Source organism: Colias philodice, chromosome 3, assembly GCF_061535455.1.
Source record: "Colias philodice isolate Cphi_HAF_F1 chromosome 3, ilColPhil1 Martin Lab GWU primary, whole genome shotgun sequence".
Taxonomy (NCBI): Eukaryota; Metazoa; Arthropoda; class Insecta; order Lepidoptera; family Pieridae; genus Colias; species Colias philodice.
The window spans coordinates 10,397,284-10,541,462 of NC_143088.1; the positions used below are offsets into that span (position 1 = coordinate 10,397,284).

At 32.2% G+C, this 144,179-nt stretch overlaps 11 protein-coding genes across 13 annotated transcripts; 6 read left to right on the plus strand and 5 right to left on the minus strand.

Moving 5' to 3' along the window:
- Window positions 1–2,190: 2,190 nt before the first annotated feature.
- On the plus strand, window positions 2,191–10,677 carry LOC149489993 (gustatory receptor for sugar taste 64a-like). Its single transcript, XM_089714829.1, has 8 exons — window positions 2,191–2,377; window positions 2,727–2,939; window positions 4,844–4,948; window positions 6,720–6,901; window positions 8,516–8,679; window positions 9,060–9,228; window positions 9,788–9,877; window positions 10,435–10,677. The coding sequence occupies exons 1-8, from the start codon at window positions 2,206–2,208 to the stop codon at window positions 10,549–10,551; spliced, it is 1,212 nt and encodes a 403-aa protein (XP_089570955.1). The 5' UTR covers window positions 2,191–2,205; the 3' UTR covers window positions 10,552–10,677.
- Window positions 10,678–14,717: 4,040 nt separating this feature from the next.
- Window positions 14,718–21,416, plus strand: LOC149489994 (gustatory receptor for sugar taste 64a-like). Its single transcript, XM_089715034.1, has 9 exons — window positions 14,718–14,729; window positions 15,034–15,214; window positions 15,533–15,739; window positions 17,382–17,486; window positions 17,896–18,080; window positions 18,446–18,612; window positions 19,650–19,818; window positions 20,756–20,845; window positions 21,357–21,416. Exons 1-9 carry the CDS (start codon window positions 14,718–14,720, stop codon window positions 21,414–21,416), a joined length of 1,176 nt encoding a protein of 391 aa, XP_089571160.1.
- Window positions 21,417–25,666: 4,250 nt separating this feature from the next.
- Window positions 25,667–36,059, plus strand: LOC149489995 (gustatory receptor for sugar taste 64e-like). Its single transcript, XM_089715035.1, has 9 exons — window positions 25,667–25,797; window positions 26,245–26,360; window positions 27,184–27,375; window positions 28,142–28,302; window positions 29,445–29,615; window positions 30,795–30,943; window positions 31,782–31,932; window positions 33,817–33,903; window positions 35,949–36,059. The coding sequence occupies exons 1-9, from the start codon at window positions 25,667–25,669 to the stop codon at window positions 36,057–36,059; spliced, it is 1,269 nt and encodes a 422-aa protein (XP_089571161.1).
- Window positions 36,060–43,000: 6,941 nt separating this feature from the next.
- Window positions 43,001–50,946, plus strand: LOC149489996 (gustatory receptor for sugar taste 64f-like). The gene is made up of 9 exons (XM_089715037.1): window positions 43,001–43,037; window positions 44,251–44,427; window positions 44,802–44,920; window positions 45,469–45,591; window positions 46,304–46,458; window positions 46,710–46,766; window positions 47,093–47,255; window positions 50,337–50,426; window positions 50,881–50,946. Exons 1-9 carry the CDS (start codon window positions 43,001–43,003, stop codon window positions 50,944–50,946), a joined length of 987 nt encoding a protein of 328 aa, XP_089571163.1.
- A 7,029-nt stretch (window positions 50,947–57,975) lies between these two features.
- On the minus strand, window positions 57,976–69,060 carry LOC149489997 (gustatory receptor for sugar taste 64f-like). Its single transcript, XM_089715038.1, has 10 exons — window positions 68,948–69,060; window positions 68,623–68,741; window positions 67,797–67,976; window positions 67,296–67,441; window positions 60,422–60,544; window positions 59,704–59,852; window positions 59,265–59,315; window positions 58,658–58,820; window positions 58,207–58,296; window positions 57,976–58,032 (listed from the first exon to the last, which is right to left on the minus strand). Exons 1-10 carry the CDS (start codon window positions 69,058–69,060, stop codon window positions 57,976–57,978), a joined length of 1,191 nt encoding a protein of 396 aa, XP_089571164.1.
- A 1,099-nt stretch (window positions 69,061–70,159) lies between these two features.
- Window positions 70,160–71,319, minus strand: LOC149489998 (uncharacterized). Its single transcript, XM_089715007.1, has 3 exons — window positions 71,259–71,319; window positions 70,639–70,836; window positions 70,160–70,224 (listed from the first exon to the last, which is right to left on the minus strand). The coding sequence occupies exons 1-3, from the start codon at window positions 71,317–71,319 to the stop codon at window positions 70,160–70,162; spliced, it is 324 nt and encodes a 107-aa protein (XP_089571133.1).
- A 7,331-nt stretch (window positions 71,320–78,650) lies between these two features.
- Window positions 78,651–85,185, plus strand: LOC149489999 (gustatory receptor for sugar taste 64e-like). Its single transcript, XM_089715039.1, has 11 exons — window positions 78,651–78,663; window positions 78,789–78,930; window positions 79,910–80,031; window positions 80,405–80,584; window positions 81,372–81,520; window positions 81,889–82,011; window positions 82,319–82,473; window positions 82,589–82,639; window positions 83,016–83,178; window positions 84,568–84,657; window positions 85,117–85,185. The coding sequence occupies exons 1-11, from the start codon at window positions 78,651–78,653 to the stop codon at window positions 85,183–85,185; spliced, it is 1,257 nt and encodes a 418-aa protein (XP_089571165.1).
- Window positions 85,186–101,344: 16,159 nt separating this feature from the next.
- LOC149490000 (gustatory receptor for sugar taste 64f-like) lies at window positions 101,345–109,503 on the plus strand. Its single transcript, XM_089715040.1, has 11 exons — window positions 101,345–101,408; window positions 102,012–102,150; window positions 102,944–103,062; window positions 103,695–103,874; window positions 104,695–104,843; window positions 105,885–106,007; window positions 106,455–106,609; window positions 107,498–107,542; window positions 108,081–108,249; window positions 108,923–109,012; window positions 109,414–109,503. Exons 1-11 carry the CDS (start codon window positions 101,345–101,347, stop codon window positions 109,501–109,503), a joined length of 1,323 nt encoding a protein of 440 aa, XP_089571166.1.
- A 4,752-nt stretch (window positions 109,504–114,255) lies between these two features.
- On the minus strand, window positions 114,256–123,329 carry LOC149490001 (uncharacterized). 2 transcript variants are annotated; one of them, XM_089714781.1, is made up of 8 exons: window positions 123,214–123,329; window positions 119,701–119,793; window positions 119,026–119,125; window positions 118,518–118,686; window positions 117,870–117,986; window positions 116,740–116,876; window positions 115,630–115,816; window positions 114,256–114,402 (listed from the first exon to the last, which is right to left on the minus strand). In XM_089714781.1, exons 1-8 carry the CDS (start codon window positions 123,228–123,230, stop codon window positions 114,269–114,271), a joined length of 954 nt encoding a protein of 317 aa, XP_089570907.1. In that variant the 5' UTR covers window positions 123,231–123,329; the 3' UTR covers window positions 114,256–114,268. The 2 variants fall into 2 exon arrangements, with proteins under 2 accessions (XP_089570907.1, XP_089570906.1); XM_089714780.1 differs by lacking the exon at window positions 123,214–123,329 and adding an exon at window positions 121,162–121,254.
- Window positions 123,330–123,698: 369 nt separating this feature from the next.
- Window positions 123,699–127,175, minus strand: LOC149490002 (nucleoside hydrolase-like). Its single transcript, XM_089714992.1, has 7 exons — window positions 127,050–127,175; window positions 126,788–126,887; window positions 125,871–126,039; window positions 125,419–125,535; window positions 125,046–125,176; window positions 124,382–124,568; window positions 123,699–123,991 (listed from the first exon to the last, which is right to left on the minus strand). The coding sequence occupies exons 1-7, from the start codon at window positions 127,091–127,093 to the stop codon at window positions 123,765–123,767; spliced, it is 975 nt and encodes a 324-aa protein (XP_089571118.1). The 5' UTR covers window positions 127,094–127,175; the 3' UTR covers window positions 123,699–123,764.
- Window positions 127,176–128,254: 1,079 nt separating this feature from the next.
- On the minus strand, window positions 128,255–141,378 carry LOC149490003 (nucleoside hydrolase-like). Of its 2 annotated transcripts, none has more exons than XM_089714824.1 (8): window positions 141,219–141,378; window positions 136,056–136,160; window positions 134,861–134,960; window positions 133,511–133,679; window positions 132,902–133,018; window positions 130,256–130,392; window positions 129,393–129,579; window positions 128,255–129,023 (listed from the first exon to the last, which is right to left on the minus strand). In XM_089714824.1, exons 1-8 carry the CDS (start codon window positions 141,308–141,310, stop codon window positions 128,905–128,907), a joined length of 1,026 nt encoding a protein of 341 aa, XP_089570950.1. In that variant the 5' UTR covers window positions 141,311–141,378; the 3' UTR covers window positions 128,255–128,904. The 2 variants fall into 2 exon arrangements, with proteins under 2 accessions (XP_089570950.1, XP_089570951.1); XM_089714825.1 differs by lacking the exon at window positions 141,219–141,378 and adding an exon at window positions 136,406–136,564 and having other exon boundaries at window positions 128,257–129,023.
- Window positions 141,379–144,179: the final 2,801 nt, after the last annotated feature.

Sequence of the window (144,179 nt, forward strand, 5' to 3'; positions counted from 1 at the left end):
ATTCCCAATTGATGCAACTATTAAATTTTAAACAGTTTTGTTGGGAAATAAATTAAGTTCAACTTTGTCGTATTCTCTTCGAAGTTTTGTAGAACTGAAAACAGCCAAAAGTTTTGCTCGTTAAGTAACATTATTATCTTCATAATTTATCATTTGTCAGTTAATTGTTATTTCTTTCCTAATTCCTATTTTATGTGGCTTTTTCTGATAAGAATCTTCCATAAAAAATAATTAGATAGGGTTAGGTGAAAGTTGATGTATAAAAACTTTTATTTTCGAACGCTTAGTCGATGTATTATGTCTGCAGTTAGCGATGATAACTTCTAAGTTAAATATAGATTTATAGTAGCAATTTAGATATTTCGATTCATTGAAAAATATCAGAAGATTATCCAATCAGTAAGAGCGGGGGCACACGATGCGTTGCGGCGGCGGTGCGGCGCCGGAGCGGTGTCGCTGATCCATTTTCATTAAGGGCGCGGGCACACGATGCGTTGCGGCGCCGCACCGCAAAGATTTCACCGTGTCAGTGGGCACACGACCGGTGCGGCGCCGTAACGTTGTTGTGTCGCAGCGGCGTCGTAGCAGCGTTGCACATCGTGTCCTTCCTTGTGACGAAAACAACTGAGCGGTGCCGCTCCGACGCCGCACCGCATTCACCCCTCCCCGCCTCGTCTTGGTGGTTACAAGTCCGGTGCGGCGCCGGAGCGCATCGTGTGACATGCCACAGATATTTCTATGTAAGACGACGCAGCGACACCGCTCCGGCGCCGCGCCGCCGCCGCAACGCATCGTGTGCCCCCGCTCTGACAGACTGTCCAACCCTGCTACGACGCCACTGCGACATAACAACGTTACGGCGCCGCACCGCTCGTGTGCCCACTGACACGGTGAAATCTTTGCGGTACGGCGCCGCAACGCATCGTGTGCCCCCGCTCTTAAAGTTACAGTTACGTTAAAAAAGTCACTAAAAAATAAACGATTCTTTGACAGTGTTATAAGTTATAATCTTGATTTACACCACCCTTATAAAAACGAAAAGGGGAAACTCCCAGAAATTCTAGCAATATTTTAAATAATATGTTTGTTTATTTACTCGTTCGTATAGTTAAACGATAGATCGCGTGATAGCGACGTTAGTCGAGGTAAACGGTCAGTAGTTTTTATCAATATTGAAGTCAGTACACGAAAAATAGAAAATTGAAAGGCAAAAACTTATTTGCAATATTTACAGCAGTTTCTAAGTATCATAAATGTATTTAAAGATGAAGAAGCAGAGAATAAAGCGGTATGGGAATGAATTGATATTAGCGAATCAGCCCCATCATGACGTAAGTATATTTTTATGGTAAAAAGGCGGAAGAATTACGTCAGCGAAATCGGAAGGTATTAAATATCTTATTAAATCGATTTTTGGGGGAAGAGAAGATTTTAAATGTAAATTTTAGCCATCCTTACTAGACTCCCACGTAACAACGATAATAATACCTAAACTATTTTACAGTATTTAAGATTTCATCGCCATAAAACCAGCTCTAGCCAAATAGATGCTATAATATAACTGTGCTATAATGTATTAACTATAGATACATGTTATATGTATGTATACATACACTCACACATAAATTTAACAAAACCTCTCTAGAAAATCAACACCGGTTGAATAAAATGTTTTCCCATATAAAATTCTACATGTACTAAATTTCGTCAGTTTTCTGGACCTTACAAGAAACTTAGGTTGTCGTTAACCGCGTTTATCTCTTAACTGTCTGAAGGGTTACAAGAACGATGTAACATAACTGTACGAAGCTTTAATTTAAAGCCCAATTACAGTTTAATATGGTTATAAATTTATATTATTTTCTTATCCTGACACCTTGCGTTTTAAAGCTCATTAAAATTTAGACTTTTTCATTTCACTGTGCCATTTATGCAATTTAAATATTTAATTATGTTTAGAAAATAAATACTTATATTATTTAGTTCCTAAAAGGTTGTAATATTGAGTTTTACATGTTTCAAAAGTTTCACATGGTTTTGTTCTGACAGTTTCGAGAAGATTCAATCAAGCAATTTTCGTTAATGTAGAGACGCTTGTTATTTTATATTTATAGTATAATTTCATTTTTCTATAAACTTGTTATTAACACGTTCATTTTCCATCAATGGTAATATTATAAAAATTTCCAGATATTTCTCCAATTCATGCGAACTATTTTCCGAGCTGCTCGTTGGTTCGGCATCGCAGGAAGCGGTAGCTTACTATGGCAACTTTGGGGTGTATGTGTGTTAGTTTTCTTGATAGCAATACAGTGTGGCGCTATTGTAAAGGTTATAAGAGCTTTGGCGGGATGGGCAAGGGATACTAGTAACCAGAGTGAGTTTTGTATTTTTTTAAAGGAAAAGAAGTCTGTTAATATTAAGGAGTTAACAAAAAGTTATTCCGAAAATGTCCAATAGTATAAGGGCTTCAACATAAAATTCTTACTGCTTGTAATAAGTGTGTTGAAACGTATTACTTTCTGTGGCATAGAGCTTTCGGTTAAGACGTTTAACTTGCTTTTTAGAGGCACAGTTGCCTTTTCTATTTATTTTCAAGTTGAAGTAAAACAATCTCGTTTAGAACCATACAAAATAAACAAATGTATGTATGGTAAACGTAATGCTACATCTTATAAGATTAAAGACTCAATGCTATCTTGTTACAAATATTTAAATCCTTTCAGGAAGTGTAACCGCTCGTTTAGCAGGTGCAATGTTCTATGCAGCTTCTCTGCTGTCACAAATATTGTGTTGGAAGGTATCATATCAATGGAAAAACTTGTATAAGTTCTGGGTATCAATAGAATCGGTTCTCAATATCAAATATGTGCCCCAGGATAGAAATTTGCGACGACGGTTGATCGTGGTTACAGCTGTTATAAGCGTTTTTTCAGCAGGTAAGGTGTAAGTATATGTTTTGAATGGGATTAGTTGGTGGTATTAGAACTCCAAGAAGTACAATGGTAATTAGAAAAAAATGTAAATTTGACACTTTATTCTTGATATTTAGTTTATAGCTTTAATTACTGATCGGGCTATTTTAAACTGAACTAAATTTCTCTATCTGAGAAATTCTATAAAAAAAGTCGCTATTTATTCTTATTTCAAACTCAAACTCAAACTCAAACATTCATTTATTCAATTAGACTACTATTTAGTAGCACTTTCGAATCGTCATTACATAGTATTTTTAACATTTACCACCGATTCGGAAAGCAGTATCTATGGAGAAGAATCGGCAAGAAACTCCATAGTTGCTCTTTTAAAATAATGTCAATAAATTTACATAATATGTAACTTATATCTAACTACATAATATGCCAAAGAACTGTCCTGTGGTTTTTACGCGACAACCCTCCATGGGTCTTTATCGTCCATATATTCCTGAATACTGTAGTACGCTCTCTGAACTAGTACATTTTTTATGTAAGTTTTAAATTTAGATTTACTACTAAACTCTTTAATATTGTGAGGAATTCTATTGTATAAGCGTATACCTTGACCCATAAATGAATTTTTAACTTTAGCTAATCGGAAAAATGGCATTTCAATTCTATTCCTGTTCCTTGTGCCATAATCGTGTCTTTTTTATTTTTTAAACAACATTTAAGTCAGAATTATAATTTAGACAAAAACTGTACAGGCTTTACCTACTACCTTAAAACTACAATTTCCATAATATTTTAATCTAACAACCAAAAGTATCATAATTTACGATGTTTAAAAAGTTTAATACGATTTTTGAGATTCCGTGTGATCTCATAAAATGTTGATTTAAGGAATCTTGCTGTGATTTAGGGGCTAATAAGAAAAGTTAACAAAGAAAATTTACAAGAAAAAGATGGAATATTTTACGGTCTTTAGCATTGCTTGTTCTTAGTACGTTTAAGAGGAATTATCCGGTCAAGGTTTGGTTTTTATTAAATTTAAAAATTCCTTTCGAGCTAAGGGCTCGTGTTTGAGCGGATTTCCTGTGCCGCTCTTAAAGAGGTTCTTAAATTGATAATAACATTATGTATTAATAAATTTTTAGCATTCTTAGTTATTTCGAGAAACTGAGTAAAAAAGATTTTTTTTTACATTTTTCTTAGTATAACTTACAAATCCATTAATTATAGATTAAGCTGAAATATTTAGTATTGTTAAAATGATGTTTGGATACTACCATAAATTACAATAATATAGGTAACTAGCTTTCCACCCGCAGCTTCGCCCGCGCAGTCAAAGAAAAACCCGCATAGCTCCCGTTCCCGTGGGATTTCCGGGATAAAACCTATCCTATTCCTCGGGGTAAAAAGTAGCCTATGTCCTTTCTCGGGTATCAAAATATCTCTATACCAAATTTCATGCAAATTGGTTCAGTAGTTAAGGCGTGATTGAGTAACAGACAGACAGACAGAGTTACTTTCGCATTTATAATATTAGTATGGATTGTTAAAATGATGTTTGGATACTACCATAAATTACAATAATATAGGTAATTAAATACGTGGGTAACAAGTTTTAACATTAATAATATAGAGTTAACCAAGATGTACTATGTCTTGTAACTAATACATACAATTTATTCAAACTTCTGTTTAAATTTGGTTACTCTATTATAGACTGATTTAAACTCTAAAAATATATTGTAAGTATTTAAAAATTTTTTTTTCTAAACACGACCTTATTACAAACTAGGTAAACTCGTAAAACTTCAACTAAATTGTTCTCAAACCAAAAACTTTTGGAGTTTGAGACTGACAAAGTTAGATTTTTATTTTCATATTAGTGTTTAAGAATTACATCTTTTTCTTTTTAGTGGAACATATTTTAAGTATTTTAGCAACAACGGGACTGGATTGTCCACCTGCTGATATTTTAAAAACGTATATATTAAAATCACATGGATTTCTACTCATGGAACGTGAGTATTTTAACATAATTATGTATATAATTATAAGAAAAAATTAACGAAACTTATTTTTAAAAATATTACCGATACACACACTTATTCATCATTCAAAATTATTAATAATGTAAATTGAGGCTGATAATAAATAAAATTATTTACGCTTTTTTATATGGGGAAGGGAATAGGGTATAAAACTCTAAAATGAAATTCTCAGTTTATATTCGATAAAAAGTTAGTGCAGTTCACACCAACAAAGTAGTAGAAATCTTGTTTGATATAAGAAAGGAAGAAGTAGCTTAATATTAACTTAATATTGGTTTAAAAGTTTGTTAGTCAGATTCTTATAAGTTACAAGAATCGTCAAGTAAGTTCAGATTCTTGTGGTAGTATTTTAAATGTATTTATTATGTCCTTCTAAAAATGTACCTATTATGTAACTTCTGTATCAATACTTTTATTTTATACTAGCGGTCAGCCCAGTCTTCACCCGTGGTACATGTTTACATTTTCTCTCCATAAGAACCATCCTCGTTCTTCAAGGAATATTATAAAAAAAGAATTGACGAAAACGGTTTAGACGTTCTCGAGTTTTTGCACTTGCATATTTTAATGTTGTTAGTCACTTTTTGTCAATACGTTAATTTTATATTTGGTTTATTTTCTTAGAAAAACGATAATGGGTACAATAATTCAAGACCCTTTCACACTTATGTCGCTTAAGTGAGCTACACATATAACCCGATGTAGGTACATTCAGAAACTCTGTAATTTTACAATTTCCAGGCTTTATCGCCTTTCATTCAGAGGTTCACCCAAGCGGCAAAGCCAATTGAGATTCTCACACATAAAGATCAATATAGATCTTTGTCATGTACATATAAGTAAAAGATCTTTGAAAATGTCACCTGCGTTTTGTTTCTATTGTTATGTTATCAACTTAACAGGACTTTTAGGAATCGATTGCTATATCTAAATAAAAAAAAATATTAAGCATATTTTAACTGTTTTTATGTGATTGTTGTGTTTATTGAAAGCTTATTCACATTATAAAAATCTCTTAAATCTGTGTTTAACCACCAGAGCAAGTACATTTTTTGGGCAAAATTGACCAGCCTGAATGTTCGCTTACTTTGCAGTTTACATGCCCCGTTATTTGGAATTTTGCTCTTAGCCTGAATAGGTTATCTAGTAAACTATGAAATGTACATTACAGCCCAGCTGTTCCGTTTAAAGACACTTTGAATATGTCAGAAGAACACACGTAACATCTTTACTAATATTATAAAGATGAAGAGTTTGTTTGAACGCGCTAATCTCGGGAACTACTGGTCCGATTTGAAAAATTCTTTCGGTGTTAGATAGCCCACTTATCGAGGAAGGTTATAGGCTATATACCTTCACGCTACGACCAACAGGAGTGGAGCCACGGGGGTGAAACCACGCGGAGCAGCTAGTAGGAAATAAACTGCAACAATCAACAACAGATTTTTCGTTTGAATTATTAATTACCAAGGTTTAGTCTTGTTTTTGTTCTAGGTTGAATATGTTTTATTTATTGTGTACATTTGCCTACACATTATTCATAGTCTCTTATACATGTTATTTAATCTTCCACATTATATTATTTAATATATGCCCTACTCCTCTCCTTTAACCAATATTTCTCCTGTCGTCTACAAGAAATTGCTATAATATAGTGGTAAGACCTCTAATTAATGTACCTATTATTTGTTGAATTTTCATAGTACAGTTTTGGATCAATAAAGTATAAATAAAATTTCAGAGGATTATAAGAACTCGATAGCTGTGCCGGTGTTTTTTACGAGCAACGTTGCGACCATTTTGTGGAACCTTCAGGATCTTCTCATTGTACTAATTAGTATAGGATTGACGTCTAGATATCATAGACTTAATATGTGTGTGGCTACTGTGTGCAACAAACTTAAGGAACAGAAGTGGTCTAAGGTATGTAAATTAATAATCCTACTAATATTATAAATGCGAAAGTTTGTGAGGATGGATGGATGTTTGTTATTATTTCACGTGAAAACTACTATACCAATTACAATGACATTTACATATGTGGGTAGCTGAAGACCCAGAATAAGACATAGGCTACTTTTTATCCCGGAAATCCCGAAGGAACGGGAACTATACAGGTTTTTCTTCGAAAAAGTTGGTGAAGCCACGGGCGAGAATCTAGTGTAGAAATATGATAATAATAAAGAAATTTATAAGTATACTAGGGGTCCGCCCCGGCTTCGCCCGTGGTACATATTTCGCAATAAAAGGTAGCCTTTGTCCTTTCTCGGGTATCAAAATATCTCCATACCAAATTTCATGCAAATTGGTTCAGTAGTTTAGGCGTGATTGAGTAACAGACAGACAGACAGAGTTACTTTCGCATTTATAATATAGTATGGATATGGATGAATATGGTAAAGTACCTACTAGTTAAATAAATAGTTATCTTGATAATATTATAGGGATGTTAAAAGATCGCAGATGATAAAGGTTATCTTAAAGTAAAGAATTGAATCGAAGTTTGTATTTAATTCTCAATTAAAAAGTTAAGCGTTCTAGTTAATTTTAGATGTTTGAGTTTTTCATATAAAGACTTTTTATACTTTTAAATACTTTTTGTGTCTCTAAATTATAGTAGTGGAGTATAATTAATACTATTAATCGCTATTAATATGGAATCAAAAGTTTCTTGGTCTGTCTGTATCTTACTGAATCGATAAAATTTGGAACAGATAATATGTGAGCGAGCGAAGCCGCGGGCAGAAAGTTAGTTGATTTAGGGAACGTAAGTAAGAAATGGTTTTCAATAAAAATTCAATTCATATTTTTATTAATTTAAAACAATAACATCTGTATAGGTCTAAATTTCTCACATAAAATAATATAAATTACATCCTCTAATGTATGGAAATACATGGATGAAATCTCCTTATATGTATAATACCCCTTTGGTCTCTCTGAAGTGGAGTGAAAATGCAATACAGTCTACGCTACTTGTACCAACCGTACTTGTATTCAAGCCACAGACGATAGAGTTCTATGATGGATGCGTTATATTTAGAGTATTTTATTTATTGTGTCAATTCATGTAAAACAGTATTTATTTATAAATAGAGTATAATCTTCCCGTATATATTCGGATTCGCCCGCTTTGTTTAAAAATTATATACTTAAACCTTCCTTTTGAATCATTCGATCTATTAAAACAAAACAGCATCGAAATCAGTCGCGTAGTTTTAAAGATTTAAGCATACTATAAGGATATAGAGACACTGACAGACTTTTAGACTATGTAGTGATGAGTTAATACTCATCTCTCACTCAAAGACGCTCAAAACATAAAATATTAAAAATGAAATACACCGAAAAACATAGACATAATATTGTAAACATTGCTAACATTACAATTATTTACAAGTCAAGTTTTTAGTTATGAAAGTAAAACGAACAGTATTAGAAACTTGGATTTGAATTCAATACGTAACAAATTAGTGAAGGAAATCTTGAATGCACCGGCATGTCTAATTAAATGAAGCTAATAATAATTGGTAACAGGATGCAGAAATACTGCAAGTGTACATGTGGCGAAAGATCCGGGAAGCCTACGTGAAGCAGGGCTTTCTTGTGAGGAAGGCGAACGACGCGCTCGGCTCGTTGATACTGTTCTCTAACTTCTTTAACTTTTATTTTATATGTTTGCAACTGTTTTTGGGGATTACGTAAGTTTTTATAATTGATTTTTTATGGATTTTTTAATACTAACAAACAGCAATATTTGTCCTTTTAAAGCTATTTAACGATTGTTCGTCTTGTTTTTGTTACATCTCGCTTTAATGTAAATATAGCGTTAATTTATTCCACATTTATATCCAAAAATTGTAACAAAATTAAAAAATGATACACCGTAATATTCATGTTTATTTATATTTCCTACGAAACTACAGTGTAAGAAAAGTGTTTAAAAATAATATATTTACGAGCCTAAATAAGTATAAGGTAACAATCATTAAATCTCTACAATTTTATTACACAGCGGTTTAACATCTTTTTTTCTGCGACACTTCGATACATGTCTTCTTATGTATCTTATATTCTCTAGGCAGGGAATGGCAGGCGACCGCTTCCAGCAAATCTACTACCTAGCATCCTTACTCTGGCTTTGCTTGCGGTCCAGTTTCGTGGTTCTGGCTGCCGCTGATGTCTACGAACATTCTAGAAGGGCCCTACCATGTTTGTATTCGTGTCATGCGCGATGCTTTAATATCGAGGTGAGAACTATAATGGGCCCTCTACAAAATGGGCAGCGTTGGACGAGTAAAGGCAATCAGGATAGTGTGGAGAGCTGATGTATAATGTATATGATCGGCATATATGATGTTTTTTCATAATCGCCGCAATAGCGGCATTTGTTGAGCCAACGCTGCCCATTGTGTAGAGAGCCTATAAAGTTATAAAGTTTCATGTTGGGAGTTATGAATTATGATTAAGATGTGTTGTAATGTACGCGGAGAGATTTCAAAGTAGTTTTAGTATGAATGTTGTCTGTTATTGCAGCTATGATGAAGAGTATTGAGGTGTCGAAAGAAAGTTAATAAAGTGTTTATTTACTTGGCTAATTCATAAAGCTCTTTGAAAGCTTTTTTGTTTTATTTATGCTAAAACAAAGTTCACTTCAATATCAATATCTGCAATAATGATATTAGAAAATACCTACTAATAACAGCTCATACTCTATCTAAAACTCATCGAACTTGTGAAATAAGTGACTTCCAAAAAAAAGGAGCATGCTATGTTCGCCTGTATGTATTTATCTATATTTTTTTACAGATTGAAAGACTCCAAGATCAACTAAGCAAAGACAATGTCGCTCTAAGTGGCTTGGGATTCTTCTATTTAACAAGAACGGTATTACTGCAAGTAAGACATTTTAAACCATTAATTATGCTCGTAATTAATACGATTTTACATAAATAAATATCATATAGTCTCATATATAGAACAATAGTGTTAATAATTTAATATACTGTGACATTTTAAGACGTTATGCCTCAACTCTGACATTTAACCATTCTAGAACCTAAATTTAATTTCGAATGGCTAAGATGCACGCTTTAATAGAATATAGTAGGGTAATAAGTTAAAATAGTTTATGTTGCATTGATATCAGCATTAAATTAGCATTATTAGGGTAGTTTGTTAATTATAATCAACTTTTTTGTTTATTAGGTAATAAGTAAAAAATTGGATACGTAATATATTTAGTGAATTATCTGTTTAAAACACGCTTGTATTAGCTTCACGTGTATGTTTGTATGTTACTGACTCTATTTTGACCCACTTTAAACAAATTCAAACTTTGTACCTACACTTACTTATCAAGGGTCGGTGACAATACAATAATTTCATAAGACTATTTTATTTAAGTCAGTTTTTTAGTTTTTTTTTTGTGAAAAAAATGTGTTTTATTGTTACAGGTAGCAAGCTCCGTAGTAACCTATGTGCTTGTTTTAATTCAATACGACAATTCAGATAAAAGTGAAAACAGTATTCCTGCAAATGGCCCTCTACATAATGCTACAGTTATGATATAAATATAGTATATTTAATAAAGGCCCAATGTTCAATAATGTTGTTTTAATAACTTGCGGAAACAAAAAGTTTTGTCATCATAAAATTTTCTGATATAATTTTCATATGTCGGTACTTTGAAATTAGGTTTAAGCAGAACAAAAACTCGAATGGAATATATAAGTTTTAATGGAAACCGGTTGTGGAATGAATAATTGAATAAACTTTATCGTTATGAAAACGCATTTTTATTTGTAACACTTTTATGTGGTTCAAGATATGATTTTTATTTATTTGCATTTAGAGACGACTATAGGTACCTACCTATAGTCTCTTTTACCTAAAAGTGAATTCCCGTGTCCCCTAGTGGGGTAAGGGGCAGATGCATGATACATCTGTTTCACTGATTGTTTTTCTTTAGGGACAAGTAGGAGATCAGCCTTTTGTGTACTGCCAGACCGAGACATTTTTATCTTAGTCTCCATCGGGAATCGAACCCAGGACCCCTCGCTTCTACGCTCACACGTCAACCACTGTACCAAGGAGGCGGATAGGTAGATAAGGTAGGTAATAAATAAAACGAAACATGTATTTCCAATATGTATATTATCATTGTTATGTATGAATTATTATTACATGATTTTACCCAAGTTATTTCCGATACTAACAACATAATAATAATATTATAATGCACTATCAATATATGTACCTAGTATGAAATAATCTTAATCGTTTCCGTATTTTTGACGATTATCCTTACTAGCAGTGCCCCGCGGTTGTCCCCGCAGTGCTCCGCTCCTGTTGGTCTTAGCGTGATGATAATTATAGCCTTCCCCGATAAATGACCTATCTAACACCGAAAGAATTTTAAAACCTGACCAGTAGTTCCTGAGATCAGCGCGTTCAAACAAACAAATTCTTCAGCTTTATTATGTTAGTATAGATAATTTTACATTACTGTTAATGTAGATTGATATATAATAATGAATCTCTAATATCTTTCAAATATAATCGCAAGAAGAAACACATTTTTCAAAAATATTCTCGACTCTTCTTCTTGACTAGCATCATAATTCTCTCTTCGGAGAAAATGCATTTTAGCTTGAACCTAGAAAAGATAAATCTAGATTACAAACCAATAAAATACATATGGTCCTTAATTGGTATAATACGAAAATATAATAAATTTTTACGATACATTCCAAAGTCATTGCTAGAATTACAAATTAACCCTAGGGTGTAATTTGGTAAACTTTTACAACCCTTGTTCATACATTCGTATATAAAAGGATAATTTTCTCTAATATGCTTTTAGTTAAAAGTAAGCACGGATAAACCTTTGCTTTTCAACTAACAATTTTGTTCAAGGTAAGTCCGTAGGTGTATTTGCTTGGGGAAATATTTGTAGGAAATAAAATGTAGCCTTTAAAAAATGATCGATGTTTATAAAGAGACACATTTATTGCCAGGTAAGATTACATATTTTTTTAAATAAATTTATAAGTTGTTATTTAACCCTCATTAATTTAGGAATTAACATATGCAAATTCAAACAATATTATGTGAATGAGAGATACACTTATACTAGATACACTTTTTATGTAAATGGGTGTTGAACATTTAAACATTATTAATTGCACAGAGCATTGTTTGAATTAAATAACGCAAAACCGACCAAAACAGTTTGGTAAAACCGAAAAGGATCAGTGCAACTTTTGAAAGCGAGGGTTAAAATTAAATTAAATGTGGCTGTCACAGACAATATCTAATGAATAATGATATTATCCTAAAAACTTTTCTATAAAAGAGAAGTGGGCATTTAAAGTTACTATATTTTAGTATATTACAAGTTAATATACATTTGGTAGAAAATTTGATTAACAATATATGTATTGCATTCTAATAAAAATATGTATCTCTATATTATTTCTATATAGTTAATATTATATATAAAATTGTGATGAATTTGAAAAAAAAAATATAAGAAAAGCAGGTAAGTGTTATTTTAATACAAAATTAATTGAAAACTATCTCGTAGACGGAAAGGTCGCAAGATTGTAAAGTTGAGAGCTTCAGAAAAATAGGTATAATGTTGTTATCGGACGTTGATCAGATTTCACGTAAAAAGCTCTGGTATAAACCAAATTCTTTACCTTAAACGAATTATGAGTGTACTAAAAAATATTATATAGAAAACACATATTTTATACAGAAAATGCGTATTATTACGTAGAAATATTTTTTTTTGTTGTTTCTCATTGTAGTTGATACTTACAAGATAGTAATATAGCTCAAAATTTCTCAATTTTCAGTTGGAGCAATATCCAGTATATTTTCCATTAATCATTGCTACGCAAAAAAGATCACACATGAAAAAAGAAGACGTAAGATTTCGATAAATTATATTATTGGTTAGATTTTAGAACTTTTTGAACGCTCTTGCTTCTTTTTCTTTGTTTTTGTATAAAAGAATGCTTCGGTCCGAATTGGGCCAGCTTGCAATAGCGAAGGTACCACACATAAGATCGGCGTGAAATAGTACCATGTACCAGAAGTGTGGCTGTGTTTAATAATAATACTATAGCGGGAGTGCCTGAGGCTCGTTTTCTATACCTATTCCTGTATATACTTTTTCTTGTCCCTATCATTAATCCTTTATCTATAGGTTCCCCTTGAATATGTTAGTGATCAATATGCAGAGACCATACTTGTGGTGACTGGTGATAATTCCTTACTATCGTGAGACTCACAAGCTCGTTTGCTAATACCTAAAATAATGTTTATAAATCAGTTTTAAAAAGTATAAACCTTACCTCAGTACCTTATCAGTTACAAATAAAATAAACAAAATTCATTGAAACTTAATAAAAGTAATATTCGGATGAGTGTTTGTGTAAGAAACAGAGCTTGTAATAATCACGTGTGAGAGAAAAATAAATAGGTGTAATTTCACAAGCGCGTATTTACGAAAGAGGGACACGAGATACATTCATCTTATAATATTTATTATTTCCAAATAGTCTGTACATAAATATATCAAGGATGTTACCTTCTGGTTGTATTCTTTCGTAGTAGAATTATTTATGTTATATCGCTACACAAAAAGGTTATACTATGAAGGTTTTCAATAACATCATTTTACAGTTCTTTTGAGGTGAAACTTCTTTAGGCGCATTGAGGGTAAAATTTCAACGTCGCGTCGTGGTAATACCGTGACGTCATGGAGTAAGGCATCGATTTTGGTATCTTTGAATCTTGCCAAAGAAATTTCACTTCTGACACGTGTGCTCGGCACACACGCTTAAAACATTCGCTTTGTTGTTCACTATGTTTATAAAAACACACATATTAAGTAAATAATAATGGGTAGTAATAAAAGCTCCGATAATAAATTTAAAAATGTCCTTACTAAAAATATAATATTTACTGCCCGAAATACTAAATCTCCGACTACTTCTGTCCGACTAAAAATGACGAAACGACCGAATGATATACTTAAATCTTAGAAAAAATCTTATGACTGTTAATTGCTGTAATACTTTTTTACCATATAAAATTATGTTCTACTGATAACAATGCTTTGTAATTATTACCTTTACTTGCCAACTAGAAATTCATCAATTACATTTAATTTTTCATAAACTCTGTGCTATTTTTACTACAATGTTATACTTAAATTTCTATTGTTGGCGCTTGTCCAGAAAGTTATTAAAAATACAAAAATGTACTTACTATAATCATGAATTCTAATTCATGAAAATTTAAGAAACCTAACATAACCTAACCTAACGGCTAACCTAACCTAAACTTGATTTTTTTTTGCGCGTCGACGGAGTCCCGCTTGGCGGGGCTCCTATTTCTGTGTAGTTTTTTTTTTAAGAAACCTAACCTAACCTAACCTAACGGCTAACCTAACCTAAACTTGATTTTTTTCTGCGCGTCGACGGAGCCCCGCTTCGCGGGGCTCCTATTTCTGTGTAGTTTTTTTTTTTTAAGAAACCTAACCTAACCTAACCTAACGGCTAACCTAACCTAAACTTGATTTTTTTTTGCGCGTCGACGGAGCCGATCGCGCGGTCCGACCAGTTTCGGTATTTTCATCAATGTTGAGAGTTAAAAAATATATTTGGTAACCAACACTAGAAAATTAAATAACTCATAAAATTCGTAAAAGAATGATTATTTTGACATGACCTCTGTTGTCAGTAACCCATTAATCTCGTCGGAGGTTCAGTATTTTATTCAGAAGTTTAGTTTTGTTATTCGAAGTTTAATATATTTTTAAGTAGAAATGTAATTTGATTGTGTTCATAGGTGTCAGCAAAATTTAGGTATTTTATTCGGTATGCTTTAAATTTTTTTGTCGGTATATTATTATAACGCTGGTAAATTAGAATAAAAGTCGGACAGAGATAGCTGGAGATTTATTTATTTGTCGGAACCATTATTATTTTCCAATAATAATGTCATCTTTATAGTAGGATACAAATATCACTGTGTTACAGGAATTTCTACCTACCATGACAAATATATTTAAAATGGCGAAATATTTTGGCATCCCCACATACGGAGGGAGATTAGCTCTTCTAGGAGCTATTGTAATGTTGGCAATGTTGATGATTTTGGAGACAGTCTCTATTTGGAAGCTGATAAAAACATTAAATAGCTGGAATGTGAATCCAAAAGGTGCATGCATTTTTTTCCTGAAAATATATAAAAAAACGAAGGAGGTTATCAATTCGACTGTATTTTTTTTGTTTGTTACCTTAAAGCTTTTGACAGGGTAAACCGATTTTGATTTTATTGTTTTATTTGAAAGCTTATAGAGGTTGGTTTTTGTCTTGTTCTGACTATTTAATGGCTGATTAGATTATTTTTAAGATAACTAATAAACCTATTAACAATTTGCATTTAATCTATTGTTTCAATCTTCATTAAATGATGATTCTATTACGGTGATTGTTTTGCAAATGGTGGGAAATATGATTCCCCTATATTTCATAGGTAGTGTAATTTCTCGTCTATCTGGATCAATTTTCTATGGCAACGCTTTGCTGTCTATGTTAATATCATGGAAAATAATAAGCAATTGGGAAGAACTAGCTTCATTCTGGAAGAGAACTGAAAGAATTGAACTGAACATTCTTCCTGATAGAAGGATTAGAACAAGAGTTATTTTTGTAAGCAGTTACGTCGCTGTTTGCGCGGTTGGTGAGTTTTATAATGAAATTTATGTGTTAAAGAGGGAGGTATCTTTTGTTTGTTTTCTAATCTAATAAATAGTTGTTATTTAACAACATGCAACAAAACAAAAAACAAAAACACTTAACATGCAATTAACCTTTCAGCGGTCGCACCCTTGCGCCGAACACAAGCAGTCGCGCGCGGTCTGTGATTCCGCAAATTTAAGTGTCTCGTTTGGGAAAACAAATGAATATTTCGACTTATTGTATAGCACATGATTAAAAAGAGGTCTTTAACATGTGAAATAAAATAAAAACAACTTAATTACTCATTACTTCTTCTATTTGTACTTAATAGAACAAAGGTCTATAAAAACTCAAAATTTTTGACTCTGGGTGGAAATCACCGTTATAAATCAACATTAAACAAAACAAAATGGAATTTTCTTTTTTACAATTAAAAACTTATAAACTTGACTATAATTATCTTAGAAATAAACACATTCATCATCAATTGGCACTGTGTAATAGGAACTCTAAAATGACATCTATTTTTGATAACTAACTAACTATATAATAAAATGAAATAAAGAAAACATACCCTAAAACTACTAATTTTTGTTTAGAATAACTATAATAAACTATTCGTCATTAGTGTCCATAATATCTACTGGAAATGAACATTCTCGGCATATAACAATCACATGTTCTAGACACATGTGTTTTCCACATTTGAAACAACTATACTTTGTTTTTCGGATCTTTTTCCTATCGCAATAGTAACAATGACCTGCGACACGTAAAACTTGGTTTGAAGACGATCCTCCTTGGTCATTTTCATAAATATTTATATCGGCTTCGGTTTAATTGCACCGGATTGTTCTGGAACACAATCGGTCGCGCGCGGAATCTGAGACCGCAAACATAAATAAGAAAGCACGTGTACATGCGACGAATGTTACAGGGCTACTGAGAGGTGCTACCTGACCCCCTCGAAGGTATCACGGAAGCGCAAGCGTCTATTGTTTACAGTTTCAGTATATTGACTAAAACAAGTTCGTTGCGGACTCAGAGACCGCGCGCGACCGCTGGAAGGTTAATAAAAAAAATATAATTGCGTTAGTTAGAGCTCTATCTAACGCAATTCTTTTTTATGTATAAAGATGTTATTTCAGGCATTTAGGTAAAATCATAATTGGGTTTACTGACTCAATTGTGGGCAGATAGTTGCATAGATGTCTGTTCTTTCAGAGGAAATTTGTAAAATTAAACTTTTAGTATCTCTAAGAACTGCTATAGGCTCACCAATAAATGGTTTAACAGCAAAACTTATCCATATTTGATTGACTATTATAATGTTATGATAGGTATTGATAATAATAATATCCTATGAGTAGCGTCAGGGTAGAATTGGTTCTTTAAGCGGAAAAAATGTAATAAACAGAACACACTTCGTAAAAATTCTATACCGTTTTTCTCGTAGATTTTTATAAAATATACTTTAGTATTTTACATATCAAAGAACTCTTTGACATGCAGAATTTAATACAAAACCTCGTTTATATGTCAAGAACCTCTGACGCCTCTGCAAAAGCTCACATGTACTAATTATGGATCATTCCACGCTAAGTTTTACTTTGTGGCTCAGTGTAAAGATGAGTTATTTACAGTTGAGCACGCGTTGAGTATGATGTCAGGAACGGGGCTCGACTGTCCGCCGGGGGAGTACTTTGAACGTTATATCTTGAGTTCACACGGATTCATCTTGCAAAGAAGTAAGCCTGAATATATCTCTGCTCTGTTTAGATATGATCTGACGTATTTTCTGTTTTAGATATGTGTGTGTGTGACGTATTTGTGTGCAATAAAGAGTACATAATAAATTAATGTACTAAACATACAGAATACAGATTTAATAAAACAACAGTTTTAATAAAAGCTAATGAACATTTAAAACTATGAAATATCATTATCATAAATATTGGCCAAAAGAATTTACGAGTTTTAAATTAGAGTGTGTAGATAACATTAAATTCAAGGCATATAAAATAGTTTTAAAAATGAAAATAGGACTTGTAAGATTAATTAATAATGTCGTGATGCCGACATAATTACCTAGTAAGTAATTGTTAATGAAATATGGTTAATAAATTTATAATTAAATTTAATAATTACTAATTTAAGGTGAATATTCTCTATGGATAGCGATACCGATTTTCATCCTCAGCAAGTTGGCCACAATATTTTGGAACTTCCAGGACCTGATTATAATTTTAATCAGCGTTGGCCTGGCTTCGAAGTACAACCGATTAAATCTTTTTGTTCATCGTTTCGTATTGTTTGAGAAGAAAATGAAATATCACAATAGGGTGAGTCTTAATTTTCAATTTAGCCCGTATTAGGACCAGGTGGCATGTTTTGGGAGAAATTTGCGTTATTAAAATATTGTTTTATTTGATAACTTGTATAGTAACATCGACTTTTGAGTGATGCCATAATAAAATCACATTATTTACCTTTAAGAAGTATTATTTTAATGCTCTTGTTTTATTTTGGAAGTCAATATGTGATTATAGAGCACATAAAATATTTAAAAGAGAGAAAAAAATGGAAGGTGTATAATTTTTATTGAAATATCAGCCAATTACATGTATTATAAATGTTCCTAAGAAATATTAGTGGAATACATACCTATATTCAGTTAAAATCGTATCTCTTTTTTCTCTTTTATTAGGTCGTTAGTTTACCTCTCCGTGTCAAAATATGGCGCAATCTTCGTCAGGCATACGTCCAACAATCAGAGTTAGTGAGGAAAGTCGATCAGAGCCTCGGAGGGCTGATACTCCTCTCCAATCTTAATAATTTGTACTTTATTTGCTTGCAACTGTTTTTGGGAATCAGGTAAGAAAGTTAATGTAATAAGGGTATATTATTAAGGGTATATATTACATTAAAAGATAGGTAATTTAAAACATATTTTACTCGTTTATAAAGGAAAATAAGACAGATTTTTAAAAAGCGTGGTAAGGAATAAAATAATTGGCGGGAAAAATTTTCTTACCTAATTTATGTAAATAAATATTGATAAGGCTTTCATTAGGAAGCGAATTTTTATTAATTTCATTAAGAAATTTGATTAATAGTCTGAATAATAAACGTAAATTATAACGGATATAAAAAGGAAAAGTTGACCCGAAATCCCAAATTGTCAAACATTAAAAACACTTTGTTGATAGTAATTTACGCGACGAAGTGGCAAATTGATGAAAAAAAAAAAGATTTTCTAGTCATTATTATCTATACTAGTTTATCATGTAGATATTATAGGTAAGTACAATATAATAAGCAGGAACTATCAGTAAAGTACGAGGAAGTTAGAGCGCTTAACTCTCCAGTAGTTTTGATTCAAACTATATTCTAGGAACTAATTCCTGCCCCCCTAGTCAAGTGGCTTTCTGTTAGCGTAGCGTTCAATAGAATAGAATACGAATGTATGAGATTGACGTAAGCTGTAGATACGTTTATCTACAGCCTACGTCAATCTCATACATTCGTAGTCTATTCTATTGAACGCTACGCTAACAGAAAGCCACTTGACTAGGGGGGCTGATACCTACTTGTATTAAATATTAGCGGTGTACTTAACTTTTGATATTTTACTTAGATTTGTTGTGGTCGGAACTATGTCTGGATTTAAAGAGATTTTAAAGAATTTAGAGTTTTTTTTGCAGGTTTCAGGGTTTCTGGATAATATGTGTTAAATCTTTTTTAAACCTATCAGGGACATTGTCAGATAGGGATGAATCGAACCGAATCTTAGAGTTAAACGATTATTCATTGGATTATATTATTCAGTTTGTTAGTTTGTGTATAATAGTAAAAACCAACTTTATTATATTTGTGTTACAAGTTACAACTATGTTAAAATTAATTTTCAGTAGCGGATCAAAAGGTACTACGATAAATAAAATCTACTACTACTTCTCACTGGCCTGGCTACTCTACCGAGCCAGTGGCGTGGTGCTGGCAGCGGCTGATATCAACATACACTCTAAACGGGCCCTCCCACATTTATATAGTAGTGTAAGCGGGGCATATAATATTGAGGTATATTTAAAAGGTTTAGGAACGATTTTTCAATGCTTAGTTAACACTTATTCGTCCAATAAAGTATTACACGCATCGAGATAGTACGTAACATACTATCTCGATGATTACACGATAATATTAAAATGTCACGTAAACTGTCAAATACGGACAATTAGAATACGTTTTTAAAATGGTAGTTTTATACATTATTCGACGAATAAGTTTTATCCAAGCATTGAAAAATCGGCCCTAAAAGAAATATTATGTTAAATGGCTGGTTTATTATACATAAATATCCTTAATATTATTTTTGATTATCAAAAAAGTAATATTATATCATGTTCATAATATATTGACTAGAAAATTATTAATATTTCATACTTCTACTGTGAAGTGGAATTCGCTTTCTGTGAATAGATACTTATCTTTACTTTATATTATACAACTGAAGAGTTTGTTTGTTTGAACGCGCTAATCTCAAGAACTACTTGGTCCGATTTGAAAAATTATTTCAGTGTTGGATAGGCCATTTATGGAGGAAGGCTATAGGCTATATATCATCACGCTAAGACCGGAGCTACGCGGGTGAAACCGCGGGGCTAGTATATTGCCATACGTAGTATTTAGGATTATCAAAATAGTAATATTATATCATGCTCATATTATATTGAGTAGAAAATTATATTTTTTAACATTTCCAAACTTCTAAACTAGAAGCGGAATTCGTTTTTCATGAAAGTTTTACTATCAAACTTGATTAGGCTACTTATTTTAACTATAAAGAAAAGTATTAAGATGTAAATTTATGGGACGTTACTAGTTATTTTCTCTTTAGAATATAAAGTACTAAGTTATAGTTTCTTTCCGGAATACCAAAATAACTACTACTACTTACTAATACTACCTACATGTTACGATAAACTTTTTTACGCTCTTTGAATATATTTTGTTTTAGATAAAAAGACTCAAAACTCAATTAGAGAACGACGATGTAGCACTGAGCGGACTCGGGTTCTTTTACTTGTATAGACAGAAATTATTAGAGGTGAGTAAATTATCCTAAGGTACTTTAAAATATAATATGTACGCTTGTTTATTTGTTCGATATTCCTTCACGCACAAACTGCTGAACCGATTTTCATGAAATTTGGCACACACATTAACACTATATAATAACGGGAACGTGTTATGCGTGTCCTTTAAGCTGCGGTTGAATTTTAAACAATAATAATTATTATTAAACTAGCACATACTCACATTTTGTCCTCGTTGTAATATGAGCTGAATGGCATGTAGGTACCTATTGTTGAATTGAGAACTTTTCTACGAAAAAGTGAAATTTCTGGCAAAACATTTTCAAAGAACTACAAAAGCTCCGATATTTATAGATTTCGAGGAATGTGAAACTTTTCTAAATAAAATTACTTTACTACAAATTGTTTTTAAACAATTATTATTGATAGATTTTTTATATTTTCATTTTCAATCTGTGCAATAATATTATGTGCAATAAAAATATATTCAACGTAGATATAAATTTAACTATTTTTTTGCAGGTGGCTGCTGCTATAGTCAAATATGAATTAATATTACTTCAATTTGACAAACATTATTAATAGAAGCAATAAAATATGGAGGAAAACATTAAAATAGCAAAAAGTATTCTTTATCGCTAAAATAAATCACAATTAAATTTCTTTGTTTTTTAATTTTTCCATTTCCTGATTAACTGAATTGAAAATTGATCTATATAATGCTTTATGAACCATAACCATAAGATGCATTGGAAAATCGAATTGAAAAGTAGGTACATTAAAAAGAAACAATGAACAAAGTAACTACAATTTCACGTATAGTATTAAAGGTGAACGAACTTAATTAAAGTCCACCTGACTCTCAATCTAATACAGTACTTACATAGTAATTGTTTTCGGGATAACTACGTTTGGAGCCCGTCAAACGCGTATAAAATTTTACGATCAAGGTGAATGGCGGTGAATTTTATCTAAAAGACAATAATAAACAGCTTATCTCCAGACAGGATGAACACGCTTTATTGAGGTGCCTTATCATTCAGACGAATGGCTTTATGAACAGCCATATCACGTGATCCTAAACCCCAAAAATGACGGAGGCTCTCAATTAAATGGAGTGGATTTTATAGAAACAAGCTGATCGCGTCAGGCGTTAGCCGTTCAACGGATATGCAAAAAAGGAGGAGATTTTCATTTCGACTGTATTTTATTGTGATTTTTACTTAGAACTTTCGACTGGGTGAACCGATTTTGATGATTCTTTTTTTATTTGAAAGCTAGTGTCTTCATGTATGTCTCATTTCAATTTAGTCAAATTCTGACCATTTGAAGGTGGTTTAGTTTTTTGTTTAAAAATAATTATCGTCGTTTTGCGATGCCACGCGTATGTAAACCTATGTGATTACTGATTAAACATATTTGAAAATGTATAAAGTTATTCGTATTTTTACGTTACAATAGTTCACTTTATTGAAATAAAATTATATTAAATTATAGGTTCTCAAGTTTCTTTGTTCATGCACAATAAGCAATGCTCGATGTACCACAGTTATTTATTTTCATTCATGAATAATTCATTTTAAAATTAATCAATTGTGAACTTATCAATGTGTTAAATTGCAAATTGTATGCAGATTTAAGAAAACGCAATTATATAAAAAACCGCATTTGATTGTTTCAGTTGAATAAGATACAATTATTGAAAAAGTGATTTATAAAGAGATGTAAATTTTGTAAAATACTTAATTCCCTTCATTCAAAATTGTTACAGATAATAAAATAAGCTAAGATTTGATTGTAAGGTACATAATTACCTACGCTGATTTAAGCACCTCTTTTTATATTGACCACCTACAGGTAATAGGTATAATAGTTTCGAACTTACTACCTAAACCATTGTTTTTAATTTTCAAATCATATGAAATTAAATTCATATTCCATAATAAACCACATATCTCTGACATTGACATTTAAAATCCCCCTCACTCAAAACTTCAACCTATTCAATTATAACCGTTCATAGAACTAAAAATAAAATCCATTAGTGAACAATTAATTCGAGAACAAATCGAAATAGCTAAGCGTGAAATTGAAGTCTGTGTCAATTGAACGCTGGTAACAAATACCCGAATAAACGGAGCCATTCATTTAGGGCATTTAAGGTTTTGTCAGATAGAACGCGTTCTTTGCGCGCGTCAGAGAACTAACTCGAAGCCACGCTATGACATCGAGATGCATAAGAGTCCTTTTCTACCAATAATCTGCGAGGATGTGTAGCGTGAAATGTGTTTGTAAATAACCAATAGTATCGCTTCAAACACTAAACGCTTCAAACTTCAAACTAATTGAAGAGATATGATTGGTTCTTTACAAATGCATTCCTCGCTACACATCGTCGCACATTATTGGCGTAAAGTACCCTTACTACGCACTGTTGGCTTTGTCAGAAAGAAAGCGTTCTTAGTGCGCGTCAGAGCGATGTCCCTCTATTTGCCGGTGTATTACCGTACACACACACACACACACAACACAATTCGTCATCATAGCGCTGCGTCAAGTTAGCGCTCTGATGCGATAGACGCGCTCTATTTGACAAATCCCTTCATTTAGGATGAGATTTAGCATGATCGCAGCTCAGGTGCTCATTAAAAGTTATCCAGTTATAGGATTACACTTATAAATGATTCTTGAATTGTTAAACTCGATTTAGCATTGCTTATTAGGTAAAGTAATTTTATAAAATTACTAGGGACGTACAATTATGCAAATTTTAGTTACAATTACTAATAAACAATAAGCAGTGGTGGCTCAATAGTGAGGATAACTTAAAATTGATAAGTCAGGGGTTCAAGAGAGGTCAGGCTGCAGGAAATAAATTAGGTTTACAATTTATCTGTTTAATTTGTAGATAACATAACCACTGCTCGAATGACACATCGAAGAATTAAAACGACAACAATGACATGTAAACAAAAGCGTCATAGGAGGCATGTGTATCCAAGAAGTGGTACCTACCTACATGGACTGATAATGGTGATGGTGATGTAATAAGTGCCAAGAAGTACCTACATACTTCAAATTAGTTTATCGATTTGGAGGCTACGATTCTAATAGAATTCTTTTCATTACATTGTGACAAAGCTACATTTATAACCTCTATTTCTATCAGGGTTTTAAACACCCCGTTTTATAGGTACTTGTGTGTTTCTTGATTTATATTTAAAGTTCTTAATCTGCATTTTCTTTTCTTCTTTAATTTGTCGTAATCCGTAAATATATTCGTTTATATCTTTACTAGGTTTCCACCCTTCGCTCGCGCAATCAAAGAAAAACCCGCATAGTTCCCGTTCCCGTGGGATTTCCGGGATTGCGTCATTTTCCCGGGATAAAAAGTAGCCTATGTCCTTTCTCGGGTATCAAAATATCTACATACCAAATTTCATGAAAATTGGTTCAGTAGTTTAGGCGTGATTGAGTAACAGACAGACAGACAGAGCTACTTTCGCATTTATAATATTAGTATGGATTTTGATTCAAGTGTCACAATCTTCAACAGAGGGACCGTCAAGAACAGGCCCCAATATCGTTATAATTGGGTCACGTTAACTTCGTTTGGACGTTGATCCTGAAAGTAATACGGAAATAGATCTTAATTTTCTTTGTTTTCTTATGTATCTAGCTTTGGCACACGGCTTTACTTGCATGGTACCTAGCGGTATTCAGTTAAAAGCCTGTGTGAATATTGAAATGTTACTGTATTAGAAAAACTTTTTAATATTTATTTTAGATTTTTAGAAGATGGGCGAAGTTGTAAAACTGACTATCAACTTTTGGATTATTAAATCTATCTATACAAATAATGTAAGGCTGAAGAGTAGGTTTCAATGCGCAAATCTCAAAAATTACTGGAACGATTTCATAATTCTCCACCTTTCAAAATTTACGTGATCCCTAAAATTATACCTACCTATGTATGGTGTACCAAGCTGGGGCAGACCGCTATGCTAGTATATAATAAATAGAAAATAACTTTAATATCCACAACGTCTAATTGAACTACATACTTTTTGAACATTTTCTTCATGTTTAACATGAAAGAAGAAACTGAATAAACAATAAACATTCTAGAAGCATTACATAAAACATTTAACAGACTTAATACAAATAAATTTGCCTCCAAAAAGATTCCATTTAATGTAGTAATTAAGTTAGTACGATAAAATCTTTCCGTTGGAAAATATTTACTGAACTATTTCAAAGCTTTTCTATCTGTAAGCACTCCAAAATATTGACAAACATGCTACATTCAATATGTACATAGGATTGGATAAATACAAATAACAATAATTTTATTCGTAAGTTCATAAAGAAATTATTTTTGAAGTAGATGTTATGTCACATTGAAGTTGTGGTTTTTATATATAAAAAAATATTTTGATTAAGTTAAATAGAGGTAATAACTTGCTTTCTAACTGCATGTAAACATCGAATTTAAATTGAAATATAAAAACAAAAATCATTTTGATTAATTCGTCAATACTATAGTTAATTTACATGTCATTCATATCTTTTGATAGTAATCACCATTTCATTAATATTGTCAAAGAGTGACTTCGAAAAATAAACAAAAATATGATTAATTTATGTCAACTAGGTTTTTCCAGATAGGAAAAATGTTTATTCTGAATTTGTCAGTGATTTTCGTGGAAGCAGGCTATAGTAATTCAATATAAAACAACTGTAGTAGTAATTTTGCATTGTCACTAGTAATTTGTATTTACATTAAAACAAAAACTAATTATTTTATAGAATTTTCTAGTATTTTGTTCAATATGCGGGTACATGATAAGTCGATGGTAGAGAGTGAGATGCACGCATGTCTTCGCCACACCATGAGGCTGTCGCGATGGGCTGGAGTGTTTTGTGTGTCTGGCTTGGACAAATCTACATTCCGTGAATTACGGTATTTTTTGTAAATTCCTATTATTTTAAAGATCATCCTATCCAGCATTTAAATGTTTGTGTCTATTAACGCCTGATTTGGTGAAAGTTTTTTTTTTATGAAATAATATTTATATAGATTATTATAGACTATACTAATATTATTTCATAAAAAAACACTATACTTTAGAGTGTTATAATATAACCTTCAGAAACTGATATTAGAAGATAATAATGAAATGAAAGAATTTGAAGCCACGGGTAAAGAATCGATTTTATTTTACATTTCAATGCCGTTTTATATAAAAACTATTGGTACGATTTTATGATAAAAACTAAAATTAGTTAACTCAAGTTTTTAACGGATAAAATAACATTTCCAAGATAAAGCTTGGTAAAATTCTTTTAAAGTTCTGTACTGTTCTTATCTTAACGTGAAATTAAGATTGAAATTAATCTTTATTTACAGATGCAATGTGAAGTCGGTTTATTTCATAATGAATATAATTTCGCTCATAGTTCAGTTTATTCTAATGGTGACTTGTATGGATCGTATGACATATAAGTTCAATGTTAATTTTATTAGTAAGTATTTTAAATGGTAATAATGGTCATTTTATATTCTTATTTTTATTTATACAATTCTTAATATTTTTAAAGATAAAAGATTATGTACACTACTTGAAAATGTGTCTTGAAGCTCTTAGAAATTAAGAAATTTTCATTTTGAATTTAAATGGTAAATTTGAAAATATGTTATGACGATTCAAAAGTGCTTCTAGAAGAAGTCTAATTTAATAAATACTTTTTTGAGTTTGAGTTTGAGTTTGGAATAGGTTCGGAGTACAAAAAGCTCAAATTAACTGAAAAATAAGATCTTGCGTCAGCTTTATGCAAGCCGCGGGTTTCACCAAGTATATGAATGCAGTTTCACAGAATTTAAAATTTTGTTTTCAATGGCTCAAGACCGTTTTGTGTAGTGCGGACATTTGCAATGTCAACTGCACAGTATTAACCGTATTGACTTTTGAGGTAGTCTTGAGTTTTCAAGCAATTTCCTGGCTTTCCACCTATTGTACTCTTATAGCATTTAAATGATAGTTTTTACAATAGTTACTTCGGTTATAAGAAGTAATTCGTGGCAAGCTCGAAATTTGGGCATATGAATGTGACACCATCCGCGTCATGCTCATAAAATTGATACTTGACCAGACTTCATTTTAAAGTTGGTTTAACAGTAGCCACACAAACACATGTACAAGTGTCGTAGTATAAATTTAATAAAATATTTTTAAATACACAAATCTATTTAAGTGTCTTTTTCCTTTCATTTACCTTAGTAAGCGTAGGTACCACTAAAATGTACAATGTCTTTTCACCTTCATATATTTATTTTCTCTGCATATCTTTCTAGCAATGTTTATGTTCTATCTAACGACGACTCTAACTACGTCATTTCTATTAAAACTCGCGTGGGATTGGCCGAAATTAATAAAGAAAACTACGACAATTGAACAATGCTTTGCACCGATTCGTACTACGAGGAATAATCCTCGCAAATTTTTGGCTGTTTCGTGCTTTGTCACAGTTATGGCTATAGGTAAGATGTTATAGTTACAGTTATAAATAAATAATACGCGTTTGATTTTTTTTAAGAAAGGAAGCGTATGGTATTTTAAAATATAAGCAGTTAGAGATTTATCTTTTGGTGTGTCTTTGTTATAAATGAGAAACCATTCAAATGCAAGTTCAAAATATTGAACAAGTAAAGTAACAAATTATTCAGTGCATTGTATTCATTGTGTGATATAATCAACAAATCAACAAAATAGAATATGAATATAAATTAATGATAAAATACAAATACTTCAATAGTCACCGTTTGCAATAGTAATAGAAATATTTTCGCAAGTGCATTCGACAAAGCGGTTTCAATAAGATCCTCTAGCCATAGTTTTCAGGGAACTTTTATTTCATTTTTCTGATCCTTCCCTTATCTCCTTTCTGCAGCCTTCAGGCAATAGTCCCTCATTCACCCTACATACCTTGATTTTGAAACAGAATTCGCAGTAGAAATGACAGGTTGACTTTTAAATATCGATAAAATATAGGATTTGCTTATTTAAGAAGTTTTGTAAGGATTGTATACTTTCTATTTCTTGCATAGTAATATGTACCTAATAAATATTGATAAGTAATTAGTATTCACTTCTAATTCGATAGTTTTTAATCGAGTTATGTGTACGCTCTACCTTGCGGAAAATATAGTTATTCTCACTAGCTTATTTAAATAATTACCTAATTATTTAAATGAGTTATTTAATACTTAATGGTTATCTTTTTTAAGGTTACTTTTTTGTTTTCAGTTGAACATGCTCTTTGCGTGAATTTTAGAATTCAGCACATAATGATTTGTCTAGGGGAGACCAGAGTTGATGCTAAATTGTTACAAAAATATATTTCTGAAACATTGTCACTTATATTCCAATATACTGCACCAGATTTGTGGAAGACTATTCTGTATGAGGTGAATCATTTGAACTAGTTTTATATATATGTTTAGTAAATATATGAAAGAATAAACTTTAAGTGACATATCACACTAGCGGATTGCGAGCGGTTTCAAAGCGGAGCGGGTGCGCAACGAATACGTTGCGGTTGCGCAGCGAATTCGTTGCGGACGCGTGGCAGATGCGCAACGTTTACGTCGCAGTCATGTACACTCATTAACAAAATGGAATCCGTGCTGGTTGTTACTTATAACTTGTGATAGTATAATAATTATGAGATCATTATTTTTTACGAGTTTCATAACATGTTAATGTTTAGGGTATTGTTTTATCTATTAAATCTTGGTCGAAATGCAATCAGATAACTTAATTGCTCATTAAGAAAGTTCATTAGTGAAATAAATGTTAAAGCTCCTTAACTAAAACAGGGCTATCTTATTATTAGATAAATAGCAGTGAATAGAAAATTTTATCAAGCAACCAGCAACTCACTATCACTTTGCTCATAATTAGGTTCACAAAATCTCTTTATAACATACGTTGCTATGGGAGAGATTATACTGGTCAGTTGTTACATACTTTTGGAATGTATGGTACATTCTAAAAGTCCTAGTAATTCAATTTTATAGCACCTTTTTTTAACAACTCCAGTTGTTATTACATCTTTAGTTAACTGTTAAGTAAGTGCATTTCCACAGTACGGTTAAAAAATTGAGTGCTACAGAAACGATGGAAATATTGAATGGAAGTTAGGCAAGGCGGAAGGGCTGGCTTTTGTGCGAGAGTATACAAAATGACGCGTCCGCAACGAATTCGCTGCGCAACCGCGGCGTGTTCGTTGCGCGCCCGCAACGTATTCGTTGCGCACCCGCTCCGCTTTGAAACCGCTCGCAATCCGCTAGTGTGATATGGCACTAAGAGAAACTCTGAGCTCTCACTAAAGTTAGTCAACTAATTAAATTTTTTTGACATAATAATTATATGTTTATGGAATATATTCAGCCATAAAGTAGTATGTACTAGTAAGTTATGAGTAATTATTATATTATTTCTATTTACTACACCGTACGAAATATGATCTAAAGTCGAACTACCTATAATTAAAAGGAAGACTAAAAAGTTATATCGAAGTTAAAATACACCTACAAATAAACTTAAGGAATATCAACAAAATAATTGTAAAAATTCAAAATATTCATATTTTCAGATATTCGATTTCCAAGCGAGTTTTGTGTGGAATTTCACGGACGTTATAACAATGTGTGCGAGCATGTACCTCTCGTCTCACTTCAGAGATCTCAATGGCTATATTGAGAAGGAAACCAAGCGGGTAACATTTTTATGGCATAAAACTTTTTATAAAAATATCACTGAGTTTCTTGCTGATTAAATGTAAACAATTATACATAATACTTATAAAAATCAAGTGAATACGTCGCTCTGTTTTGCCGTGAAAGACATATAAACACACAAACATACTTTCGTATTCATAATGTTAATAAGGATGTCATTCTTATTTTATGTAATTACGTCACTGCTCGTAGACGCACAAGCATACCTACTTGAGAATTAATTAAGAAATAAATCATACATACATATTACAGTATATTTATTAATAACAACAGTAAAGTTAGTAGCAACCGTATATCAAAATTCAAATACATTATTTGCTCATTCTTATTGAACCTGAAATAGACATTAGATATTTCTAACAAGCGTGTGTTATGTATACCCATAATATGTATTTGCTTATCATTATTCGAATAAGAAGCATGTTCTTATTATGTTCTCATAATAATGAGGAAAAAGGCTCGAGAAAATTCTCTTGGTATTGGCTGGATATTATTTACTACAGTTACTCAGAAATTTGGAATATATCAAGACTAGAAACTTCTTATTTTATGTTGATGATAACATCACAGTATGTTTAAAAAAATTAAATTCCAAACACACTACTCTACAACTATAACATTCATTAATGTACTTTTGTGTGTGTTTTCATTGTAATAACAGCTCATGTATCTTCAATATTTACTACTAGAACTTAAATCAAAACCATATTTGTATAGGAGCTGCCGGATATCACGTAACCTTTGGTTATAGATTAAGGTGTTTGTAAATATGGTATAACTAAATAAATAAAAAAGTTATATACCTACCCTTAATATTATAGAATAACATTGTGTGTTCTAAATGTGGTTCAAAACGAGACAATTTACATAAATACTGCTATTTAGTGAAGCTTATATTTTAATCTACTTAATATTAAGAAATATCATACGATCATTAATAATTATTATGGTACCTACTAAGGTTTGACGCGTAATAAGGAGTCTTTGTTTCTTTGAACGTGTTAACATTATTAATTTTGATATGAATAATAATTTGTCATTAATACAAGTACTTAAATAAACTAAAAACAAATAAAATTAAAAAATCGAAGGGTATTTTATACTAATATCGATATTTGCTTTGCTTGTTATTTAATCTTATTTTAATTTTTTTTCAGGGATCCCCAAATTGGGCACAGATACGTATACATTACTCGTATTTAGTGAAGTTGGTGAATGTGGTTGACTCAAAGCTGTGTTACCTGATTCTTCTGTCTTATTTCTCCAACGTTTACTACATTTGTAACCAGATGTTTTTTGCTACTAAGTATGTTCTTTTAGGATTTATTTATCATATTGCAAATAAAGAGATTTAAAAGGTGGACATGTTATTGAACAACGTATCTTCGTTTATGAATAGGACTGTCTGATTTATGTAAAACTAGCTTACCGCCCGCAGCTTCGCCCGCTTTGTCTAAAACCTAATAAATTATATACTAAAACCTTCCTCTTAAATCACTCTATCTATTAAAAAAAGCCGCAAAATCCGTTGTGTAGTTTTAAAGATTTAAGCGTACAAAGGGACATAGGGAAATAGGGACAGAGAAAGCGACTTTGTTTTATACTATGTTGATGATATGCATATGAAATTTAGTTTTGATTATTACATAGATATTGGGTATGTCAAATATTATTTTTGTGGTATTTTGCTTTCAGTCGTTTCGTCACATTGGCAGATAGTGCTTGTAAGCAAGAGGCAATAATAAGGTAAGTAATAAGTATACATATTTGATATTAACAAGTATTGTAAGTATGAGAACGATATTACATTGCAAGTAGGTAGGTATAGAAGGTTTCATTCGTGAAGAAATTTGAAATTTTTACGTCTAAATAATATTCACATGTGTAAAGATATTTCCTAAATTATAAATTAAACGAATATTATCAATTGTGACACAGTATTTTTGAAAATAATATTTTTATATCCCGATTAACTTCGTGGTGTCAATTCTAATAAATATTTATCTATATAATTATTTGATGCGCTTTGACACAGTGGTACAGCGTTAGAGGCGTGACAGACAGACGAACAGAATTTTTAATTTTAAACAAACTTTTTCTATATACGTATTTCATTGTAAAACCTTTTCCAGGACGATCAATAGCAAAGCATACAAGATATACTATTTATACTCATTCTTCTTCCTATTGCATCGATTCTTCATGATGTCAACTTTTGCTGTGAACGTTAATATAGAAGCTCTTAAACCTATAAAAGCATTGCGTGATGTGCCTTCAGAAGAATACAATGTGGAGGTTAGTTCATACAATTTAACTTGGCTTCACTTGGCCTAGTAAGTGCGGATCAAGGTTAAAGCGCATCACACACGGTGAAGATAATGTAAAATATATCTTATCTTAGAGCATATTTCCGATTATCGCTCGCCATACAAATCCTATGAGCCATAACACACGACAAAGATAATTTTACCTTCAATATCTTAAAATACCAAGCGATAAGCCATCTATAGGCCGGGAGATACTGACACAAAATTTCGGGTCATTTGTGATAGGATGGCGGTTCTACAGGGGTCTTAGTACGCAATGACAAAAAGAAAAATGATGGTCAGAACGCTGATACCGGATACCTTAAGATACTGTTGTATTTTATATTAGAGAATCTTAACATAAAATATTATAGTACTTATCTTCACCGTGTGTGATGCGCTTTATTCTTGTGTTAAATAGGTTCCTAACTATGGAAAGTACCATTTGAAGTTCTTAGTTCATCTTACGGGTGTAATTTCTGAATTAAATAATAAATATATCTAATACGTAGGGTTCACCGCTTGCTGTGAATATCCCGTTTCGACAATTTTTGACGTAAATTTACATACCATACATTATACATTTACATTTTAACTGACAGATAAATTAAAAAGAAACAGATCCTTATTCTAAGGGCCGATTTTTCAATGCTTGGATAAAACTTATTCGTCGAATAATGTATAAAACTACCATTTTAAAAACGTATTCTAATTGCCCGTATTTGACAGTTTACGTGACATTTTAATATTATCGTGTAATACTTTATTGGACGGATAAGTTTTATCCAAGCATTTTAAAAATCGGCTCTAATTGTAGGCAGAAAAAAATCTAACGTATTAATTTTGTTTCTTTAACGTTATACGGTATGCAAAATAAGATAAGTAAACATTGTGCAATAATAATCTATACAATACGCAATCAAAGCTCAATGCTCTCTTCTCTTTTATAATGGACAGAGTTGATTTATTCCTGTGTACCTTTGATTGATAGCAATTTTGTTCAGTGACTGATAGTTCAAAGGCAATCAAAGGAATCGCTTAATGGGTACACAGGAAGTGTAACGCGTAGCTACCCAGGGCCATTGAGCTTACAGGGGCCCTCGAGCCTAGGGCCCCTTCGAGTCAAAGCAGAAAATCTTGATTGAACTGAACTTTCGTGTACTTAGTTTTATAACAGTCAAATGAGATTATTTTAAAGACAAAAAAAAATACGAGGAATTTTTTATATTTATTTTTACTAACTCGTAGCTCTATTTTTTATTTACCACTGGGCCCTTGTTACCTGGCTACGCCACTGTATAATCCGAAACAGACGATCAACGAGTAAAAGTGTGTCAGTGACAGAGCTGAGCAGATTGGAGTCACAGAGCGTTATGTGGTTACAATTTGAGAGAAAGAATAATTTATTAAGGACTAAATCTAGTAGGACATGGTTGGCATGGCCGCCTAGGTTTTGGTGCATTGTTGAATACAATAAAATTGATATCAATTATCATATTGTTGTTAATATTTCTAACTATAATACACTCTGTAGTGACTTATTTTAATAGTGGAAAAACTTATTTTAGAATTTGTATTCATCCCTTGGGTTTTGAATGAATTTTAGCACGTTATGTTAAAACTATGTTGTTCTAATAATATAAAAACAATAATTTCTAAGTACGAATACAATTAGTTAATTATTAAAAATCAATCTTAAAAATCTGTTTTTAGTAACTCTTAATATTTCATTAGCCTATAAAAACAGTTTTAAATTAAAACAAAAACCAACATTCAAACGTGATAGCATAATTTCTTAGGTCTATTTTTATCTGACCCATTATTAATTTGTTCAGACTTCAGATAAAATCATTTAAATTATAATCCCAAACAGGTGCAAAGATTCATCCACCAACTTCGACATTCAATTACGGCATTGAGCGGCGTCTTTTTCTACATCACAAAGGGAATGATATTAAATGTAAGTATAGCCTCCTAAGGACCAATGGCCTCATATAAGGACATAAACACCATCACCATTACAACCCAAAGCACCAAAAAGTTTTAACTAAATTACCAACCACCGTCCTCATCCGATGACAAAATCGAAAATTCGAAATATCTTAAAAAATACCGCGCTTTTCTGCCTATGATCACTGTGTAACGCGATTGGCTGAATTGAACTATTAGGTTTGGTAGGTAAATGGGTTATCCAATCACAGAATTTTAAAATACTTTAGTTCAAGTTTTTCCAATGGCTGGTCAACGTAACAGAGGTAAGTTAAATCGTTAATTATCATATTAATCTCTCACTTGATTTTCATTTGGTATTGAAAAATAAATAGTAAAAACAGTACAGGAACGTATTTTAATTAAATTTAACGAAACAATTCATATTGTATTTTTTAAATTCACGTATAATTTTTATGTGATCATGTGAGAACATTGGTCGTTACTTACAACATTATTTTCATTTTTTTTGTACTCAGTTGAAGACATTGGTAGTCAATGACTATAAAACATTTAATTAGTTAATAATTTATTTTGTTGTTTTACAGTAATTTTGAGTATAATTGTCCTGTTTTATGATTATAATTTATTTAAACTGTCAACAGGAATTACTATTGCAATCAAAATAAACAGTTATCTTCCTTATTTTTTCAGTTATTCGTGACGATAATATTATCATCGATTTCCTAGCCGACTGACGGAGATTTTATTCCTAGTGATGAAGACTTAGGAGACCCACCATTTGTTTCCAAATCGATTTTTAGTTAGCTCATTGATATTTCAAGTTCCTAATATTGTACTTCCAATGTTTTTATTTCTTTTTTTAACATATGTTCCGATAGTTTAGATATTTTATTACCTAATATGTAGTAAACTTACACATTTAGAATTTAAGAAAAACTGTTTTTAATTCTTTTGTATACTTTTTAGAGGTTATTGTATGATCTCATATGTTATAACATAAGTAAATAAAAAAATCTACAAGTAAAACCTAATTTTAATAAAAAAATTTTTGGATTCACTTAGGTCTGATGTGATCACATGGGAACAAAATAAATCGAGTTTTTTTTTCAGAAATGTATTCTATAAGCTATATTTTACACAGATAAAAAATCCCACAAGTAAATTTTAACTCTAACAATAAAAAAAACAAAAAAATACCATTGGGTGGCAGGGCTGTTGTATTTTTATGTACTCAGGTGAGAACAATGGGTGGTAATGCAGAATAGGATTTTTTTAGCTTGGTCCTTAGGAGGGTATGTCTTAAGAACTTCTTTTGAGTTTGAAATTTGAAGGAAACACTTTTGCTGAAGTATTTTTGAAGTTCTAAAACATATAAAACGGTTGAATGTTGATTACGTTAGAAGTAGGAAAAGTTTTCCCGTTGAATTTGGTTTAAAGTTAACTTGAGCTCGCGAGTTGGTGCATCAAAGATTTATGATATATTTTCTAACAGAGAAAAAAGTTCAAGGTAATAATTGAACTATTTTACTGAGTTTTCATAGCAATGACGAATAATGTCAGATAAAGCGGCAAGGATAATTATATAAACAGACAGACTTATGGCAGTATAGTTATGTGTCTTTTATATGTATAAAATACATTTATTATGTGAATGTTTTAAGATTTAACGCTGTACAAAAATGGTTACTGCAACAATATTATTGAAATAACTTATATCAGTCTTCGGTATTTATCCGGGACGTAAGGGTCACCAAGAATGATTAAATTAATAATAAAATATCAGCGTACATCTTTGGTATTTGGGTTTTTATAAAAGTCTGTCCTCTTCCTTATTACAGTAGGTAGGTATTGAGTCCTGCGTTCGATTTCTTCTGTGGTCTTATAAAAAATTGCTTCTGGCAGGTCATAAAAGGCTGGTCTTCTTATCCGTGGAAAATTATCAGGAAAATTGATGTTAAATGCATCTGCCTCTTACCCCACAAGGGTCCATAGACTTACTTATTTATGTCCATGTTAAGAATTAATACAAAATTGCATGTATTTATTTTACAGGTAATCGGCACGATAATTACCTACGAGTTGGTTTTGCTGCAGTTCAGCCGTCAAAAAACAGTAGCATGGACGGATAGACATAATCATACTTCCTATTTTTATGCATTCTAGTATATTGTGTGTGTGTGTGTGTGTGTGTGTGTTATTTCGATGTGTTAATAAATGTCTTAGAAACTTCTTCGTTATTTAATTTTTTCCCGTGTATCCTGGTAGAGAATTTAAAGAATAGCTACTTTTAATAATATTGTTGATTAATATGATACATACTGATATAATATACATAATATAAAATTAGTACATATTATTAATAAAAAATGCACACCCCTAGAACACCCCTAGAAACCGACACATTTTAAAAGAACTAATATATTCGTAGGTACAGAAGCCAAAGATTAACGTGTATGAGAACTGCATTCTTTCATTTCTTTTTATTTTGCTTTATACCTGAAAAACTCTGCACTTTAAAACAAATGCCGTATCAAAATTTTTTCCCAAAAACCTTCGAAACTTTCACATATAAAAGTGAACAAAGAAATGCAACACAATACACAGAAAGGAACATAAAATGTTTGTGACAATGTAGTTAGTTCTAGCATCTCTGGAGATCGCTTGTTTAATGTTTTAACTTGAGAAACTGCAGTAAATGGAGGTAATGACTATTTAATCTATGAACGAATTTGTCTTCATGACATCTATCTTGGATTTCATTGAGCAGTAATTATACTTTTACATTGAGAGCAAGACCAACAGTTCTATGTGTAAGCTAGCTGAGTCACACGGTTTCGACCACCTAAATGGTTTTTTCTTTTAATCCTAAAGTTCCTAATAATTATGAAATATCACACCGCGCGGCTTTTGGTTGCCGGCGGTATTTTTGTTGTAGTTGTTTTTTCTAATCATAAAAGATATGGTTGTATGCACGTTGTATGTTTTGTTACGGTTTACGGTTTAAGACATTTATTTCTCAAAAAGATTACATTTGAATCACTTACAGAGAAATAATAATATAAATTATAAAATTTTTTGCTCGCTTAACGTTGTACGTAGTAAGTAGTTTGTTAACACAAATAGAATACATCCAACAAGAATAACAAAAAAGATTTGTTGATTATTTTAAATAGAAAATGTATAGTAATGAAGATCTATAAATAAATAAAATGACTTTATAATTTATTTGTGTACTTTTTCTTGTTTTAAAAATGGTATACCCTTGTAAACTACGCGACCTCACATTTCACTATAAGATACGCGATAAAATATTTATCAGGATTGCATGTTTTACTTATAAATATTGTATTTAGAATATGGATGTTATTCATATAAATAAAAACTTAAATGAACATGTGTACATTAAATAAAATAACACATCAACATTTACAAAGTTAACTTTCCCGAATAAATTATTCATTTGAACATGTTAAAGTAATTTAGTCGAAGTTTAACCAATAATTTGTAAACAATTCGAAAATGATTTTATGTCTATTATTAACATTAAGGACGCGTTTACGAATCTGACAAAAATACGCAGTTTTTCGGTGCATTTTGCGGCGAAATAGTACAAAACCAAATTTAACTAATAATTACCATAAATAGATTACTCCTTAATCTTTAAATGGTACTATATTTTAAGTCGAAAATTTTGGTTTATAATATTGAAAAAAATAATTTCCGTTGCCTCTTCACCCAAAATTGACAATATCGTGCTGAATAAACGAACATTTTTCTTGTATTTAATAAAACAAATTGATTTATTTAAAAATATTTTAAGTAAGTAGACATGTCTAACTCAAAAAGGTACTAGATAAAACTATCAAAATGTTACAAATAGGCTGAGAAAAAAATTAAAATCAAATCTTATTTTTTCACATATTTAGCTGTAACGCGTGATACTTATTGCATTGAAATAAGGGTTATTTTATTTGTCACTACCTTGAATTATTGCAACACAATTTGTAATGAAATATTTTAGTAATTTAGTCTGCGCTCAGCCGCCGTTGTGAGTAGACACTGTGACGCTTGTAAGCAGCTCCTCGTTTACGAAAAGATCACTGTACGAATACAAAATATTTCACCTAATAAACTTGATCCTTCACGCATTTATTTTATTTATAGATTTTATACTTATGGGATAATAAATTTCATATTTAGTTTCTGACTTGATGGAGTGACCTGAACGTGTACTTCGAAGACTGCTACTGGATCTAATAAACGATTAGAGCTAGGTATGCCGAGTTTGGGCTCGTTTTGTTAGTTACGTTGAGACCTTACCTCCGGACTTGATGGAGTGACCTGAAGGTGTACTTCGAAGACGGCTACTGGAACTAATAGACGAGTAGAGCTAGGTATGCCGAGTTTGGGCTCGTTTTGTTAGTTATGTTGAGACCTTACCTCCGGACTTGATGGAGTGACCTGAAGGTGTACTTCGAAGACGGCTACTGGAACTAATAAACGATTAGAGCTAGGTATGCCGAGTTTGGGCTCGTTTTGTTAGTTATGTTGAGACCTTACCTCCGGACTTGATGGAGTGACCTGAAGGTGTACTTCGAAGACGGCTACTGGAACTAATAGACGAGTAGAGCTAGGTATGCCGAGTTTGGGCTCGTTTTGTTAGTTATGTTGAGACCTTACCTCCGGACTTGATGGAGTGACCTGAAGGTGTACTTCGAAGACGGCTACTGGAACTAATAGACGAGTAGAGCTAGGTATGCCGAGTTTGGGCTCGTTTTGTTAGTTACGTTGAGACCTTACCTCCGGACTTGATGGAGTGACCTGAAGGTGTACTTCGAAGACGGCTACTGGAACTAATAGACGAGTAGAGCTAGGTATGCCGAGTTTGGGCTCGTTTTGTTAGTTACGTTGAGACCTTTCCTCCGGACTTGATGGAGTGACCTGAAGGTGTACTTCGAAGACGGCTACTGGAACTAATAGACGAGTAGAGCTAAGTATGCCGAGTTTGGGCTCGTTTTGTTAGTTACGTTGAGACCTTACCTCCGGACTTGATGGAGTGACCTGAAGGTGTACTTCGAAGACGGCTACTGGAACTAATAGACGAGTAGAGCTAGGTATGCCGAGTTTGGGCTCGTTTTGTTAGTTACGTTGAGACCTTACCTCCGGACTTGATGGAGTGACCTGAAGGTGTACTTCGAAGACGGCTACTGAAACTAATAGACGAGTAGAGCTAGGTATGCCGAGTTAAATGAGCCTAAACTCGGCATACCTAGCTCTACTCGTCTATTAGTTCCAGTAGCCGTCTTCGAAGTACACCTTCAGGTCACTCCATCAAGTCCGGAGGTAAGGTCTCAACGTAACTAACAAAACGAGCCCAAACTCGGCATACCTAGCTCTACTCGTCTATTAGTTCCAGTAGCCGTCTTCGAAGTACACCTTCAGGTCACTCCATCAAGTCCGGAGGTAAGGTCTCAACGTAACTAACAAAACGAGCCCAAACTCGGCATACCTAGCTCTACTCGTCTATTAGTTCCAGTGGCCGTCTTCGAAGTACACCTTCAGGTCACTCCATCAAGTCCGGAGGTAAGGTCTCAACATAACTAACAAAATGAGCCCAAACTTGGTACACGTAGCTCTAATCATCTATTAGTTCCAGTAGCCGTCTTCGAAGTACACTTTGGCAAGTACTTGTTTACCAATCAATCACTGTCCAATGAAATTAGGTAAATGGTATCTACTTTTGTGACCATTCAACGTTACAAACAAATCAAAGTAAATTTAAAAAAAAAAAACATGGCAATAAAAATAAGTTCAATTATCAAGTCGTGTCAGTTTAGTCATAATTTCGTCGTTTCTCGCATTTCGCTGTGTGTGTGAGCCGTGCACGTGTAGTAGTAAGACTCAAAACGTAAAATTGATGCGCGTCAATTTGTATATTCGTCCTTAAGGACGCGTTTACGAATCTGACAAAAATACGCAGTTTTTCGGTGCATTTTGCGGCGAAATAGTACAAAACCAAATTTAACTAATAATTACCATAAATAGATTACTCCTTAATCTTTAAATGGTACTATATTTTAAGTCGAAAATTTTGGTTTATAATATTGAAAAAAATAATTTCCGTTGCCTCTTCACCCAAAATTGACAATATCGTGCTGAATAAACGAACATTTTTCTTGTATTTAATAAAACAAATTGATTTATTTAAAAATATTTTAAGTAAGTAGACATGTCTAACTCAAAAAGGTACTAGATAAAACTATCAAAATGTTACAAATAGGCTGAGAAAAAAATTAAAATCAAATCTTATTTTTTCACATATTTAGCTGTAACGCGTGATACTTATTGCATTGAAATAAGGGTTATTTTATTTGTCACTACCTTGAATTATTGCAACACAATTTGTAATGAAATATTTTAGTAATTTAGTCTGCGCTCAGCCGCCGTTGTGAGTAGACACTGTGACGCTTGTAAGCAGCTCCTCGTTTACGAAAAGATCACTGTACGAATACAAAATATTTCACCTAATAAACTTGATCCTTCACGCATTTATTTTATTTATAGATTTTATACTTATGGGATAATAAATTTCATATTTAGTTTCTGACTTGATGGAGTGACCTGAACGTGTACTTCGAAGACTGCTACTGGATCTAATAAACGATTAGAGCTAGGTATGCCGAGTTTGGGCTCGTTTTGTTAGTTACGTTGAGACCTTACCTCCGGACTTGATGGAGTGACCTGAAGGTGTACTTCGAAGACGGCTACTGGAACTAATAGACGAGTAGAGCTAGGTATGCCGAGTTTGGGCTCGTTTTGTTAGTTATGTTGAGACCTTACCTCCGGACTTGATGGAGTGACCTGAAGGTGTACTTCGAAGACGGCTACTGGAACTAATAAACGATTAGAGCTAGGTATGCCGAGTTTGGGCTCGTTTTGTTAGTTATGTTGAGACCTTACCTCCGGACTTGATGGAGTGACCTGAAGGTGTACTTCGAAGACGGCTACTGGAACTAATAGACGAGTAGAGCTAGGTATGCCGAGTTTGGGCTCGTTTTGTTAGTTATGTTGAGACCTTACCTCCGGACTTGATGGAGTGACCTGAAGGTGTACTTCGAAGACGGCTACTGGAACTAATAGACGAGTAGAGCTAGGTATGCCGAGTTTGGGCTCGTTTTGTTAGTTACGTTGAGACCTTACCTCCGGACTTGATGGAGTGACCTGAAGGTGTACTTCGAAGACGGCTACTGGAACTAATAGACGAGTAGAGCTAGGTATGCCGAGTTTGGGCTCGTTTTGTTAGTTACGTTGAGACCTTTCCTCCGGACTTGATGGAGTGACCTGAAGGTGTACTTCGAAGACGGCTACTGGAACTAATAGACGAGTAGAGCTAAGTATGCCGAGTTTGGGCTCGTTTTGTTAGTTACGTTGAGACCTTACCTCCGGACTTGATGGAGTGACCTGAAGGTGTACTTCGAAGACGGCTACTGGAACTAATAGACGAGTAGAGCTAGGTATGCCGAGTTTGGGCTCGTTTTGTTAGTTACGTTGAGACCTTACCTCCGGACTTGATGGAGTGACCTGAAGGTGTACTTCGAAGACGGCTACTGAAACTAATAGACGAGTAGAGCTAGGTATGCCGAGTTAAATGAGCCTAAACTCGGCATACCTAGCTCTACTCGTCTATTAGTTCCAGTAGCCGTCTTCGAAGTACACCTTCAGGTCACTCCATCAAGTCCGGAGGTAAGGTCTCAACGTAACTAACAAAACGAGCCCAAACTCGGCATACCTAGCTCTACTCGTCTATTAGTTCCAGTAGCCGTCTTCGAAGTACACCTTCAGGTCACTCCATCAAGTCCGGAGGTAAGGTCTCAACGTAACTAACAAAACGAGCCCAAACTCGGCATACCTAGCTCTACTCGTCTATTAGTTCCAGTGGCCGTCTTCGAAGTACACCTTCAGGTCACTCCATCAAGTCCGGAGGTAAGGTCTCAACATAACTAACAAAATGAGCCCAAACTTGGTACACGTAGCTCTAATCATCTATTAGTTCCAGTAGCCGTCTTCGAAGTACACTTTGGCAAGTACTTGTTTACCAATCAATCACTGTCCAATGAAATTAGGTAAATGGTATCTACTTTTGTGACCATTCAACGTTACAAACAAATCAAAGTAAATTTAAAAAAAAAAAACATGGCAATAAAAATAAGTTCAATTATCAAGTCGTGTCAGTTTAGTCATAATTTCGTCGTTTCTCGCATTTCGCTGTGTGTGTGAGCCGTGCACGTGTAGTAGTAAGACTCAAAACGTAAAATTGATGCGCGTCAATTTGTATATTCGTCCTTAACGTAGCTTTTGATAAAAGTTCCACTGAAATATTCATAAATGTGATTAATATTTTCTGAGTACATTACTGATTATCGAGGCGACATAAAATTAATGTCACTTTACGAGGCGGACATTATTTAGAGCTTTATCAAAATAAAATAATCAAAGTCAATTCAATTTAAATAGACAATTTGTTAAAAAAATATATAGTCAAATAGTTACATGTACCGATTTCCATTTCAATATATTTACCTGCAACTCGTTAATTGTGGTGTCCATTCATTAAAATTTAATAGTTTACTAATTGTATTAATTTTGTTTATATTTCTTGAAAGTGTCTAAAGTGTTTTTATAATTGTAACTCTATTTTCTTACTAATTATTTCTTACTAATGCTGATTTGTTAAACAATATAAAAACCAAACTATAGCAATTTAGATTTACGTTTCCAACTAGAAGGAATTAAAAAAATTGGAACGATGTCGAACAAGCTTTTTTATGTCGACGTTAAAGACAAAACACAACGTAATCAAAACTTTCTGAATATTTATTTAATGGGTGATTTAATAAGATATACTTAAGCCATTTTATTTTTCTAGAAAAACCGTCTCATTCCGAGCTCTATAAAGAATTAGAGAAGATAAATTTGAAACAGATTGAGATCGCTTCGAAAAATGGGTAATTGTAACAGTATTTCTTTTTACTTTTGTAAATAAGTAATTAAAACCTATTGAAAATCATTTCTGTTTAAGGAATCCTTCAACACGAGGTGCCAGAATGAAGAATAAGTTTCTGAATTTAATAAACACAAAAGGTAAGGTTTAATTAACAAAATATGTGTTTATTCTATTGAATAACGAACTCTAAAATTAATACAAAATAATGAATCTTTCAAATCGTATAATGTTTGTTGCAGTTTTAAATAAAGCAAAGCTGAATTTAAAAGACAACTTCAAAACCCAACTTTTAGCGTTTCAAGGATCCACAAGGTTGCTAATTATAGCTGGTCAATGTTTCGGATTAAATCCTGTTTTGGGTGTACTAGAGAACGACATTTCGAGAATGAGGTAAAAATGTCTATAATGGTTTGTTAGATCGTGATTTAGGCTAAGCTACAAAAATCCTAAACCTTTATAAATTGATTTCAATAATTGGGTTAACTAGAATTTTAAAAGGTTCTCTGAGTAAAAGAAAAGGTCTGAATCTGTTCTTTTTAATTTGCATTGCCTATATTATAATACTACTGGGACAATTTCCAAAGCGGAATTTGAATATGACTTTACTAGCTGTGCTCCGCGGTTTTACCCGCAGTGTTCAGCTCCTGTTGGTCTTAGCGTGATGATATATAGCTTATAGCCTTCCTCGATAAATGGGCTATCTAACACCGAAACAATTTTTCAAATCGGACCAGTAGTTCCTGAGATTAGCGCGTTCAAAGAAACAAACTCTTCAGATTTATAATATTAGTATAGATGTACTTCTTGTATTAGAATGATGCTGGGATCATTAATCAAAGTAGTAATATCATAGTAGAAAATATGGGGATATGGTATTAAATATTCTGTCTGCCTAGAAAAAGTGTGAAAATAATAGCAATGATTGCGCTAAGTCGATCCTATTTCTGGTTGGATCAATAGATGATGGATGGTTGGTTGGATGTCTTGTTTTTGTGAAGTAGTCATCAAACCTACCTATTATTATAGTACTTACTTGTTCAGAATAAAAAATATCTTTCTTTTCAGATTTAATTTTTTTTCATTGAGACATTTTTACAGCTTGTTAATATGTTTAATTCAATTCATGGGGTCAGTATTGAGCTTTGTCAACTTAATAAACAAGTCTGTGACTGTTTCAAGTATAGGTAAATATTGAAATAATGTATTATTGAATATTTTTTTTGGCTAAAAAGCGTCCTATACTAAAAATTTTTCTCGATGAATGTTTATTAAGTAATTGATTGATTCATTGATTGATTGTTGATTGATTCATTGATTGATTCATTTATTGATTTTTTGTTTTTCTTTCAGCAAGTTTCAACTTCTATTGTACTACTTTCGTTACCAGCATTCTCTTTCTAATCCTTGCAAGACGATGGCAAATGTTAAGTAAGGAAGTATTGCTGTCTCGCTTGGACGAATACATAGACCCATATATCCGTCTCAAGTGCGTCATCGCTGTTGTTGCTACATTGAGTCTGGCTTTGAGTAAGAAGCTGTTTAAAATAAAAATAATAATAATAAAATGTACCTAATTTTGGTATTAATAGGTTTCAGGACGTGTAACAATGTAATTTTTTAAAGTCAAACTTCTTTAGGCGCGTTGAGTAAAATTTCAAGATCACGTCACGGCAATACCGTCACGTCATGGAGTAAGACGGTGATTTTGGTATCTTTGAGACTTGCCAAAGAAGTTTCACTTCTGACAGTGTGCTAATATTATAAAAACTTATATGCTTTTCATATATAACCAGCACTAGCGTTATCATGTTATTTGTAACTGTAGAGAATATAACAATTTAAAGATACTACATTTATTTTTGCAGTGGAACACATTTTCTCAATTATCTCCAAATTCACAGTTATTATGAACTGCGAGAACAATATTGACCAATTATTAAAAGACTATGTAGATAATCACTTTCCGCGGATGTTTGAACTGGGGTCAGAATACAATATGGTGGTCGGAATACTTATTATGGTAATTATATTATTTAAATTTTCGAAAACTGACTTGACAAAATATGAGATATTAGGTACCTACCTATCTTACTAATTTTTTGCTTCTTACGATTTTAAGTGCTAATTTTTAAAAAGGTTTGCTTTCATTACATCTGTATAATATGTATGTTTGTTCGTCTTTCACGCAAAAACCACTGAACGGATTTTGCTGATACATACTTGGCAAATAAATGATGTAGCGAACCAGAATAATACATAAGCTGTAGAAATACTTGTTTTTGGGCGGGTAAAACTGCGCGGGCTAATAATTTTACGTTGTTCTTTATCGTATTAAACATTTCTTATATATAAAAATGAATCGCAAAATGTGTTGGTAAGCGCATAACTCGAGAACGGCTGAACCGATTTCGATAATTCTTTTTTTATTATATTCCTTGAAGTACGAGGATGGTTCTTATGTAGAGAAAACGTAAATATGTACCACGGGCGAAGCCGGGGCGGACCGCTAGTTATCTATAAATATTTAAATCGTAACAATTTTTCTACAATCTTAATATTATGTTCTAGTTCACAAACCTGGTGAGTGCTATGAATTGGAACTATTCCCATGTATACATCATTTGTTTAAGTCTCTATTTGACGTCTATAATCGAACAGGTGAATAAGAAATTAATCTCAGTTGAAGGTCAGGTACGTTACAACATTAATTATATTTTTTAAATACATTAATCTGTGACACAAAGTCCTTGATCCCGATTTTACGAAAAATACGATAAATGTTGACAATTCTAGCTCATATAGAGCAGGAGTTCAAAATTTTTTTTTTTAATATAGCCTAAAAATACATCAAATTATTTATCAAATTATTAATTAATATACACTCGTATTACATAAGCATGTGCATATCTACAACATATGCGTGTGTGTTGAATTTTGTTTATGGTTATGATCGGCATTAGACCACAGCGCCAATACAATATATTATCACAACAAGGCGAAGTCACATAGTAACTTAAACTTTATACATTGAGGTATTATTACTAGAGAGGGCACCACGAACAAAATCTGTGCGATAAGCGCGACGGCCGCGGCGCGGGGCGGCTATTTAGTCATACACTTTGTAGATATTCTGCCTCTTATTACTTATAAATTAAAAACAATCAATGTAAAAAATAAATATTGTTTATCTTATTAAAAATATGAATAAACTTATCAATTAAAACCAATCAATGTAACAAAAAAAATTGAGTTTGAGACGATTGACTCTAACTCGTGTTATAAATAGTGTAGTAACGATGTCCTCTCTAGTACGTAGTACATGTAACTCAATGACTTTTTATGATAATGTTCACTAATGATCACCAATATTACTTATTATACTTCTTATTTAAATATCCTCCAGTATCTGCCATCATCATTTTGGAAGGCCCTCAGAGAAGATTACAGCAGAGCAACGCGCCTGGTTAAAATATTCGATGATTATATAAACAGCATCACTCTTGTGGCCTTTGCTAGTAATCTATTTTTCGTCTGTTTGCGCATTTATTATGTCTTGGCGTAAGTATATTAAAATTATGTTATTTATGATTTTTTTTTTACTGTTATGTTTTGAATGTGGATAATTGGATAGAAATTGGTACATATCTATAACTTACGAGCTAAAACACTTTTAGTTAAGTTGAGATTTGAGATACCAATAATCTAATTCGAATAATAGCGAATAGTTTAACTGCAGCATTCGAGTAATTTTTAAGAAAAGATGAATGAAATACTACAAATTAAACGTGCACGTTATTTTTTTTTTTCAGAAATGGTGTAAACATACACAAAAATACGAGTAAGACATGTAGTGAGCCTTCTTTTGGGTATGCATTAATTATTCATTACTGGTGTTTTATTTTTATATATGTATAAGGTGCTGTATGCCCCGGCTTCACCCGGGTTGTTTGACAAATTTGGAAAATTGTCATTGATTTCTAAAAAAAAAAGACGAGTGGCACTCGGGGACTGTCGCGGTAAAGCTATTGCATGCTATGCCTTCAAGCCACACCTCCGTGCCCGAGGTCTTTTCGTTACAGAATTTCTGGATTCGGTCCCCGCGCTCAAGGCCCGCGATAGAAGCTATGCAATAGCTTGAAAAATATTTGGCTGCAATGATTATAATAAATATAATATTATAATATAGTTTCAGACCGTTCAATGGCTATGAGCACATAGTGTATTTTACATTTTCACTGACGTTCGTGCTCGCTCGCTCGCTCGCTGTGTCACTGATCGCTTCGAAGGTTCACGCCGCTTCTTTAGTGGTCGCACCGACGCTGTATAGTGTGCCTTCACCCGTTTATTGTATTGAGGTAAGTGTATACCATACATAATATTAAAATACTGGCAGGTACTGCCAGTATTACGAAAAATGTTTTCGCATACGAAACGTATGCGAAAACATTAATTATTAGCAAATTATTAGGCGGGTTTCCGCTAGAGTTGTCATACTGTCACTTCCTTGGGAGGAGCTACGTCATTACCTACAGATGAAGCTGCTTTGCGCGCAAGAATTGCTTCGCGAGGTTGCTCGCTCTGTGGAAACCAGCATTGCAGCGCTATTGGTCATCAATGGGCTGTCTAACACTGAAATAATTTTGAAATCGGACCCGTAGATATACGGGCGTTCAACCAACCAAACTTCAGCTTTACAATATTTGTATAGATTCGATTAATCGAAATGCATATTACAGTTAGATTTTATATTTTCAAGTGGAAATTTATATAAAGAGAGATTAAATGCTGCAGCTGAAATTTTGCTTTATTGTAGAGAACTAAAATAAATTTATACTTACACCAAAACACTTAAGAAAGTACAGTGGGCGGGTATTATAGGGAAAAGCTATTATATTTTCTAGGGAACCCAGTTTATACGAATTTATGTTAAAAGCAAGTTTATTTGCTTGTCAATATTAGAATATAGCGTGGGAAGATACTAGCTTCATATAAAGTGCATATTTTATTCCGTTTATACAGGGTGTCCCAAAAAGTAGTGATGAACGGAAGCTGGGAGGTAGAGGACCTAGAGAGCTATCCGAATCACCCCCATGTATGTTATGCGATTTTTCGTGTTTTCGGAGTTATGACATTTTTTTCAATTTTTCATCTATCGCTGAGTACGATGAGATTTTTATTTATGGTGACGTGACTTATTGCGCTAGATGCTTGATTTTTTTTTGTGTGGTAAGCTGAAAGATAGGCCAATTCAGTATGGTAACATTTACTATCGTTAGATCTTCGAATGGAATAAAAAAAGAATTAAATGCCAAGAAAGATAAAATTACCCAGTATGTTCACAACTTCAAGGGCCCATAAAAAAATAAAATCACATAAAAAAAGTTTTCCATATGGCTTTTAAAAACTCGCTCTATCTATCAGGTAGCTACCCTAAAAATTTCATTTTATTATTCAGAAGGCTTCAATCGAAAAATTGAAATCTAAATGTGGTAAGTGCAAAAATTTTATTAACATGATGATCATTAAAACCAAATTAAAACCCATAAATAGGTGTTTAATTACCAGAAATTTTTAAAATAACCCCGCTGTTGCTCAATGCAAGTGCGACATCACCGTAAAAAGTTGTCTTTTAAATGTCTGAATGCCCTTTTATCATTTTTAATGGTTTCTTCTGCTACTATGAATTTCCGGCTTATTTCGTCCAAATTGTAGCATTCTCTCAAGTAGCCGAGGTCTTTTTAGTATCCCCATTGAAACAAATCAATGGGGTTTAGGTCGAGGGACCGTGCAGGCCAGGCTTTAAGGCAGGCGTCACCAGCGCATGCGCAGGCTGCAACGACCAATCCATCTTTCAGGGTATCTTTGCCCTTTAGCCTGGCCTCGACGGTCCCCGGACATAAACCCTATTGATTTTTTTCCGTGGGGATACTACAAAGACGAGAGACTGCCACAATTTGAACGAAATAACCTGGAAATTCATAGTAGCAGAAGAAACCATTAAAAATGATAAAAGGGCATTCAGACATTTAAAAGACAACTTTTTACGGTGATGTCGCACTTGCACTGAGCAATAGCGGGGTCATTTTAAAAATTTCTGGTAATTAAACACCTTGTTATTGGTTTTAATTTGTTTTTATTAATCATCATGTTAATTCAATTTTTGCACTTACCTCATTTAGATTTCAATTTTTCGATTGAAGCCTTCTGAATAATAAAATGAAATTTTCAGGGTAGCTACCTGATAGATAGAGCAAGTTTTTAAAAGCCAAATGGAAAACTTTTTTTATGTGATTTTATTTTTTTACGGGCCCTTGAAGTGGAGAACATACTGGGTAATTTTATCTTTCTTGGCATTTTAATTCTTTTTTTTATTCCATTCAAAGATCTAACGATAGTAAATGTTACCATACTGAATTGGCCTATCTTTCAGCTTAGCACACAAAAAAAATCAAGCACCTTCCGCAATAATTGACGTCACCATGAGTGAAAATATCACCGTACTCGGCGATAGGTGAAAAATTGAAAAAAACGTCATAACTCCGAAAATACGAAAAATCGCATTACATACATGGGGGTGATTCGGATAGCCCTTTAGGTCCTCTACCTCCCAGCTTCCGTTCATCACTACTTTTTGGGACACCCTGTATACTAACGAAATAAATAGCATGGAAATATAATAATTATTATTCTCTGAATATAATAGTTATATTTTAATAAAAAAAATTGAAGATATTTTAACAAATTATTATTTGTTAAGACACAATAAATAAATTATAACATAATCATTATTTTTATACATACAAAAATATGGTACTTATTTTAAGTAGATATCTGTCAGTTCTTTTGCCATAAATTGTTATACCGCCCCGATTCCGCATGGGTTGAGCCGAAATAAAAAAGAAAAACTTACCATGAAAAAATCTAGAGGCTCTATCTACTGGCGGAATAATTTTAATGTATTATTTGTTTTGATTTTAACCAATACAAGAAATCTAATCTTACCTCTTTATAATGAATTAAATATACTTTATTGTATGAATAGAACAAAACTGAAGAAAGTACAGATATCTATAAAGGCTGAATTGAGTATCTGTAATTTGGTAGTTGAGAATATCGCAAACTTTAAGTAGGTACACCTACTTAAATGTTTTCAAAAGGACGAGGTTCCCAATTCCACTAAGTACCTATATATATATTTTTTGTTTGTAACCTTAGAAATATCTGGGTGAACCGATTTTGATATAATTTTTTTCATTTGAAAGCTTGTTCCTTGTATGATTTACCTAAATATTGTCCAGTGCTTCAGCACAAAATTAAACCATCCATTTGAAAGCGGTTAGTTTTAGGCAAAAAAATATTATTATTTTATGTCTTATTTATTTTAAAATTAATATATTCCTTCTTAAATATAAATAATAATTAAAATAAAATGACAGGTGCAGAGGTTCATCGAGCAAGTCCACGGGGATACAGTAGCACTCACTGGAATGAATTTTTTCTACGTCACTCGACAGCTCGTGCTCTCTGTGAGTCTTATATTATTAATTTATATTACTATTTATAAGACTATATAATATATGAATAGATTCACTCTCATAGTAAGTATCCATGTAAAAAGTAGCTTATATGCTATGTGCTAGTCCGGACTATATTATCTATCTCAGTAACAAATTACATACATATGCGATCAGCTGGTTTGATTTCAGCTGAAATTCCCAAGTGAATGACTTGTTTCACCAGGGCAAAAAGTTATGTTACTCTATCCCTATCGCTTCTTAACATCTATCACCAGATACAAAAATCATTCAATAAAATTTTTCCGTTCCGATGTGAAACACAAACAAATAAACAAACGTACAGTCGCTTTTCCAATTTATTATATTAGGTACATTTTTTTTATTTTGTTTTAATCTTACCACTATTGACAATTCTATTGATGGTTCTATAAAACTAATATTAACTTTTTATTACACTTTACAGGTAGCGGGAACAATAATTACTTACGAGTTAGTGATGCTGCAGTTCAATGTTGATAGCCCGCTGTAGTGTGCTATCAACATTGACAACATTGATGACAACCTAGATGGGATTTCTCTTTATACTTCATAAATTATGTACCTACATTCTAAGTAGTTACTGGTCATATTAATCTAATGCAGGGTAATCAACAGCCCCTTCCCCAATAGTGGATCAAAATACCTACAGTAAAACCCCACAACTTTGCCAGGATTTTTTTAATTTTTTGATTTAGGTACACTTAGGTATTTAGGTAGATACGTCTAGGTACACTTTTAAAATTTTTGTCTACGTTGATAAAAACTATTTTATGAATTCCACAATTTTTTTTTACGTTAAAAACTACGACGTGCCAGTTAATAATATACAATCCAAATGTTAAATTCCAACGCAAGCCACTCTGTAAATGAAGATTCTTCACCTTCGCCAACATTTCGGTTTCACTGTATTAAATCCATTGTAATAACTTAGTGCTCTCAGCATAAAATATTGCTCAAATTTTTATCCACAACGTGAAATTCTAAAATATACTCTTCATTCGATGCAGAGGATTTACCTACGCTAAAGTATCATTCACGTTAAAAAGTATTACAAAGATATTTTGCATTGTTAAGTTCAGTAATAACGCATATTGGTTTTAATGAAGTGAATCTCGGTTTCTGTATTGTCTTTTGTATGGCTTCGTTTGTTTAAGTACATTGTTGTGTGCCGAAATGAAAAAGTTGTCTACAATTGTTCAGCATTGCAATGTTCAACTTAGACCGGTTACTCACGTACCTACAGCAGGGGCAATATTGCAATTTGGCTCCTTAATTGTGATGTGTATAGGCAAGCAGGCCCAATTTAGAGAACAACTTAAATTACTGCGACCGCCGACCGACCGAGATTGTACCAATATCCCCCCTGCGGCAGGGGTACGTGAGTAGCCGGTCTTATGTCTATGGGTGAAAATAAAAGAACTAACAATCTTAAACCGGCAACTCACCTACCTGCAGCCGGGGCAATATTGGAATTGCACCCTTAATTATTGGCTCCTTAATTGTGATGTGTATCTGTATAGGCAAGCAGGGGCAATTTAGAGAACAGCTGAAATTACTCCAACCGCCGTGCAACCGAGATTGTTCCAATATTGCCCCTGCGGCAGATAGATGAGTAGCCGCCTTTACAAAACATTGAATTGTCTTTATTTACCCTCACATAGGAAATATATACGATGTTAACAGAGAAATCTCATGATTGATAGCAGAATGTTGACGTTTTTCCAAAAGGCGGATGTATTATTTCCAACTATTTGTAATACCTCTTTATATGATTTTTATAGAATAAAATAAATGTAGGTCAAGATGTAGGTAATAAAAACTTTATGTCAAACTATTACATAATTTATTTTGTAGTTAATTTTATAGCAATACACGGTAAATTTCGGATTTACGGATTCATATCCCATATTTTATTGCAAATCGTTTTACCTAAATGTAAAAATAAGGTTTATTATTTTTTCTAGTAAAAATAAATAAAAGCTATCCGTGTATTCCACTATGGTAATTTACATAGTTTATATACGTCCATTCAAATAATAATTAATGTAGGTAATTCATACACAATATTTTTAAGTTTTTTCGTGGGGATTGAACTCCCACCCCTTCTGAAATCTTCAGTAACCATTCTACTATCTGGTTCTTTGAGTATTTTATCAATTTCCCGATATCCATTGATGTAACAAGTAATGATCGATCGAAATGAAGGCTATAAAAGCAAAATTAATCTCTTGATTGAGCTGCCGGAATCATTGATTATGACGAAGACAAATATTGCTTCATTACCGAAGTGTTCATGATTAAAATCAAACTTAATGGCATTTTCATTTAATTAAAATTTCCATTGTATGACTGGGAATAAATTTGTCGGAAATTGACTGAACTAATTGGAATATTACTTGAAATTTACGATGATTTAATGAAGACAGAGGAAGTTAAATTGTATGGTATTGTCAAGTGTTGTTCCGTTCATATTATATTATCTATGTGTGCAATATAGTTATTGGAGTTGATAGTGAAATTTGGAGGTACTTATCACTTTGAGATAAACAATGTTTTTGTTCAATATGCAGAGAAGAAGTTGAACTATGTAACAAACTCTTTCTGATCCTTACTCATTAAGCTCACTAAGCTAAATGTACAAATACTATTTGAAAAAACAGGGCAGGGCAAGACTTTATAAAATTACTCACTGTTTTATGAGAGGTGAAATTTGAATCAGCATTTAACAAAACCGTGGCGGTGTTTTGACAAATTACAACCTTGAAGACCCCATGTGTCATGTTATAAGGCCTGAGGTGCTTTATATGACGTGGGTTGGTGAATTAGGGATTTTTCCTCGTTTTGAAAATAAAGAAACGTTAGAAAAAATTGTAATATTTACATATGACTCTTTATATGACGATTTACATGTAGATGTTTAGAAATGTGAGTGACTTTTTAAAGCTCAAATATTTCATTCAACAAGACTCTTTTAGAAGCGCTTTTCAACGTCATTTTGAGACTCAGTATTACATAGTAAGTTTGAAACTCAATTTCAATTGAGAGGAGCATCTAGTATTATAAATTAAAAAGAATTTACCTTATGAATGTCAGGTAGGTATCAAGATCTTTTCAATATGGTTTTTTTAACGCTTGATTAAAAGCACAACTTATTCACAGATGCACGTCTTACATCAATACTCTTCAGTCCTTGAATTTTATTTTAAAAGCAATTTATTTTGCAGATATTTCATTTTCAGACAGAGATAAATTAAATTAAAAGAACCATATAAATTATAACTATTTATTGCGTTTACATTTTAAATTACATTTCTTTATGCAAACTATGTATGTGGCTTTAACAAGGCGCAGGTGTTTTTCGATAAAAGTTATAAAATGTATCACACAGCTTCGCCTTAACACCTGAAAACCGATGCATACTCTTGTCTTACTGAATCTGGGGGCACGGCAGTGCCCCCGCCAAGTCGAGCAAAAAAAAAGCGGCACGGCCGTACCATCCTTTTCTCGAAGCAATTCGGGCCTTTTTCGACCCCCTATAATTCGGTTGTGGATAAAGCAAGAAACCTGAATCTTCAGTAACTAATCCGGCATTGTATAAACACGGAATATTTAAAATTTCAGTCAATTTGAACCAGTAGTTTAAGAATGACAACTTGTTAAAGTTTCTAAATTTTGTCACTCACTGACTCACCGATCATCAAAAGTCCAAGGCACTTCTAGCAGACTTAGAAGCTTCATATTTGGAATAAATATAGAGTTTAGTGTCTTAATCATGGGAAAACTTAAATATTTTGTAATTTCGGTCCAGTTTTCCAAATACACCAACTGCATCAATAACTTTGTAATCCCATATAAATATATGGGATTACAAAGTTATTTATGCAGTTGGTGGTTGGTGGTGGTATCAAAAAGAAAGGCTCTACAAAAAGAAGTGAGATCCCATCAAAAACATCCTGTAAAAAACCCAAGTCTCGCAGCTCAGTCTTTCTACCGTCAAAAGTTGTGAGATCCATGTAATACCAAGTCGGTTAATCTATTGTCTACTTGAAGGACCTTCTGTCTTAAGTTATTACATAAGTTATTATCATGCCAATATTAAAAATATTTAACGTTTTAAACAAATAGATCGACTTGGACATCGCATGAAAACAAAATGAATATTACAATATTATATTAGATTCTTTAGTCTCTCGCGCCTCACGCGATTGAAACTCTCGTTCCTGTTGGTCGCTGGCCCGTCGTGCTGTGTAGTGTGATACATACTAATAATCAAATCAAGCGATGTCCAAGTCGATCTATTTGTTTAAAACGTTAAATATTTTTAATATTGGCATGATAATAACTTATGTAATAACTTAAGACAGAAGGTCCTTCAAGTAGACAATAGATTAACCGACTTGGTATTACATGGATCTCACAACTTTTGACGGTAGAAAGACTGAGCTGCGAGACTTGGGTTTTTTACAGGATGTTTTTGATGGGATTTATTATTCAGCTCTGGGGGCACGGCAGTGCCCCCGCCAAGTCGAGCAAAAAAAAAGCGGCACGGCCGTACCATCCTTTTCTCGAAGCAATTCGGGCCTTTTTCGACCCCCTATAATTCGGTTGTGGATAAAGCAAGAAACCTGAATCTTCAGTAACTAATCCGGCATTGTATAAACACGGAATATTTAAAATTTCAGTCAATTTGAACCAGTAGTTTAAGAATGACAACTTGTTAAAGTTTCTAAATTTCGTCACTCACTGACTCACCGATCATCAAAAGTCCAAGGCACTTCTAGCAGACTTAGAAGCTTCATATTTGGAATACATATAGAGTTTAGTGTCTTAATCATGGGAAAACTTAAATATTTTGTAATTTCGGTCCAGTTTTCCAAATACACCAACTGCATCAATAACTTTGTAATCCCATATAAATATATGGGATTACAAAGTTATTTATGCAGTTGGTGGTTGGTGGTGGTTATAAATTTAATAGGTGTAGATAGGTACCTACCATATGAGGCAAGGGAGGGGGTAAAGGGTGGGTAAGGGTGTGTTTAGCCCATGAAACTGAACAACATTATTACTTGTAAAATGGTCGACGTAATGAAAAACACATGATTGGACATGTCTTGAAGTACGAAAATCTAATAAAACAATATATTATAATTTAAATCTGTTATATATAAATTGTTGGCGCGACTAGCCTCCTTACAGACAGACTGGCCTCTATTGCACGCCTCATAAGCGAAGCGTTGAGGTGGGTACTACTGTCACTTCGCGCAAAACATCTGATTTTTCAAACTTAAAATGTCTTTATGTATCATACATTGCACTTGTAAGATAATACATACACACACATATTAAGAAAAAACACTATTTTTAACGTTCATGATATTTTTGATGTCATTTTTGTTATTTAAACTAGTTAAAAAACAGTTTAAAAAAGTTCTGTCTTGGACGTCCGTGTGTCTGTATGTGCGGATCCTTTTTCTTGTTAACACGATAGCGACCGAAATACTTTACTAATCGAGTCTTTTTTTTTCTCTTACGCTTGAGTATGCTCAGGAATAGAACCCTTTCATTTTTCAGGGTCTGATTCGATGTGGTTTAATTGTTATTAAATAAACAAAAATAATAATTAATAAATATTTATTAAAAAAAAATTATGAGGCGTGCACTTTTGGATTTTCCAAATTATTTTACTCTATGACTGACAAGCAAAATATACGAAAAAGAAAAAGAGGAAGACTACATATAAAAATAAGAAAATATCATAAGACCTTTAACAAAATTCGTTAGAAGTAGATGGTATCAAAAAGAAAGGCTCTACAAAAAGAAGTGAGATCCCATCAAAAACATCCTGTAAAAAACCCAAGTCTCGCAGCTCAGTCTTTCTACCGTCAAAAGTTGTGAGATCCATGTAATACCAAGTCGGTTAATCTATTTAGTGTCTACTTGAAGGACCTTCTGTCTTAAGTTATTACATAAGTTATTATCATGCCAATATTAAAAATATTTAACGTTTTAAACAAATAGATCGACTTGGACATCGCTTGATTTGATTATTAGTATGTATCACACTACAGTCTACACAGCACGACGGGCCAGCGACCAACAGGAACGAGAGTTTCAATCGCGTGAGGCGCGAGAGACTAAAGAATCTAATATAATATTGTAATATTCATTTTGTTTTCATGCGATGTCCAAGTCGATCTATTTGTTTAAAACGTTAAATATTTTTAATATTGCCATGATAATAACTTATGTAATAACTTAAGACAGAAGGTCCTTCAAGTAGACACTAAATAGATTAACCGACTTGGTATTACATGGATCTCACAACTTTTGACGGTAGAAAGACTGAGCTGCGAGACTTGGGTTTTTTACAGGATGTTTTTGATGGGATTACATTTGCATATTCACAAAGCGCTGATAAAAGCCTGTTTCGAGGAATTCCATTGAAACAATGATTTTGTTGTTCGAATTTTAGCCGAGATGATGTATTTGACGCGGATTGAAAGGGTTTTAGTAATTAAGGCGACGTTCAATTGGTTGATTATTTATTTTTGTATATTATGAAATACTCTCTTTATTTATAGATTTTTACATTTCTTGATCAAAAATGAGTCGATATTTGTCGAGAGTTGTAATTATTGATAAAAAAAATACATTAGATGCAGTAGGTAAGTATCTACTAAATATGAGTTCAATAAATTATTGGCTAGATACTCATGAAATTATTGTTTTTTACCAATACTTGATACGTAAGTAAGTATACAGAGTTTAAATTAAATCTGTCGGTTGAAAGTTGGTCAAAATCGAGTTAAGAGTCGATTACAAACATACAGGTGAAGCTCATAGCGTGTTAAAAAGGATTCCTGTTTTATCAGAGCCAAATAAACATTACCCAAACCTTACAATGTTAACATCAAACTTAACAACAACGAGTTATAGTTTGACACCATTTGCATATAGCTCAAGATAAAGGGCGGCGTATAATGGACGCCGTGGAGCGGAAACTTGGAGCTTCATACTCTATTGTACTAAATAAAGTTGCAAATTATGTATTTAAAATCTACAATACCAGTAACAATGAAAATCACAATATATCTGCAGTACCATATTATTTTATTTTTAAACTTAACAACAAAACTCATTTTGAACATTCTTTTACTAGTAAAAACTTCACTATACCTATTAAAGTACTACCTAGGTATAATATTTATTATGTCTGTGATCTGTCTGTCTTATTCTGAGTGTCATACGTTTGTTTTTTATATTATCGATTTTTAATATTTTGTGAATAATAAATATTTTGTGTAAAACTTCTGAATGTGACTAAAACTACAATTGCATTTATATTTAAATTCAATGATAATTCTAATATTCTTCATTATGAGAAAACGCGTAAACACATTCATCATAATTGAAATACTATTAACAATACTTTATTTTTCACAAGTCAATAAAGTGCGAAACAACATATTATCATAATCTGGAAGCAGAACGTCAAACATTACATAACAGGACATCACTATTCATTATCGAATTGGAGCAACACTAGTTCGTACGTGATAATGGTGCCGATAAGCTGAAAATAAATAAAAGTATATTGAGAAAAAGCTTGTTAAGAATAAGGCTGTGTTTCTAGAAGCCATAATAATAGCTAGTATCGAACATATTTTTTTTGTTATTTTTAAGTCATATTTTATCTATTTAGCTGTAGCCTTAAATATTATATGTATAGCTTAAAGCGAATACTTACACTTAATATCATAGTTTTCGTCACGTAAAAGAAGCCTAAGCCACTGAGAGCTACTTTCAGATTTCTAACTTGGTATATGAACCGTTCTATCTGCAAACAAAAATGTTAATCATATTATTATGAAACTGAATTATCTAAATTCTATTTGTAAATGGAAGAACAAGAAGTGAAGATGTATTTATGTTTGGTGTTTAGTGATAGTAAGAAAAAAGTACCTACCTAAGCATAAATATTCTAAATAGGTAGTCAACAGCATTTCGCATCTTGTGAAGTTTAGTCAAATCTAGTGGGTGTTTTAAAGTAAGGGTTGTGTTTATAAAAGTAACTGAGAAATTAAAAATCAGTACCTATAAGTTTAGTCATATTCTTAGGCAATAGTAATGGGAGAATTATTTCTACATAATCTTTTATTTTACTTTCATCAATTTAATTTGGAAATAAATTTTCTTACCTCAACATTATACCTCGAGCTAGGTACGTTATACAGCATTAACAAAGGTGTCCTAGACTTGGAATGGACTCTAGCAGCCAATAATAGTGCAGAGAAAGTTCGCACGACAAGGAAAGAGAAAGAGTAAGTGAAGTATGCTGTGTGTACAACGCTGGTTAAAGTTCTGAAACGGAGACTTATGAATTTATAATATTATATGAATTAATTAAAAAATCTTAAACAATATAAAAATATGTTCATTTCAACAATTTGAACATAATAACATTCTTGTAATATGGCGAGTGACTGAGTGAGTACGATTTTTCAGATATCATTAGATATATTTCTCATAACAAATTAACAGCATTCGGAATAAAGCAATAATGCATATTATCATTAAAAAAAGGTTAATTTATATATAACTATAAATGATTCGCCATGTGTTGGTAAAACTCGAGAAAGGCTGAACCAATTCGGCTATTATAACATACAAACATACAACAAACATAACATTTTTGCTTAACCACAAGGTTCTTATGGAGAGAAAAAAAGTAAAGGAAGCAATAGTGCAGGAAAACGTCTATCGAGATGGTGGTTTTAAATATTATAATTATAATGTTTTACTCACTTTCCTTGTTGTTCAGTTGGGCACGACAGAAAATGACCGGTTTGTGTTTTGCTAGAAATAGATAAATCAGTATCTTCATATCATATAACGCAGTAGGTACATTAGGTGTGCTTACATAGGGTGCTATGTAATATAAAAAATAATATCTTTATATTTTAAATTTTGAAAGAAAGAAAGAAAAAAAGCTTTATTGCCAACAAAAACTTAGACTATCTTAACTTAAAAAGTAAACAGATATTAGGCAATCGGAACAGACTCAGCCATGCTGTGGGCTAACACCCGAGCAGCGCTGATTTTCAGTCTACCCGCGTATTTTCCGAGGTCCTACATTTACAAAAATACTAATAATAAAATTACATCAACTGTCCTATCAATAAAAATAAAAATTTACAAATACATTTACATAAATAGCTATTTTATCTAAATTGTAGGTACTTACTTCAGATTATTAAAAAACTGAATACAAATCCAGTAAAGGTTACTTCCGAAAGACGTCAATATAAATATGCCAATATGATCATTTATTAATTTCACAAGACGCACTATCAGACAGTATTGTTTCCGAAATTCAACACAAGGAAAACTTTTCTGAAAAACAAAGTATTTTCATAAATAATGGGAAATTTTGTGGAACTCCCACCATTACGTAGAAAAGGAAAACTTTTCTATTGATTCGTATACAATCTGTGATTCATTTGTTTTCTTTGAAATGAGGAAATAACGAATTGATGAATATCAATTGGGCTTGAAATATTCGCAATTCGGCCAACTTATGAGTTGATAAATTATTATATCAACTACAAAGAACTAATATAAAAGTTTGTGAGCATGTTTTAGGAACGGTTATCATTGGTTAAAAGTTATTCGTCGGATATAACCATTTTAAAAGGTGTGCCCGATTTTTACTATTTTATTGTTGACATTTTTATATTATTGCATTAGACGTACTATAATTAAGTTTTATCCAAGGATTGAAAAATCCTCCTTAACCGTATTATCTACTTTAAAGCATAAAGGGTCTAAAAGAAAACATATAACCATCATAAAATTTACCATTAAATTTCTTCCTATGCAAATAAAAAAAATGGATTCTAATTAGCAGAACACTCACATAAGACCACAAATTTATTAAACACCAGTACCTCTTATTTACATACCTCGTTAATAGCCTTTTTAAGCGAATAGTTATGGACCACAAAATGCTCAGTCAAGTATATACTTATAACCATGATGAGTAAATCGGAGAAGCTCCACAGGAAAGTCGATTGTATGTTGAATACCTTTGGGATGGAGTCGTTTACATAAATGAAGTGTTTAAAAGCATTTGCGTCGAAATTTGCGGGTAAACTCTAGATTAGATTTAGATCACCTATAATATTTATTTCGAAAATGCATATTCTTAACAATAAATTTTAAAATGTTTTACACAACGTTCTTTTCAAAATCAAATTCAAACATTTATTAATTTAAATAAACTTCCTTAAGAAACGTTTTTGTATCGTTAAAATACGGAAAAATTGGTTGTCTGTAAAGTCGGTTTATACTGACGATAGTTGAACGTGACAACGGCCCATTGTGCTCCTTTGTCGCTCGTTCCGCACTCTCGCTTGCACTTCAAGCCTACATGGAACGCCTCAGAGCGAGGTAACGCCGCATGAGTCATGTTTTTTCGTGCGTGCAGCCGGATATCGAATTATAAGACGTTGTCACGTCAAAAATAATATGTGACGATATATTTTCTAAGGCAAAAAGGAATCTTTAAGAAAAGAGCCCACAAAAAATGTCCTAAAAGCATCCTGATTGACAAAAAGCAATGGTGATTGTAGTGTATCTATGAAATAGATATATACATTGTCTCACGTACACCAGTGGTGGGGACAGCTTATAGCTGTCATTAGTCAGTCGACGGCCGATGCCGGACTGGAATGGACGTGTTCCCGCACTATTGAGTGTAGTGGTGAGCCAGTGCAATTCTACATATATACGTACTGTAAGCACAGTACAAGTGGCGACGAGGTAAAAGGTCAGTGTTACAATATATATAGAGTACGCGTGCAATAAAAAGTTTTAAGAAATTTAATAAAAAAGGGAGAGGGTATGTAGTAACATACCAGAATTCATTTTGAAATGTTAAAGACAGAATAACCGTTACGTCCGTAGGTTCATATTAAATACAAATGCAATTTCAATCTTATCCAAAATCCTTCACAAGTTAAAATAGAACGACAAAATAAAAATAAAATCTTTCGAATTTTAATCTAGTAATTAGAATACGCAGTTATTTTGGTTTGAATAATTTATTGAATATAATATAATATAATTTATTGAATTTAAGTAATTTATTTTCAAGACATCCTGTGAGCATAATATAATGTAATCAGGAGAGGTTAAACTTCTTGTTATTTTGAGTTAATTATATGGTCACACACTCACATTGAGGAAACCTAGTTTAGAGGCTTCTGTGATAATAGATATTTAATGAACAGTACCGTGTTTAGGTTGTTGGTAAATAATTACCTACTCACTCACTATTTAATTTCGCTTATTTGTTCCACTCAGAAGGAGAAAAAATAAGTATAAACTTACTATGTACACACTGAATTCATAATACACTTATTAGAAATTAAACAATAAATGCTGATAAAAACAAATAGACAAGGAATAAGAACGAACGATTTTAAATTTAAACAGAATTAAACTGTATTGAAACATTTTAGAACTACCCGCACATTAATGAATATTTTAGCCGCAGAACGCATACAACGCTTATACTGCGACTCGTTAAATGCGAATATAAATATGAAATAAAATATTTGAAATACTTGTTTGAGTAATATATACATAATATTATAAAAATGCATACACTAAAATACTGTGTGTTAGCCACACCTAGTTTTATTATATTATTCAAGTGGCAAACTATTTAAGTGTCTTAACGTTTTCACGACTGCTACTTATCTATAACTAATTTCGTTAAATTAGAAATTAGAAATAAATATTTAAAATGTCGTTAGACTATAAATAGATTGGGTAAATTAATATATATCCATGTTTGTTTAATGCATAAAAAGCCACAATATAAATACAAGTGGTAACCTGTAGTAATTACCAAGATGTGACAAAGTATTATGGACTCGCAACCGCCATTGTTATAATTTTATATTATTATGACATTACATGTAAATTGGGCGGCTAAGCGTGGGACGACCTCCCACAAGATGGACAGACGACCTGGTTCGAGTGGCTGGGAGTCACTGGATGCAGGCCGTCCAGCAGTGGACGTTCCATGGCTGAAACGACGACGACGAGTAAACTCGTTTGAATTTCATATTCTATTTGAAATGAAAATAGATGGACTTCCATTAAATTGGAGGTATTGACTTCCATTAAATTGGTAGTATGGACTTCCTTTGAATAGGAGGTATTGATTCCCTATATATAGGAGGTATGAAAGAAAGAAAAAAAGATGACTTCCTTTAAATAGGAGGTAGGGACTTCCTTTAAATAGGAGGTAGGGACTTCCTTTGAATAGGAGGTATTGATTCCCTATATATAGGAGGTATGAAAGAAAGAAAAAAAGATGACTTCCTTTAAATAGGAGGTAGGGACTTCCTTTAAATAGGAGGTAGGGACTTCCTTTAAATAGGAGGTAGGGACTTCCTTTGAATAGGAGGTATTGATTCCCTATAAATGGGAGGTATAGATTCCCTATAAATAGGAGGTATAGATTCCCTATAAATAGGAGGTATAGATTCCCTATAAATAGGAGGTGTTGATTCCCTATAAATAGGAGGTATGGACTTCCTTTAAATAGGAGGTAGTGACTTCCCTTAAATAGGAGGTATTGATTTCCTTTAAATAGAAGGTCTGGACTTCCTTTAAATAGGAGGTATCGATTTCCTTTTAAAAGGAGGTATGGATTTCCTTTGAATAGGAGAAATTGACATTCCTTAAATGGGAAGTGTGCCATCGGGACGAGGCTACTTTACATTCGAACGTTTTCAATGGGAAAATGTATCCAACAGTAATTCTACGTGTCACTCTTTGGTTGGTGCCAAAGGTAAGGTGTCGACTGTCGAGGTCGACAAGTGCCAGCAGGCCGGCAACTTCACTTTGCGCAGCATGGATGGCGCTGCCGCTCTCACCACCGCTTCGAACGCCATGTCATCGCGTCGTGCACCGCAGGAGTCGAGCTTCGAGCGTCATGCATCGAGTATCATTCGTTGATACGCAACACGATATCCTAGGTACCGTGACATCACATCTGGGTCCGCGACACCATGCCTGGTGTCCGCTACCACGTCGAGCAACGTGTCAACACATCCAGCCGGTGCTCATCGGAATCCAGGGTGACGTATAACTGGGTGACTGGTACCAAACTAATCTGTATTGCAATCATTCACATAAAACGGTCAGTAGATAATATAATTTCACATTGAGTGTGCAATTAGAAAATAAAGTAAGTTTTCAAACTGTAGTAACTTCACAATGATGCGATGGTAATACTTGTATACGTAGTATATTATTATTAGTCTGTGGTAATACTGAACAGATTTTGTTGTAGGTTGTAACGTACAAAACCAGTGTGTAGTTAAATCTTATTACATTAAATTTAACCCAACGTTTTACGTAGTTATATAATTTTTATCTCGTGTGATATTACTAGTATTTCACGTAGTTTGGAACCTACTGATGATCTACATCAGTAATTCATGATACATATTTCAAAAAATAAATCCTGTGGCGTAAGCACGTCTTTCATATTAATTGCACGAAAAAAAGGAGGAATAAATACTCAAATTATGACCAGATATCAGAATAAACTATATTAGCAACGTGTAAAGTTTATACTGCAAAAATAGTTTAAATTCTAGAAGTATTACAATCTACCTTCATAAATACCAGACAGTTTTAAACAACTACCTATAAATATATTGCAGACAGGGTTGATAAATTACTTACTCACTTACTTACTTATTAATTATTGACATCATATTGGACATGCATTTGCAATAATAATATTATAAGAGTAATTTCGTTATGTATCGAAATAACACTAGTGACATACCTACCTAATATTGTTTAATGTAATTTAAAATATAAATAATTTCTCGTTCAACTACGAGAATCTTATAACTTGTATATAGGTAATATCTTTGTAATTACATTCCGCAAATAATGATGATAATATGAATTTAAATATACCTTAACGGTTTTGTAGTTAGCAAGTTAACACTAGCAACGAAAGTCATTGAATTGAACGTAAACGATAAACATTCACTTGTCCATATATTATAATGAAAAACCATTTGCGGATTATTTTGAATTGATTTCTTGACTACCCACGTTAGTACGTACTAGTCGACAGATCTTACCCTTGACAAATCGAAATGACATGCTATGCAAAGACAGCTTTATAACTACTTGAATAAAGATGAAAAGTAATGCGTTAAGTACATAGTTGCATCAAGAGATTTAATAAGTTTTTCGTAACTTTTGATTAAGGCGTGATTTCCATTTGACTTTAATGCATACTTAATGAAAAAACGTGATGTACAGTGCCTAATTGACTATGAAAAAGAGGCAGGTTTAATTTAATCGAATAGAAAAAGAGGCAGGTTTAATTTAATCGAATTGAAGGTAAATCGAAACACTTAACACTCGCATATTTTAATACTTTCTTATTTACGCAGTTCATAATAAAATGTAACAGATAATTACGTGTTTAGATAAGCAGCTGACATAAAGTAAATCCTATGGTTAGAATACGTATTTTGAATTGGTTTTTGAAGGTTGTTCATTTATTGTATTGTTTAAGGTAATTTAGAATTCAAACAAAAGGTACTTAGATCTCAAGAATGTTTGGGTCTGTTGAAGATTAAGATATTTAGACTGTTTACACAAAAAATACAAAAATAGCACGGTTATTGGCGTATACATAATACATAATAATATTATCGTCAGATAAAGTCAATTGGTTTAAAGGAGAAACTGAACACGTTTTTAGTAGGTAATTGTGTAGCTTTAGAATTCAGAACGCAAATCCTAAACATTGAGACATTTGCAGTTTGAGTAATAATCAATATAAACATGTAGCATTGAATTTGGTTGTGTACACTCATCAGTACGGAATCTTGGCCACTTACAAATTTGCTGAAAAAAAAAATAAAAAAAAAAATAAGAATAAAGTTAATAAGTTTGAAGATATGCAGATACTTTAAACTTATGTTAGGTAGTAAAAACATGAAGTTCAATAATAAGTTTTGTACTATTTTTTGAGCAAGCCAAAATTTGTAAATTTAGATAACAATGTCATATTTTCTATAATTGTCTAAAAGAGATTGCCCAAGTGACTATGGCACTTGGTATCGCAATCAAACTTGTTGTGTCAAGATGAAATATAGCTCAATTTGAAGTTTGATGTTGGTACTTTTAGAAACGATTAAAGTTTTCTTTAAAAAAATAATTTATCGAGTTTAAACTAACGATGAACGTTAAGTTTTACATTTATTACATAGGTAATATTTTGATTTACAAGACAAATGTGAAAAGTGAATCGTAATAAACATTATTTCAAAAGAACGTCAAACAATGCGTCGAACACATTCATTCAACATTCATTTCAAATAGATACTATGACAGAGCTATGACATATGAATTATGACGCAGGATGCTTGCTAGAGAGATAGATATATGTGTCAAAACAATAACTTTTACTTTTATTTCTATTTATTCGGTATTATTTAGACTTAATATTGATACATATGATCATTGTAAATGCAAATAGGAATTAACAATATCGCGAATACGTGGCACAACTAAAATTTTGCCGATGCCACCCGTGGTCATTCTCCTTTGTTGAACTGTCGAATACTACAAAATGTCTAATCATTTTGAAGGACAGACGCTGTTTATAAAATGTTGGATAATGTTATACACTTCTATACAATATTCGTTTGAAAATAGAAAAAAAATTTTGAAAAGGAAGGGCAGGGGTGGTAGCTAGTACGGAATGAGTTTATCAAGTATCAAACGAGTAGGTTTGATAAGTATGTTCTGATTTTAAGAGTTCTTCATTAACTTAGGTTTCAAAGTTCTATTGGGAATTATTGATTAATAACTTGATAACTGTATAATTCTATAATTTTTCATTATGTGATTATTTGGAGCGAAAATTAATTAATTTTGAAAAAGGAAGGGATGTAGTGTATCTATGAAATAGATATATACATTGTCTCACGTACACCAGTGGTGGGGACAGCTTATAGCTGTCATTAGTCAGTCGACGGCCGATGCCGGACTGGAATGGACGTGTTCCCGCACTATTGAGTGTAGTGGTGAGCCAGTGCAATTCTACATATATACGTACTGTAAGCACAGTACAGTGATCACTTGGTGATAAGAAATATCATCGAGATTGGTGTTAAAAATAATTATCTACATATTATAGACCCAGCAAGCGATTTTCCCTAATCGATTCTATCGAGAATGTAATCGGAGTAACTTTATAAAACTTTGATGAGAATTTGAAAGCTATAATTGAAGAATTTATTTGAATTTGATTTTCTTATCATTAAGATATTAATGAGCAGAGTTCTGCAATTGATATTGGTTAGTATAATATTGGTTTTGGTGATGTCTAGGAAATTTTAAGTAGGTTATAAAGATTCACTCAATGTGATAACGATTAAAGTTTAATTAAGTCAATTTTAATCTTTCATTTTATTTCTCGTTTTAATGTACATGCAGATCAATTTAACAAATAAAAAACTGTTGTCTCTTTCACCATAAGCACAAGTTAACAGTGGATAAGTATAATTAAGGAAATAATATGTCTGATGCAAGATTAATATGAGAAGATGATATTTTGATATGACACTAATATAGTCACAGCTAATTATAATATGTACTGAATATAAAAAGACAAACACACCAATCTTAAAGTATTAAAGCCATATAAAAGATGAATTCATGAAGCTCCAAAAATCCAATATCCAATATTTAAACAAGTTAAGTAATACGAATACATACCTCAACCAGGATGCCTTTCCACAAACTGTACGAAGTATAGTCAAATATCCAGGGCATGTTGTGTTGGAAGAATGTTTCTAATATATTGTTCGGGTTGCAGTTGCTTGCCACTGTTAAACAGTATAAAATTGACAGCACATGTTCCACTAAAAAAGAATTATTTGATTTATGTATTTAAGATCTATAAGTATTTTTAATTAAGTTTATTCTGCTGACCGATTTACCTGCATCGAGAACAAAGGGATACTGTTTTTATCAAGAGATCTATAAATTTTTGTATCAAGAAATCGATCAAGGGGCTTTCTATTACCTTAAAATAAGTCTTAATGCTAATCAAACATTTTGCGTTTTGGGAGTAAGTGTAAGTACCTGAAACTTTAGTTTTTTCTATTCTATTTCAGATAATGGGAATCATGTCTTTTACAAATTTAATGAATACAATTCAATTAAAAATAAAATCTCCTTCAATTAAAATAAACTTCACTACAGTAACAGTCTTACCCAAAGCAGCGAACAGCATAAACACCATAACAATATTAGACAAGGAAGCAACGTGGGGCGTCAGTAAGGGCAACTTTGTTTCTATCAACTCGACTTGTCGGACCAACTTTGGCCACGATCGACTCATGTTGGCCAGCACTAACGATGAGACCAAACTCGCTGAGTAGAATAGAGCATTGGCTTAAAGGCAATAAGGAATAAATTGCAATAAAAATCCGTTAAAATGTCTTTATTTTCAAAACGTGAAATGCATGCTATGCGTAAAATGCCACATAATGCAGAAGCAAGGCATTTCAGTCTATTAGTGTGATATCATCATCATTCTGTTCTTGCATGGGAAAAATGTTATTAAAATGAAATTTGGTATGGAGATATTTTGATACCCAAGAAAGGACATAGGCTACTTTTTATCCCGGGAAAATGAAATCCGGGAAATCCCACGGGAACGGGAACTATGCGGGTTTTTCTTTGACTGTGCGGGCGAAGCCGCGGGTGGAAACCTAGTATAACATAATTTGCATGCCAATTAATAGTTTCCAGTTCCGGACTACAGAGATATAGATTTCACAATTTTATTAAGGGCCGATTTTTCAATGCTTGGATAAAACTTATTCGTCGAATAATGTATAAAACTACCATTTTAAAAACGTATTCTAATTGCCCGTATTTGACAGTTTACGTGACATTTTAATATTATCGTGTAATACTTTATTGGACGGATAAGTTTTATCTTGGTTTTATCCAAGCATTGAAAAATCGGCCCTTAGACGTATAAATAAACTATCGAATTAGGTATTTCTTAAAAATAAATGGGAGTGATAAATACTAATCGTAGCCAGTGAAATTCCATTATGTACAAGCCAATGAAAGCTCGTGCTGAACATAAGAAGTTGTCCAAATAGACTGATGAAATATATTATTGTGTAAGGAGTCCGAAGAGTGAACCTGTAAAAAATATTAATAATCGTTTTAATAATTCAATAGTACCTACAGGTACAATAATTTTTTACAACAATAATTTAACAATAAGAGTTACAATAATTTTATCAATATTTCCTTGAGTCGATAGTATGGTGATATTAGGCATTTATCTTTCTAAAATTTGATAATCTTAACAAAAAAATACATCGATATTTTTCCAGGGTAAGTACCTTAAATATTTGCTGACTGGAAAATTAAGACCTATAATGGGTAAGAGACACATAATCCGACCAATGAAGAAAGTACTACGCATCGTTGAGTGTAAGCCTAGTAAGTTTCTCATCTTGATTAATTTTTTTTTTAAATATTCTTTCGTTAATGAGAGTAAGATACTTATATTGTTATTAAGCTATTGCACAGCTTTTATCTCAGACTTTGAACGAGGCCACCGAATGTAAAAATTCCGTAACGAAAAACCTAACACCCCCCACTCCAACCGGCACAGCGATGCGATGCTATGCAATAGCTTTACCGCGGCAGTCCTAGAGTGCCACGCGTATTTTAAAGAATAAATAAAGCTCACTATAATTATAATTTTTTATTATAACAAATCTCGCAAGCCGAAAAAGTACTTCTCTGCATATATTGGCTATTTCAATCACAATTATTGAAACCAATTTTTGACAATTTTTTCTGAAATGGTCATTGGTTTAAAGCAATATTTTTAACAACAGAGAAACTTATAAGGACAAGAATCTATCGTGGTTCCTTCACGACTGTACGATACATATAAATGCGGAAGTTGCATGAAATAACATCCTCTATTAAAGCAACTGACATATTTGTGTCTATGGTCACTGCTTTGATTTCAGCTTTGAAATGTTTAGGCAAATCTTCATGCAATGTTAACGTACTATGTTAACGTGGTGCAGTTGTTTTGATTTCTTGTTTCAATATCCAATATGTTCACCGAAGTAATATAAGTAATGTACCTATATTATTTTTGTAAGTTTTTATCCAGACAAAGCATATTTTTAAAGCACCATATAAAATAATTTATAAGTAAAGAAATGGAAATCCTTGGGTAATTCAATGAAGTAATAAAATTTAACGACACAAATAAAAAATTTCCTGACTGTCATGAACTAAATTCTACTTCATTAAATTTCACAAGTTTAAACCCATATTTTGAACATTATTTAAAAGTGACATAAAAAATGTACTTAATATTTTATTCTTACTATAAAAGTGGTAAAATTAAACGATAAAAAAGAGTAATCATAATAATTTTAATGCAGGTTATGTTTGCTATTCAAACAGTTCAATAAAGTTTATTTATAATTCAAATTTTCATTAAAGCACTTTGAATTAAACATGAATAATTTAATCCAAAACTCTCAATATAACATACGGCAATAACTTTTCGTTTAATAAATGCTCTCTTAGTTTATTGGCATATAATATTGTTTGTTTTTTATGCATCTGCTTGAATGAACCATGTGCAAAACTGAAATAAAATCAAATGTATCATATTATTATGAAATTCAGCTATTCTTAAAAGGAGGAGGTTATTGAGTCGACTGTCGATTGAATGTTTTTGGTTTGCCATCTCAGAAGTTTCGACTAGGTAGGTAATTCGATTTGGATCTTTCTTCTATAGAAAGCTGTTGATTTACTGTTGGTCCAATTAAAATATTGTCTAGTTCTTACTATTTGAACACTTGAGCTTCTTTAAATTTACAAATGTTTTCATATCACACCTTAGATTAATAAGTTTATTCTATTTAAGTTTAATAGGTTTTTTTTTCACCAAACTACAACATAACTACTAAAAATCCAATACCACATTACATCGGTTCTCTACTATTTCCTTAAGTAACAAAATTTCACGTGTATTACGATGTATGGTTGTAAACTTTACCCAAATTGTCCCTGCAAATCGCTCGTCTCGCATGGCACAGATTCACAAAGAACTGGTATCCTTTCTTGTATCTGCTGTAGATCATGCACACTGGTTCCTTGTCGTTGCTTGGTAGATCTCGGCATAGGTTGTCACATTGCCCGCTTGGTGTTGAGTGGCCGTGGCGCACAGCTGGCTTGGATTTGGTGTGGACTGCACCTGGTTAAGGAATAGAGAGATGTTTATTTAATTAATATTGTATTAAGTGGTTAATTAGAGTTTGTAAGTTTTTGAGGAAGGTCTAAACTCTAAGGTGTCTTTGAAGTATTAAAGAACATTGTTGCAGAAAACAGGATGGTGGTGATTTAGAGAATATCTTTATGTGCCTTAGAATCTATTGTAATCATTAGATAAATGCAAACATTGTTTTAACAACAATACGACTTTGTAAATCGCACAAAATGTAATCGATAAACATTTCGTTAAAAATGTTTGACAGGTTTTATATTCAGTATAATAATTATTATTATTGTTCACGCGTAGTTTGTTCGGTTTCTCTATTAACGAAATTTCTTTAGGAATACTAAAAAGTGTTTCTACATTTTAATTCACATTCAATACAATTTCTTTAAAAATATTACCAACAATGTGTAGAGTAAGGTTGAGCACATAAAAAATATTTTCTATTCGATTTTTACACATTTTATAGCGTTGAATGAAATACGCAATCTTAACAAAACATATAACAATGAGAATTTGTTCGCTTATTGTGAAGTCTAGAGAAAGTTAGCAAGGTCATTCTTTTACAATAAAGAATAAATACAATGGATTTTTAAATACTGATATTAGGTATGTACTTGCCGAGTTCTATGCACAGGTAGAGAGTAGGTATTTAATATTGATTTTCTGTAAGAAAACTGGGATTCAAAAATTAAGTTAAATATCTTTTTAATTATAACGTAAACATAACTTATAATAGACTACAAGCCCGCATAGGACAAAAATATGGGTCAAATGAACCACCAGGGGACTTATCTAGAACGATAGCAGAGCAAAAAATAATAAGATTCATCACTATGCCGTCACTTGTAAGCTGTCCAACTGAGTGCAGATGAGAATTGAAAAGTACAGGTAGACTCGGTAAATTTTGGTCATATATTTTTGTACGGCATTCTTAACCATCGATAGATCCATTAAAAATAATAAGAAACCGCTCAGTGCCGTACAAAAATGGTGGTCCACCAAGTCGGAATTTTTATTTAATTTCCGAGAGTTACCGGGGGTAAATTTGGTCATTTGACCATGTACGGCATCTGTGTCATACTATTGCTATACTGCTTTTAATCCATTATTCCGCAACGCCGTACAAAAATTATGGGGACAAGGGGAAAAATCGAGAGTTGTAATCCCCTCTCTTTCCCCACTCCAGGGGGTCATTTGACACAACACGAAATAAATTTATTTTTAAAGTATTTTATGCATAGATAATATTTTTTCATGTGCCGTACATTTTCGTTGGTTCAAAGGGGAAAAATCTGAAAAAGAAAAAAATCCATATAACGAAATGTTTGCTTTATATTTTTATAATAAAATATAAATATACATTAATATTAAGAAGCTCGAGGTGGTTAATTATCACCTTGGAAAGTCGGAGTCAGGTGGAATGGACTCCGTTAAATTGATGAACTAATAAAAAAGCTATGAACGAAAAGATGTGAATTATATGCAATCAGTCCATGAATACAGGTAAAGTCACAAGCAAATGCTAGTAATATATACATATTCAAAATGTACAAGTAAAGCGCTTTCAAATGATACCAAACACTGCATATTTATCTTAACTTTATTTTTTTACTCTGTATGTTTTGTCCGCTAGAGGGCGCCACATTAGATTTTGTGAAACCCCATATAGCCTTTAGCTAGCTGGTCGCTGGTTATCCAGTGAACAATTCAGACGCTTCTAATGATATGTCATTTAACGAATTCTGATAAGTAGTTAAGAAGTTACGAGGGAATAGATGAACATACATACATGACCTGTAAACAACCATAACCCTCCTTTTGCTTTGCCGTAGTTGGGTAAAAATATGTTAATGCCGTACTGTATCAAATGGCCATAAAGCACCCTTAAAATTGTAGCTTTCATCAGCCTAAAAGATGTGGTCTGCACAAAAATGTACGGCATCGTTTTTTCCTAATTTATCTATGTTAATACTATTTAAAACAACGGATAAAGTGTAGAAAACTATTATATTTCATTAATCTACGATGTTTAAACTTTAACAAAATTTCTGGTTTTGCATTTCTCTATAACTTTTTTTAGAACGGTTTCTTTTGAACGGCAATACTATACAACAATTGAATTTTACAATATCATGTTAAAAAAAAAGTTCCCGTACAGGGTCAAATGACCTTACAGCTCTTTATATCAAGAATTCGATGAAATTAAGATGATTATTGGTATACATTTAAAAGAACAATTATTTTTTGACGGCATTGCTTTTAATAGTACTTTTGAGTGCTAGATAATGTTTTGGAACCGAAGCCGTACTTAGTCAAATGACCCCCTGGAGTGGGGAAAGAGAGGGGATTGCAACTCTCGATTTTTTCCCCTTGTCCCCATGATTTTTGTACGGCGTTGCGGAATAATGGATTAAAAGCAGTATAGCAATAGTATGACACAGATGCCGTACATGGTCAAATGACCAAATTTACCCCCGGTAACTCTCGGAAATTAAATAAAAATTCCGACTTGGTGGACCACCATTTTTGTACGGCACTGAGCGGTTTCTTATTATTTTTAATGGATCTATCGATGGTTAATAATGCCGTACAAAAATATATGACCAAAATTTACCGAGTCTACCTGTACTTTTCAATTCTCATCTGCACTCAGTTGGACAGCTTACAAGTGACGGCATAGTGATGAATCTTATTATTTTTTGCTCTGCTATCGTTCTAGATATGTCCCCTGGTGGTTCATTTGACCCATATTTTTGTCCTATGCGGGCTTGTAGTCTATAAGTTATTCACTCATTAGTCATTACTGAACCGGATTATAAAGTTGACGCAAATTTTATCTGCATCCGATTTGTTATTTAATAAATAAAAAGTGAAACATTTACAAGCATTCTCAAAAACTTCACGTTCATAAATAGTAAGAAGGAGGATGATAGACGTAGAAAATTTCAAATATTTCAATTATCTTTATCACGAACTATCTGTGCCCCGCGGTTTTACCCGCATTGCTATAGGTCTAAGTATGATAATATTATTTATAGCTTTCCTCAATAAATGGGCTATCTTAACACTTTAAGAATTTTTGAATCAGACCCGTAGTTCCTAAGATTATGAATTTATGACGTTCAACAAAACAAACTCTTCAGATTTATAATATTAGTATAGATGGGCATGCATTGATATTTTTAAAATACTCCTTTGCAACGTATCTATCAATACTACTCCTTTGCAACTCTTTTGCAACGTATCTATCAATACTACCTACTCCTTTGCAACTGCCAACTCCTTTGCAACGTATCTATCAATACTACGTAGTATATTATTGTTAGTCTGTGGTACTACCAACAGTGTAAAATTCTGATGGCTATTTCACAGCATTGCGGCTTGCAACCTAATACGCTATATTGTGATGAATGGTCGCTTAGTGATTTTTCAACTGAATAGTGCCTTTAAAATAGCGGAAATAGTTGAGTGGACAAAAGTGGTTAGAGTAAAAGAATGTCAGCCTGGTTCAGACAAGGTCTAATGTATTGAACAAGGGATATACAGAGACATATAAGTATAGACTAGCCGCTTTCCCCGTCTTCGTCCGGCCGGGGTATTAAAAGTTGTCTATTAAACGGAAAATATATAATTTCTTCGGTATTTTGTTCAGAATTATCTATATAAATAATTATTTATTTATACATATTCTTAGGTACGATGTTTAGGTTTGTTTTTTAATAATGTTCAAATTTAAATTATCTTAAAATGCCAGAAGAGTATCAAAGACTTTCCACTTGGATAGGAAATTTTTCGGTATGTTTCGTATGAGGTTAGGAGAATATTTTATAATTTATTGTACGGGGGTACGTTTTAAATATTACATAAATAGAAATGACTTTAAACTCATTATAAAACAACACCCGCAACAAAACAAATTTTTCTCGTACAATTAAGGTACAATTCATCGCGTGTTCGCGTAGAATAATATAAATTTTCCCGCCAACACGTATTTATTCTAATCTCGTTAGTAAGATGTATAGGCGTTATCCAACAAGATATCAAATATTAGTTTATGGTTGTTGTGGTATATAAATTGTCGTATTGAATTATGTTTTTTACAGACAAAGTGCTTTTTACAGAAAATCCACTTATTCTGAATATATTTTAGATATTCAGAATTCTTAGTGTCTTGTCTGCACGTGATATTTTAGAAAATGTATTTTTACGTTTATTATTTTAAATTTTACATTTCATCTCGTTTCTAATTATGATTTCTCGCGTTGACAAATAAGTATAAATTAATAACACAAAAAAATAAATAACACTGATATCATTAGATACTTATTAAAATTAATGAATTCAAATTTAAACTCTACTTTTATTTGTAAGTAGATAACAATAAACTGTGAATTTACCAACTACAAAAATATATCAAAATGTGAAATTTCTTGTATAAATTTATTCCATGGAATAATACAACGTGAAAACATCCAAGTTTGCAGCTCACTGATTTTTTATTGACTGTCAAAACAAGGAAATACTTCAGTTTATTTTTGAAGCAACGTGCCAAAACTGAATAGCACAATTTTGTTATAACCTTGAATGTAGCGAGAATTTTTATAGCATATTGTTATGATATTTTCTACTTCATTTTATAGGTAACTAGCTTACCGCCCGTGGCTTCGCCCGCTTTGTCTAAAACCTAATAAATTATATACTAAAACCACAGACTACTAAAACCTTCCTCTTGAATCACTTTATCTATTAAAAAAGAACCGCATCAAAATCCGTTGCGTAGTTTTAAAGATTTAAGCATACAAAGGGACATAGGGACAGAGAAAGCGACTTTGTTTTATACTATGTAGTGATGATGGAGCTGGTGGAATGTGGTTTGGAAAATGTACAAACATTAGCACTTTCTTTCAAAGCATTTAGTCAAGTGTAACATAATATTAACTATACAAAGGAATTTCAGCGCATGATAATTATGTCTTTTGAATTATATTCTAAATTGATGAATAACTATTTCTCATTAATTTTATTTTCATATTTTCATACGTGTTACATCTGCACTATAGGTACCTACTTAGGGAGTTAACCAAATCATACAAGATAAGAAAGAAGGAAAGAAAATAATATAATTTATCGCCAAACACAAAAATAATAATAATACAAAAATTATCTTAGGTTTGAATAAGGCAAACGGTGTGTCCACAGGGTGTGTCCGTATGTCATCTTAGCAAATTGCTGCACAAAACAGCGCTAATTACTAAACATTACTCAACCAAAAATATTACGATATATTTTAGCATTTTCTAAAGTATATTCAGAAATGAACACCTGCCCCAACATCCTGCCTCATGAATGCATTTCCACTACTTACAAACAATCTGAATATCCTAACTTCATCAAGTTTACCTCACACGAGACTCAAAACAGCTGCAAGATCATAGGATTGTCGAGATTAGGGACATAACAGATCCATCCGGTAAAAGTCGAGTTTTATCGTACAATGTAGGTGTTATTGTTAGCCTAAAAGGTAATTTATTGACTGTTACTTCGTAGGTACCTTTTATCTAGGTATGCAATGAACGTTTTAAAAAGTATTCTCTATCTTAATTGGATTGACAGCTGTAAAGAAACAATTCCAGAAATGTGCTGAATAGTCTAAATAGTAAATACATTCTTACTACCTAACTTCAAAGTCGTTTTTAAATGATAAGGGATCATGAAAAGAAATTACTATCTTTATCTTTTTTGTGTAGGTTTAACAAAATACTTCATACCTTACAGGTATATATACAATTATACAGCCTGTATTTACCTACTGAGAGAAAACTCTTGCTTTGATGAATAATTTAAATCAAATAATTACAAACACGAAGCATTGCGTTTGGTAACGAATAAATCTAGCTTTGCCCTTAATGAAACCGCCTCGAAGTTCAAGCTGAGACGTGTATACTATGTGTATGAAATTAATGAATATAAAGTAAGTTGGATATACGCGAAGTTAAAACAAATTTTATCAACGGCTTTGAATCGTTAATTATATGAATTACTAGCAATGCCCTGCGGTTTCACCCGCATAGATAGCGATATCGTGACAGTGAAAAGTCTACTATAGGTCGAACCTTGGGTCGAACTATAGGTTTAATTTTTAATCACATGAAAATCACCTTTACCCCTTCGAACAGTATACTAGACTACAGGCCCATGTTGAAAAAATTATGGGTCATTTGACCCACTACCTGACCTATCTAGAATGATATAAGAGCATAAAATAATAAGATTCAGCACTATGACGACACTCGTAAGCTGTCCACCTGAGTGCAGATGAGAATTCGAAAGTTCAGGTAGAGATTTTCTCCCCTTGTCTCCATGATTTTTGTACGGCGTTGCGGAATAATGGCTTAAAAGCAGTATAGAAATAGTATAACACAGATGCCGTACAAAAATGGTGGTCCACAAAGTCGGAATTTATTTTTATTTTTCGACAGTTGCCGGGGTAAATTTGGTCATTTGATTTTGTACGGCATCTGTGTCATACTATTTCTATACTACTTTTAATCAATTATTCCGCAACGCCGTACAAAAATCTTGGAGACAAGGGGAGAAAATCTCTACCTGAACCTTCGAATTCTCATCTGCACTCAGGTGGACAGCTTACAAGTGACGTCATAGTGCTGAATCTTATTATTTTATGCTCTTATATCGTTCTAGATAGGTCACTTGGTGGGTCAAATGACCCATAATTTTTTCAACACGGGCCTGTAGTCTATACCTACTATTTTCTGTAGATTGACACTTTTAAAAATTCGCTATATCTTTTGAATGGAATATCCATTTTTTTTTTCATTTAAAAAGTGTTTTGCTGGTATTGAAACAGTCTATAATAAAACATCATTTAATGGGATAAGGATTAATATATGTGTATGGATAACATGGTTTGATTACTGTCGGCTCTTCTATTTACTTTGAAAACGTAAAAAAGTTGTTGTAGGAACATAACTACTGAAGATGGACATATGGTATCGCGGACTTTCTTATAGATATTGATCCATTCTATAATACCGTAGAACATTTTTTTGTTCTATCTTCAAAAGATTCCGCAGCGCACGCGATGACAGAAGTTTTATTGAGGAATTTTTTACACTTTGGGTTACATTAATGCATTTTTGGTAAGGATCTCTAATTTTTTTTGAAAATGCAATATAGCCTATGTTGCTCAGTGAAGATGCTTTCTAATGGTGAAAGAATTTTGGAAATCGGTCCAGTAGTTTATGCGTGAAAACCATAAATACATAGATACATAATTACATAATTACATACCTTTCCTCTTTATAATATTAGTATAGATACATCAGTGTGTTTTCGGTGACCATTTATAATATTTGAATGGTTAATAAAAGATAGATATAAATAAAATTATTGTATATGGTTGTTGTATATGTATATAATTCAATTAAATTTAGATTATAGGAATTTGATTCGAACTATAAACTACATGAAAAACGACATATGGTTAAAAATAAATTGAAAAAAAAAAACAAAGAATAGCGCTTTGATGTTATCACAAACGACATTTATTATTTAAAAAGCAATTAATTTTAAATATCAGAATACTGTACTACAGTAATTTAAAGTTTCTTTTGTTATCATAAAAAGAACATTGTTGGTACTTTAGAACTTTTTCACAAATAAAAGATATAACTTCTGTGTTTATTTTTCTGTGATTGTGTGTTTTATATGTAGGCTATTATGTTTTATAGAAATGAAATGATTAAAACTGTGTAATAATTATTGAAAAAATGGATTCTAAAAGTGAGTCATTTGTAAATAATTAATTACGTCAATAATCGTGTAACTTAGTATATTTTTTGTGTATGTTTAATTAATAACTATTCTACTCAATGTTCTTAATGTGCTCGTATTTTTCTTTCTTGTAGTTGAAAAACCTTACTACAAAACCGAAAGAAAGGAGAAATTAGCTACGTTCCAGGATGCTCTTAAATCGACAATATTTATCGGACAATGTTTTGGATTGAACCCTGTTATAGGTGCTGGTGACATTGACCCAGCAAAGTTAAGGTAAGACGGTTTCTGTTGTTACACACACTTTTATTCTCCTGTAAGTTTGTATTTAACCGATTCTTTTAGACTCGATTTTGTCCCACTTTAAATCGACTTATTTAATACAAACTTTGTACCCTTATCAAGAATCGAAGATAATATTACAATACTATCATTTCATGTGTTAGGTGCTATTTAACTAATGAATTTTGAGTTTCGATTAACTTTGGTTATTAATGTTTCACATACAAACTAATAAAAAATTTGTAACCTATATATACCTATATAGAATATGAACTTAAATAGATGTCTAAAATTTACCTTATCGCTTACTTATGCATATTTGGAAAGTATATTGCATTTTTCGATAAAGGATTTGAGACTCAATGCCATAATATCTTATTGCTGATATTTTCTGTCAATATTTTTGGATTCTTACCTATGTACAATTCTCTCATTGCAGTCCGTTGTTTATTCATCGCTCGATCCATCTATAAAGTATGTATCATTATAATAATCACAGAAACAAATAGTGTGACTTTGGCATCTCATATATTACTTGCTGTGCGGTTTCAACCTAAGTGCCTTGATGAATTTCAACATCTAATATTATCATGCTGACAATTCTAAAACAAGACATATGAGATAGCTACATATTCGAATACTTAGATGGCGTCGCGTAGGTGTACGTAATAAAAAATGTATATAAGTAACTTATAAATTTATATGTATATAACTTACCTAAAATCTCAGCGGTATATTTTATCAAAGTCGAAAAGTTGATAAAGTACATTTTTAAATTCACTAGAGACATTTTTTAAATGCGTATACAGGCGTATACATATATTATTATAATAATTACTCTTTGTTTAAATGTCTTTAGTCTTCTGGCGGGCAAACGACGTCACAATGTGAATGTCAGTAACCATAGATTAAAAATGAACAACTGTTTTTTTTAATTCTTCCCGCCAATTATCTTTTCTAATATTCTTTCCAGATTCAAACTATTTTCGGCTCGCTGTCTTTACAGCATATTATCGATTATTGGACAAGCTATAATGTGTTCTATAAGCATTTTGAACGTAATTGCTTGGTCGGATACATCACTACAATCACTGAGTAAGTTTTTTTTTGTTTATCGTTTGGCTATTTAGTAGTATTATTTCAATTTAATTATAAAACACATAATTCCATTCGTTTTTATAAATTAATTTTATTACGTTTAAGTTTATTAAAATACAGGTCAATTTGTTTTGTGCCAAACAAATGAGAACGTTCATGTATAGCGTATAATTATTATAATTTTAAAGTTTAAATTCTTAAATTTATATTTTGATATCAATTAAAAATTATTAGGTAATTACCTATTAAAAAAAAAAGAAATATTCAAACTGCCGCCAATCTTGCACGAAAAAAAAACATGCAGCCAATGTTTACGTTCTAAATTTGAATATAATTTTTAATCTGTGCATTTTTTCTTCATAAATTTCAGTTCCCGTGGTGTTCAACAGTTCGAATTGCATAACGACAATTTTATTTTTTCGTTTGGCAATAAAATGGCCTAAATTGTGTCAGTACATCGGCAGGATTGAAGCGGTAAATCCGAATATAGATGGTGCATTCATATCAAAATGTAATTTGTCGTGCGTTATTGTTTTGACTTTGGCTTTGGGTAAGCTGTATTACCTACTATTTTTATCAATTTGTGAATATACCTGAAAATATTATAAATGAAAAGTTAAATAAATTGGAAAATCCAAAAGTGCACGCCTCATAATTTTTTTTTAATAAATATTTATTAATTATTATTTTTGTTTATTTAATAACAATTAAACCACATCGAATCAGACCCTGAAAAATGAAAGGGTTCTATTCCTGAGCATACTCAAGCGTAAGAGAAAAAAAAAGACTCGATTAGTAAAGTATTTCGGTCGCTATCGTGTTAACAAGAAAAAGGATCCGCACATACAGACACACGGACGTCCAAGACAGAACTTTTTTAAACTGTTTTTTAACTAGTTTAAATAACAAAAATGACATCAAAAATATCATGAACGTTAAAAATAGTGTTTTTTCTTAATATGTGTGTGTATGTATTATCTTACAAGTGCAATGTATGATACATAAAGACATTCTAAGTTTGAAAAATCAGATGTTTTGCGCGAAGTGACAGTAGTCTGTAGTACCCACCTCAACGCTTCGCTTATGAGGCGTGCAATAGACAGTTTAGACATTTTTTAATTAGGACACATAATAAAATAAAAAGTGACATATCTATATTGAAGGACAAAGTTGATTAAAACGCTTAAACCATTTAATTTCTAAAAATAGAATGTTCGCGTAAAATCTGTCTCAAGAAAATACTATGACGGTACTTTTTAGAATTTCATTTGCCGTAAGCTTTCTACGGTAAGCAGTTTTAGAAGTTTGTATGTATCTAATATTTAATATGCTTTCAGTGGAACACATATTATCAGATCTTTCAAAGATAATTTCCGTTGTGGACTGCCATCCAAACAAGAACAAATATGGCGCGTTCATAATGAACAGTTTTCCATGGATTTTCACGTTTTTGGAGTACAATGACTTTTTGGGAGTATGTTCTCAGGTACGATTTTTTCGTTTTAATCTATTTATACTAATATTATAAAGAGGAAAGATATTTTGTATGTAGGTATGTTTGTGACGAATTGGCTCGAAAAATAAAACCTGCTGGACGGTTTTGGGTGAAACTTTACTGTAATATAGATTATTCATCAGATCAGCATTTGAGCTATAGAAATGTTTTGCCCGCGGGTTTCTCCGCTGGGGAAACCGCGATACACAGCTAGTATATAAATATAAAAATGAACCAGTATAGTTTATTTAGAAAAAACTCATGAAACATATGAATGTGCATTATCTAAAGTTTACATTGGCCACATTAAAAAATTACAAAAAAAAAAGGATTAAGTTACTTATTGTTCTTTATTACAGATTATAAACATACAATGCACTTTCAATTGGAACTTCTCAAACTTATTCGTTATTTGTGTAAGTATTTATTTGACCTCGAGGTTTGATCAAGTGAATAAGAAGATATTGGCCGTCAAAGGGAAGGTATGTACACATTTTAATACTAACTTCTATCCACGGGTTTACTCGCATGCTACATTTTTTTACGACAACCTGCAGAGGAATTAAAAAGCAGACACCAAAAAGAAACAGTCACCAAAAAGAACAAATTTTGCTCCGCTTAAAACGGACAGCTTAATTCAAACTTTGTAGACGTAGTTATCAAGGCTTAGTGACAATACAATAGTTTCATGAGTTTATTTTCTAAGCGTGGTTTTAATATTTTTAAACTATATATTTTATTATTGAATACAGGTATGGACCTAATTTTGTACATACATTGGGATTTTAGGTTGTGCCAACGAATTTTTGGCGAAATGTAAGAGAAGAATATAATCGAACTATAAATATGGTCAGACGAGTGAATGACGTCATTGGAGGCATTATATTTATTTCATATACAAATAATTTGTTTTTTATATGCGTCCAGTTGTTTTATACGCTTTCGTAAGTACTTTTCCAAATAAATGTCAGTATTTAACGTACTTTTACTCATGAACCAATTAATTATTGGTACAATCATTAAATAAATAGATTTAATATTTTATTCTTTATTATTTAGCGAAGGAATCTCCGCGATACCATCATGCCATCCCGAAAGCCATGATCAAAGGTAAGGGTTGTCAACATAATAATATATATAACATATTATATTAATCTATACCACCTTCATTTTTCGTTCCTTCTATTATAACAAGAAAAGAAAACACCAATTGAATAACTATAAAATAATTGTAATACCATGATCTTAAAAATTTCCATTCTTAATATTTTATTAGGTACTACTTACCTACTACTCGTATTATCACTATAACATTTTAATTCTCAAAACCACTGCAAATACATTGCGCTTCATCTTATTTTCTGAAATTTCCACCACCAAAATATATGAAGCAGTAACAACTAACAACCCTATCTCAAACTGCATACAAATAAGAACAATTCCCGCAATGTTCCTAATACATTGCGTGTTTTCTATCCACATATAGGCCACTAAAAGGTTACGAGCAAGCAGTGTACTTCATGTATTCATTCAGCTTCCTCGTCGTTCGGTCTCTAGTGGTGTCCTTGGTGGCTTCCCGAGTGCATTCAGCGAGTAAGGAACCGGCGTACGCTTTGTATGATATTCCACCGGCTATGTACTGTGTTGAGGTAAGGATAGTTTTCTGATATTTTTACCTATTTAAGCGCATCACACACGGTGAAGATAATGTAAAATATATATTATCTTAGAGCATATTTCCGATTATCGCTCGCCATACAAATCCTATGAGCCATAACACACGACGAAGATAATATACATTTTACCTTCAATATCTTAAAATACCAACATAAAATATTATAGTATCTTCACCGTGTGTGATACGCTATAATCAAGTCGATCTATTTATTTAAAACGCAAAAGAAGTACTTATATTGATATGGTAATAATTTATGTAATATCTTAAGACAGGTTTACTAAGTAGGGACTTAATAAATTAACCGACTTGGTATTTCATGGATCTCACAACTTTTTACGGTAGAAATACTGACATGCGACACTAGGTTTGTTTTTATAGGACGTTTTTTAGCAATTTCTGTACTAGAAAAATTACTTACTAGCTAGTTTACTGCAAATATATTATTTACTGGAAAAAATGTTTCGATTACAGAGTTGGTATACAGAATATAATTTTAGTAAACAATGTATTTCATAAAATGTAATCCAAATTAATTTGCACAATATCAAACAGTAATCACACAGTTTAGTATAACCTGTGCTAATATAAGTAATATCACCACAAATCATTTTTATTCAAATATTTACAAGAAGCTGTAAAAATAAATCTGATTTCGGAAATAGGTAGTCACAGTAACAAAGAGTACATTTCAAAATATTTTAAATTTGTACGATGTTTTTCGCATAGAAGTAGCTTCAGATACTTATATTTATTTTTAACTTAAAGAATAACTCTACACGAGCATTGAATTTGCAGCATCATGGCAGCATCTAATCTACAATACTCGAAAAATAAATCTTATTTTATGTTACCTTTAGTTTCGATATGGCATGATATGAGGTAGATAAATCAAATAGTTTATTATAAATATTATCGAGGTTTAAAGTTTGCTATTTCTTTCTTCATTTTTGTTACTCTAAGAAAGTTTCATCGTGCGTAATAAATTGATTTTATTATTGAAGCTTTATAAATTTCATTGTAAAGTATTTTAATAAAAATAGAAGTCCACAACTCTAGATTACCTTAGTAAAGTTTATATATTGTTTTATTTGTATTTGTTGTTTTAAAAGTTATAACATATATCAAAACATTTAATTTAAAAGAAAAAAGAAAATGTTTAAACATAATGGATTTAATGTAATCCTGAAGTTCTTAAACCAATTAAATATTTCAAAAGTTTCAATATTTATGGAAGTAGAGCATTTTAAATGTTAACGTACACAAGAAAATGAAATTCTGTCTATTTAAAACTATTAGAGCTAATACAGCAATGCGTTAACAAGAAAATGCATACGTTATTTTTTATATTTTCTTGTTCAAGGTACGAAGGTTTCTAGACCAAATTCATAGCGATACAGTTGCTATGAGTGGATTCAACTATTTCCAGATCAAAAGGGGACTAGTTCTTACTGTAAGAAATATATTTATTATTATTTTTTGTGTGAAATTGCAGCTAGGCGAAAAATAGGTGCAGGATTTTGAGAAGAGAGAACTATTGAGCTTTACTTTCAATTTTTCAAAATTTCAAAATTTCTGTGTGTTAAATACTATTTTTAATTTAACGCATTATTCTTCGGTAGATTACAATTTAATTTCAATATAGTATCCATGATACCGTAATACCGATAAATTGTAAGACAGGGATCCGATATGATGCACAAAAAATAATTCGCTAAATTGCAAGCAAATGTTTTTTTCTTTTCTTTTCGACAGTTTACAATTTTACGAGTTATATTATAATTTAATATATAATTATAATTGAACTGTTTTACAATCTTTTAAGGATCACAACTTTTCGTCAGTTTATAATCTCACGACTCTACAAAAACAATCTTACGGTGACATGTGCATAGATATATTTTGTCCACAGATCGCGGGCACGATAGTTACATACGAGCTCGTACTACTACAGTTTGGCTCCACTCCAGACGCAAAATAACTTAACTATGGACATAATACTGTTGGACTGTTCTTACTCAGCGTTTTGTTACAGTGAATTTGATTTGCGTTCTGTTTGTTTGTTTGTATGAGTTATCTGGTAGTTGTGATGAGATTTTGTCTTTGATTTGTTATTTTTTTTAATAAGTAATTTTTATCAGTATTAAGTTACCTATAACTTTTGTACAATGAGAACAATTAAATTAAATAGCGTATTTAACTTACATTTTAGTAAATCTAATAGAATTAATAAATTAAATAATTAGTTACCTACCATAAAGAGCCATAACCCTAAAATTACCCTTCCTGATCTTACCCTATTCTTAATGCTTTGAACACCAAAAATATAAAAGGAAAAAATAAATGAGAAGCCTGCAAGCTTTTAATGTATAAATATATAAATAGTGTATAAAAATTCAACGTTAGAATAACTTTAAAATTTGTTTTATAATTATGATGTATTATTAAAGAAAATCGAAATATCACAACTTCGATATTCCCGGAGGGACCTGACCCTGACCCTGACCTCAACTTTGAGTATTATATAATATTCAAAACGATAAAATATGCAGGATTCCTAATTAAGGCGGAAGTTGATGACTGCAATCAATCATGGCTGTTTCCGTGATCAATCATATCGGAATGTAGGAATAAAATATTAATTTGAATATGTAACAAAACTAGATTTTCACCAAACTTCGCGTAGTCATAAAATAACTCCCTAGGGAATTAGATGTCTTGCCTCGGTAAAAAAGCTTATGTAACATCTTAACTATCAACAGAAACAAAAATCATATCATAAAGTCGCTCTATTACCGCGTGAAAGAATGTCAAACAAACATACTTTTTCTTTTATAATATTAGTAATGATAGTTACGATATTGATCCCCATACATAAACATTATAAAGATTACTTGAAAACTTTCCGGAAAGTTTTTAGTTGTTTCGTATTTTTTGTAATCTGGAAGTAATAAATTTTCATATTCTATGCTTGTTGAGTCATTGTTTTTGTTGTGATAAGAATAATATTGGACTTTCAATATTACAAATGGAATCAAAACCGCGGATTAACCCGCGACTTCATTCGCGTGTTAAATTAATTTTCATAAAATAGGTTAAAAGCTGTACCGCAAAATCTGCTTTCAGGGGAAACTTCACTCTTTCGAATTGTAATGCAAATCAATCGGAATTATCAGAATTTTCCGGTGATTATTATTATCTAATAATCCTCTTGCTTTATATCTCGAAATGTCGAAAACATCTGATCATTATTTATTTTGGGGTCTCCGAATGAGGTTGGACCACGAAAAAAAAGCATTAAAAATCCATATTTCCTACGTAAGTATACAATATAAACTCTACCCAATGCATATCATATGGTACTCTTTGAAATAAATGCGTGGATGAGTGGATCTTTTCTCGATTAATTGTTATTGTACAATCATAATAGAGTGCAGCGTTTTGGCACACCTATTCGTCTCTAGCACAAATATCAAATAAAAACTGTCAGATTTTTTTTTGGATGAAAGACATTGACACTTTTTTATGTTAGTCCAGTCTGTGGGGAAATGTAAAAGCCTCTGCTCTACAAAAGGTGGCGTAGAAAATGTTTTGAAACAATATTGTTTAGGTATGAAAGGTTAATAAAAATCCAAGTTTTCGACCTTGACGGACCCAGGCGCTAGCCGCCATCTTGAATTAAAGGTGCTAAAATTAGGTATATTTTAAATAACTTCTCAATTGTTTACTAAATCACAAAAGTGTCTATGAGGGGTTCAAAGAAGACAAAATTACCTACATTTTTTTCATACATGATTATTCTGTAAGTCTTAAAGGTAAAAAGTTACAAGTGACGGAAATAATAATATTTACAGAAATCATATAATTTTAATTTTGTTTAAAAATTGTGCAGCAATCTTTTTTTATTCTTTTTGATGGCCCGGGCTGGTTAATGGTGGCTTCTTCATTATCGTCGCTGAAATTTTCTGTTGCATTGTCTGTATTTTTAGTTTCCAACCATGAAATTTCGTCGATTAAATTTACTTTTTATTGATAACTTTATGAATCGTTCATATCGGATATCTTCTAAGGATTCCTTATCCATGTCCCCTCCGTAAAAAGTTACTAGAAAGCGTGCTCCAGCGTCTTCGATTTCTTCTGGTCATGATGACGAAATTTCATGGTTGGAAACTAAAAATACAGACAATGAAACAGAAAATTTCAGCGACGATAATGAAGAAGCCACCATTAACCAGCCCGGGCCATCAAAGAGAATTAAAAAATGATAGCTGTACAATTTTTAAACAAAATTAAAATTATATGATTTCTGTAAATATTATCCCACCAAAAACATTTTCATGTAAAATGTTGCCAAGACGAGCCCATATGACTCGCACTGTCAAAAAGTTATCAGATCTCATGTAGAGCTAAGCTTCTAACACTACACGCCCTAACTCTACAAGGCCTAACTTCACAAACTCTACACCTTAGTCAAAATATGTGGCTTGGCCATTTCGCTACATTCACATCGGCGTAAGGTGAAAAATTAATTCACTGTTCATTACTTTTGTGTTATACAATAGTTCTTGTAGTAACGAACGGCCAAGCCACATATTTTGACTAAGGTGTAGAGTTTGTGAAGTTAGGCCTTGAAGAGTTAGGGCGTGTAGTGTTAGAAGCTTGGCTCTACATGAGATCTGATAACTTTTTGACAGTGCGAGTCATATGGGCTCGTCTTGGCAACATTTTACATGAAAATGTTTTTGGTGGGATTTCATTTCTTTTTGTAAGTTGTTTGTAACAATTTTTTTTTTATTTTTAGCTACTGTGTGGACGCAAGAGGCAGGAGACGTTCGTAACACTTCTATTCATTCATATTTATATGATCTGATCTGAAGTATATGTCTCAATATATGTCGATTAAATTTTTAATTTTTTTTTTAACAAGGAGTACCTATACATGTATATATCTAGATTCTAGGGGAACCAAGTTTTAGATTATTAGATTAGACCTCTAGCGTCATCAAAATTTAATTTAAAATTACAGGTCTCATACAAACTCCCATCCCCTAGTTTAAGGGGTTGGGGGATGAAAGTTACAAGTTTTATAATTTTTTTGTTGTTTGTGTGCTAATACTAGCTTACATACAAAATTTCAGCTTTCTAGGACATTAGGAAATACCTTAAGAATTTTGATGATCATCAGTGAGTCAGTGACGAAATTAGCGTTTTTTAGATATAAATAAAATCTGAAGTATAAAAGCTAATGTAATTTAAACTTAATATGTTTAATAAGTCCGCTATTGACAATATATCCCGAAAATTTTGTTGATCTAGCATAATCCAAACCCAAGTTATGAGGGTTCAAAAAAACGTCGAAGCGCTTCGAGAAAAGGTAGGTAGTGCCCGTGCGCGTAGTCGCTTGGCTCGTCTTGGCGGGGGCACTACCGTGCCCCCAGATTATTTCCGTCGCTTGTAACTTTTTACCTTTAAGACTTACAGAATAATCATGTATGAAAAAAATGTAGGTAATTTTGTCTTCTTTGAACCCCTCATAGACACTTTTGTGATTTAGTAAACAATTGAGAAGTTATTTAAAATATACCTAATTTTAGCACCTTTAATTCAAGATGGCGGCTAGCGCCTGGGTCCGTCAAGGTCGAAAACTTGGATTTTGATTAACCTTTCATACCTAAACAATATCGTTTCAAAACATTTTCTACGCCACCTTTTGTAGAGCATAAATACCTACAGACTGGATTATGTGGGCTTTACACACTTTTTATAAACAGGACAATCAGGATTTTCTATGGTATCGTAACTAACATTTCGGATTTTTACAGATACCATTCATCCTATGTTGTCGCTCTTCTGTGGTACAGTGGATATCCATTATCGACTTACCGACTAAAACCCTAGTGTTCCGTCGAGCAGCTTCAATGACGGGGCCGCAGGTATTGGTTGGTATTCTTCCGCGATCCCAAACAGCAGCCTGCCACCGGGCCAAGCTCTTTCACTACCTACATCATAGGATCATATAATTTTTCCTAGAATTATCGAGTGCTATGTGATTCAGTCGAGTACTAAGCGGGCAAGTCCCACTTTTAAGATTCTATCCTACGAATTTGGTTTACAAATTCTCAATTGATTTGGACACAGATATTTCAGTATAAATTTTCTTCCTAACTTGATAACAAAAACATGAACATCTTTGTTGGGTGCGAAACCGGCAAGTAACAACCCTATTTATAAAGTTGCATCTAACACTTTAACAACCTCATAGCTATTGACGAAATCCCCAAATACAAGTAACCGCAATAATATGAAAATTAATGGCCCATAACCGGGGTCGATGGCCAAACCATGTAACGCGTATGCAAAACGTTAAGACCCCATGTTATCTTTGTTATGGGTGATGTTGGAACGGTCTGTTTATTGACTCCTAGTTTCAAACAATTTACTATAATGTTGTGTGGTATAAGGCATGGAATGTGACGGTATTATTGTTCTGAACATAAGTGTCATTATTATTCTACACATTGTGATAAGTCTGATGGTAAACCACTGTCCATGACCATTTGCAGAGTCTTAAACATTGACAGTTTCAAGAAAGGATTGACTAGAAGAGAAGAAGGAAAAGATTGGAAAGGTAAGGAAAGGTAAACAAATCCGGATAGGATTTGTCACTTTGATAAGCACATAATCTAAAAAAAGTCATCGTTAGAATACCCGGTATTAATTGACTTAAAAACATTTTAATAATATTATGGTGTTCTAAATTAGTATCTTGTTATTACAACCTCTATTCTTCTGTAACACAGAGTTCCTGTTTAGGAAGGGTTCACAATACAGCTTTTATCGGGTTAAATTCGTGTTGTTAAGCTCAAAGTTTTGTTCAACTTTCTAAAGTCCATTTGGGCTCGTGAACTGTCCACTTTTCAGGCTTTTGTTTCTACTTTAATGAGATTTAACTTAGGTTTAAATTAAGTTTTATAGGTCTTTGAGGAAAGATATGTGTTGTGTAACAGTTTTAATGGTTCTTTTGTGATAAGATTAACTAATATTGTGCTGTAGCTTTGCTCGCGTGGTTATACATCAGCACATTTTTTTAAATGTGATATAAATTATTTATATTATTCTGTAAAGTTTTGTTGTTTACGCTTAAATACAAAATTAATTACGTATAAATAAAAACATCAGATTGTATATTTGTATAATGCATTATTTCAAAACATAATTTCTATACTTCAAGTTTAACCAAATCACAAAATATACGCAATTAAATGTATACATACGGAAAAATTAATTTCATACGTAAGAAAATGGTATCTTATTTTCATTACTCGTCATTCAACCATCCCACTTAGATATAATTATTATTTGATTCTATTACCCTATCGTTAGCAAATTGTTTCCTTTCTTCCATTATCTATAATGCACAAACACGTTAATATTTTATAGGAGATTAACTTTCCGAAACGTATAAATAATTCCGACGGTAAATATATCAATTTATTCGTGATATATTGTATTTCTATTACCTACCTACCTTATAAGAAATCGTTAACTTTAATGTTGCATCAGAAATTAACCTTAGGTGTGTAGCTTACGTAATAAATGGTAAGTCTAGTATAAAATATATTCTTATATTCTGCCCAATAGCTTTTCCTAGTATGGTCAGGCCTCGACTCGACGTGATCATTAAATAAAACCCCTTTTCTTCAGATAAGAATAAAGCTTTTTATAGTTTCAGATTGTATCGTAGTAAATATTAATAAAGACCATTACATAAAATTGCATTTCTCTGATACAAAATAAACCTCTTAATAACATATAAATATATTTTAGAAGACAAGAGAAACATTATCCAGTGAATTGTCAAGCAATATTTTGAAACGAAGCTCTTTCCGCCACCAATATTGGGTTTTCGCGGCGAGTGGAGAAAATACAGGTTCCAATAAATAAATTTCTCACATAGTGAAGTGAGAATTTATAGTAAAACTATAAATAACCAAACAAACCAATAACTTTACGTGTTTTTGCATTATTATAGGTAAAAGACAGTATAGTACTATACTATCTCTCCCGGGACTTTTAAATAAACGAATTTGTTTTACAATTAAATACAATAGACTACAACAATAATAATTAATTAGTACCAAAAATATCATATTTATCCAAATATACTCAAAAACATGAAGATAATAAATAATAATATCAACTGTCATCTAGCAAGCAAGATTGTTCCATTGTTAATCAAACGCATAACCCATTATAAACATTCAATTCAATTTTAAACCCATGCTAATAAATTTCCCGCCAAATGTACTGAAAACTTGATTTTCTCGTATCTAATATCGGATCGTACAAAACGTGCAAGATCCAGCATCTGCGGCATTGGGGCGGACGAAATTGGAAGATTTACCCGGCTCTGTGCAGTAAACCAACAAAATTAAATTCACTTAAAACTATCTAGGTTGCTATGCAAATGAAGCTTGTTTGATTTTGTTAGGGTTTTTAAATTATGGCTCAGAATCTGGTGCTTTGAGGCATATTTTGGGTACAATTCTTGGCCTCTGGATTCGATAATCGAGTTATATTATTGAAAAGTCCAATTGGATTGCCAATGGAAATGTAGTGGTATGTGGTCTACGAAATAATGATTTATTTCGTAGACCACATTTCGTAGCAACGTTTCGTAGACACCTTTTTTTTTTTTTTTTTTTTATAGTGGGGAAATCTTCCAAAGATACCCACGGCCCCCGGGGATGGAGCCAAGGGTTATGTCGGATTCTTACCGACTAAAACCCCACTGTGTTCCGTCGAGCCGCGCAGTTAGCCGGGGCCGCGGGTACTCTTAGAAATCGTCCACGAGTTTCGTAGACACCTAGTAATACTACCCAAAATATTCGATCCTATACATTAATTGTGTAATAGGTATGCAGAACTAGGTCCGGTTCTTATTTAATAGAACGTTTACTATAAACGATCTACAAAAAACTTTCCAAAATCAATAACTCAATTTTATTGATAAAACTGGTATGTCCAAAAAGCCCCTTACAGCGCGGGCTTTACCCACCAATTATTGTTTACTAAATCTTCATACTTCTAAAATCTAGAACGTTTAAAACCGATCTTTAATTGAGTCCTTTTTACCAGATGGTTTAAAATACAATAAATGTACTTATTGTGTTTCAGTATCCTTATAAATCCACCTAACCATCTAATTATTTGCACACCAACCCAATAAAAATGGCGTCAACATGTAACCAGTAAATAAACATTTAAAAGGACAGAAGAAATTCCCCTTTACTATTATAAATCAGAGAGACAACGATCCGAAATCCACTGAATACTTCTTTATACATGAAAGGGCTGTCTGTGTCTGGAGGTAAACCTTCGATTCTAAACATAATATTTTTTCGCAAGAAAGTGCCCGTAAGGTGCCCGTTTACTTATATTGAGGGGTTCCGTATAATCCTTCAGAAATGGGTTGAAAAAATATTAAAAAAAAAAACTAGAAAGACGAAAAGTGGATAATTCGATGCTCATAGTCAATAACGAAATTTTTCATTTTCAGTTCTTCTTTCTATAAATTTGTTTCAGCTCGAGATTTCGCTTGCTTTAGGTACTACTTAGCAAGGAATTAGAAAAACCTAATATACACATTACACGTACAATAGCTTTTGTTTGTATATCGAGTTCCAAAGATAAAAAAATATATATTTTTGCGTAATTGAACAGCAAATATGGTTAAATCAAAGGACATTAAATATTTAAATTAATGATCTTTAAATTAATTTGAATACCGCGTAAAACCGCACTAATAAACTATCATTATATTCGAATAGCTTCATTAATTTCATATTCCAATAAATGTTTACAACGCTAAACTCATTTTGCACTTATATTAATCGTTATTAACATGCACATGTCAACATTCTCATGAAACTCTCATGAAAATATATAGTTTAAATTCATATATTCGATATATTCGATATGATTCATAAAGTTTTATGCGTCTGCTATGAAAGAATCTAAACAGGGATAGGTTTTATTAGTAAATATTTTAGCAAATGGTGTTTAAAATATCATTTATCGACGATGAAGTTTATGTGTTGAATGTGAAAGTTTGGTTTAATTGTAATAGCTTGTAAATATACATTTGTATATTTACAAGCTATTACATAATTTGTATAGTTGTTTATTCTGTTTATATTTACATAACTTACTGTTTGTTACACCCTGTTTTATTATATGTTTCACTAGTCTTAATTTTGTTTCGAAAAAATAATATCGGTCGCATGATTATTGAAAAGAAATGTGATATTTACCTGTTAATTTCTTCATAAGGCAATATTAAGTTTATTTTATATATTTTCTCGTTCCTATTTCCAGTACACGGTTACTACCATAGAAATCTAAATAACAAGACACATAGATGATAGAAGTGCTATAATCTCATAATTCGTATGAAAACCGCTGTCGCCAAAATCAACACATTCAAACCGAAAGCTAAACAGTACACACAAGTAAACTATGCTTTTTATTGGACAGCTTGATTTTAGTGAAAACTAACTTAACTATTAAATTAAGCTTTTGAATATGTATCCTAACGCACGAATTTACGGTTTATTTTAGAATAACATCCCTAAGTATATGAGACTTTTTGCTCCAATACGAACAAACGTGATAATAAGAATGGTCGACTGTGTCATTCATTGTTATTTCGATTACTATGGTGACACTCGTAATACTTGTAAATCTTATATATAAAAATGAATCGCAAAATGTGTTGGTAAGCGCATAACACGAGAACGGCTGAACCGATTTCGATGATTCTTTTTTTATTATACTCCTTGAAGTACGAGGATGGTTTTTATGTAGAGAAAACGTAAACATGTACCACGGGCGAAGCCGGGGCGGACCGCTAGTATTCTATAATTTTAAGGAAAAACGGCATTATTTCTAAAAAAAAATATTTTCCGATGAAATATTATTCCTTTAAAAGTATAATTACAACTTGTGGAAGAATTTCCGTAATGGGAATTGCTGAAACACACCATGTATACACTCATACGTCTCCAGAGCAACTGAACAGTGACGAATGCACTGGTGATGTGAAAATCACCTGAGTGGCGACAAGGTCACGCACGCTTACGACTTCTAGTGTCTTGTTATTTAGATTTCTATGGTACGGTAACGGTAACGGCTACGCTCGCGGAAATAGTCTTTCCTCCCTTTTTTAAGCGTTTGGAGGTTTTCTTTTAAAGTAAATTTTCTTCTTAAAAACATTAAATAGGATTAAATTAAAAGAAAAAACTCATTTACGCGGAAACAGTGGAACGTAGATACAGATATTCAATATAAGAAACGTGATATTTAAATCTGACTTATTGCCAGATTATTCAAAAATTGCGTAGTTTTCAGTATTCAGATGTCTGCACGAGATTTTGTAAATTATATCAATATATAATAAAAAACTTTGCTAGCGCGACTCAACTTCACTCAATAGCGCGTAGGGACATCTATCTTCACTGAACGAAGTTACTTGTGTCGGTATATTTTCCTCTATGTTGTTATTTAGATGATTTCTGTATGTGTGTTTAAATAAAAGTGTTCTTAAATTTTAATTTGTTAATTGGTCAGGTGAAGTATCCATAACATGGATAATCCCGTTAAAAAAGTTATGACACAATTTTACATTCTACCTAACATAATACCCTCTTGTCAAAACCATTTAGTCCATTGAAATGTTACATTTTTTAGGCCTAACCTTGCGTTTTTTAGAGGACGCAATTTTATTTTTTTGATGTGTAGGGGGGGTCAGTGTGAAGCTAAAACCAAGTTTGTGGGGTCACCACCCTTGTCCCATGGCCGCCATCTTGAAAATAGCGGTTGAAATGGTTTTTACGATATATCTCTTAAACTATTTATCTGATAAAAAAAATATTGTTGACATTATTTGTTGCAAATTAAATTCTCTACAACTTTGGTTCGTAACTTTTTGTCGTAGAACTATATAGTCTCTACCACGATTTATTATAACTTTCAACAAATAATATGTACAAATACTTTTTACACCACCAATATCAACTCTACTGATGCCATATTATGTCTCTACCTTTACTAATACAATAATTATATTATAGTAGATTTCCGCCCGCGCATTCGCCCGCGTTTTCAAAGAAAACCCCGCATAGTTCTCGTTCCTGTGAGATTTTCAGTAGATAAAGTAGACTGTCTTATTCTGGGTCTTCAGCTACCTACATACCAAATTTCATTGCAATCGGTTCAGTAATATTTGCGTGAAAGACTGACAAACATCCATACATCTATCCTCACAAACAGTCGCACTAGTTTATAATAATATTAGCTTTCCGCGCTCCGCTTCGCCCGCTTTGTCTAAAACATAATAAGTTATATTATTAAAGCCTTCCTCTTTAATCATTCTATCTATGAAAAAAACTGCATCAAAATCTGTTGCGTAGTTTTAAAGATTTAAGCATTAACATAGGGACAGAAAAAGCGACTTTGTTAATACTATGTAGTGATATTTACCTTTACTGTGCTTTAAACGCGAATAAATACTACTGTTATTCCCTTAACCCCGTCGTGTATTTTTTGTCGAGCTACAAACTGTTTATTTATCAAACACTAGTCACGGCTCGATGGCCGGTGTGGAAGTGTGCTTTGCGACGATGTTAAGTACATATTTGTTCTTATTTTTACTACGACCTTTGCCTTCTAACGCTAGTTTATGAGAGTTTTAAATTAGGTCCATTTTAGGTAGAGACCTTTTCATATATTGTTTAGAGCATGATAAATATCGATTTTTTGTTTTAAAAAGGGAAGACTTCTAACCATAAAAATGGATGGGTAAAACTGTTTTTTTTATTGTATTAGGATACGTTTGCAACTGATTAGGGAAAAGCCAATTTTCTGATTTGTTAACAGTGATATTTTACGCATATTTTCAGATAACTTTCAAAAATATGGAAACCATACATTTTTCCTCCTCCTTTACCGCCGTACGTATTTCCAAACAAATTAATTACATAGGTATTATTTAATTGAATAAGTAATTATTAATTGTGAGAGAGACCACAAAAAAGAAACCAAAAGATTTATATTATGTACACAGTATAAACAAAGAAGTTAAGATAACCTCAGTAAAATATTATCCCTTTAATGAAAATAAAATAAAGGTTTTGATTTGGAAGCTTTACAAAGGCCTTGATTTAAAGTAACATGGTATATTAGTCTCGCGTTTTAATTATGTTTTATTTTTGCGACAAAGCACATTTTGCGAGCGGAAATTAGGAAGGGTCGTATTGTAGCAGACAAAATAATATTTACCTTAGATAATTTATCTGCTTTATCCCATTGTTTTGAATTTTGAACGTTAAGTATGAATATTGGGAAAGTATTTTGAATTTTTAAACGACTTTTTGACCGCAAAATATTTGTAAGTATTTGGATAAATTTCTTATAGATTTGCTACGATTTTTGTGTTTGAAATCTATTTTGTTTACTTCTGGATGGACTATAATGTTTCTATGTATTAGTTAACCTCTATAGCTTTAAACGTATCTGGATGCATTTTAATACCGTAATATCGATTCCTTCTTTAATAGGAGAGTAATTTACAAACCCTTTGTGTTTCGATTATATTTAAAAGTACCCGCATTTCTTTATACTAGTAAATAAGTAAATCGTATCTTATTTATTTTTAGAATAAACTAATTAAGCGGGAAACTATTTAACGAAAGTAAAACTGGTTAATTATTTTCTCGTTTCTCGTCCGTGAGACACTTAATTTATTAGGAGCTTATTTTCAAACTATACCTAAGTGCTTTTAAAAATTAGATTATTATTTAACAGAGCTAGATTAATTTGATTGACGGGTCGTAATTAGGTATTTATATTTTAAATTATTACAAAATTTTGAAAATAAACAATTTGTTAGAGTTAAAATAAAACACGTTTTAAAAAGATGAATCGTTTTAAATCAGGAATGGGTTCACGGAAACAATTGACGGATTTTCGCCGTCGAACCAAGGAAGACGGGAAAATCCATTTCCTCTTTATCTATCGAAATAAGTTTTAGATTTGAATTTGAATTTTAAATTGCTGAAGTTTATTACGAAGATGATGAATCTTTTGATGTTGTAAATTAGTTTAAAAAATAAGGTTAAATATATTGAAAAATTACTGTTATATAAGACAAAATAATATGAAAAGTGAGAATTGAAAGTCGAATTTTTATAATTCCTAATTTGACTTTAATTGATTTATCTACGGACTAAAAGATCTCGCTTAAAGACGGATATAGCCATAGAATGTAAGATGTTTCGATAGATTACACAGAGAGATGAGAAAAAATTAAATAAATAAATTCTTTATTTTTAAAAATTGTTTCGTTTTAAAAAATTCTTAAGGTTGATAAAATGTTTACTGAATAAATTTCGCAGGTCAATAAAACGCACAATAAATATCAATTTTTATTTATATCCAATACCAAGTTCATTGCTATTAATAGTCAGCCATCTTAACTCGCGGTGCAATCTGTCCAGCCTCTCTTTATCCTCCGCGGCTTTTGTTTCCTTCCACAAGGCTTCTTTAAATTGTGCTTCTGAAATCTTAATATAGGAAAGATTTACTGTTATTCTATTCATTCGTGCTTTCGTGGAATGGGTAAAAAAAGAAAAAAGATGTGTGGCACTCGGGGACTGCCGCGGTAAAGCTATTGCATAGCATGCCTTCAAGCCACACCGAGGTTTTTTCGTTACGGAATTTCTCGATTCGGTCCCCGCGCTCAAGGCCCGCGATAGAAGCTATGCAATTATAGCTTAATAAAGATAAAAAAGAGCGTGTGTGTCGAGCACACTTGTCACAAGTGAAACTTCTTTGGCAAGATTCAAAGATACCAAAATCGTCGCCTTGACGTGACGGTACATCTTAAAATTTTACTCTCAACGCGCCTAAAGAAGTTTCACTTAAAAAATGTTTATTGTTATTTCATTTTGTGCTAAAGTGAACGGGAAAACGAATATTATGAACATATTGTTTTAACAGGTTCATCGGATGAATAATGTTTTTGTTAGGTTAGCAAAATTTGTACAACATAAGTCTATGCTCAGTAATTTCACGAAACGGAACAGTAATTTCACGAATGTATTTTACTATTTATTTATCCTTAGTAACCAACTACGAAGTCGTAACTATATTCGTAAAGCAGCAAATCCGTAGAACATACCTATTTTTAAGTAAAAGGGAGAATTTTTGTTATCAGATCACTGGTTTCTAACATAAAAACTTTTAAAGACTTTTAGATAAAGAGTCTTTTCTAAAATCGTAAAGGACTCAGATTATAACGAATAATCGAAAAGAATCTTTAATACATGAAAAAGAAAGGTCACAACAGATAAGATTTTGTAAAAATATTTGGAACTTTTATTTATTTAATAGTTCTTAAAAATAGTTCGTTCTTCTAACTTTTGTAATTTAATTCGCTCTATCTGAAAAATCCTCATGGACAGAACTCAATAAGACATGGGGTTAGACCATGGTTAGACTACTTGACGACCCTAATTGTCTGTGAGACATAATATACATATTTATTATTATTTTATGATCATAGACAGAGCTACCACACATCATAGACAGAGCTACCACGTAAAAATGACGATGAAATAACAAATCTCATTATTAACCGGACCATTTAATTCAATATAAATAATCATTAAACGACAGATGCAAATAGCCCCCATTCGTATTTACCTCAAAGCGTCTATCATTCACATCACTCCGAATGTCTTTTGTCCGTCTGTAGTTCAACACATTATCTCTTCTCCTCTTAACCAATTCATGTAACGGGATAATATCCCGTCTTGCTACATTCCCAATATTATTTCTCCCATACCCTTCGTATTCATAACAAACAACGCCAAATAAATGCAAAAGAAGTATACGCCAGTACATTTTTCACAGCATTCCACTATCGAATATTTTATGGCGCGTTCAATACTGGAACTTTATTAGGGTGGTGTAAAAATTTTATGATATGAGTTTGATCTTAAAATTGCTTCGATAAAATCGTTTGGTCATGCAATAAATGAAGTGAGCTTGTGGAATGCATTTTGTCGCATAATTTGAACAATGTGCTATTTGTGGTGCTATTTAGCGATGTATTTTAAATTTGACTTTATTTCTGAAATTGAAAATCGTTTGTTATCAAACACTACTATGGAATTAAATAAATATGTCTTTGTATGTTTCGCATTCTTTTTACTTTCGCATTCCTGAAAGTTTACGGAGCGTTTGGAATATAATTAGACACTTAAATTACCAATTTACATGTAACACGCGCATAATAATATATTTGATTGATAGTTCTGGTAAATTATAGACGAATCTGTAAATATAATAAACTAGATTTCCGCCCGCGGCTTCGCCCGCGTTTTCAAAGGAAAACCCGCATAGTTCCCGTTCCCGTGGGATTTCCGGGATAAAACCTATCCTATGTGTTAATCCAAGTTACCCTCTATATGTGTGCTAAATTTCATTGTAATCGGTTCAGTAGTTTTTACGTGAAAGAGTAACAAACATCCATACATCCATACATCCATACATCCATACATCCATACATCCATACAAACTTTCGCCTTTATAATAGTATTAAGAATTAAGAATTAAGATTAAGATTTATTAAATCATCGGTAGTTATCTTCTAATCTTCACACGATTAACTTAGGAAAAGATTGAAAATGCCTCAAACTTTTTCGATTATCAAACGCCATTCTTCAGATTAAACAGTGTTCATAGTACGTATAGACTCGTAAAAATCCAGTAAGTAATAAAAAAATAACAGAGCCTTCTTGTACCACGTGGGTAATTCTTCAATCTCAATGCTTCATAAAAATGCGAATATACCACGAAAACATTGGATTGATCCCGGTTTTATGGCATATCACGTTTTTTCATAATATTGTAAATGCAAAGTTTTCAAGTATTTTCGCTCCTTCAATGGATGAATTTACAAGCGTTTGTTTGTTTTAGTTTTTAAGACAGAATTATAAAAATATACCTAATAAAAATTTTACTTAGGTGTAGAAGTTGAATAGGTTCAAAATGGGTCAAAACTCAAGTAGCCATATAGTTTTAATGATATTTTTCCAATATATACATACAACATGTACATATTCTAGGAATGCGATTTATTGTAAAACCGTTTAACGAATACACGTTTAAATTTGTAAAATCAATAGATAGGTATCTGCTAGTTTGGGGGCGTAGGTAATTATTGTACCACACGCAAAGTCACCACTAAAAAATAACTTCCATGTAGCTGTTACTGGTATACGCTGTAAATCAATTACTAGAGTAATTTATCTAAATTATCATAATGATATATGTTGTGAAGGTTCAAATTTAATGAGATGGTTATGTCGATCTTGTTCATAGATAGTGTTTATTTCTGAATTTATTTTTTGTCGTTAATTTCAAGTGTTCGCGTTAGTTATATTGATACCTTTCGTGTTTTCCTCATTAGAGTAACAAATTGTTGCAATAACATAAAATATTTTACAGAAAATGTTTAAAGTATTAACAGAATTCCTCTGAGGAATTGCTCTAGTGATTGAAACAAAATTAAGTTTTGGTATGTTTCATTTTTGTATTCATGTCACGTCATTGAGTAAGGCAACCATTTTCATCATCATCTTTGAATCTTGCCAAAGAAGTTTCACTTCCGACTCGTGTGCTCGGCACAGCAATATGATGAAAATTATGTTAACAAAGTGTTCAATTCCAGTATTTCCAATAAAGACTATATTTATCTAGATATTATTAATCCATACTAATATTATAAATGCGAAAGTAACTCTGTCTGTCTGTCTGTTACTCAATCACGCCTAAACTACTGAACCAATTTGCATGAAATTTGGTATGGAGATATTTTGATACCCGAGAAAGGACATAGGCTACCTTTTTTTGCGAAATATGTACCACGGGCGAAGCCGGGGCGGACCTCTAGTATAGAAATAGTGATGTAAAAAAAAGGTTTACACACCGAACTCTAAACCATTAACACGATACCCCATTATCAGTGATCGCACTCCAAACACATGATAGCACAGGGTGTACATACACACAAACAAATGGCTCCACAGGACATACAGAAGCACTTGAAGAACAGGAATGTGTGGTTTGGAATGCAAAAACGTGAGTGCAGTTTTGTTATTTGACTATTTATTGGTTTAAATGTTTTATTTGCCTAGTGTACCAATTGATTTTAGAAGATTTACAAGCCTATATTTCAGAAGACAGGGAACTAATAAAAAACATGTTTTCTTTAGGCTTTTTGTAGGATATATTTGCGTCTTCAATAATAATTATAATTATTTAAATCATAGTATATAAGCAAGTATAAGCAAGCGCGTACATCAAGGCGCTGAGCTTGCATTCGATATGAACCAAATTATTTCCAAAATTTTATATTTTAATTACATATATTGAATCAGTTCATCGCCGACGGTGATTAAGAGAAACTCACTCATTATATTATAGTTGTTAAAGTTTCCGTTTATTACAAGTAGTGTTTCATAGTTAAATAATTATTTTATATAATTAATTAGTACGGATAGACCGTACAAATTCAAATATAATTTTTTCTCAAAATATTTTTTTGCTTAATAAGTATGCGTAGACAAATAAATTTTTGAGGTCTTTTAAACTTCGACAGTTTAATTTGACATCCAAGAAGTTACGTAACCAATCAAATTAGGTCTTTAACAGAACGTACTGTTTTCAAAAAATACTTTTTAGGAAACAAAGTTCACGTGACAGAATTAAAATCAAAGTCGCCAGCTACGTTTCAAGACTCGCTACGAGCGACACTCATCATTGGCCAGGCGTTCTCTTTGATCCCCGTTATTGGGATCTTCAGCAAGACTTCTGACGTCAGGTGAGCATTATCCTAATTGCCTTCCCTTTGTGATATAGTTCTTGTGATTGTGAAGTTTGTTCGCGCTTTGAGTTTTGAAACGTACTTACCTTATCGTCGCATCGTATCGAAGTCAAGTTGTTGAAATATTTTGGTAATTTTAAACGATAATATTATAAAAAGGTGTAGAAAGTTACCTACATAACATTCGATCTTACTTACTTTTGTTAGCGAAAAAATAGCAACTGGAGAAAATATGGCTAATTTGCCACATTTTGACGTTTCATTTCGGGAACGTTAATGACTTATCTACTTTTAGTATCATTGATTATAAACCTTTAATTTACAAGTTTGAAATAATCTGTGTGTCTCATTTATGCTATAAGCCTTTTAGTATAAAATATTATTTTTTATCGCATATTTTTCAATAACTCAATATCGAACCATTTTATGTCCTCACTGATACATGGAACCCGAGAAGATAATTAATTGTCTTCCAGGCGCATAATTAAATTACAAGTCTGCGAGATGTTCGATGAAATATGCAATTCCTATTAGCATTTATGCAACACTTCTTTATTGTATGTAAGGTTTATTAAATGAATTATGCGAAAAACTCGTATTGAAATTTCTTATTACGACAAAGTCATCAAGTTAAGTATCGAGCAAGCCATCAAAAGACGAAAAATCTTTATTATGGTTACGTAAATTTCAATCTGGTTCGAATTACAATCTATAAAAAATTGTTACTTACTCTTACTCTTATTTTTTATAGATTTCTGTATTATAGGTATTTCAACAAATTTAATTTCAGGTTCACTTGGTTATCATGGAAGTGTTTATACCTCTTGCTATCCTTGACCGGACAGATTTTCATATCAGTAATGTGTATACACAAAGTTGTTCACTCTCAGACCTCTCTCAATGGAACAAGTAAGGAAACTGTTTACAGAATTTCTTTTTCAAGTTTAGATATAACTAATAATAAGAAAAGTTTTGCTGGTAGTGCATTTTTTCTTCACACATATTCACTTCCTTACGTAGCATACGTATTATAACGTAGCATGGCTACGACGCAAAATTATTTTTTTGCTTGTACCAAAAATCGTTTATTTTTCTAATGATTAGTTCGATTTTAATCGAGCTTGATATACGAGGATCTTAAGGTAATCTTAACAAGGAAATTAAGCTTTCTAGCCTCGATTTCATCAAGAAATAATAATCAGTGACTTGAGCAGAGGTTCTGCAGTAAAATGAAGCGAAGATACGAAGCAAAATTCAACAAGTACTGTTATTTTGATATCTGTACTAATCCTCTTTTATCATTTTTGACATAAATATTTAACCAATTGTCTATATGCTCGATATTTAACACCTATTACTTTTAATTTTCAATTATCACTAACAATTATAAATTTTCAACATTATTGTTTTATTAATATTAAAATTTTCAGCACCATTAGTATTCTACTTTCTTACACTGTATTTATCCAGTTATCCAGTATTTCATTCATTTCTCACCTTTATTACAGTATCGAAATTATTAATATTATCAAAATTTTTAGCTCCAATAATATTCTACAGTACAACCTGTATCACGATGCTTGTGTTCCTGCAAGTTGCTAGAAAGTGGCCAGATTTGGTTCAGTATACATCCAAGATCGAGGAACTTGATCCGAGCTATGATACCAAGCTTGCATACAAATGTAATGGGACCTGCGCAGTTGTTTTGGCTCTGGCTTTACGTAAGTTTTGGAGTATTATTAGCTGATAAAATTTGAAAGAAAAGACTTATTTTTGAAAGTGTAAAAGATCAGTAAAGTAGGAGCGATAGGTATTTATCCAGATACAGACAACAATAAAGATAATAGTGAAGTTCTGTTGTATTAACTTATACAGTAGAACTCAACTATTTCAATATTAAAGTAATGGTGTGAACCCATTGAGCCCCAAGCGGCCCGATCGGTCCCAGACACAATAGATTTTCTATTGTGTCTGTGGTTCCGGGGTCTGAGTGGAGTTTCTTGCCGATTCTTCTCCGTAGATACTGCTTTCCGAATCGGTGGTAAATGTTAAAAATATTATGTACCTAATGACGTTTCAAAAGTACTTCTAGAAGAAGTCTAATTGAATAAATAAATGTTTGAGTTTGAGTTATTAAATACTAGGTTTCCGCCCGCGGCTTCGCCCGCGTAGTCAAAGAAAAACCCGCATTGTTCCCGTTCCCGTGGGATTTCCGGGATTGCGTTATTTTCCCGGGATAAAAAGTAGCCTATGTCCTGTCTCGGGTATCAAAATATCTCCATACCAAATTTCATGAAAATTGGTTCAGTAGTTTAGGTGTGATTGAGTAACAGACAGACAGACAGAGTTACTTTCGCATTTATAACATTAGTATGGATTGTAGCTATACGAATTTTTAAAAATTAATTTATAATAATTTGCATTTTGATTCATCTAAATCTAAACGCTTGTTCAATCCATGCTCCAAGACTATGGTATGACAATATCTACTAATAACCATTTTTTTACGTAATGCTCAATGTATTTATATTTTTCTTTCAGTAGAACACATACTATCATTATTATCAGCATTTGCTGGTGCCATGGTATGTTATCCAGATCTCAGTCTTTACGAAGGTTTTGTAAAACATTTCTATCCATGGGTCTTCAACTTTCTACCATATTCACCACTATTAGGAATTGTAACACAAGTAAGTCTTTAAATATATAAGAAAACACAATAAACTTTAATTATACGATTTTTTATATAGCCCATTATAAGTTCTTGAATATTATATAGTATTACATCTTTATATAATATCACTAGGATTCCCCCCGCGGCTTCGCCCGCGTTTTCAAAGAAAATCCCGCATAGTTCCCGTTCCCGTGGGATTTCTGGGATAAAACCTATCCTATGTGTAAATCCAAGTTACCCTCTATATGTGTGCTAAATTTCATTGTAATCGGTTCAGAAGTATTTGCGTGAAACAGTAACAAACATACACATACATACGTCCATCCTCACAAACTTTCGCATTTATAATATTAGTAGGATAGGATAGGATTTAAATTTTGGGTAGGTTATAATAACATGTTTCATAAACATAATTGCAAGACCATGGTGTGTCCCGTTAAACCACAAGCACCGGCATAATGTTAAAAAATACATCCAAAATTACGACGATGAGTTTTTACCGCCATAATTAAATGGAGACTGACAGAAAGCGGAAACGTTAACACCGATAAAACAAATTACATTCTCTTAAAGGATTTATGGGATTTTCGACGGCTTCATCTGCATCTGCGTGTTAATCCATGTTTACTGTTTATTACGTCATTCATTACAAGATGGTGACAGCCATTAAATACTTGAAATTAAATATATATAAAATTAATATAATGTGGTATGATTGTATTTTTTTTCTAATAATATAACATGGGAAATAAAGTTAAAGGTGTTTACAAATTATTTTAATAGTAGATTTTATAATCTCGAAAACATTCCAATTTCAATGAGGGTATAAACTTCTTAGTAACCACTAAAGATAATTTTCAATCTATAATTATAATACGTAAAATCTGTTGTTATTTTATCATATAAATTATGTATAAGTCTTAAATACACAGGATTAAGATTTACAGGTGTAGCTACAAACATAACACATCCGATTTACATCCCAAAATATCGGAAAAGTTGCCAACAAATTGCGCACTTATATCCCTTCCTTATTGCTATTCATTTTTACTTCCAGTTTCTCCACTTCCAATCCACTTTTATATGGAACTTCTCTGATTTGTTCGTGATATGTATGAGCTACTACCTGACGTCACGCCTCGAGCATGTTAATATGAAATTGCTTGGAGCCCAGGGCAAGGTAAGATGGGCGCATGTTAATATTGCTTGAGATTAGTTGGGTCATGTGGTTATTATAAATTGCTATTTGTAATAAGTGTTGCAGTATTATTAGCTGTTATTCCAGTCGAACTAAACATTTGAAAAACAGTAAAGAAATAATAATAAGAGATATAGAAAATATCTGGTGAATGAATCGTTTTCTGTCAGATTTAATTATTCCTTTGATAGCAAAGATTTTTGATAATATCTTATATTAATAACTATATAAATTACACGTAAAATCTAACAGACGCTCTCGCTGTGTTATAAAAAATACTGAATGCAACAAGATTAATTTAAATTAGGGACACTAATTCATTTATTTATATAGGTAGATCTACACACGCTTGAAATTTTTGTATGAGTAACGAAAATACCAGTTTATCTATTAATATATTTCAGTTTCTTTTTTTTATATAAATTTTAGTATTTGCCTGAAGTATTCTGGCGTAACACAAGGGAAGAGTACAGCCGCGCTGCGCAATTAGTTCGCAAAGTTGATGACGTCATCAGCGGTATTGTCTTCATCTCCTTTGCTAATAATCTGTTCTTCATTTGTCTGCAATTGTTCAACACCTTGGAGTAAGTTCAATTTAAATAAGTTTAAATTGTCTATTTTGTATGTATGTTTATAATTAAGTATGCAATTTGTTGTACCGTATCTATTTTATGTATGTATTCTCGTATACACTATTAATGCTTCACCTTGATCACCAGGTTGTCTGGAATAAATTGCTACCTTAGTGATAAGACCTCCTGTTGTGCTTTTTTGTGATACTTTGTGCTCATATTTATTTTAATTTTGCTTTTACTTGTTGGTGAACAATAACGTATTTTGGTTGAACTTAGTACGTAGAAATTAAAATGTGATAGTTGTTAAAATATACGTTTGTTTACAAAATATATATTTCAAAGGCTTGAATGCGTCTAGCATAGATGTACATAGTTTAACCGTATCAATCGATCAAACGATGAATGATGTATGATATTTTATCTCAACTAATGGAATGAAGAGGAAAAGTTTGTTTTTCTGTTTGATTGTAACGATTGAATTCAACAAATATTCGACCAATTTCAAACATTGTTTTTACAAGAAAGGTACATCTATCTCTTATAAAGTACCAAAGGCAATATTTATAACCTGGCTCAATCAAGACAAAGTCGGGACTCGGGACACAGGGCATAGTAGTCATACAATCACGACATAATAACAATTTATGCAAATTATTTTTCCAATAATCATTTTGTAAACAGAAAAGCCATTTTTCCAATTCTTACGTAATCAAGACATGATAATGACCAATATTCATTAGCATCTGGGACAGTTGAAGTAAATTGAAAACCGTTGAGAATAAATTGGTTTCCACAAAATTTGGGTTAGGTACTCTAACAATGGGACTCTTAGAGTCTATTAATACGTTTCTATCGCAACTGTTGATGAATAATCTAGAATTCTTTTTCATTTTCTAGGCACGGAATAAAAGGCACATCTGAATGTAGCAGTCGACAACAAGGGTATGAATCTTTTTAATTAAGCCCTTCATGTTATTGATGAGACTGTAGCTTGTTTGTATAGAGTTTTGTAACAACTAGGTACTGAAAAAGAATATTATTCGTTTTGATAGGGGATAGCCACGTGAAATAAAAAAGTCTGAATTCGGGATGATCAATAAAAATTACAGATTTTCTTTGGAAAATAACGAAATATTTTTATACCCTGACATACCATTAAATTGAGTCCTACGGTATTTTATTTGGAGATACAAATAAGTATTTTATGATCTTTCTTACACGTTGTGCAGGAATTTCTTATAATTATTAATTTATTCACTTTCTATGCACCCTAAACCTTAACATTAAGAAAACCTTAGCTATACCACTAATTCTTTATTAATTTTTCGTTGTTTTTAAGAAAAAACTACATAGCTATACAGCCGCCAATTCTTTATATCTTTCTTAGGTTGTCTGGTTTAAAGCATTCATTTATGTATTTGAAACAATAAGATCCATTTATGCTCAACAAGCATATTACTATTTGACCCATACCAAACAGAGCAACAATATTCGGCGGCTATGAAGCGGCGATATATTTCCTGTTCTCGCTGATCTACCTCATCAGCCGCTCAGTCGCGGTGTCGCTGATTGCGTCCCAGGTGAACAGCGCGTCGGACACGCCGGCTCCTGTACTATATGATGTGCCTTCACCGGTGTATTGTGTTGAGGTATTGTATAGCCAATCTATACTAATATTATAAAGCTGAAGAGTTTGTTTGTTTGTTTGTTTGTTTGTTTGAACGCGCTAATCTCGGGAACTACTGGTCCAATTAAAAAAAAAAACTTGCGGTGTTAGATAGCTCATTTATCGAGGAAGGCTATAGGCTATATACCATCACGCTACGACCAACAGGAGAGGAGCTACGGGGGTGAAACCGCGCGGAGCGGCTAGTCTCTATATATTTAGTGATACAACGATCTTCGGCTACGAAGCGGTGCCATATTTCCTACTAGCTGCACTCCGCGGTTTCACTCGCATGTCTCCACTCCTGTTAGACTTAGCGTAATGATATATAGCCTATAGTCTTCCTCGATAAATGGGCTATCTAACACCGAAAGAATTTTGCAAATCAGAGAGAGTATTTCCTGAGATAAGATGTAACCTATCCAATACAACGATTTTTGGTGGCTACGAAGAAAATGTCTCAAACGTTTAAGTTAGGTACTTTAATTTGCATTTCATCGATCATGGATTGGCCACTTTTCTTTACAAGAGAATTAGCCCTATCAAATTTCCGTTGATATATTGATAGCGTTATTATTCATATATCTTGTATCGTAATATTAAATCCATATGATACACAATTAAGTAAATTTTGCATATATTATATCTTTTTCTAGGTGCAAAGATTCTTGGACCAAGTGAATGGAGACAAAGTTGCTCTGAGTGGCTTACAGTTCTTCAGCGTAACTCGGAGTTTACTTCTCACTGTACGTAACCCAATGAAAGTTTATAATAATTGATAGATTGTTGTTAATCATAATAAAATTTAATATATTTTAATGTATTATTTAAATATTATAATAAGTATATTATTCTTATCTTTTTTACTTGAATTTTATTCAAGAAAAGGGAGTAGGCATTTGTTGTGGTTTGTCCATACATTACCTACACGATACGATTCACAAGTTTAAAATGCCAAAAGCTGGTAAATGTAACGTTCATTTTTTATGGAAGCTTCACGAACATTTTTTACATAAATATTAAATACTATTTAATTCATTCCTATCTCGCCGGGCGTCGCAAAACAAACTGAGCACACCAGTTTTTTGTATTTCCAATATTTGTATGAATATATTTTTTTACAATTAAGTAATTAATATTTTGACAGGTAGCTGGTACGATAGTGACATATGAGCTAGTGATGTTCCAGTTCAACTCGCCTCAACCATCGACCAATAGTACTGCACCAGTTAATTAATATAGTACATAAGAATGTGTAGAAATAAATAAAATTTAAGTGTAAGATTGTGATATCTGTTTTTTTGTATGTTTGTTTTTTTGAAACCATAATCGCATAACGGATCTAGGTCGACTTAATCTTTAAAAATATATGATAGTCAGGGACGAAACCAATAAATTAAAATTTATGAAAATCGGCCCAGCCTGTGGATACGTACAAAGTACAACTATAGTAATTTTGAGATATTTCTAAATAGATTATTGTTGTATGCAGAAAATAGTGCATCAGAAAAATCTTCCAATAACCGTATTAGAAGCACAAGTGAGATAAATCTCAGAAAATATCCCCGTTCCGGAAGGATGTCCCTTGCATCCGTAAGGTAACTTGCTTTCATTTTCCTTCTATTGTGAAACTAGAGTCTGGAGCCTAGGTTAAACAAATTTTAGTATACGATAAAAGCTATATTACCTATTTGTTACCTATAACCTATGCTATAACTTTACATATATCTACTTTAAGATAATTTAATGAAAAAGCTTTTTTGCCTAAAAGCCTATTTATATATGGCACTTGCAATACAACTTACATTCTTTGCTTTTTACTTTATTATCCGTAGTTAAATTGTAGGTACCTATTTCCAAATTGTTGATACAAAACAACACTAACGTTTAATTATTTTTTTTAAACGCTTTTATTAGCTTCACCTGTATATTTTTATGTATCCGGCTTCAGACTCGATTTCAACCCATTTTAAATGGAGAGATTTAATTCAAACTTTGTCCCCTTATCGGTGACAATACAATCATTTCATGAGTTTAAGCGTATTTTTAAAGATTATAAACTATTTTTTTTTCTTTCATATATTACGTAGGTAAGTAATTTTAGGTGAACTAAAATTTCAATATAGGTACGCTATAGTTAAATGTTTAGATACGCCTAACTCCTTCGACTCTACAAGCAAAAACCCAATGGCTAATAATTTATACGTTTACGCCTTTGCAAGAAACACCCACTTACTAAAAATAACTCTTAATATAATTCAATGGATTATTGCAAAACCAATATTGAAGTTTCAATCCGGGATTACTATGGTTGAATTATTAAATTCGAGGCGCATTTCGACGCCTCAGAAACCTATGCCTTATACTCTGTCCATTATATTATTTGCTTTTTGACAGCTTCACGCCCATGTAGGATTGTATTGTCTATGTTAAGATTTCATACAAATAATTATCGTACTTCATGGACAGGTCCCGCCCACTTAGTGATGCCTACACAGAATTATTCAATGATGGGTCGATAGATTAAAATAATCGATAGAAATATTATATCCGATACAGAAAAACTCTTCTATTATGTTATATAATTTAAACGTAAAGACAACCGAATTGTAAGATAGAAACCAATAAATAATAAAATATGTGGTTAGTTTAGTTTTAACATACAATGCATAGATATGTGGTCTTATTATTACATATCTTATTAGTACGTTTACGTTGTAATTATTATTTACGTACCTGATTCGATTTATGATAATATTTTGAATTTATAATTGAAATGGTATCACAATCGATAATCTTTTGAACATCACTTCTGGTCTCACCCGTCGAGCTGTCAAAAAGCAATTCTTATAGTGGACAGAGTTAGAGACAAGATAAGGAAATTTAGATTTAATTAAGCCTTATTAATTATATAAGTTACATTATACTAACAATTATCTTTATTTATTAATACTATGAAATATTACTATCTATGACTACTGAATTTCTTAAAGAAACATTTTAAACACTTTAGTTGTGTTCTTAAACAATTTATGTAAATACGTAGATTATATTGACATCGAGACTCTATGTTAGACGATATAATTTCTTACACACAATACTTATATTAATAAACTAAAAGACTATAATATTATGTAATTAATATTCAATAAAAAGGTATGTCCCATATTTAGGCAGCTAAAAAGCGTTAACCCAATTTTTTAGAACATTTACAGTTAGCGTAAGTTCTGCTCCATCTCAAACTTTATTAGAAGTGAGATGAGAGAATAATTCCAACAATTCGGAAACTTCGAACGATGTTCGCATATCAAGAACTCGATTTAGCGGCAAATTAGGAATATTACAAGTCGAGAATTTTGCCACAATTATGCAAATATCTTCAGATTTGCTAATTACGACTGAATGTGCTATACGGAAGTTTTATTAGTTTAAAAAAAATGTTTTAGGGGTCTGGGCCTATCTTGTTATGGCATATATTTCTTAGACGATATGTTTGATAGCATGTTTAGTAAGTCTGCGTAAGGGTAGTATAATAAAAAAAACCTTATTCTCAATAATACTTTTAATCTAAAGCAAATCATAAAATCTTTCTCCTGACTCTATCTAATAAAGCAATCGCATCAAAATCCGTTTTGTAGTTTTAAAGGTTTAAGTATACATACATGACATAGGTATATAGGGACAGAGAAAGCGGCTTTGTTTTATACCTTGTAGTGATGCTTTAGAAATAATAATATTATTAAATTTTTCTAATCTGATGTTAATTTGATATCAGCGCCATCTATTGAAGAAACCTTAAGGTAACATTCATTTGTAGACACTTTGTAGACAACGTGATAGTTTTGGCTATTGAATGTAGATGCCTTATAAGTGAATATTTGTTTTCATATAGCTTTTATCGACTGACAACTTAGTTTATTATTTTTATTGAAAAGAATATTATGCAGCATGCATTTATTAATTATATAGCAATGAGAACGAACACAAAATCTATTATTATTCAACAGTTAGCGTATAATTTTACCATATTCATTAATAACCTCAATTTTCCTTCAAGTAAAAATTCTATATGACCTAACTTAAAGGCAAATATTATTTATTATTATTCATATTTCTATACGAATCCTGTATATACCACTAGCCGAATTTCTCGCATCAGGTATAAGCATTATTGCGAAAAAAAACCTACCGGTAAAATTCATGATAATTTATCCACACTTGGTACATTAAAGCCTTATTTACCCTTCCCGATTAGTACAAGACAAATAATACCAACACAATCTCTTATTTATTTATTAATCCAGATTAATAGCTTGACAATAACAAGAACAACTGAACAATCCAGAACTTGACACGGAACAGCGGTGGTGTGACTTTGCCTCAGATTCACAAGCCTGTTCACAGCTGACGGCGAAGCTGCGTCGAGCCGTAGTAGTATAATCTGCACTAACCATCACTAAACTAACTACTAAGAGTATCACTACACTGGTTCTCATTTTGACCCGTTGTTACCCGTTTTTGGTTGTTGATTGCGTGCCGTGGATTACGTTGGTGTATTTATAGGTTAGTTGGCAGGTTTAGGCAGAGTACAGACCGGGCGTGCGGAATTTCTTTATAATAATATGTTTTTTTACGTAGTTAGTGAAAAAGAGAAATAGGACGTTTAAAAGCACTTACTTTTTCCTCTAAATACATGGTATTAAATGTCACAATATTAATCAAAAGTTTATCTTATAGATTCGAAGTAATTGAGTGCCTAGCTATTTGCTAAGTAGGGTAATATTCAAATTAATGATTTAATTACTAATAATGGCAAATAGTTTTAAGTATAACAAGCTAAATTAATTATTATTAATGACGTCTTCTTTGGCACTAGTTAAAGCCTTAGTTTAGAACTAAAAGTTTAAAGTTTGATTCCCAGTGGACATTTATTAAATGGACAAAGGCCTATAACCTACCTGTTCGTAAAACATCGAGCAGTGAAATAGATATTACATTATGAAAACCAATCAAAATAATCTAAAACGATATCCTCAAAATAATTAAATCATAATAAGCTATATCAACTCAAATATAGCGCTATTTAAGGGCGTTGGTGACCACTTTACATTGAGTGGCCCACCTGCTCCTTTGCTTGCTCTGATTATATTAAAAAAACGCTACGTTTGAAACGCCTCGTCTGAATACTAACCTCATAAACCAGTTTTGACCTCACCTTGGCCATAAGCGGCACACGAGACGACATCGATACATAAACATAGAAACAATGTATAGTTGTTTCTGTTTTTTGCTTTCTGGGGAATCCGAGCAAAACGTATTAGAATTATAAGGAAAGTCTAGAGCCAGATAACATAACATACCTAGACATAGTATAATTTCTAGGTATATTTTAATGGTAACAGGAAATAAATATTATTAAGCACTTAAAACAAAATGTTATTGTTTCCATGTTATAAATATTATCTATACTAATATTATAAAGCTGAAGAGTTTGTTTGTTTGTTTGAACGCGCTAATCTTGGGAACTATTGGACCGATTTGAAAAAATCTTTCGGTGTTAGATAGCCCATTTATCGAGGAAGGTTATAGGCTATATATCATCACGCTACGACCAACAGGAGTGGAGCCACGGGGGTGAAACCGCGCGGAGCAGCTAGTTTTTAAATAATTTAATTTATATTATATTGCAACTAGCGAACCGCCCGCGGCTTCGCCCGCTTTGTCTAATACCTATAAATTATATACTAAAACCTTCCTCTTGAATCACTCTATCTATTAAAAAAACCGCATCAAAATCCGTTGCGTAGTTTTAAAGATTTAAGCATACAAAGAGACATAGGGACAGAGAAAGCGACTTTGTTTTATACTATGTGATTATGTACATGATAGTTTGGTCCATAATTCCTCACTAATAATACTTCAACTTCATTCTATCTGGGTAGACAAAAATTAAAACAATCTAAGGACTTAAGTAAAATCAAATAAAAACGTATGTAAATATTTTATTTATTTAAATCAGCACTAAATACATCTAACAGGAACTGTTTATATTCTTCCATTTTTATAGAATCTATTACTCTCACATTAGCGTCTTCTTTCTCGACAAAAGTATTTGTGTTCATTCCTCGTTTATCACCTGTAAAGAAATAATAATTATAAAACATTACAATTTTTCATTTTCATAATCTAATAAGTATTTTATTTCATACTAGGTTTCCGCCCGCGGCTTCACCCGCGCAGTCAAATAAAAACCCGCTTAGTTCCCGTTCCCGTGGGATTTCCGGGATTGCGTCATTTTCCCGGGATAAAAAGTAGCCTATGTCCTTTCTCGGGTATCAAAATATCTCCATACCAAATTTCATGAAAATTGGTTCAGTAGTTTAGGCGTGATTGAGTAACAGACAGACAGACAGAGTTACTTTCGCATTTATAATAATATTAGTATTTCATATTATAATCAATAGGTACATCTGTTTAGGAACCTCTTCACCTAGCTTTGAAAATATCTATGTTGATAAATTTTTAAAGATTAGAAAAATTACGACCAACAGCGGAATTCTACACGTGTTTATTTTAAAACTAGCTTTCCGCCCGCGGCTTCGCCCGTGTTTTCAAAGAAAAACCCGCATAGTTCCCGTTCCCGTGGGATTTCCGGGATGAAACCTATCTTATGTGTTAATCCAAGTAATCCTCTATATGTGTGCTAAATTTCATTGTAATCGGTTCAGTAGTATTTGCGTGAAAGAGGAACAAACACACACATACACATCCTCACAAACTTTCGCATTTATAATATTACATTTACATATTATAAGTAGGAAAGCATTTGATTGCTGTTAAACTAAATATCAAATATCTATGTTGTAGTGTTCAGGAATAATTAAGGCTGGGAGAACATTGCTTAGTCGTTTCTATGAGGAAGGATTGCCAATAATGTTTTTCCTGTTTTCCATATTTATTGAAAAACCTAGGCACTTGTCCTAGTTCGCTGGTATAAATTGACGTAGAACCTAATAAATATATTATGTTGTCACGTTTCTCAGGAATATTGTATGTATACTGTTACCATTTTAAATACGACTCAGGTAAGTCTTATTTTCAGGCTTCTTACTTATTTAAAAAACTATCAATATTGCATCTTTATAGGTCTACTGTTATTGTAATCGTTAAACAATTCAAGTTAACAATTTTAATTTGGCAATATTTTAAAACTTCCTATCAAAACGATAAGGCCTAGGTACTGTACATTGTTATATTTTATTAAGTTTGTAAAATGTATTCTATAAGATGTACAATAAAGTATTTTTCATTTATTCATTCAAAACGTTCCTTCCTCTAGCACACATAAGTATCTGATACTTACCACACAAAATAATATCATTCTTCGTGTACTTATACTCGCTGACCAGTTCTGGTTTCACGAACAGCGCCACGACTGCTGGATCGAGCTGCTGCCACCTGTCACTTTGGGGCAGAGTTATCCTTTCGTAACCATTTTGGGCCCTTATTATGTCTGTGTCTAATACGCCGAAGACTTCTTCTCGCCATTGCTGAAATAGATAGGTAATATTGTGACAGGTATTTCTGTTTATTGTGATTTTTGCACGCCTCATAAGCGAAGCGTTGAGGTGGGTACTACTGTCACTTCGCGCAAAACATCAGATTTTTCAAACTTAAAATGTCTTTATGTATCATACATTGCACTTATAAGATAATACATACACACACATATTAAGAAAAAACACTATTTTTAACGTTCATGATATTTTTGATGTCATTTTTGTTATTTAAACTAGTTAAAAAACAGTTTAAAAAAGTTCTGTCTTGGACGTCCGTGTGTCTGTATGTGCGGATCCTTTTTCTTGTTAACACGATAGCGACCGAAATACTTTACTAATCGAGTCTTTTTTTTTCTCTTACGCTTGAGTATGCTCAGGAATAGAACCCTTTCATTTTTCAGGGTCTGATTCGATGTGGTTTAATTGTTATTAAATAAACAAAAATAATAATTAATAAATATTTATTAAAAAAAAATTATGAGGCGTGCACTTTTGGATTTTCCAAATTATTTTCGAATTCTATGGCCATAGTACGAGTTGTAGTAATATATGTGTTATACTTGTCCTTAGCAAATGTTAACATGGTTGCATTTCATTGATGTATTTGGAGACCAGTCGTGACTACAATAAGACAAAAATTATTGTATATCGATCTCCAAAGTCTCATTTATAAATTCATCAGAATTGGTTCTTTTAATTTAGTGAGGTTATGAAAAATAGTTCAGATTTTTTTGCGTTTATAGCGGATACAATTTTCAGTGCAAACAATGATAATTTAATTAAGTGACTTTTGAATAAATCTCGTATGTACTTAAAAACCAAATTACAAAAAATTAATTTATTTCTTTAAACAAAAACAAATCCATGCTTGGTAATTTAATATTTTTTGATTCATTAAAGTTAAAAATACTCACCCTACTTATGTTTAAGTGTAACATAACTTGCGAGAAAGGTAATATCGTCACTTTTTCAGGTGTTGCGTGTTTAGCAATAATATGATACGCTTCTACGTCCATGTGTGCGTTGAACTCTGCTTCGGGAAATTGTTCACCTGTGTGTGTAACGAAATATTATATTACTAGCTGACCTAGAAAAAATATTACAGCGTTAAGGAATATATGGAAGATGAAAATCCATGGAGGGTTGTCGCGTAAGAACCACAGGACAGTTCTTTGGCATATAATAATATTATGTAGTTACATAATTTTAAAACAGCAACTATGGAGTTTCTTGCCGGTTCTTCTCCATAGATACTGCTTTCCGAATCGGTGGTAAATGTTAAAAAATGTTATGACGATTCAAAAGTGCTTTTATAAGAAGTCTAATATTGAATAAATAAATGTTTGAGTTTGAGTTTATTTACGACCTCTTCCATAGTTTCTGGAGATTCCTACCCTAATTACGACTTTATACAGAAATAAAGAATTTTAAAGTAATCTACTGGTACCAAAACATTTTAGTTTTGGTACTTTAGCATACTGGATTCATTATTGAATTTTTATTATTTGGTATCAACACTGGGATTGTAGCTAAATTGTGTTATCTGAATTGAGTAATTATTTACTTCAATTTAAGATAAATGTAGATGACTGATGTATATTATTATTCAAACTTACTTATTTAATCAGTAATTATCTAAGCATAAGTAGCTATAGTATCTACTAAAAAAATAATAATAAAAATCTTTATTGACATAATAATTATACAGGTCTAGATAATGAATCCATCGGCTCCCGAACTAGTTTAAAACTGTGTCTCAGGAGCCAGAGGCTTCTCCCAATATTGGCCATAGTATTATGTCTATAAACTAAACTAAAAACTAACTGTACTGATTTATAAGAATAACGGAATGATCTCGAATTTTCTATCTAATTTCTAATATATTTCTTACACTAAAGCCACATTGCCCAAGTGCTAACGTGAAGTGAAAAATGTAAACATCGTACAATACATAGGCATTTCTTATATTTTCATTCTATAATATTTTCGATAAAGAGGTCACGCTAATGTAAACTCAAACTCAAATATAAATATAATAACTTACTATGTATGTGTCCACCACCAACGTACAAATGATTCAATCTGCCCAGGAAATTCGGATCCAGTTGAATGGCCAATGCTATATTCGTCAAAGATGCCAAGCATAAGACTGTTAGGTTCCCTGTAATGAGATATAATAGACTTTCTAAATCTTTGTTCATAGCCTCCCTTATGGAGGCATTTCACAAATACTCTCTTATCTATTTATTTATATATTACATTTTATTCAGGTGACAGACAATAAATTGTACATATAATAAAGACGAGATTAACAGATTACTCCGACTCTTGCACCCGATATTTTGTCATGGCATAAAATAAATAAATGGTTTGTCAGAATAAAGGATTCGTCTTTGAACGAGATCCGTATAGCCACGATCACTTTTTGATAGGCAAGTTATCATAGGCATATTTGTTCATAAATTACATTTGATAAAAAATACGGCTCATCTGGTTATAAGATCGACCTTTAACTGGGTAAACCTGATAACCAGACTAATCAATTTTATTGCAACAGTCAAAACTACATGAATATTCTATACTTACCTACAGAATTTTCTCGCTAGTATATTTTCGTATTTAAAATCTTTGTTATAATTTGTAAGAAGTGACTACCGAGGTACTCTTTAAACGAAGTTTAATTAATATATACCTTTATGCTGCTTCGATAGCTCAATCAGTTTATTCACAGCTGCTTCTCGTCTAGGCGGTACTAGATCTCGTAAGACCTCCCCCGTATCTCCGAGACCATCTTGACCGAAATAGTCGCCAGCGTATGGTGTGATTACCAGCGATTCTTTTGCCCCTCTGTATATTGGTATCTGGAAGTTCAATATGAGAAGAAATATAAATTTGAGGATTAGGTGAATATCTCTTTTTCTTAATTAGCAGGTATCACAAATTGCTAAAATATTATAGTTAAGTACCGACTTGGTATACTAACCAAATACACCAAAGATATGTTTTGAAAAAAAACTTCGTAGTAACTTTTATAATTTAAGATTAAATATTTAATTATTTGTTACCCAGAAGTTGAAGATTTGGAGCACAACATTTCAATATAAATTATTTTCTTCATGTAAAACCCAGGCCTACACAGGTACTAAATACGGCATCAAACAATTGTAATATTTCATGATTATTAAACAGTTCTTACTTACATCCTGTCGTTTGGCAACTTGCAGTATTCTCTGGTTATTAGTGCAGACGTTGTCTTCATTTGTATTCCCGTTGACAGTCGTTAGTCCAATTAGCTTAGGTCTGAAAGCAAGACATTTAGACGAATACGATATTTAGTTTTTAAATCATTCAAATGCGTTTTATAATCTAAATTTTTAAGAGAAAAAAAATCGATCAAGAGGCGGGATTCGAACCCACTTTTTCCTCTATTCTGGAGAAGGACGATGGTGTTTGCAAGACGGATACTACCACAGACAAAGATACATGTCTGTGGATACTACAGACCACGGTTATTACAGACGGCGATTACAAAAAAAAACATTGCACTATTTGTTGGACTGTCGGAATCGCAAAAGTTATTTTTTCATTCAGTGGCTTCACTAAAATTTTTATCAGTAATTATTATCAGAATTATTTGCTTTACAAAGGTCCTGTTTTTTATTTTTACTTATATTTTCAATGAATTTTCTTCTCGACGAATCGTTTGGCGATTGATCGGCTCACACATAGTTACAATATGATTTACATTTAAGTATTTTTTTTACATTACCGCCTCTTTATATTACATCTGCTCATAAAATTAATTTTAAATTACTTGTAAGTACTAAACAGTTCAACCACAATCACTAAAAGCAAGAGTTTATTGAAATATTTACCCATTAAAATGTTTCTCGTAAAGTGTAGCCAGAAAAATGGCCAAAGCGTCGTCCGCACCTGCATCATTGTCGATCACTATTACTGATTCTGTTCTGAAAGGAAAAGTTATACCAGAATAAAGTTATGAGGTACATCGATAGATTATATTCCTAATGTACAATATTTTGATTTATTTCCGAACGTACAAAAATCCCAAAGAGCCAATCCCAAATAAAAAAATAATAATAAAAAGGGAAATTGATGTTGTTACTTCTAACTACTGACGCAGTATGTTCATGACTCTCATACCAATTGGTATTTGGAAATAACCTAGGTGCTCTATCTAATACAATAATCCTCGTTATTTCTGTAATTCGGGACAAGTAACTTCCATAAAGAAAATCGTCTTTGGTGTGAATTTTGTTTGATAAACGCAAACTCAAACATTTATTTATTCAATTAGACTTCTTTTAGAAGCACTTTGGAATCGTCATTACATATTTTAACATTTACCTGGTGATAGATACGGTGATACTGAGATACTAGAGACTATTAAAAAAGTATAAAGAGTCGATCTATGAAACAGATATGAAGTGTATTTAACTCGTTATAATCTTAAATATACTGTTTTAAGCAATCTTGCTTATGGCATCTTGATGCACTTGGCCCAATTTTATACAAACGTGTTTTATCTGGTCGAATAGACTCTACTAATTGAATACGAAACGAACGAAAAAATATATTTACGCAAAATATTTTGTCTGAGAAAGTAGGTATTGAGCCTCCAAAGTTCCCAACTTGCTTTAAAATTTATAGTACCTCGTGGGATAATGCACCTCCTACAGATAAAATGTATTGATACTGTTTCAAAAACATATTTTCTTTTATTTATTTCAGGTTGAGTTTATGGAATGTGCGTAAGGTGCAGTTCCGATAAAAATAATTAGTCAATTCGAATTAAATACGTCATTATACTAAACATGTATAAATAGTTGAAAAAAGTAGGTATTTACTATTTACGATCTGTATCAATCTTGCATATGAAATTTTTGATTGGAATTGAGGGCCATTGAGGGCAGTCTTCGCGAATATTTTGTATTTTCAATAGATTATCTTATCATTGATTACTTTTCTCTTTATACTTATAGCAAGATAATATTTCAGTAAAGTAAGAAGCGAAAATTACCTAGTTATGAATTAATATCAAATGAAATGACCTATGTATAGTATTAATTATTTTTATTTTATATTGTCTAATGTCACAGATATAATATCAAAACTGCCAGAAAAAAAAATTTATCTCGTGTTACATATACCTACATGTCAAATCTTTATCGACCGCGGAAGATAAAAATTGGTTCCTAGCTTCACAACAATAAAAGTAGCATTTATCTTCGGAAATAACATAGATACTTATATAGATTTTTTAACATCAGACTTTTTTGTATATTATTTTATTTATTAAAAAATGAAGTACTTACACATCTCGATTTGCGAAAGATAACACAGCTATAGGCAAAACTGTCAATAAAATTATCTTTGATAACATTGTATCTCTTAACTCGAGCGCACGCCAAGGCCAAAGAGTATACAATTACTACCAAGGCGCACGCGGTCAACTGAGTACTGGCATAGATTAAAAATGATTATATTATGTATGTAAGTCGCAGTCATCTGGTTGAATCTGCTATTTGATTGAATGACTAAAGGACACAAGTTGTTTAATGTAAACTACAACGTCTTGACTCTTGACTGATTAAGTAATTTAGCATTGTCATTTAGCAGTGGTTTAGAAACGGGGTGGGTAAGATTTGGTTCGTGGTTTTTTAACTACTCAGTAACAGGAGCCGATAACACAGGAACACTAGGGAAAAGGAAAAACTCATATACGCGTGAAACCTGCGCAGCTAGTTTGTCATAAAACTAGTGAGCGAATGAATAAAAATAATCGACAAGTGAAATGTGGGAGCTGATTCGTATTTATCCAAACAATGTTACCAAGTTTATTTTTGGCACACTGACTGCTTGATCTGGTAAAACTTTCTAGGAAATATTTTTTCATGAACATTTTAATTTCTTAAGTAGGTCCCTTAATATTTTATTTATTTAGGTTTATATTCCATTTTAGCCTGTCAATCAATGAATTTAATAATTCGTAACTTTTGTGTTTAATTAAGTTATTTGGATAGGAATATTTACATTAAGTACATTGTATATTTATGTTTAACTTTTATTTAATTACAATTTAACACATTTAACGTATTTTAACACAATAAAAAAAAGTCGAAACGTAACGTAGCGAGGTAACGCGTGCGAATTGACACCATTTTGACGTCAGACATTGTTCGTGCGCCTGTGCGCAGTGCAGTTGAGAGCGTTTATCGTGTCCTACCATGGCGTCTCCGAAGCCCCTGGTTTCGTGCTCTGCACCTTCATCGCACTGAATCGAGTGTAATTCAAGTGTTGGACTCAAATGAGCCATTTGTTTCGAGCTCTTCTTCAGTGCTATTATTATGTGGAGGAGATAAGGTTTGTGTGCCATTAATTATTAATCATTGCTTAAGATTTAATGGTATGAAAAGGAATTTATCATCTTTTATTTTGTTTTAGATATCAGTGGAACCATCTCAGGATCTTACTAGAGTTGGACACTCTTGAGCAGTATCTGCACTTTGCTGAGAAACGGGGTCTGAAATTTCTACAAAATTAGGGGTTCTAAAACTTGGTTCCTTCTGTTACCACAAGAGCACTTGAACATAGAGTCGCTCCAAGGGAACTTGGTTTGAAAATGTACATCTTTCCATAGATATAGTGTTCCACATTATGTATTTATTTAGTGTGGGAGCAGACTACAATGACGTTAAGCGTGAAACTGCAAGACGAGATAGAGATACAGTGCTATCAACGAAAACAATAGCAGATTGGTATTCATATAGTCGGGAGCAACAAGAAAGTGAGAGAAAAATTGGTGGACCTAGGAAAATTGTCCAGGTAGACAAAAGTAAATTTGGAAAAAGAAAGTATAATCCAGGACGCCGCGCCGCGTTGAAGGACATTGGGTCCTCTGTATGATTGAAAACGGCAGTCAGGATCTGAGACTTTAAGTGTGCGGAGCTTTTAATTGCCTTCATTAATATGGATACATTCACAAAAAATTGTATATGTACAAATAAATATATTATTATTTTTTTTTTCCCGAGCGAAGCGATCCATGATCCATCCCATACCCATAGGCCATCCCATAGCCCCCCCTCCCCCCTCCCAAAACCGTAAATTGGAGGGTTATACTTGTACTCAGTCGTCCCTACCTTTTAATTGCTCGAATTTACATAACCTACTTTTGTCTTTACTATCTTCGTTTTTGTTTAGTCATTTTCACGTCACTAAAAAAACACCAAAACGTGAGTATTATTTAGGTCTTGGACTTAATTTCGCCGCCTCTTTCTTTAGTATTTTAAAATAGGACAGCACTACATACCACAGATGACTTATAGATACAAAAACAATATTTAATCACAACTTCAAATACGTACATCTCTGACATTTTCATTCACTGTACTATAAACAAAGCGAAATTGTGCATTATTTTAATCTAAACATTATTGAATCATTGACAAGTGCACTCCCATCGAAGGGCGATATAATACTGTCACTGTCTAGTCTAGTCTACTGTCTCATCTCGGAAATATCCAGTGTTGCCAACTTGTCCGAATATTTACCCAAACTTGTTTTTTTTTATTATGGCAAACTCCTACGTAGACTCCATAAATAATTTACTACAATAGAAATCGAATAATTTATTGTAAGCATTGCAAGTTCGAAGGTGCAATGGCCTTCGTCGTCATATTGATAATCGTGTATCGATAAAACAGAATTACACAGAACAAATTTTATTTATCAACATCACTAAGACAACATTGTCGATATAAGGATGATGGTGAACATGACGCTGATTGTGTATTCAATAAAAGAGAATTATAAGGAAAATTATTTATATTTTAAACATCTTTATCATCATCATCGTCGTCATTATGATGAAGCTAATCATATTTAATAAAAGAGAATTAAACGATTCAAATTTTATTTAATCATCATCATCGTCGCTATCGTCGTGATGATGATGGTGATGATCATGATGGTGATCGTGGCTATCATGACTATCATCATTTTCATCACTGCCATGCTTATTGTCATCAGCTGAAAATATTTTCATCAAAAATTCCCTAAATGGCTCCTTATTGCAAGAGAACACCAATCTTTGTTTAGGCGATTTTGACTTGAAATCGTTTGTATTTCTGCCTTTCGAATTTCCTGTAAACAAAGGGTTTTTTCTATAAAACAATTTAGCAGTTAACCTAACTGAATTGTGTTTAAAGATTATGTATTGAACTTTTATAAATACAATTTACTGAAAAATTGAGTAACTTTCATTTAACAAGAATGTATATTGTAGGACCATCTATTGAAGATATTGCTAAACCTTCAACTCAAACTGTATTAACATACTCAATTAAATTGCCTTAATGTATGATGGAGGATCAGTGCGGGCGAACTAAAGACAAAGGGAAATAATTCCGGAAATTATTAATAATAACTACGCAAGGTGGATCACAGCCAGGGGGATACGACCGGAATAAATCGGTATTATTATCTGTATTTTATTCCCTAATCAAAAAAAAAAAATACTCTCTCTAAACTTACCACATAAAAATATTCCATTCAGAGTATACTTTTGCTCTTTTATAATTGACGAATCCAGAACAATGGACATCGCTACAGGGTCTAATGGCGCCCAATCTTTGGTCTTAGGCAGGGATATGCGCTCAAATATATTTAGAGATCGCACTATATCTGAGTTTATTTCGCCGAAGGTATCTTTACGCCATTGCTGGAAAATGTATATCAAAACATTATTAATTTTTAAATAATTAATTAACTAGGTACTTTCAATATTGGACTATAACCAGTCTTATTTGCCTTCTTGCTTTTAATTTATAGTAATGTTCTAACAGGGACAATGTCTGGAACTTTTTGGGCATATTTCTCATTCAAAAATATAAATATGTACAAATTTTTAACTTCCCAATAATTGTCTTCGATTTTTTGACGTTTATAATAAGTCTACTGTCCCGCTTAGTAATTTGTAACAACATTAAATATTATTTAATTACTTAATTTATCTTTTCTATTAAAATAATCTTGAGTGGAGGAATAATGAAGCCAATTCCAAAGTAATAAGTTTAACATTTTGCAAAATTTCAAATAAATAAGGGGCTTCGATAGTGCTGCAGAATAATATTATAGTGCTAGAGTGTAAAAAATGCTGTATATCAAGTACTACATTTAAATGAAATCTTTTACTCACCCTCCCTAAATTTAGGGACTTTTTAACTTTAGCCGGAATGAGTGTAAGCTTGTCTGCCAGGCCGTTGTGAATGACGACGAAGTAGCCTTCTATGTCCATTTTAACGTTAAATTCTAGTTTCATGCCATTAGCTGGAATTGTAAGAAATATATTTAACTAGCTGTTCCCCGCGGTTTCACACAATAAGAAAGAAAGAATACAAACACTTGTATTCTTTCACGGTGATACAATACTTCATGACATCAATAGAAATTAAAAATTTCATTCGATACTAACGAAGATATTTTTTTTACACTTCAATCATTTCAAAAATTATATGCACAAAAGTATCTCAATTTTTTTTTATTATTTGAATAATTAGAGAAATACTTACTGTAAATATTGCCTGCTGCAACATACAATTGCCATATCCTAGCTAATAACCCTGGGTCCAACTTTATAGCTACGGCCATATTGGTAAGAGGCCCCAACGTTACAATTGTTAATTTATCTGCGAATAAAGAATTTATTATGATTTGTATAAAAATATACAATATTATTAATTCATTTACAATTTACAAATTACAATACACATTAAAATTGTAATATATGAGGCATGAATAAAATGAAGAATATTTTATTAAACTTTTAATTAAAATATTCATTATTTTGTACGAACAATGAAGTCTGTATTATGTAATGTAAATTATTCATACAATATAATTAATTTCTGTGACGATTCGATTTGTAAATATTGTAATTATTTTGATATTGTACGAATAAAATACATACATTCTTATATTGAATCACAAATTATGTCAAAAGTATATTAAGGAAATTAAAAACCTTTATATTTCTTCGACAGTTTGCTCATAGCAACTGACGCATAATCAGACTTCGCTTTGATTGGTTTATATGACTTCGTGGAGTTATCTCCGAGTCCGTCGTGACCAAAATAACCATCAGTGGGATAATCCTTTATGAGAGCTGATTGACAGCCGCGGTATATTGGTACCTGAAAGAATAAGAATACTTCTGTCGAGTGATTTACAGAATTTCAAAATACCTACTCGTAATTGAGTTGCCTTATCGAATAAGCCAGCGCATTTTTACGTTCTTAATGTAAATAATATTAATAGTTTATTAGTTAGTAGTAGTAGTATTATTTCATGAAATATCTATATATATAAAACTCAAAGGTGACTGATATAGTGATCTATCAACGCACAGCCCTAACCACTGGACGTATCGGGCTGAAATTTGGCATGCAGTTAGATGTCATAGGTAACGTAGGCGTCCCCTAAGGATTTTAGAAAATTCATCCCCTAAAGGGGTGTAAAATAGGGGATAGAAGTTTGTATGAAACTTTTTATTCCTTGGATGTATTTGCATGAAATTTAGCACACATATAGAGGGTAACTTGGATAAACACATTATAGCTATCTTGGCTTGGTATTATTGCTTGTAGACAGCTTCCCTATAAATATTTTCGTCAAGAAGTTAACTAGTGGTAGAAGACATATTAAATAACAGAAGATATAAAAAAACAGAAGTTACTATTTAGATCTCTCTTGTCCTTTTTAATATCTAGCTTTTATTCTATGTCGACGATACGTGTTTCTTATTATAATGAGTCGATTGTTTTTTTTTTAATCACGACTCATTTGTATGCAGGTCAGTGAATATAGAAGCAACAACTTGGTCAAAATATTTGGGTCGAATTACAACAACGTGGCACGTAGAGCAAATAAAAAAATTCTTACATCTCTTCTGTCAGCAATGTCCAATATCCTTTGAGTGTTTTCGAAGACTTGTGGTTCATTCACATTGCCATGCACTGTTGTGATGCCAACTACTTTTGGTCTAAAAGCATTTAAAAATATGATTTATATTCTACGACTTTAGACTTATTTAATAGATACGCTTACGGGAGATTAGAGCAAAACAGTTATTTTAACCTTTATTTAAATCTTATGTTTCTACGAGGATACTAAATATGGGTCATTAAAACTATTAAATACTCACCCATCAAAGTGTTTCTCGTTTAATAATGCCATGAATATAGCCATAGCGTCGTCAGCACCACCATCATGGTCTATTAATAATTTTTGAGAATTTGACGCTACTGTTAGGCTGAAAATTAATAGATTTTTGTTATTTTAACTTGTTGCACATTTGTACACTTATTTCCAACATTATTTATATGAACATGAACATGAACAATGAACAATGAACATGAACAATGAACGTGAACAATTGTGAAATATGTTCATAATTCTGAAATAATAAACACCTATAATAAATACCTATATTACAAAAGGTTCACAAATCTTGTAGGAATTGTAGGTATGTATCAGACTTATAATATTATGTACCTACTATATAGGTACATAATATTATAATATGAATAAAAATTTTCACTTCTATTAGGTATTTGAGTTCTTAAATCAATAACTGTCGGTACTTACCTGAAAAATACATTCAATACACACACAAAAAGAAAACATTTTATTGGGTTATCCATTTTTAATCTCCATGTGGAAATTTTTACTTAAAAAATATTTTGTATATTTTTTGTTCGTTTTAGATTACATGGAACAGAAGAAGCTGATTTCAACTAAATGATAGAAATTGAAATGATTTAAAACTAAAAGTGGAAATTATTTAATGTGATTTATAATTAGTGGTGAAATAGATGTATTTTTAACGATGTTTTAATTATCTTTGATAATTTGATAATACGATAGACATAAAATATACATATTTAGTTTCTATATATTTATTTTCTATATATATTATAATATCCTGCAAAAATCTATATAATAAAAATGAAACCCATTTCGCGATGTCACGGTGCATCACGTGTGAATGGCTGAACCGATTTCGATAATTCTTTTTTTATTATATTTCTTAAAGTACGGGGATGGTTCTTATGTAGAGAAAACGTAAATATGTACCACGGGCGAAGCCGGGGCGGACCGCTAGTTTAAAATAATAATTTTAGAAGCTTTCATTCAAATTCAATTAGAGACAAGTTGAAGGTATTGCGTTCTTTTAGGTTTTTATATAATAATAAATTATCTTTTTTGGTTTTGTGTTCGTGTTAAATATTTTAAATTAAAAAACAAAATATACCTACTGCTTTTACTTTCTACTTATAGCTACATTATTATTTATTAGCATCTTATCGTAAAAATACCTATGTGTGTGATAAAAAATAATAAAAAGCAAAACATTTTCTTAATACTATTTATTCATATCATTCTATTTTATCTTCGCAAAAATTATAAACAAATTTACAAGAATCAAATATCACAGTTGATATTAAACACTGTACAGAATTTCACACTTAACAATATTTAAAATGTATTTTATACATAATATATTGTTTTATTACATTGCTACAGTACTCTTACACAGATTTCATCTATCAACATATCAAAATTTGTTCAAATTTGTTCAGCAGTTAAGGTACAGACTAGTATATACTAAATAGTTATTACGTTGTATTTTTATCATATTTTATCACTCATAATGTTGAATATAAGTACATTTTCAAAAAATATACCGAGTAAACTATATAAAACATGTATGAGATGAGAACATTATCCAAGCCTTAAAATCCTTTATTCAAAGCCACGGCAGGAAAGATATGTTTTAACGAAGAATTCAATTTTTCTGTCATAATATAAGCTTTCCCATAAGCTTTTTCAAAACTCAACTACAAAATTTAAAAAAAGTTTTCACTCAAAATATTATGAATTCGTGAAAAATAAGTTGATATTTGTGGGCAGATGTACCTATAATATTTTTCTAGCAAGCAATATCTTTAATATTTCTATTTTCTATTTTCACTCGTAGTTTTGATTGAGATTATTCTTTATTCATGGGAAAATATATTATACAGAAGTTGCTTATATTCATCTGTGTCCATGGAATACAATACTCTGGCATTTGGTTTCTCTGATGTGAAGTTATTTGTAGTTATGCCTCTATTCTCTGTAAACAAAAACGTTTTCTCTAAATACACCATGAAAAGTAATTTTAACAAAATAATTTTTAATCAGGCCCTGTCCGTTCCCCTCTGCTGACTGCCAAAAGTATCAGGTACATAGTATAAAAGAGTTGTTTTCCGCTGTCTGTGTGTCCCTATGTACCTACCTACTATTTTTAGAACTACGCAACGTATTTTAATGGAGTTCTTTAAAATAGATAGAGTGGGTCTCCAGGAAGACAAAGCGGGCGAAGCCGAGGACAGAAGGCTAGTTTTTTATGAGTGGTTCTCCATAAAGATTTACGTACATAATTAGTTATTATTTAAACAAAGCGAAGCCATGGACAGAAAGTTTCTTTATAAAACATACTCACCACACAAACCAATACTATTATAGGACATCTTCCAATCCACCATGCTGTCGTTGATCGCGGCGGCCATGACAGCGGGGTCTAAAAGCACCCAGTGAGGAGCTTGAGCTGGGATCGAGAGGCGCTCAAATTTGTTCAAGTATTGCATCACTGTGCTTGGTATAGCGCCAAGTACGTTGAGACGCCAGTCCTGAAATTTTTAAGGTTATTTTTAAGACACTTTGTATTTTTTTATCAAACTTTTTATTTATTCAATTAGACTTCTTCTAGAAGCTTTTGAATAGTCATAACATAGTTTGACAATTTACCACGTAATTTGATTCGGAAAGCAAAAGAACGGACAAGAAACTCCGTAGTATCTTATGTAAGGTCCATAATAATATAATATACCCTGTCCCTATCTGATAGGTATGTATACGTTTTATGAGATTACACGGATTCAATTTATTCTATTTTTCATTTTAATTGTGTAGATTTCTAGAAAGTGGAGGAATCAATCATTTTAAAGGGGTCTTTGTAATTCTAACCAATTTTATTGGTATAAGAATTTTTAGAAAGTAACACATTTTCGGGGTTTTTAATTAGGAATCTAATTACTTCCAATACAATTGAAAATTACATTTTTTACTGACATTCCATCGAAAAAATTTTTGTGTCATTAATTACTCAAAATTCGTTATTGACTTCTTATAGTACCTATGCAGTCATCAAGAAACATAATTTATTTCAGTAACTACTGGACTGATTTTCAATTCTTTCATCGCCAGATATTAACGTGATTTCTGAAATCTGAATGCTATAATACTTAGACTATATACCACAAGCAAAGCCGTGGCAGATGCTGGTATAAAATAAACTTTATTTACCGTTTCTACAGTTACGCTCGTTCGTATTGGAGAGAAGGGCACTATGCTAAGATCATCAGGCTTACTGCCATTTGTTATGATTTGGTACGCTTCTGCATCCATGGCTGCGTTGAATTCTGCTTCTTTGTAGTTTTCATCTGAAAAAAGATAATTAATAATTAGATAATTAAAAGTTTTTAAGTTTCTTTTTGTTAAATTTTTTTGGGACAATATGAGTTAGTTATAGAAAGAAATAACAGAAATCTTTACTAATATTATAAAGCTGAAGAGTTTGGTTGAACGCTATAATCTCCGTAAGTTCGAGGCTGATTTGAAAAATTATTTAATGTAGATAGCCCGTTTATAGAGGAAAGCTATATGCTCTATATTATCACGCTAAGACCAATAGGAACGGAGCCACGCGGGTGAAACCGCGAGGCACAGCTAGTTTGGAATAAAAGTTGCATGATTTTTTGGTACAAAGTGGGAGAAGAGTTGAAGCGGGAAATAACAGTAATCTTTACTTAATATTATAAAGCTGAAGAGTTTGTTTGATTGAACGCGATAATCTCCATAACTATTACGGGTTCGATTTGAAAAATTCTTTCAGTTTTAAAAGCTACAGGCTCTACATTATCATGCTAAGACAAGCTATAAGCGGTGGAAAACGGGTGAAACCTCAGCGCAGCTAGTTACTCAATATTATTAACTAGCTGCTCCGCGCGGTTTCACCCCCGTGGCTCCACTCCTGTTGCCCGTAGCGTGATGAAATTCCGACACCGAAAGAATTTTTCAAATCGGACCAGTAATTCCCGAGATTAGTGCGTTCAAACAAACAAACAAACTCTTCCGCTTTATAATATTAGTATAGATATATAAATCTTATTTCAATGAATTGAATATGTAAAGGATATAATAATATTATCTATGAGAGCGGTTTAAAAAACACTACAAAAACAGCCTAAAATAACCGGTTAATGTTTACAAAAACCTTGTGTATGTAATTAAGTGTTTATTGCCATTAGACTCCGACTCTATAACGATCTTAATATAATAAGCATATTTTATTTGTGGTCCATTGAAAAGTTACATTTGGGGTCGCATTTTTTAGAGGACGCAATTTTATTTTTTTGATGTGTAGGGGGGGTCAGTGTGAAGCTATCACCAAGTTTGTGGGGTCGCCACCCTCAGCGGCGGCCTTAGGGGGTGGCGAACGGGGCAATCGCCCGGGGCCTCGCTCTTGCAGGGGCCTCGCGCAACAACCCACCCAATCAAATTTAAAAAAATGAAAATGTGTGCATGTACTGAGTATGTTCATGCGTGTGTATGAAGGAAACGACGATATTATCTCGGTGCTGAAATACATAATAGAAAACAAATTAACTGAAGTTTACCCCACTATCGAAATAGTCCTGAGAATTATTGCCACCACACCTGTGACAGTTGCGTCTGCTGTAAGGAGTAATTTTTCGAGGCTTAAAATTATTAAAACATATTTGAGGAATTCAATGACACAAGATCGGCTTTCAGCCCTTGCTATTCTTTCAATCGAAAATGACGTAGCTCATTCGTTGGATTATTGTGCTTTAATTAAAGATTTTAGCCTTAGGAAAAGCCCCAAACATCAATTTTAAAATTTATCATCTCTGTATTTGTTAATTTGGTAAATCTTTCTATGTATAAATCCATACTAATATAATATTATTTAAATGCGAAAGTAACTCTGTCTGTCTGTCTGTTACTCAATCACGCCTAAACTACTGAACCAATTTTCATGAAATTTGGTATGGAGATATTTTGATACCCGAGAAAGGACATAGGCTACTTTTTATTGCGAAATATGTACCACGGGCGAAGCCGGGGCGGACCGCTAGTATATAAATATTTTAAATAATAATATTTTAAACTCAAATTTTATTCATTTGTATAACTTTAGGTATCATTTCTCCTCAAACATGACAAATATAAACCAAACAACCAGAACTACTTTCGCATCACATACATTTCACGAAGAGCAAAGGGCCTCGCAAAGGGCCTGCCGCCCGGAGCCTCGCAATGGGTAAGGCCGCCGCTGGCCACCCTTGTCCCACGGCCGCCATCTTGAAAATAGCGGTTGAAATGGTTTTTACGATATATCTCTTAAACTATTTATCTGATAATAAAACAATGTTAACATTATTCGTTGCAAATTAAATTCTCTACAACTTAGGTTCAGTAACTTTTTGTCGTAGAACTATAAACAAAAAAGTTATAAGCGAAAATGTTCAGAAATTAGAGATGTTTATATTTTTCAATAAAACTTTTTTTTATAAGTTTACGAAGAAATTATATCAGACCATTTTTGTAGATTGTTTTTCGTAGAACAACTTTTATTTACAACATTTTTTCATTTAGCTTCACACTGACCCCCCCTACACATCAAAAAAATAAAATTGCGTCCTCTAAAAAACTCAAGGTCAGGCCTAAAAAATGTAACATTTCAATGTATCATTGGCTTATAATAATAAAGCTAGAATTATTTGAAAAAAAATATTATGGCTATTTGACTCATTAGGTTAAGTACTTTCGATATCAGTTTAAAGTTTTTTGATATCTGCAATAGTTTCGGAATAATCGCTTGTGCACACTTAACGATTACACCCTGTATAAATATGATATTATATTTACCATGTATATGTCCAGCCCCCACATACAACTGTGCAAGCCGGGATGTAAATCTCGGGTCCAATTTGATCGCCAAAGCTATGTTCGTCAACGCTCCTATAGCAACCACTGTTAATCTACCTGGAAAATAAATATTGCTGTATTATCGTTTTAGAAATCAAGGTATTAATGTTTTATAGCAGGAATATTATCTAGAATGTATAAGGATTTCCAAGCAAACATAAAAAAATTGGTAGTACCTACTATGCAATAATCACTACATTTTCAAAATTGACTTCAGTTTAAAAGGTGCAAGTTTCATTAAACTCAACATGCTTAACTACCTAAAACGTAATTCCTTTCAATTTTAATTCTACAGTTTTTTGAGTCACAGGATATTATTTTTTACCATCTATCGTTTGTAGTCTTCAGATATCAAGGTTAGTAGGTAAATTGATTTTCTTTGTGATCGTGATAGTTCAGTATCCTAACGTAAATTTAATGTTTTTCTTTATGAACTTTTCAGTTCAGTAATGTTCCGTAGTCCAACCTAGACTATGTTATACAGACTACAAGTACAAGTCAAATTATCAGTTTCATAAATATAAAAGTAAAATGTATCAAATTATTTACCCTCATACTTCCTAGCCAGTCTTACAAGAGCCATTGCAGCATGTTCATCCTGTGCTTCTATCGGCTCATATTCTTCTACCTCATTGTCTCCAAGACCATCGTAACCGAAGAAGTAATCTGATTCTATGTTACTTATGAACGAAGTTTTACTACCCCGGTATATGGGTACCTGTAACATTAGGGAAATCATTCATCATTTTTGTGTGTAATACCCTAAGAATTTCGATTTTATTGAATGACCGGTTAATTGGTAGTGGCCCTGCCTTCAAGCAAGGAATCGTGGGTTCGATTCTCACACAGGGCAAATACTTGTGTGATGAGCATCGATATTTGCTCTGTATCTGGGTGTTAATTCTAGCCTACTAAGTACTAATCCTATCCTATCCTACTTAATATTATAAATGCAAAAGTTGTTTGTTACTCTTTCATGCAAATACTACTGAACCGATTACAATGAAATTTAACACACATGTAGAGGGTAACTTGGATTGACACATAGGATAGGTTTTATTCCGGAAATCCCACGGGAACGGGAACTATGCCGGTTTTTCTTTGAAAACGCGGACGGAAAGCTAGCTATATCTATATAAGTATTTATATATTTAAAATTATAATATATTATAATAATATGTATGTTTATCAGCCATTTGGTTTCCAATAAACAAGCGAAAAGCTTTGTATGGGATCAGATCGTGCAGTGTGTGATAAATGTCCTGAAATATTTATTATATTTATTCAGTATTTTTACTGATTCCAATAATTGTTTACCAGTATGTCATATGTCAACTGAAGTTTGAAAAGAAATGTCATGTCACTGTCACTTTTATGTCGTTGACTCTTGTCGTTTTTAATTTGAATGTGTACAAAATGCATACGAATTGTTTCTGTTGGTATTGTTTTTCATTAGAGAAAAGAGTTTAGATGTATTATATTATCGTTTAGTTTATTGACTCTTAACTTAGTACTGACCTTAGGTACTTGGACATAAGCTGTGTCTTATAAAAATGTTTTAAACTCGAGTTTCCCGATTTTAATTAACATATAATAATGATATTATGGATTTATAATTATTGAAATATCGTATCAACAAACTTTATAAACAAACTTACAAATAATAATTATATAGGTACTTTTATAAACAAACTTACAATTATAATAAATGCGAAAGTTTGTATATTTGTTTGTTATTCCTTCGCGAAAAAATTGCTGAACCTTCGGGTAACTTCAATCAACACATAGGATAGTTTTTAGCGGGCGAAGCTACGGGCAATAAGCTAGTTAGTTTCATATTTATGCAACTCAGACGTTTTTTGGTATCAAGACTGGGGATTCCCCTAATCTCTTACTTACATTTTGTCTGTCGGCGATATTTAATATCCTCTGAGTATTCATGAAAACTTGGCTTTCGTTGACATTCCCGTGCACTGTCGTGAGTGCAATTACTTCAGGCCTAAAAAATACGAAAAAGGTGTTTACAAGTTGTTAAAATATAAAGGGCAAATTTTACGGAGAAGAAATCAACGGGAATTTGTTCTATTTTTCTAGCCATAAATGTGAAAGTGTGAAGTGAAGTCCCATGTCCCCTAGTGGGGTAAGGGGCAGATGCATTATACATCTGTTTCACTGATCGATTTTCTTTAGGGACAAGTAGGTGATCAGCCTTCTGTGTCCTACCAGACCAAGACCTTTTTTTTCTTCGTCTCCACCGGGAATCGAACCCAGGACCCCTCGGTGTTACTCTCACGTGTCAACCACTGAACCGAGGAGGCGGTCAAGCCATAAATGTAGTATTTATTATTTACCTAAGTACATACTTATTATTTTAATTCGTAAAAAAATTATGTTATGTGGCTTAGGACTTTTAATATTTTTTTGCTTACTCATATTATGTACAATCCTTACTAAATAAATTTTAGAATCCATAAAATTAATGTGCCCTAATTTTCGAAATGGTAACAAACAGTATCGGATGTACAACCGATCATCATTAGATATTTAGAAGCAATTGTACATGAGTTTTGCGAGCGTATAATTGTTATCCTTAATTGTATATATAATTGCTGTAGCTACAATAAATGAACTTGACGTCATCTTCATTAATTTGGCAATTTCACTTTTGTAAATGTGGAATTGTTATGTTGTATATAATTCTGTAAGTATATCTATTGGGTTAAATTCCTAATTTGCCTTTTATCTATAAGTTAAACGCAAGCCTTTATTGAAATATAACAACATAATAATATTATTATGTACACATTGATGTAAACAACACTACAAAATAATGTTTACAAACATTTTGTCTATTGCTTAGTCGTGATTATTAAATATTAAATTCCTTACATACGTCTTTAAAACTACAATCAAATATTTTTATTTAATAAAAATTCCCAAGTAAGTATGTTATAATAATATATTTTTCAATAAAATGTAAGTATCTCTATTGCGTACCTATGTAAAATTGAAGGTAATATAGATACTTATCTATTTTAGTTTAAAAAAATAATTCTCAAATAAATAAATTAATTTTGATTATAATTTCACTTACCCTTTAAAAGCTTTTTCGTACAATAAAGCCATAAAAATTGCGATCGCATCGTCCGCACCTCCATCATGGTCTATCACTAATTTTGGTCTCGGATCTTTTCCATCACTAAAATATGAACAAATTATTTATAAATATATTAAACACCACTTAATAAACAAAAAATAAATAGGTATAAAAACTTATAACACACTGCTTAAACTTTTCAATAATACATCACAACTTTTAAGTTTATTAATCACGAATATTATTATTTTTTCTTCACGAAATGTATTTATTTTTTCTATATTATTTTATTATATTTCAGCACACAATATTTTTATTTATTTAAAGGATAATTACACTACACCTACCAAATAATTAATAGGGCTATAAGGAACACGAATTTTAACAGATTCGACATTATGAAACGAGTTGTCGATGTGAATGAACGATGTATAATGTGCTTATTACGACAATCATTCAGCTGTTTTTATTTTTAGCTGGATTTGTGGTTCAGTGGTTGAAGGCCGGCTTTTTAGGGTACCGTCGTTAGTATACTTTTAATACTAAGCGAAATCTCAGTCGCCACTCGTTTGTAAACCCGGTAAGTAGCCTTTATGCTAACCAAACAAGACGTATCAAAATGAAACTGAAGTTGATTTATCGAGTTAAGGGAGAGGCCTAACTTAAAGGAGTCGAGCATAAATGAACAATATTTCTAAATAGGTAAGAAGGAAATACTCTCAATCTAACTACGGAACCATGAAATAATGTAAAGTTCAATTCTTACTTAGCTAATTATTTAATTTTCAAGAGTTTTACCAGTTTCTAGCATTTAACATGTTCTCGATATATCGGACATAAGATAAAACTATTAGGTACATAATATTATGTAGGAAACTACTTTTTAGCATTATACAAAAATATTTATCAAAAAGTTAATAGTAAAAAGTTTCAAAACTTTCCAAATTCACGTGTCAAATTATTATTTTTTGAATATCTATACTACTAGAGGTCCGCCCCGGCTTCGCCCGTGGTACTTTGCAATAAAAGGTAGCCTATGTCCTTTCTCGGGTATCAAAATATCTCCTACCAAATTTCATGCAAATTGGTTCAGTAGTTTAGGCGTGATTGAGTAACAGATAGACAGACAGAGTTACTTTCGCATTTATAATATTAGTATGGATAATATTATAAACCTGAAGAGTTTGTTTGTTTGAATCTCAGCAACTACTAGTCAGAAAGAAAAGTTCTTTCGGTACGTTAGATAGCCCATTTATCGAGGGAGGCTATAGGCTATATATCGTCACGCTAAGACCAACAGGAGCGGAGCAATGTGGGTGAAACCGCGGGACACAGCTAGTCAGAAATATATTCTTAGCAAAGATAATTACACAAAGTTAAAACGTAAAAACTAAATATTTTATAACTAGTCTAAAAGTTTCGATAAACTGTAACGGGAAAAAGTCAAGATATCTAAATTGGTACTGCATTAATTAAGGATGGAAAAAAAAACTTGTTTGGAATATAAATTCTATGAATTGCCTTATTCATACTTGGCCATATAGATTTAAAAATGAGGAAATAAGTCACAAAATGTAATATGTCATAAACAAGCAACCCTGAGTTGTTTGTTGAATGTTGATTATATTATTTATTTAGGTGCAAGGAAATCAACATTAAAATACGGCAACACTCATAATTATTAAATAGAACGAGAAAGGTCATCCATTATTAAATACGAAAGTGTATGTTAATGTTTATATTTGTTTTTCTTTCTTAGAAAAAATATAAACGTATTTAGCTGATATTTTGCTTGCAGATGGTTTACGTTTTGGAATAATATTTAGACTACTTTTCATCCAGGTCATAAATAAATCTGTAAACTAAAGCCAGTAAATATAAATATTTGTAGCTAATTCGATGACTATTTTTGCAATATAAACACAATAAACCTAGGGTCTAGAAGTCTAATCGGGAAGAATTTTTTAGTGGCACAGATTTTTTTTTTTAATTACAAATTAGGTACCTAATAGCTTTCCGCCCGCGGCTTAACGGCGGCGAAAAACCCGCATAGTTTCAATTCCCGTGGGTTTTCCGGGATATACCTATCCTATATGTTAATCCAAGTTACCCTCTATATGTGTGCTAAATTTCATTGTAGTCGGCTTAGTAGTATTTGCATGAAATAGTAACAAACATACATACATACACATACATCCATCCACAAACTTTCCCATTTATAATATTAGTATGACACGCACGTTATTATATCTCAAGTTAAAAAAATATATATTTCATCGACATAATCAAGCGAAAAAATATCATTGAAAATTGAAACTTATATCTTGTCATACCTTTATAAGAACTTAATTGTGTAATACCTTCATAAATATTAATGATTAACAAACAAAAAAACAACAATACTTTAAACGCACGTAAATGAAACCTGAATTTAGTTTGGTAATTGCAACAATGAATATAATGAATTTTTATTACTGATTGATTTAATAGATTTGATCATTTGTAATGGCTGGATGGTTAGAGACATTTCTAGTATAATAATTTAAATACTATTGGACGTGCGCGGCTTCGTTCACGATAAATAATAATTTTCAGCGGGAAACATTTTTATTTCAAATAAAAAAATAAAAATCTAAATCACTTTCCAAAAACATTAAGTAATTCTTCTTCTTTTTTCAAGTAACATCTCTTTCTTTTTCTTTTAGTATTTTCTATCTTTCGATTATACCTAGAGATTATGCCAATGATATTCATAATCAGTGATAACGTTTTGGATAAAAAAATATGCTTTTAATAAAAACCCGATATTTTAAAATTCCAAGCAGACATTTCAATCGTAATAATTTGTATGGACAATTTAATGTAAAAATATATATTTATCGAAACCTTGTGTCTATTGCCTATTTTAAAAGTAAGTACCTACTATTGTCTTCTTATTTAATTGCTAGTAATTTTATATTTTACAAATTACCGAGTTCTTAGATAGAGGACTAGAAATTTCTTATTGATTTAAGTAATAACACCAATTAATATTATAATAAATCAAGAACTGATATAAATTACTAGCTGTGCCCCGTGGTTTTACCCACATTACTATTTACCCACTTTACTATTTACATATTTTACCCACTTACGCGTGATTATGCTTATAGTATTCCTCGATAAATGGACTATCTAACAGTCAAATAATTTTTCAAATCGGATACGTGGTTCCTGAGATAAGCGCGTTCAAACAAACAAACTCTGTACCTTTATAATATTAGTACAAAGTTTTGGTTTCTTGGATTTGTTATAACCAATAACGTCATGTTTTATCTGTAAACAAATTTATTGAGAAAGGTTTACTCAAGAGGAGCTGGAGCAAGCAGCTAGTGTAGAAATAAGGTATAGAATAATAATTGAGATCATATTACTTACTGTGTTTTCGTTATCGTAATTTATACATCATATTAATTACCTGTTGTTAAGTGATTTATAGTTTATTCCCCCGCGTTTTCAAAGAAAAACCCGTTCCCGTAGGATTTCCGGGATAAAACCTATCCTATGTCCTTTCTCGGGTATCAAAATATCTCTATACCAAATTTCATGCAAATTGGTTCAGTAGTTAAGGTGTGATTGAGTAACAGACAGAGTTACTTTCGCATAAATTATAATATTAGTATGGATTTGCCGTGATGTAAACTATAAAAATTAAAATATAACAGGTGAACAGAATTTTTTTTTCAAAAAATTCATTAGAAAATTTTTTAAAATTTTTTTAAAATTTTTAATTCATTAGAAAAATTTATTTTAGGTCCCTTCTTGTTCTTGGTATATATCAATGATCTTCCCTTTTATTTGCAGGATAGGTGTGAAATAGTTCTGTTTGCAGATGATACCTCATTAATTTTTAATGTGGATAGGCATGACCCAAATGTTGACGAAGTGAACAGTGCTCTTTTACACATATCTAAATGGTTTACTGCCAATAATTTATTATTAAATGCCAAAAAAACCACTTGTGTTGAATTTTTACTTCCAAATGTAAAAAAGTTGAACAGAGATATTACCTTGAACGGGGAGGTATTGCATCCTACTGAGTCTACTGTATTTCTAGGGTTAACATTGGACGAGAAACTACAGTGGGGAGCCCATGTCAACACCGCTGCAGGTAAGCTCAGTTCAGCTGCATATGCAGTCCGAAAAATAAGGCATCTCACCGATGAAGATACAGCTAGATTGGTTTATTTCAGCTACTTTCATAGCATTATGTCCTATGGAATTCTACTGTGGGGCAAGGCTGCAGATATAGAAACTATATTTATCTTACAGAAAAGAGCCATTCGCTCTATATATAATTTACGTGCTCGGGACTCACTAAGAGATCATTTTAAGAATACTGGTATCCTTACTGTACCATCACAGTATATATTTAATAATATTTTGCATGTACACAAAAGCTCCGACTTGCACACAAGAGTAGGAGATAGACACGATTATGGCACAAGGAACAGGAATAGAATTGAAATGCCATTTTTCCGATTAGCTAAAGTTAAAAATTCATTTATGGGTCAAGGTATACGCTTATATAATAGAATTCCTCACAATATTAAAGAGTATAGTAGTTCTAAATTTAAAACTTATATAAAAAATGTACTAGTTCAGAGAGCGTACTACAGTATTCAGGAATATATAGACGATAAAGACCCATGGAGGGTTATCGCGTAAAAACCACAGGACAGTTCTTTGGCATATTATGATATATTATTATGTAGTTAGATATAAGTTACATATTATGTAATATTGACATGATTTAAAAGAGCAACTATGGAGTTTCTTGCCGATTCTTCTCCGTAGATACTGCTTTCCGAATCGGTGGTAAATGTTAAAAATACTTATGTAATGACGATTCGAAAGTGCTACTAAATAGTAGTCTAATTGAATAAATGAATGTTTGAGTTTGAGTTTGAGTTTTAACATGCTTGCGGCCAAATTTTGACTGGAAACCTAGTCCATACCTATATTATTATATTCTCCTGAATTTTATAAATTTACATAAAATATTGGTTTGATCAAAAAAACTATGAACGCACTAATCCTGCGGTGGGATGGGGACTCATATTTTCGGAAAAACACAACACGAATTTACTTCTATTTTTTTCACAATATTACACAACTCACCTTCTTAAAAATAGCACTAAAAATACGCACACGGCTGTAGCAACCAATAGAGCTGGTATCACATAGATAATATTTTTATATTTCGTTTCCATAGTTCAATTATAACTATTTAAACTACAAAACACATGTATTTGTCATATTAAAACACCACACATAATAATTACATTTTCCTGTGTCACGACTACTGGCTATTTTTAGCGGTTTAACTTTTTTTTTTATTATTTACTCGTAGGGCTACATAGAGAATAAATAAATGGGTTTTAATTACGTATCTTATCTTATATATTATCTAAATCACGTATTCGGTGACAATTGTAAAAACGCGGGAACTGATTTTAAATCGAGTGGAATGTTGATAGACGAAATTAGGTATAAAATGGTGTTGAATTGTTAGAAATTTCTATACTTTGATGCGTATCGCGGCGAATATGCTTATCTTTATACCCTTTTATCAGTGTATATGTAGATTAATCCGGTATTGAAGGCGAAATGTTCGCAAATACGTGTATGTCTGTGTTACATTGCGTAGTGTGTATCAAATTGTATGATCTTTTGGTTAATAAAAGCAGCAATGTACGTGGTAAAGGATAAGAATCACGAAGCAAATAGTAATGATCATGGTACATGGAAGAATAAGCAAAATTATGGAAGTAGGTAAGTGATAACTATCAATGATACTTTAAATGCATAGGTATGCACAGAGCGTAGAGCACAGTTCTGAGGGTTTGCTCCAGGAGAGGCAAGAGACTCCAACTTCAGACCTTGGCACCCCCCAAAATTTGTCGCCCTGGGCCATCGCCCCATCACGCCCCCCCCCCCCCCCTAACGCTGGCACTGATTTCGTGGCAGTATTAAAAAAAAACGTGTGGCACTCGGGGACTGCCGCGGTAAAGCTATTGCATAGCGTGCCTTCAAGCCACACCTCCGCCCGGAGTGGGGAGTGTGAGGTTTTTCGTTACGGAATTTCTAGGTTCGGTCCCCTTGCTCAAGGCCTGCGATAGAAGCTATGCAATAGCTTAAGGTGATGAATTAATTTTTCTAACATTTACGGCCCTTTTTAAACCTTCGTAATTTTTATATTATTAAAGTTGTCGTGATGAAAATTCTTGACAAGAAAGTTCAATAGTAACACAATACGTCTACCGTTTTAGAAACATGATTCCATGATATTTTCTCGATAGAAAAAAAATACAAAGTTCTCATTGTTATTTTTTTTTAATCTCTGGCATCTTCAAAATAACAAATGTAAAGTTACGACTTTTTGGATATTAACTATAAAATATACAACCTATACGTCTACCGTGTTAGAATTTTGAAATATGCGATGGTTTTGAAATAAACAAGAAATACTTGAAATTAGCGCCTGACCAGCCAATATAGCGAGAGCCGCCCTGTACCTTCCTACCCCGAGGCCCGATCGCTGCACGAGTCATTCCCGCTACGGCCGTCACACGGGGAACTTGTGTCGCTTGCGCAATCGTAAAAAAGGGTGACAACACGATAAGACAAAATGAGACAAATGGGGACAATAAAGAAAATAAGAAGAAGAAACATAAAGGTTGGAGGAAAAATAATGCTTACAATGGAGAATGTTCACTAATTTTGATTATTAGCACTCCATATTCTCTGTCAAAAATAAATAATACTAGTGAAAAAATTACTTCGATACGTCAATTATTTTCCGATTTAGAAGTAAAACAAGTTGTAAACGCCCGGTGATGGTGTGACGTCACACCACAACACGCTCAATCTGGCTCACTCAGTCCGCTAGCGATCGCGCGCCCGCGCCGTCGAAATTGTAATTAAATACTTTACCACATACTACATACCAGAAAATCATGTGTTGTTCCTAAATGTAAAAATACAACTACCAATACCAATTCGCCGGATAAGTTGTTTTTTATAGTTGCAAAGGACGTAAGCTACATATTATAATATTTAGAGAACATTGCAGCTGTTTTGCGTTATCCTTTGTTTTCTATACAAGTTTTAATCTATACTAGACTGTGCTTCTGCTCTGCTCGTATGGGCTAAGTATAGGTAGATGGCTAGTAAGATTTTTTCTTGTTTTAAGTTGAGAATGATATGGAGAACTATACTAAAATATAAGTTGGTCGGGGGAAGAATTAAACAAAAACAGGGTATAGTTCCACACAAATTCAAATGTCAACAGGAAAATGAAGATAAACCTCAGAGATCAGCAGTGCAAAAACGCAATCGTATAGAATATTTTGAGAAACTATTAAATAAAGATGAAACTTTGGCATGACTGTTATTTTATTAAACGAATAATAATTACTATTATTGCGAAATTCGCGGACGAAAACCCATCAAAATACTGCGCAAGCTATAACACCTACTACAGCGCTGCCGACTTGATACTAGGGTGCGTATAAAGCAAAATTACCAATCATCAATTAGATGATACGTGTAATATTCAAGACCAAATCTAAAAAATAAAATATATATCAAACTAGATGATATGTTCAACGATTCTGTTCAATCAAAAACATAAAATATTAAAATTGACTCGATTAAAAAAAATCACCAAGTTAGCTCTAATTTTCACACTTTTACGTTTTCTACTTGACATGGTAATACTTATTATGATTTTTTTTTCATAAACAATTATATTAAAACATTTGCAAGATATTTGTCAGAGCATTTTGAGTAATTACTTTTAGTTTTGGTTTTATCTGCGATAAACCACTTTTATCGTGACAAAACCAAACGTTTATCTCGAGAAAAAAAGAGCGCCAAAAATAAAACCAAAACTAAAAGTAATTACACAAAATGATCTGACAAATATCTTGCAAATGTTTTAATATAATTGTTTATGAAAAAAAAATCATAATAAGTATTACCATGTCAAGTAGAAAACGTAAAAGTGTGAAAATTAGAGCTAACTTGGTGATTTTTTTTTATCGAGTCAATTTTAATATTTTATGTTTTTGATTAAAC

Bases quoted from the DNA above. Each gene is read 5' to 3' on its own strand.
- LOC149489993 (XM_089714829.1), top strand. From the start codon at position 2,206: ATGCGAACTATTTTCCGAGCTGCTCGTTGGTTCGGCATCGCAGGAAGC. The intron at 2,378-2,726 runs GTGAGTTTTGTA...AAATCCTTTCAG, and splicing joins AAGGGATACTAGTAACCAGA to GAAGTGTAACCGCTCGTTTA. The intron at 9,229-9,787 runs GTGAGAACTATA...ATTTTTTTACAG, and splicing joins CGCGATGCTTTAATATCGAG to ATTGAAAGACTCCAAGATCA.
- LOC149489994 (XM_089715034.1), top strand. The intron at 18,613-19,649 runs GTAAGAAAGTTA...ATTAATTTTCAG, and splicing joins CAACTGTTTTTGGGAATCAG to TAGCGGATCAAAAGGTACTA. The intron at 19,819-20,755 runs GTATATTTAAAA...ATTTTGTTTTAG, and splicing joins GCGGGGCATATAATATTGAG to ATAAAAAGACTCAAAACTCA.
- LOC149489995 (XM_089715035.1), top strand. From the start codon at position 25,667: ATGCGGGTACATGATAAGTCGATGGTAGAGAGTGAGATGCACGCATGT. The intron at 25,798-26,244 runs GTATTTTTTGTA...CTTTATTTACAG, and splicing joins TCTACATTCCGTGAATTACG to ATGCAATGTGAAGTCGGTTT. The intron at 31,933-33,816 runs GTTAGTTCATAC...AATCCCAAACAG, and splicing joins CAGAAGAATACAATGTGGAG to GTGCAAAGATTCATCCACCA.
- LOC149489996 (XM_089715037.1), top strand. From the start codon at position 43,001: ATGAAGAATAAGTTTCTGAATTTAATAAACACAAAAG. The intron at 44,428-44,801 runs GTAAGAAGCTGT...CCAAATTCACAG, and splicing joins TACATTGAGTCTGGCTTTGA to TTATTATGAACTGCGAGAAC. The intron at 50,427-50,880 runs GTGAGTCTTATA...TACACTTTACAG, and splicing joins CTCGACAGCTCGTGCTCTCT to GTAGCGGGAACAATAATTAC.
- LOC149489997 (XM_089715038.1), bottom strand. From the start codon at position 69,060: ATGAGAAACTTACTAGGCTTACACTCAACGATGCGTAGTACTTTCTTC. The intron at 59,316-59,703 runs GTAAGTACCTAC...ATCTATTTCTAG, and splicing joins CAGTTTTTTAATAATCTGAA to CAAAACACAAACCGGTCATT. The intron at 58,821-59,264 runs GTGAGTAAAACA...TCTCCGTTTCAG, and splicing joins CCAACTGAACAACAAGGAAA to AACTTTAACCAGCGTTGTAC.
- LOC149489998 (XM_089715007.1), bottom strand. From the start codon at position 71,319: ATGTGTAAAAATCGAATAGAAAATATTTTTTATGTGCTCAACCTTACT. The intron at 70,837-71,258 runs GTAATATTTTTA...TTCCTTAACCAG, and splicing joins CCTTACTCTACACATTGTTG to GTGCAGTCCACACCAAATCC. The intron at 70,225-70,638 runs GTAAAGTTTACA...ATTTTATTTCAG, and splicing joins GATTTGCAGGGACAATTTGG to TTTTGCACATGGTTCATTCA.
- LOC149489999 (XM_089715039.1), top strand. The intron at 82,474-82,588 runs GTAAGTACTTTT...TTTATTATTTAG, and splicing joins CAGTTGTTTTATACGCTTTC to CGAAGGAATCTCCGCGATAC. The intron at 83,179-84,567 runs GTAAGGATAGTT...TTCTTGTTCAAG, and splicing joins CGGCTATGTACTGTGTTGAG to GTACGAAGGTTTCTAGACCA.
- LOC149490000 (XM_089715040.1), top strand. From the start codon at position 101,345: ATGGCTCCACAGGACATACAGAAGCACTTGAAGAACAGGAATGTGTGG. The intron at 106,610-107,497 runs GTAAGTTCAATT...TTCATTTTCTAG, and splicing joins CAATTGTTCAACACCTTGGA to GCACGGAATAAAAGGCACAT. The intron at 108,250-108,922 runs GTATTGTATAGC...ATCTTTTTCTAG, and splicing joins CACCGGTGTATTGTGTTGAG to GTGCAAAGATTCTTGGACCA.
- LOC149490001 (XM_089714780.1), bottom strand. From the start codon at position 121,229: ATGTTATCAAAGATAATTTTATTGACAGTTTTGCCTATAGCTGTGTTA. The intron at 119,126-119,700 runs GTAAATATTTCA...TCTTGCTTTCAG, and splicing joins TACGAGAAACATTTTAATGG to ACCTAAGCTAATTGGACTAA. The intron at 115,817-116,739 runs GTGAGTATTTTT...TATCTATTTCAG, and splicing joins TACACTTAAACATAAGTAGG to CAATGGCGAGAAGAAGTCTT.
- LOC149490002 (XM_089714992.1), bottom strand. From the start codon at position 127,093: ATGGCTATATTCATGGCATTATTAAACGAGAAACACTTTGATGG. The intron at 126,040-126,787 runs GTAAGAATTTTT...TTATTCTTTCAG, and splicing joins ACATTGCTGACAGAAGAGAT to GTACCAATATACCGCGGCTG. The intron at 125,536-125,870 runs GTTTTTAATTTC...CTTTATTCGCAG, and splicing joins ACTGTCGAAGAAATATAAAG to ATAAATTAACAATTGTAACG.
- LOC149490003 (XM_089714824.1), bottom strand. From the start codon at position 141,310: ATGGAAACGAAATATAAAAATATTATCTATGTGATACCAGCTCTATTG. The intron at 133,680-134,860 runs GTAAGTAAGAGA...CTAATGTTACAG, and splicing joins ATATCGCCGACAGACAAAAT to GTACCCATATACCGGGGTAG. The intron at 133,019-133,510 runs GTAAATAATTTG...TTTATTTTCCAG, and splicing joins ACTGGCTAGGAAGTATGAGG to GTAGATTAACAGTGGTTGCT.